This window comes from Salvelinus namaycush, chromosome 38 (genome assembly GCF_016432855.1).
Source record: "Salvelinus namaycush isolate Seneca chromosome 38, SaNama_1.0, whole genome shotgun sequence".
Lineage (NCBI taxonomy): Eukaryota > Metazoa > Chordata > Actinopteri > Salmoniformes > Salmonidae > Salvelinus > Salvelinus namaycush.
In genome coordinates, this window is record NC_052344.1 from 8104800 (window position 1) to 8217883 (window position 113084).

Genomic DNA, 113084 nt, shown 5'->3' on the forward strand with positions numbered 1-113084 from the left:
TCAGTCTCATAGCCAATCATTCATTATATGACTTCCAAGACTCTTCCAGGGATCTTGTCGTTCCCTGAGTCATTTCATGCATCTTAGGGTTCATGTAAGTCGTGTAAAGTGGCTTCCTTGTCTCTTTTCCACGTCATTGCTGACTTTAGAAAATGTAACGGCTGTCATAGTCGTTCTCCTCCTCAGACGAGGAGGAGCATGGATCGGACCAACACGCAGAGTGGTTAGTGTTCATTATTTAATGAAAGTAAAACAGAACACTTCAAGACACAAAACGTAACCAAACCGAAAACAGTCCCGTGTGGCACGAACACTGACACGAGATACAAACACCCACGAAACCCAGGCTGCCTAAGTATGATTCTCAATCAGGGACAACGATTGACAGCTGTCTCTGATTGAGAATCATACCCGGCCGAACACAAACATCCCAACATAGAAAATCAAACATAGACAAACCCACCCAACTCACGCCCTGACCAACTAAATAAATACAAGAAAAAGGAAAACAGGTCAGGAACGTGACAGAAAACTGGACCGGTGAAAACTAATTCCATGTAGGCGTTCTCCATATTGCTTTCAACTAGCCTGTGTTAATAAACAAAATATTACTAGATCTGTAACGATGGAGAGGAAGCCACTTTAGATGATTGACATGCAGCCTCATCTGATGCAGAACCTATCAGGCTCTGGAAGTTCAATGTCTTTGTATATCATCGTCAACTAGTAGTCTGTACTTTTGTCGCAAAAATATAGAACTGTTTTTATATTGCCTGGTGCAATCACACAAAAGTGAGCTTTTTTCACCTGAGGAGAAAGAGAATTGATTAGGTTTTTATACCAGTGGAAATGAAATACACCACTGAGTGGGAATCAATCACTTCATTTCTTGAAAGTGTTCTTGCACATGTTAGCTACATCAGTTAAATTGTTACGTTTTTATTCTGTACAATTGTATTAAAAAGGGTTATTTTTTTACTGTAGTATGTAGTATTTCCACATAATTTTTTACTTTATTGTCAGCAGTGCTTGACTTGGACTGAAATACAGTAGGTGCCGGTACTCATTTTACATGCTGGTACTGTTTTTATTTAGGTGCAGGAGCTCCACAATACTTTTCAGCTAATATTCTATAAGAAGAACAGGAGCTCAAGCAGTAGAAAAATGTGAGGTGCCGGTACTCAGCTCCGGTGAGCTCCTGCCCAAGTTAAGCATACGTGTAGACAACCTTGGCTATACTTTGTTGAGTTTTCTGTGTTTTTATTGTGCTATACATTGCGTCATGTTGTCCTAGAGTTGAGCAAAACACCTTTATTCTCTTTGCTTGTAATTATCTGCTACAATTTCTAAATGCATGCTTCTTGTGCTTCTCTCTCTATGTGTAGTGCACCTATTCATTTATTGGGACCTAGGACGCAGTGGAGGCTGCTGAGGGGAGGATGGCTCATAATAATGGCTGGAATGGAGCAAATGGAATGGCATCCAGCCATTACCACAAGCCTGTCCTCCCCAATTAAGGTGCCACCAACCTCCTGTGCAAGGATGCAGCATACTTGTACAAATCTAAGTTGTTATACTGTATGTTTGGTTGGTTTTCCGTGCTGAGGTACATTACAGATTTGCTCAGCAAAAGGGAAACGTCACTGAAGCTCGTGATGTAGTTGTACCGATGCTGTAACCAAAGTAATTTAGTATTAGTGTCTTTGCGTCACACTCACAGCAGAATAAAGATGGTGCCGAACTACAGATGTAGAATCTTAATTTGATCAACCTGTTGCAGGAGAAATTTAAAACTTGTACTGCATTTGAGGTTTAAAACGGCTTCTGAAGTTTGTAATTTCCACTTTGACTTGATTTTCGCTTACGAAAAATGGATCAACCGCTACAAAAATTGTCATTAATTATAATCCACATAATAACTCACATTTCCTGTTGCTGCAGGATTATGTTTCTGCTGTAGCAAACTGCCCAAATTAAGGTCCTACATCTGTAGTGTCAATGTTATGATAGTCCTATTAGCTAATGTGTATCAGAGATTATTTATCAAATGTCCATGTCTGGAAGATAAATTAAGCAAGCTGTAAAGCACTGCAATGAAAATAACACTGTAACATTTGTTTAATACATTTGGACATTTCTTGCACCATCAGTGCAAACGAATGTAATTTCTTTAAAAAATATGTTTTGTGAAAAGACATAAGGGATCTCTCAAGTGTATATGACATCAACTGTAATATTTCTCATGTTGGATACTGACCAGCTAGTTTATTCCAGGGGAAATTAACCCTGCTATACTTTTTGAGGTATTGTGAACATTCTCAGAGTTTTCTTTTGCTGTCAAAGATAGAAAAATACAGTCCATCTGTGGGTTTGTGGGTTCTTTATATTGGCAAAATCCATTTCCCTATTGTCTGTGTAGCTTACTGCTGTTTCTCTCCACAATCATATCTTGAACACAGAATTGTATTACTTTGATCATGAAGCTGTATTTTTGTATAATTATGTAAATAAAAGGAAACCTAGAATTCTGTTGTTTTTGGATTAATTTATTGAGATTTGTGAATAAAACATATTTCTAGTGTTGATGGTCCATAGTTCTGTTGTCCTACACTTGTTGGAATAATGTTTCCTTTCACATGTAGTTTATAGGTCTCCACTCAGTATGAAATGTTATTTTCCTTGGTAAAGTAAATCGGCCAGGGGAAAACAACTGGCCACTTTTGAAAGTCCTCGGATCAATTTCCCCCCAAAAATACAATTTAAAAAAACTCGCTCGGGGTCTCAATTTACTGCTGCCAGTTAGAATAGTAGAATACAAAAGGTGCCATTTCGAAATTTGGTTGGGCATCAACAGTTTTTCTCTTGTTAATACAGTCACAGATAGTCAGTCAATTAGCCCACCATGTCAGCTAACATTTTTAGATTGTTAAATTAGTTTAGCGTCCAGCTGACCCAACTTAGTTCATGGTCGAATTACCAACAGGGGCCCCATTGATTGTGTTAGTCTGTCTCACTCAGATATTATATTAAAAACTTCAAACAACTGCCCCCACCCGATTCAATGTTGGCCATCCCTGAAATAGGTCTACACAGCATGACAGAAAAAACATATTATTCAATAGAACATATTTCATCATAAACAGCGTAAGTTATTAATTGGATTTTCAAACAAAGTTGTTTTTATATTTAGAATGGGCACAGGACATGACACAGAGTCACTACACATCCCAGAATGCAGTCGATGGAGAAAAACAAGATATGAGGATGATCTACAATTCCCACGAGTTGTTTGGATACATGCATGTATGTCATCAATGGTTAGGAAGCGCACAGAGAACCGCTGAGGAAGGGCATTGAGTTGATAAAACCGGCGTGGTATTAGTTCTATGGGAATTATAATCAATAATAATGTCCCACATTAAAGTTCCTATTGTTGATACGGAGAGGTGTAGGCGGATGTCCACGGCTGAAAGTTCAGGTAAGAACAAATCGTAAACGTTCCTTCTATCAATCTCGGCGGTTTCCTTAGCACGCGATATTCGTGCGTTTGCAACATTGTAACAAATGTTATATCGTACATAGACACAGCTCTCAAGGTACACTTTGGCATTTGTTTTGTAAATTTCATAGAAGGTTCGACATTTTGAAAAGCCTATATTTGTGCCTTGTCAGTTAGTGTTCAATAGTTAACTTTGATTAAAATCACCTGTGTTGTGTATGGGTAGACTGCTTTCCTTAGATTTCCACAATATTTAATTTGTGCTGAGGAGCCCCTAAATATTTTTTTTACACTTAATATATCTAGGATAACCAGGCCTCACAACCCTGTTTATTCACAGTTCCTGTGACAAACATCTGAAATCTGCTTGATAATTTGCTCAGACACCCAATATGTATTTCTGTTCACAGATATTGGAACCAGATTCTGAAAATAGTTTATGGACTCTTATTACCAGAGAGATTGTAGGCTACACTGGACTATTACTTAAGTCAGGGTTTCCCAAACTCGGTCCTGGGGCCCCCTGGGTGCACGTTTTGGTGTTTGCCCTACACTACACATCAAGCTTTGATCATTTGAATGAGCTGTATAGTGCCAGGGCAAAAACCCAAACGTGCACCCAGGGGGAGCCCCAGGACCGAGTTTGGGAAACCCTGACTTATGCTACAGTAGTGGTAAGATTACGACGACAGGAGGAGGAAAGCTCAATTTAAGATATGTCAACATGAGGAGGAATGCTTTCACTACATTTGTATTTAATTGAAAATATTATCAATCTGCTTTCCCTCAGGTTATGACAACTGTGAGTCTATTGATTGACCTGCCCGTCTCATAATTGAAGTTGCATGAAGACGATGTCACATGTTGATAAAGAATCCCTTCCCTTTGTTCAGTTAGGAGTCTTGGGACAGTGATGCTCATCTTAAGTCCTGTGGAGATTACGTTTAGGGAATGTCAGGAGAGAGCATGTTGGATTTACAAGTAATTGTTGCTCTTTGGATTTTCCATGTACGACCATTTCAAATTCTCTGAATTGAACTTAAAAAGGACGAGCAGCGTTTTCTAAAAGACATGAAGTTGTAAAGTTATCTTGCTCCCCTGTCAAAGTGGTAAACCTCCACAGAGGCATTAGAGGCAACATTTCTGTGCATCGTCATGGTGCTTGTTAAATCCACTAACATTTGAAATCCATAGATAATGTCATCAGTCTCACCAGTATCCCTGCACTGAAGAATTGGGTGTCGCTGCATGTGACTGTCAGGAGCTTTCCGTTAGTCACGCACTGACTTGACGAGTTTAGTGCATTGGTCCACACAGGTCTCACATGACCTGACCAACTGGGATCCAGAGTTATTCCTGATGAGGAGAAACTCCTGGCCATAGTTAATGCCATATGGATTCTGTTTGTCTAACAATGTTGAGTTTAGTTCTTTGGGGGATACCTACCTCTACTAATAAATGTATCATTTTATTCTGAACGTTTTATGCAAGTTTACCTGCATCTTCTCAGATGTAATTTGTTACCCTATACAAGTTATGTTGATGAATAAACACTTATAATAATGGAGACATTGAAGGGTAGGTTATGTTTCATATCAATGTTTGTTTCTCTCTCGTTTGTCCCCTCAGATACCCAATGGGACCATGACCCCAGGGTCTACCGCCGTACATCCCAGTGTGACAGACTGTGTGTGGACATTGGCAGCCATGTGGCCGAGACCCCCTCCCCAGATGTCTCCCACCAATACACCCCCAAATTCTTGTCTGCACACAAAGGTGAGGCTACAGCCTGTCCTGGCAGCACATACAGTCACAACCAACACTGACTGTTTGCTAAAGTACCCATGATGCTCTGTACAACCGATAGCATTGGTGTAATATAGTTTTTTGGGCTGGCTAAGCTCTACACCCTTGGGAGAAACAAGATTCATGAAATTCTGCTATATCAAATCATGTTTAAATGTCCGTATGTTAGTGTGTGATACTTCATGGAAGACCGCTCATCCATTTTTCTTGTCTTATTTTTTCCTCGTCTTGGCCGGACCATTTCGTCCATTTGTTTGGCAACCTGGTGTCTGTTCCCTCAGGAGGCACCACTCCTTGTCACTATGGGGAAGAGGTTTGGCAGGATGGCTCGAGCTTGAGGACCACCATCCGAGCAGAGAATGAAGTAGAGGCAAACAAACTGGCCAACAACTACAGGGTGGGTGGAGTGTTGGACACAACGGAGAGAAAAAACAGCCTGGCAGTTTCTGTCTTCCATGTAAAACAGTTTTCATTTGAATGATTTACAAAATATCCCTTCAACTTGGAAGTGTGTGTGTGTGTGTGTGTGTGTGTGTGTGTGTGTGTGTGTGTGTGTGTGTGTGTGTGTGTGTGTGTGTGTGTGTGTGTGTGTGTGTGTGTGTGTGTGTGTGTGTGTGTGTGTGTGTGTGTGTGTGTGTGTGTGTGTGTGTCTGGTGTGTGTGTGTGTGTCTGGTGTGTGTGTGTGTGTCTGGTGTGTGTGTGTGTGTGTGTGTCTGGTTGTGTGTGAGCACATGTTCAGTTTGGCTTCAGAAAGTGGAAGAGTCACGTGACTGAGAGGCCCATCGAGGACAGGTCGGACATTGTGAGGGAGCTCTACTCAGAGCTGAACTTTGTCAGACCCCAAGGTTAGTGTCTGTCCTCCTGCTCCTAATTCACTTGCCCCCTGCGGAACCTCTAATATGACGATCATTAGAAAAGGTGCGGGTCATGTTCAGTAGTCACCAAACGGAGATAACTGCCCCCGAAACGGGGAGATACTATCTGCACATGTCCAATAAGAAATGTTGGTTTTTGTTTTCCGTGGCAACGTTTTTGAAAACATTTAGCTACCATGTGCCCTAATGAACACGACCATGGCTTGATGTGAATCATTTTCTAAATGTTTGATGGAAAAATACTCAAGATTGCAGTGTTCTATAGATATAGAGTAGACACTATATGTTGTTGAATAGAATACACTGTCATTTGTTTTATAACTCTTTGATTTCAGGTTCATTGATCACTTGTGGAAACATAGCATACTTGATTTTATTTGGATGGTGGATCTCTTTAGCCTACCTCTTGGTCTGTGTCCTAATGTTTCTGACCATCATTGGAGTTCCTTATGGTAGGAACCCCTTTCATCTAATACACACATTATTTTAATGTTCTTTTAAATAAAATCTGTATTACTTTACGTTGGGATGACGTAAATCTGAATTTCAATTCTAATATTTTGGGGTCTGGAATCTTATTTCAGGGAAGCTGTGTTGGAAGTTATCATGCTACTTTCTGTGGCCATTTGGGAAGTCCATACTAAAGGTAACAGTTATGACAGTGGTTGATTATGCTATTGTCTTGGCTCGTTCTCCATTGATTATTGGCTGGTCAGGGTGACGTTTAGCCTGGAGGAACCAGCTTGATCGCTGTGTTCATCATTCTCCTTGCTCCTCATACACCGTTACGACAACTAGGTCCAACAACTCAACAATAAATAACTAAAGACTTGAACACCCAGCTATATTCATGGTCTTGTTAGAAGTGTGTGCAATTGTCACCTCAATACTCTCACTCTCTGGGCCACATTTTAATGGTGTTATAGTCAAACTGATGCTCCTGATACTATTGTTTAGTGTTTGTTAAGGCTGTTATTGATGTTAGGTCTAATCAGACAATACAGATGTTTTTACTTCCATCGCTCTCTTGCTCTCACACATTCTCTCCTTCGCTCCCTCCATCCATCCCGCTCTCTCCTTCGCTCCCTCCATCCATCCCGCTCTCTCCTTCGCTCCCTCCATCCATCCCGCTCTCTCCTTCGCTACCTCCATCCATCCCGCTCTCTCCTTCGCTACCTCCATCCATCCCGCTCTCTCCTTCGCTACCTCCATCCATCCCGCTCTCTCCTTCGCTACCTCCATCCATCCCGCTCTCTCCTTCGCTACCTCCATCCATCCCGCTCTCTCCTTCGCTACCTCCATCCATCCCGCTCTCTCCTTCGCTACCTCCATCCATCCCGCTCTCTCCTTCGCTACCTCCATCCATCCCGCTCTCTCCTTCGCTACCTCCATCCATCCCGCTCTCTCCTTCGCTACCTCCATCCATCCCGCTCTCTCCTTCGCTACCTCCATCCATCCCGCTCTCTCCATCCATCCCGCTCTCTCCTTCGCGCCCTCATCCATCTCGCTCTCTCCTTCGCGCCCCATCCATCCCGCTCTCTCCTTCGCGCCCCCATCCATCCCGCTCTCTCCTTCGCGCCCTCATCCATCCCGCTCTCTCCTTCGCGCCCTCATCCATCCCGCTCTCTCCTTCGCGCCCCCATCCATCCCGCTCTCTCCTTCGCGCCCTCATCCATCCCGCTCTCTCCTTCGCGCCCTCATCCATCCCGCTCTCTCCTTCGCGCCCCCATCCATCCCGCTCTCTCCTTCGCGCCCCCATCCATCCCGCTCTCTCCTTCGCGCCCCCATCCATCCCGCTCTCTCCTTCGCGCCCCCATCCATCCCGCTCTCTCCTTCGCGCCCTCATCCATCCCGCTCTCTCCTTCGCGCCCTCATCCATCCCGCTCTCTCCTTCGCGCCCTCATCCATCTCGCTCTCTCCATCCATTCCGCTCTCTCCTTCGCGCCCTCCCTCCATTCCGCTCCCTCCTTCTTTCACCTGGATGTTTAGCCCAGAAGCCTGGTCAGGCGATGCTGTGTGAAGTTCCCTCACTGCGAGGCCATCCCAGAGGAATCTGACTCAAAGGAGGTGAAGGAGTCTTCACCCCTGCTCATGCCCCCTTCTGTCCCCATCGAGGTCCCCCCACAACGGACGCGTTACTGGGTGAGTCTTGTCCCCTCGCCTATCGCCTCAACCCCTGTGTGGACTAATATTTTCTCAAATAATATTTATGTCAAAAGTTATATCCTTATAAGACTATGTTGTTTTCCTTATGTGGATTGCGGTGGAATATGTTTAGTTTGTTCAGACTAACAAGTCTAAACTCAATCGATGTGCCTGATTGGCTGCTCTGTTTTCAAGCTTTTGCCAAGACCATTTCATAACCAGTACTTTTTCACATCTCTCCCCGCTATGTGTGTGCACGTGCTTTTGTTTGTGTTTGCACGTGTGTCTGTGCCTGCTTGCTTGCCTGCCTGGTCTCCTGTGCTGTGCTCTGCTGGGTGCAGTGTCGTGTCAGTACCTATGTGTGGTTGTTGCTAGGCTACCCTCTCCTGGGGCTGATCCACGGCCTGGCCTGCTTCCTCTCCTGGATCCTGGTCTTCACCATCCCTGTGGCCAAGATGAACGCCCGCACCCTGGCCATCATCCTCCTCATGCCCCCCGAGGACGTCCACATCCACCGGCTGAAAAAGGTGGCCGCGCTCATCCAGATCTTCCCCTTCCATGTCGTGTTGATATTATCACAGCCTCTGAACTAGTTACCACTTTAATCCAACCCATTAACTTGGCCCTGTGGATTTCAAATAATGCCACAGTTTTTTTTTGAGGAATCCTTTTCCTAGATTTGGAAATGTATAATTTGATGATTGCTTTGCTATGTTTTTCTGTCTCTTTTGCAGCCGCAAGGGTGTGAGAGCCAAGTGCTTCTCTGTTGCTACCACGCTTTCAACTGGTACTACTACAAATACACCTTGGACGGAATCAATGTGTTCGCTGTCAGTATCCTTTAACAGACCATTATGGTTGTGATTATCAATCACCTGACTCATGTCAGTGAACTGGTGGTGGCGTTCCAGGTCGTCTTTATGCAGTCACACGGCTTAGATGATCAGACCTGGAGAAGTGTTTCGTGTCCTAGGAACCACATTCATTTGCTATAGCGATATTATGAGTTGGGCAGCGTGACTACAAAAAAGATGACCTGGAACACCTCCAAGGACCTAATGGAATGTCCTGCAAGTTGCACCTTTTACCCTGTCCAGCAGGGGTCAGCATTTCTGCTTAGTGGTTCTTTACAGTGCATCACCAGTTTGTTTAAAGCAGACAATCAGCAGGTTTGAGGGAATCAGTTTAAGCAAAAAGAGGTATAACATCGTTAATTTGGTTCACACAATGAGTAGTTATTTGGGATGCAAGGTTATTTATAGATCTGTGATTCTGCAATGTAGTTGATATCCAACACAGCGCTGTAGACTTTCCACTGGTGCTCCTTAAAGCGGTGTGTCCACCCAGACCTGCTGCCCCTGGTCATCACAACCCTGGTGGTCGGCTACGTGGACACAGAGAACCAGTTTGTCAGCTCGGAGGCCAAGTTCACCGCTGCCGTCAGCTCCATCATCCCACTGTCCTATTACATTGGCATGGGCATCGCCAGGTAAGACACTCCCCCCCCACACACACACAGTCTGCTCTGTCAACATGGACAAAATACCAGAACCACAGTAAGAGGCTAGCTTAGCGTCAAATTGTTCTCATTGTTTTGAACAGATGTTAAGTCCACATATGGCGGTTAAGTCCACATGTAGAGTTTATATGATTCACTTTTTTGTCCGGTTGTGTAATGGTAGTGAACCAAAAGTGACTGGTTGATGAGTCGGAATGTTTGTGGATGTAATGACGTGCTTGTGCTTCGACAAGGCCCTCTGAATAGAATCACCCCTGAGGCTGGTTGCTAGTTATGTTAAATTTGGTGGTGGTAAAATTCCGTGTTAGTAGTTAAAATGGTGCATCTCCCTGCAGTATCTCAGCCCAGAGTAACTCGCTGTCTGTCTCTGCAGTATCTCAGCCCAGAGTAACTCGCTGTCTGTCTCCCTGCAGTATCTCAGCCCAGAGTAACTCGCTGTCTGTCTCTCTGCAGTATCTCAGCCCAGAGTAACTTTGCGGTGGGAGCAGTAGTGAACGCCACGTTTGGCTCCATCACAGAGATGACCTTCTACATCACTGCCCTGCTGAGGGGTCACAAGGCCGGCACCAAGTGCTATGAGGAGATCGTCAAGGCCGCTCTCACTGGAACCCTGCTGGGCTGTATTCTCTTTATCCCAGTGAGTGGCACCTAGACACACACAGGCATCTCACTGATATACACAAAAACATAACCCTCGAAGACTGACACACAAACACCAGTGTTTATTTCCTAAACAAAAATAGTGACTAAAATATTACTCAAACACCTACTTTTCAGTGGCAATTGATGAGACTATAACTGACTAAATAGACCCAGAAAACTAGAACTAAGGAAAATGTTCTTTTTCTGCAGTGGAACAGATGCACCACACACAGCCTAGCCTACATCCAGCTGGTGAGCTGCGGGGGAGCAAGCGATGTGTGTGGCCAGACAGGCTCAGCTCCGCCTCCGATTATACACATCACGCAGGCGACTCTCTTTCTTCCCCGTAGCTAACCAGTCACCACCAGCCTTCTATTAGATACCCTTTGCCTGGTTAAAAAACACAAGATGCTTCATGAAATTTAAAAACAGTAGCAGCTTTAAGTTGAATAGTAGAACAACAGTCTAGCTATGTTTTTCTCTCCCTTGAGTATAGATTTTTTTTTGAATTTGTAGACTCGCTCAATCCCTCGCACTTTCCCCACTGCATTTCATAGCCCGGTTCTGTAGCCAACATACTAGCCACTTTTCCTTATTTTCCTCAGAGAAAATGGTTTGATTTTAGCCCTTACCATTAAAAAGACATGACCCATAATACCGTCGCTACGCATTTTACATTTATAAATCATATCGCGGGCTGTTCTAAAACTAGGCTACTTGCAGACCGGACTGTTACCCATTTGTTTAGGCTACACCTTGTTCAGTCATGTTACCTCATTAGCTAGCTATAGCCAACCACCTGGGGCACGTTCAGCAGGATGCAATGTTTTGGAACGTTCAGATAGAAATATGCTATGTAGAACAAACCTGCCTCTCTGACTTAAGGGATAATGTCGGCTCTATTCATGGTATTTTTTTATCTGTAATGTTTTTCAACTGAATGTGGCCCTGGTAACATTACCAGTAGCCTATATGCAAACATTTGGTGGCACAGAAAGGAAAATGGATAGCAAACAATTTGAGTAAATCCCTCTTCCTACTACACTATATCTGACTGGCTAAATAACTTTATTTTGACTTAATGTGGACCCAGCACTTGGACTAGAACTCGAACACAGGGACTGGGATTTCAGCCATAAGAGACTCTGATTTTCACTTGGCCTTGAGCCCAGGGGACTTGTGACTGGAGGTTTAGTGACTGGACTACATCATGTCTCCTGTCTACCCAGGGTATCAGCATGATCATCGGGGGCTTTAAACACAGGGAGCAGAGGTTCAACAGCCGCTCTGCAGGGGTCAGCTCAGCCCTGCTCTTCATATCAGTAGGAGGTAAGAGCGTGAACACGCATGCACAGATGCACACGCACATAAGTAAGTGTGTGTGTGTGTGTGCACAGGCAAGTCTCTCGAGATATAGTGTCTGACTCTGTAAAGCCAGTTGGGTTCTCAGTACATGGCGCCGAGATGTACTCTCCAGGAAGCAGAAGGGTGGAGGTATATGTTTTATGATTAACGACTTATGGTGTAACATACAGGAACTCAAGTCCTGTTCACCCAACCTAGAATATCTCAATCAAATGCTATCTCCCAAAAGAGTTTTCGTCAATAATAGCCACAGCGGTCTACATCCCCCCCTCAAGCCGATACCACGACGGCCCTCAAAGAATTTCACTGGACTTTATGCAAACTGGAAACCACATATCCTGAGGCTGAATTTATTGTAGCTGGGGCTTTAGGCAGAAACTCACAGGGAGCATCCGTGGTAACGACTATTCAATGCTGGTCTGACCAATCGAAATCCACGCTTCAAGATTGTTTTGTTCACGCGGACTGAGAAATGTTCAGAGTAGTTTCAGAAAAGAATATCGACACATATACCGATACGGTGAATGACTTTATCAGGAAGTGCATAGTAGATGTTGTACCCACTGTGACTATTAAAACCTACCCCAACCAGAAACCGTGGATAGAGAGGCGCATTCACGCAAAACTGAAAGCACGAACCACCGCACTTAACCACGGCAAGAAGACTGGGAATATGGAAGAATACAAACAGTGGAGCTATTCCCTCCGCAAAGCAATCAAGCAGGCTAAACGCCGGTATAGGGACAAAGTTAAGTCCCAGATCAACGGCTCCGACACGAGACGTATGTAGCAGGGTCTACAGACCATCACGGATTATAAAAGGAAAACTAGCCATGTCGCGGACACCATTGTCTTGCTTCCGGACAGGTTGAACACCTTTGCTCGCTTTGAGGATAATACACTGCCACCGACGCGGCCCGCTATCAAGGACTGTGGGCTCTTCTTTTCTGTGGCTGACGTGTGTAAGACATTTAAGCGTGTTAACCATCGCAAGTCTGCCGGTCCAGATGGTATCTCTAGCTGCGTCCTCAGAGCATGTGCAGACCAGCTGGCTGGTGTGTTTACAGATATATTCAATCTCTTCCTATCCCAGTCTGTTGTCCCCACATGCTTCAAGATGACCACCATTGTCCCTGTACCTAAGAAAGCAAAGGTAATTGAATTAAATTACTATCTGTCATCATGAAGTGCTTTGAGAGACTAGTCAAGGATCATATCACCTCTACCTTACCTGCCACCCTAGACCCACTACAACTTGCTTACCGCCCCAATAGGTCCACAGACGACGTAATCGCCACCACACTGCCCTGTCCAATCTGGACAAGAGGCATACCTATGTAAGAATGCTGTTCATTGACTATAGCTCAGCATTCAACCCCATAGTACCCTTCAAACTCATCCTCAAGCTCGAGGCCCTGGGTCTGAGCCCCGCCCTGTGCAACTGGGTCCTGGACTTCCTGACGGGTCACCCCACACGGGTGCGTGCTCAGCCCCTACTCCCTGTTCACCCATGATTGCGTGGCCATGCACGCCTCCAACTCAATCATCAAGTTTGCAGACGACACAACAGTAGTAGGCTTGATTACCAGCAACGATGAGACAGCCTACAGGGAGGAGGTGAGGGCTCGGAGTGTGGTGCCAGGAAAATAGCCTCTCACTCAATGTCAACAAAACTAAGGAGATTGTGGACTTCAGGAAACAGCAGAGGGAGCACCTCGCTATCCACATTGATGGGACCGCAGTGAAGAAGGTGGAAAGCTTCAAGTTCCTCGGCGTCACTGACAAACTGAAATGGTCCACCCACAAGGACGGTGTGGTGAAGAAGGCGCAACAGTGCCTCTTCAACCTCAGGAGGCTAAAGAAATTTCGCTGAACACCTAAAACCCTCAAACTTTTACAAATGCACAATCGAGAGCATCCTGTCGGGCTGTATCTCCGCCTGGTACGGCAACTGCCTACAACCACAAAGCTCTCCAGAGGGTGGTGCGGTCTGCCCAACGCATTACCGGGGGCAAACTTCCTGCCCTCCTGGACACGTACAGCACCCAATGCCATAGGAATGCCAAAAAGATCATCAAAGACATCAACCACCTGAGCCAATTTGCATATACTCCAGATTGTTATGAAGAGTGATCAGATGAATTGCAATTAATTGCAAAGTCCCTCTTTGCCATGCAAATGAACTGAATCCCCCAAAAACATTTCCACTGCATTTCAGCCCTGCCAAAAAAGGACCAGCTGACATGTCAGTGATTCTCTCGTTAACACAGGTGTGAGTGTTGACGAGGACAAGGCTGGAGATCACTCTGTCATGCTGATTGAGTTCGAATAACAGACTGGAAGCTTCAAAAGGAGGGTGGTGCTTGGAATCATTGTTCTTCCTTTTTCGACACGTGCCATCATCATTGCTTTGCACAAAAAGGGCTTCACAGGCAAGGATATTGCTGCTAGTAAGATTGCACCTAAACCAACCATTAATCGGATCATCAAGAACTTTGAGAGCTGTTCAATTGTTGTGAAGAAGGCTTCAGGGCGCCCAAGAAAGTCCAGCCAGGACCGTTTCCTAAAGTTGATTCAGCTGCCGGATCGGGGCACCACCATTACAGAGCTTGCTCAGGAATGGCAGCAGGCAGGTGTGAGTGCATCTGCACGCACAGTGAGGCGAAGACTTTTGGAGGATGGCCTGGGTTTAAGAAGGGCAGCAAAGAAGCCACTTCTCTCCAGGAAAAACATCAGGGAGACTGATATTCTGCAGAAGGTACAGGGATTGGACTGCTTAGGACTGGGGTAAAGTCATTTTCTCTGATGAATCCCCTTTCCGATTGTTTGGGGCATCCGGAAAAAAGCTTGTCCGGAGAAGACAAGGTGAGCGCTACCATCAGTCCTGTGTCAACACTGCAGATATTGACTCTTTGCATCAACTTCATGTAATTGTCAATAAAAGCCTTTGACACTTATGAAATGCTTGTAATTATACTTCAGTATTCCATAGTAACATCTGACAAAAATATCTGAAGACACTGAAGCAGCAAACCTTGTGGAAATTAATATTTGTGTTATTCTCAACTTTTGGCCACAACTGTATAAACTGCGCTCCACACTTCTACGGTATCTTAGTCACTTTTAAATTGTGTTTACATATTGCGTCACCCATCTCATGTATATACTGTATTGTATTCTATACTACACAACTGGCTGTTTAACAGCCATCTCCAGCACATCAGAGGCTGCTGCCTATAGACATAGATTAGGAATCCCTGGTCACTTTAAGGAAATGAAACACTAGCCACTTGAGTAATGCAAGACACGGAGACATTATTCATCTCATATGTGTAAACTGTACTCTATACTATTCTACGCTATCTTAGTCACTTTAATTGTGTGTCAATATTGCATCACCCATCTCATATGAATATACTGTATTCTATACTATGCCACTGTATCTTAGTCCAATGCTGCTCTGACGTATATACATTCTTAATCCCTTCCTTACTTAGATTTACGTGTATTTTGGGTAAATGTTGTGAAACTGTTAGATATTACTGCACTGTCGGAGTTAGAAGCACAAGCATTTCGCTACACCCGCAATAACATCTGCTAAACAGGTGTATGTGACCAATACAATTGGAAGTCTGAACACACATGCACATCTATGAACAAGTTCACACACTTTGTTCTGTCCCGCAGGTGTATTTGCCCCAACCCTGTTCTCCAAGGCCTACGGTAGCCTGGTGTGTGCGGGCTGCTCCAGCTCTCCAGCCAACACCAGCAGGCCCTTTACCTGTATGGACTGCCACTATGACATGGTTAGTACCTACATCTCCTGTTCGCCTGCTGCATCATCATTATGAACTATTACATTGACTGTGCTGCTGTGATGCGTCTCTGGGTCAAATAATACTTGAACTGCACTTGATTGAGCTTACCTGGAGCAATGGAACCAATGACCCAGTGGCCAAAAGGGTTAACCGTAACCCATCCATCTGCTATTCCAGACAGGCTTCATTCAAGTATTTGATTGAAAACAAGTATGATTTGGAGCCATGTCTGTAGTGTAGTGACTACTGCGGAAGTGTGTTATGATGATGTTGTGAGGGGTGTTTGTGGGTAGTCCCAAATGCTTAACCATGTATTAAACTAAAGCCATATTATGTTTCTCAACAGAGTGGAAGTAACGAACCCCTATATCTCAGACACATTGAGTAAGTTCCAATAAAATACACTTCTGTCCCATGGTTTGTTGGTGTTACCAGTCAGTGGGCCTGCTACGCTGTAGTTACTTGCTGTATGGCTTGTTTTCCAGTCAGTAGGCCTGCTACTCTGTAGTTACTTGCTGTATGGCTTGTTTTCCAGTCAGTGGGCCTGCTATGCTGTAGTTATTTGCTGTATGGCTTGTTTTCCAGTCAGTAGGCCTGCTACGCTGTAGTTACTTGCTGTATGGCTTGTTTTCCAGTCAGTGGGCCTGCTACGCTGTAGTTATTTGCTGTATGGCTTGTTTTCCAGTCAGTAGGCCTGCTACTCTGTAGTTACTTGCTGTATGGCTTGTTTTCCAGTCAGTGGGCCTGCTACGCTGTAGTTACTTGCTGTATGGCTTGTTTTCCAGTCAGTAGGCCTGCTACTCTGTAGTTACTTGCTGTATGGCTTGTTTTCCAGTCAGTAGGCCTGCTACTCTGTAGTTACTTGCTGTATGGCTTGTTTTCCAGTCAGTAGGTCTGCTACTCTGTAGTTACTTGCTGTATGGCTTGTTTTCCAGGCCTCTGGTATACACCATCTCCGTGTTGCTGCCCTCCGCCTACCTGATTGGCCTCATCTTCACCCTGAAGACCCACTCCCACATCTACGACATCCAAGTCAGTGACGGGCACGACCACCACCAGGGTCAGTGCCCACCGGGGGGCGCCAGCGGTGAGCCCACCAACCACAAACACTTTATTATTTCAAGCTTTTCCCATAGGTTCTAAACTTTTGTGGTGTCGTGGTTATATAGTAGACAGGAACTGGAATGTGTGATACTTCATTGTATTGGTTTCTAATGTTTGTTTGTGTGTGTAGGTGGTCACGGCATGGTCGTCCACTGGTCCAGGTTGAGGGCTCTGTCTGTGCTGATCATGGCCACGCTGCTAATGGCTGCCTGTGCCGACCTCACCACGGAGCACATCAAACCCATCCTCGACCACTCCGCCATCTCCCAGGTACGCCCACACCTGAGCCATGTTCATTAGGCCACAGCGTAGAAAAACGTTGTGCAACAGAAAATAAACATTTGCGTTTCTTATTGGCTAGGTTCAGATGGTACGTCCCCGTTTCACTCCATTCTAAACCTCTTCCTTCCTTTTCATGCACATTGACCAACCGAGACCATACCCAGGGGAATAATAATATGATATGATTCTTGTAATTGGGTAGAAAATGTCTCTGGAAAGCTTATTATTGAAAGCCCCTGTCATTTTATAAAACAGAATTTTACACGCATGATGCGACCTGCTGTTCAGGATAAGCATAAGGATAGCCAAACAACTTTTACAATGTTATGTCCTGACTATGTAAAGGCTAGTGCAATGTGTCACTGTCTGTCATTCATTTCTGCAGTATTTCATCGGCGTGACCGTGTTGGCGATGGTGCCAGAAATTCCTGAGATCTTCAACGGAATCCAGTTTGCCCTGCAGAATAACATCAGTCTCAGGTAAGCCACTATCAAGCTCTAATACTGCGTTTTCACTCTCCTGATGGATCTTGTCTCGTCATGCATAACCCAGTATCTCTAGACAGACCGGTTGCCTCCCACAATGTACCAATGTTCAAGCATACACTGTACATAGGGGCAGCAGGAAGCCTAGTGGTTAGAGCATTGGGCCAGTAATCGAAAGGTTGCTAGATCGAATCCCCGAGCTGACAAGGTAAAAATCCGTTGTTCTGCTCCTGAATAAGGAATTTAACCCACTGTTCCGAGGACGTCATTAAAAATAAGAATTTGTTCTTAACTGACTTGCCTAGTTAAATAAAACATAAACCAACATCAGTTTGGCAGAGAGGAAATGGTGGATTTGAGCACTGGGAAATCCGTCCAGAACCCTGCCGTAAACATTTCTGGTAGCTAGCTTGATGGAGCTTGCGAAAGATATTTTACACTCCCAATGAGTGTATTTCTCCAGTTACTAGTAGTATTACAAGCTTACAACAACCACTGACTGGCTGTGGCTAAAATTAGCCTAGCTGTCCGCGTCCGCGTTGTGTCCGCCTCTGTCATGTTTCCGAGGGGATTGTTTTTAAGCCCCACCTACCCAAACTCGTCGTTTGTTGAGAGAGTTGTCTGTCTGAAGATCACCCTTATTGATTTGGCCATGAAAATCTGACATGATTCCCAGAGCAAGTGCTGTTGCCCCCCTAGGCCCGGGGTTTCCCAGAACTGTAACCTCACATTGATTTGTCTGCAGCTTGGAGGTGGGAAACTGCATAGCAGTGCAAGTCTGCATGATTCAGATTCCCTTACTCATCTTGTTCAACACTTTTTATGTAAGTCGTTTTAAATCTTTATCTGCATTGTGTTTAATTGCATCAGATGTGCACTTAATCAATATTGTCAGTATCTCACATGTTTCTGTACATAAAGCCTCAAGTTTTGATCGTAGACTGTAGTGGTCAGTGAGAAGATCCCATCAAACAGGACTCCATCTCTTTTCCAGGATGTGGGATTCATGCTCCTGTTCAGTGACTTGCATCTTTGGGCCAGCATCTTTAGTGTGATTGTGGTCAACTACATTTTCATGGATGGCAAGTCTGACTACTTTCAGGGTAAGTTGTTGTGCTTGGTTCACATTGCTATGCCGGATATCACGGATTAGACTGAATTCCAAACCTCTTTCCTTTCCAGGGACTGCTTTGGTGGTGGTTTACCTCATTCTACTGGCGTTGTACTTTTTCGCCCCATCACCCCGTGCCTGTTGAGCTGCTCCGCAAAGAACTTCAACTCCTAGAGTCCTGTCAGTCACTATTTACAGGAGCTGCCTTTGTGTTAACTATTTCGATGCCACGTCGAGTTATATTCTGTCTTTCAGTCGTATTCATAAGGGCTCGCAGTGGGAAGTCCAGGTAGTCCCTCCCTGTTGCAATTTGTTTTCTTCCATTTGTGCCTAATGAACATGACCCAGTTCTGGGCAAATGGCCCTTTACCTTTGTAATTATTTGCATTATGATTTCTAAATTAACATTCCTTCTATTTAAGCACTGCACATCCTGGGGTGTATGTAAACAACATGTAGGAGACATGTGTTTTCAGTAGGATTTTGGTAGATTAAAATGTAAAATGTTAAAGCAGGGTATGTTAATATTGAATTTATAAAGTGGTCACAATTGTGCTTCACATTCATTGGCCTTTGAGTATTAAGCTGGGTTCATATGGACCAAGAAATCTACACATGGTGTAATGCTAGGATTTGTATGGAAAAAGTACACATTTACTGCCACTTTCTTGACCTTCCTGTTCTGTTTTCTATTCTTGTGATTTTCTTTGTTGCAAAGTATTACATTGGATAAGGTGCAGCCAGGTCTATTTCAACAAGGTCTTGTACCTGAGCAGGCAGGTAAACAACCTTCCACACAGCTCTCTGTAATTTAATGGTATCTAGTCATAAGCAAGGGCATGCCAACTTCAATGTGCTTGTTGCACAGAGGATGTTATGGTGGTTAAATACATCTTGACTATTAGGCAAACCTAGATAGTACTTGGTAAAGTGTTCACTACAAGGGTTCATGCAAGGATGACAGCTCATTCCATGCCAGTTACCATTACTGTTGAAGCAGACAAACCATTCCCAGATCGGTTTGTGCTGTCTTGCTTCAACAACCATCGGCAAGACCGCACAAACAGATCTGTGACCAGGCTAAGCAAACGAAGGTGATACCAAACTATTTACAGTACATGTTTATTGACTTGTCAACAATCGAAACAAAACATTCACAAATACAATTATCAATTCAGCGATCGCCTAAAAACCATTTGCTGCACAGCAAGGATTCAAGTCCAAGGGAGATGACTTTTCCAACTTAAAAGGTGACTAATGACATCATGCGGAGAAGAGGTGTAATAAAATGAGGACAGGCACAGATTTAGGCATTTCCTTGATGGGGAGTAGGGAATCATGGGTTTTCATTAACATTTTAAACTACCCCCTTGGCAACGATCAATAAATACAATTTTGTTCCACAAGGCAGATTTTAATGGCATTGAATTCAAGGTGCCATAATATTTGGCGTTAAACCACGTCCCCAACTCAGCATATAATCTGAACTGTGTTGATTATCTGACCCTGGCACTCTGTCTGCATACATTGAGCCTTAACAGCAGAATACTGTTCAGATTCAGACCCCAAGTACAACATACATGAACTCTAAGTCATCCATAAATACAGCAGCATAAATACATATTCCCACATTATTGCTGCTTTAACTATTTGTCCAATGATTGCTTGACAATGGAGCAGTTCAATGTGTTTGGAAAGGGCACAGAATGAAAAGATTCAGCAATGCATTGTTGACTGATCTGACAAGTGATGCATATGTTATCTTTAATGTGAGGGGAAATTATAGAGAAGGAGAAATGATCCCAAATGGGAGTCATTTTTAGATGGTCAGTATGTTTGGATCAAGCTAAACCATTACTCATGTTTCCTTCTCCTTTCTAGGTTGTGGTACTTCAATATCATTGAAACTTTGGGAAAGGCACTGAATCAGATCAATGTTAGTATTCTACTTAAAACAGATCCCCCAAAATCTGTTTATTTATGTTCTATTAGCAAAGATGGAGTAAAAGTTGGAACAGAAATTGAAAATTTTATTTAAATAAAAACATTTAAGGAGCACCATATTCACAGTGATGGGATGATTTAGTTTACAAATGGACTTACCACAAGCATACTAAAGTGACTGATACAGTTCAGAATGAATGGAGACCAGGTGTTTTGACTCTTACCCATTTTCCATTGATATTATGTTTCTACTATGGTGGATATAAGTCCCTTGGTCAAAAATAGTGCACTACAGAGAGAATAGGGTGCAATTTGGGACACTGATACAGATAACTATCACAGAGAACTGTATATCAGAGATAATTGTTCCAAATACCTGTACGTATATCCGAGATACCTGAATGCATATCAGATAAGTGTTAAATGGGTATTAGGTGAAAGGGAAGGGGTCTATTAGAGACCCAACTACAGTAGCATCAGTCTGTTCTTCACACATAAACTATTAAAATCAGACACTATCTGTTAATAATAAGCCTTGAATAGGAAAAAGTGCTGACGACAACCTCCGTCTAAGTCTGGCATGAGGGTGGTACCAATACTACCTTCCCCTTGTCACACAAAAACATGCCAACTTTCCTAATTGTATGTAGAGAGAAAATAAATGTGAGAGAAAAGCCGAACAGGATGTCTCGTGAAAATACATACAAATAAACGTCCTTCAAATAAATAATCATTCCTCTGAAATGTCTTTCTTATTAAAGTCATGAAGGCCAATATAAAATGAGGAAGTAGTGAGGGTCGTCGTGAATCTGAAAGCCGTGGAGCAAATGATTTCTGGGTCTGCACTGGGTCTGTAGGCAGGCGGATTGAGAGGCTAGAGGCGTGTGGGGGTGAGACGGGGAATGGGGGTGAGACGGGGGAATGGGGCGGGGTCAAGAAACATTCCACTTGGATTCCCTTTAAAATCATCAGACGTCCAAACGCAAAAAGAAAAAAGGCATCCCATTGTTTTTGGTTTTAAGGCGGGGCTACGTAGGCAGAGGGACCATCAACTCCTTCAAGGCGACCCCCTTAAAAATAAATCCTGTGTTCTCCGTCCGACATCTCCTCCCGTCCATCCATCCATCCTCCTTTATTTCAAGCGCTCGATGAGTTCCTGTGTGAGGCCCAGGTGGAGGAGCTGCATTGTGGGCAACTGAGCCAGCTGGGGGTGGGCCTTGAGCAGACGCTCCCAGCACAGCTCCAGCAGGCTGGGCACCACCAGCCAGATCTTAAACAGGGAGCCAGTCCGCTTGTTCTCGTGGATGTTCACCACACCACCGTGGATGTACATGCAGCCAGCCTGACCGGAGAGAAGATCACAATCAGAAACCTTTATCGCCATGCAACAGTCAGTCGCACAGAGAGAGTGAGTGAAATATGAGCGGGATATTGAATTGTGGTTATTGATTTAGGATGATCCTGTGTTCTTGTTTTGGCAGTGTAAGAATATACTGACTAATCGTGCCAATAAAGCTAGTTGGATTGGAAACAAATGGGCTTAGGCCAGAGAGATGAAGAGACTTACAAATGAGTTCTGAAATGAGGTAGTAGAGAGGGGTTAAGGAGACATAGCACCTTATTAAAGGAACATCGTCAAGTGACACTTTGCTTCTTGAAAGTCCAATATCTTTGAAGTTTGACTGCTGACATGCAAAACATTTTGGGACTGTATCAACATTGGTAGTTTTTGAGTGGCGTTTCCTTTTAAGTCTACTATGCTAGATCTTGAAACCAGCGAAATGCGTATAAACTGAATGGGACACTATGACAGTTCTACATCAACTACTACATAATAAACAGCTGAGCTTTCCTCTGGTGTAGTGCCCTACTGACCGGGGTCACAGCAGCACAGTGGAAATAGGCTGGCTCAGGCATCACTGCTGGGAGCTTGGTCCACTGGAACGTCTGTAGGTTGATCTTCCACAGATCAGCCACTATGACTTCACCGTTGTAACCTCCGCATAGAAACACATCTGAGACACACAACATCATGGGTTAGACTGAGACCAGTTAGAATATATTGATGGGATGATGAAAATGACCTCTTTTTTTCTCTCCAAACCCTATTTGAGACTTCATTGAATGGAACTGTTGAATGAGATGCGGAGGCAGACAGAAGCAGACTAATGAAGACTTCTGAAAGTGGCTCTGATAAAACCACCACCGTTAAAACAACCACCAACTCTCAAATGATTGGCATCTTACCATTCAAACAATGAATCCTGACCTAGGATTTTTTTTAAAACATTTTTTCTCAAATGTAAAATCTTTAGCCGAAAGTGTAAATGCATGTGGTTGTTGGAAAAATACCAGTATCGGTTTGATGGGCACCGATGAAAGTACACTTTCTAAATGACTGTCCTTTTAGGTTAAGTGGTCCGGAGTGGGCAACGATACCACTATACCTCCTGTACAAACATTGTAATACTACTGCTATGGAATAAAATTAGAAGAATCTCACCGTTCCGTATCTGCACACAGCTGTGACATCTCCTGGGAGCAGGGTACCCTGTCAAAACCCAAAGCAATTGGATGAGTAGTGATATGTGAAGAAAAATACCCATAGACAGCACATTCGTTTTCTATTAAAACATCAAACACAAACCTATTTTATCATGAGGCTTGGTGGAGATCTCCTCCCAGGAGTTTGTCTCCAGGTTGTACGCATGTATCTGGTACAAAAAAAAGAGGAAATTAGTTCACCTCCAACACACACAAACATAACCCGGCCACATAACCCAGCCTCACAACCCAGCCTCACAACCCAGCCTCACAACCCAGCCTCACAACCCAGCCTCACAACCCAGCCTCACAACCCAGCCTCACAACCCAGCCTCACTCAGTGACAGAAGTCGCTGCTTCATCGATCTTTATGGCTTTACAGCACTAAAAATAGCCTGAAAACCACCAAGTGACCAAATGACCCAGATTAGCTGTCTGTTTGCCTAGTCAGACTCACTACCATCACAGGTTTACGATCATTCTTCTGACCTTCCTTGAAGTTATCACAGATATGAATTGGATGGATAGGTGAAAGTGATTGGAACAGGGCCACAAACTACCACAGGTTTATGTTTACATTTACATTTAAGTCATTTAGCAGACGCTCTTATCCAGAGCGACTTACAAATTGGAAAGTTCATACATATTCATCCTGGTCCCCCCGTGGGAATTGAACCCTGGTCCCCCCGTGGGAATTGAACCCACAACCCTGGCGTTGCAAGCGCCATGCTCTACCAACTGAGCCACACGGGACCATATGTATGTTGATGACAGATTGGTGTACTACCTTGTCCAGAGGATAGGAGGTCCAGGAGGTCCCTCCTCCCAGGATGTATATCCTCTGGCGGTCGTGTGCTATTTCATGTCTGTACCTGTGACACAAACAGACGTGACTCATTACTTATGAGGCCCTCTGCTCCTCTAGGAGCTGAAAGGAATAAGTCAGGTCATGCTACCCAGTGACTGGGGTGTATTCACTAGACACCAAACAGAAGAAATTGGACTGAAACAGGGAGGGACAATGACATGATCCAGTGGGACCGATTAAGGCGTGATGCTCACCGTTCCTCAGGCAGGTCGTCTGGTGGGTTGTTGGGTTTGAGGTGGATCCACTCTCTAGTGTTCAGGTCCAGTCTGTGCAGGTCTGTGCTGTAGATGTAGCCCGTTGTTCCCCCAAATACATACAGGAAGCTGTTAATGATGGCCATCGCCTTGGGGAGAGAGAAACAAAATGGCTACCAAATCAAACTTTAATGGAAATCAACAACAATAAATATTTTTATTTGCAAGGATTGCCTATATCTACTTTTGCTATATAATATGCTCCCCTGGGATTCTTTAATGCCTTCTAGTTAAGTCAATCAGATTTTATTCAAATTTTACAAATGCATATCAAAGTGCATAAGAGCTTTCTAATCTAATGTTCATTACCTCCAACTCAATACCAGTGTCTACAAGTGAAAACAGTGCATTTCTACATTTTGTAGAACTAAATATGACGTTAAAAAGTTATATCCAATGACATCATCAAAAGTTAAAACATTTTGAAAAACTGTGATTTTCAAACACTATGAGATTCACGGTGACGTGGGCAGCAAGAAAAAAACCTCCCTCTGGCTAGAAACGCGTTGCAGGCTTTGAAAATCCCTTGTTTCACCATTAATCCTACCCTGTGATGTCACAGAGAAGCAGTTTTTTCAGGACCCTTCTTGTGTTTTAACTACAGATCACAGAAAGGTGCTGTTTTCACATACAGTGACTTGAACCTTCCACATTTTGTTATGTTACAGCCTTATTATAAAATGTATTAAGTATTCAGACCCTTTGCTATGAGACTCCAAATTGAGCTCAGGTGCATCCTGTTTCCATTGATCATCCTTGAGAAGTTTCTACAACTTGATTGGAGTCCACCTGGGGTAAATTCAATTGATTGGACATGATTTGGAAAGGAACACACCTGTCTATATAAGGCCCCACAGTTGACCGTGCATGTCAGAGCAAATACCAAGCCATGAGGTCGAAGGAATTATCCGTAGAGCTCCGAAACAGGATTGTGTTAAGGCACAGATCTCGGAAAGGGTACCAAAACATTTCTCCAGCATTCAAGATCCCCAAGAACACAGTGGCCTCCATCATTCTTTAATGGAAGAAGTTTGGAACCACCAAGACTCTTCCTAGAGCTGGCTGCCCAGCCAAACTGAGCAATTGGGGGAGAAGGGTCTTGGTCAGGGAGGTGGCCAAGAACCAGATGGTCACTCTGACAGAGCTCTAGAGTTCCTCTGTGGAGATGGGAGAAACTTCCAGAAGGACAACCATCTCTGCAGCACTCCACCAATTAGGCCTTTATGGTAGAGTGGCCAGACGGAATCCACTCCTCAGTAAAAAGGCAGATGACAGCCACTTGGAGTTTGCCAAAAGGCACCCAAAGACTCTCAGACCATGAGAAACAAAATTCTCTGGTCTGATGAAACCAAGATTGAACTGTTTAGCCTGAATGCCAAGCGCCACGTCTAGATGAAACCTGGCACTATCCTTACGGTGAAGCACGGTGGTGGCAGAATCATGCTGTGAAGATGTTTTTCAGCGGCAGGGACTGGGAGACTAGTCAGGATGGAGGCAAAGATGAACGGAGAAAAGTAGCGAGATCCTTGATGAAAACCTGCACCAGAGTGCTCAGGACCTCAGACTGGGGCGAAGGTTCACCTTCCAACAGGACAACAACCCTAAGCATACAGCCAACACAATGCAGGAGTGGCTTCGGGACAAGTCTCTGAATGTCCTTGAGTGGCCCAGCCAGAGCTCGGACTTGTACCCGATCGATCATCTCTGGAGACCTGAAAATAGCTGTGCAGTGACACTCCCCATCTAACCTGACCGAGTTTGAGAGGATCTACAGAGAAGAATGGGAGAAACTCCCCAAATACAGGTTTGCCAAGCTTGCAGCGTCATACCCAAGAAGACTCGAGGCTATAATCGCTACCAAAGGTGCTTCAACAAAGTACTGAGTAAAGGGTCTGTATACTTACGTAAATGTGATAAACTTTTTTTTAAGCAAACTTTTTTTTGTTTTTGTTTCTGCTTTGTCATTATGGGGTATTGTGTGTAGATTGATGAGAGTAAAATATTTGTTTAATCCATTTTAGAATAAGGCTGTAACCTAACAAAATGTGGAAAAAGTCAAGGTGTCTGATTACACTGATATGGTACTGGAGATAATGAATGAGGTTGAAAAGTGGCGGAAGTGCCCTTTAACAGGAAACGGAGTGTAGGCCTAAACCTCAGAAGAGTCCAGAGCAAGCCAAGGAGGCAGTGGCAGACAGAACCAGTAGAGAAGATAATCAGAGATGAGCCAGTAATGCCAGATTTGATTGGCCTACCTGTCCGTAGATTCGGTTGGGCTTCTTCCCTCGGCAGTTGAGCAGCGACCACCGCTTGTACTTGACGTTGCAGACGTGGACGTCATTCCCGTTGTTTTCCCCAAAGGGAATCCCAGTGCCACCAAACACCAGCAGATTGTTTCCATGTAAAACAGCTGAGGGACACAATACTGAGGGTTTAAGCTGGGTCGTGTTCATTAGGGCACACAGTAGCAAAACCTTAAGACATTTTGCAACGGAAAACAAAGTGTTTCTTACTGGACTTATTTTACAAGCATTTCGCTACACCCAAAATAACATTAGCTAAATATGTGTTTTCAACCAATAAAATTAGATTTGAAGTCCCTCCCATTGTCATGGCTACTGGACACTATACCCAGCGGTCTGACAGCAGGTGGGATTGTCCATCTGGAGGCTTTTCACCAAATCACTAAACTTGATAATCCATTGTCTTCTGAGGTCATAATATCATGGGATGACGAGGTAAAACCGAAAAATCATCCACAGACCAATTATTTATCAAACAGTCCATTTGATGTTAATGAGGTGTAGAAATGCTCTTTCGTGATTTAATACATCAATGAGTTAGCTAAATCATATTTTACTAACCAAAACTCGTCACAAGTGACTGGGTTCTAAATCAGTTTAACCCCCACCAGCATCTCATTGGCAGTGCTTGTTCATTCAAGCATTCTTTCATACAATCACAATTGGTTTGATTTAATTAAACATTTTAGATGTGGAGAATTCTAGGATATTTAATTGTACCCTCTTGATAAGAAGTGACCATACTGTATTAAGTTGTTATTGATGGATTACATGCATTGGAAATGAAAAAGTAAATACTGCAACCTGAGTTTTCCATTCATAAATGTCCAGGGTAAATTACTACAGTAGATGGGCCCTGGTATTTCATTTGTACTGAATGACTGTCAAATCTGTGCTAAGTCTGCTCAATGAACTACATTTATACTGCAGATCAGTGGCGATTTTAGCATGTAAATCTTGGTGGGGCAAATTAAAACAAAACAAGTTTTTATATGCATGCCAGCAAAGCCACTACACAACACCAACTGAGCCACACGGGACTCCTGAACCTAATACCCTTCAGTACCCCTGAACATAATACCCTTCAGTACCCCTGAACATAATACCCTTCAGTACCCCTGAACATAATACCCTTCAGTACTCCTGAACATAATACCCTTCAGTACTCCTGAACATAATACCCTTCAGTACCCCTGAACATAATACCCTTCGGTACCTGAAGATACTACTAAAAGATCATTTTCACTGTAGTGTCCCTTTAAATTCCATACCTGAAAAAAACAATCCTACTGGTTCCCTTACCTGACATGGAAGCCAGCTCGGTGGGCATGTAGCCCTCTGTACGGATCTGCTGCCAGGTGCCCGTGGCAAAGTGGTACCTCCACAGCTCCCTGAACAGCGGGTAGTCCTCGTTCTCCTGGCCGCCCGACTCATCATAGTCCGGATTATACCCCCCGAACACGTACAGGTTGGTGTTGTCTGCCACGCAGCGATGCCCGCTCCGAGCTGGGGGCATATGGAGGCCTGTGGGGTGGTACAGAGTGGTAGAGGTATTAGGAGGAGGATGACAGTAAGGGACAAGGTGGAGAGAGATGTTAAGCTACAGCGGGCTACAACTACAGGAATCACACATAGCCTAGTTGGCCATCGTTCATCAGTCCTGTGTTAATCTTCATGGGTTCACATCATGCTGCCATGATAATAAAAGTTGATCAAAAAATATAAACTGTTCTAACTAGAAGATGTAAACAGGACAGCTTGACTAGTTTATAGAGCTGCAAGATTCTGGTAAACTTACCAAAACATAGAAAAACAAGGAAAATGTTCCCTTGTGGGGACATTTCCCAAGTCCCCAATAAGGCAAAGGATATTTTAGGCTTAGCTTAAGGGATAGAATCAGGGTTAGGAAAATAGTATTTTTGATGGGAATAAATGTTTGGTCCCCACAGGGATAGAAAAACAAAGTATGTGTGTGGATTCACTGAAAACAAAACGGCTCAGACTTAGGAACACAACTTTCAAAAGGTCCCACCGATGGGGCGCTCTTTTCCACAGTGACTGTCCACCAAGAGAGATCACAAGAGCCCTGCCACCTTCACCTTTCAGCTGCATGACTTTCCTCTCTGCAGTAAAAACACAGAGCTCACCACCAATAGCCTAATTCCTAGGCTGGGCATTTGGTCCATAACCTGCAACACTGCAGCTGATACCAGTGTTCCCAGCCAACATAATGAAAAAAGTTCAATTCTCATTTGGATGCATCAATTAAGTAGCCAGCCACATAAGGATTAGGGCGAGTAGTCAGCTATTAGACTGGCAGCTGGCACGTAGAGAACACGCCGATTCTTACATTCTAATAATTTACCAGACTCTCTTATCCAGAGACATTTACAGTAGTGAGTGGATACATTTTCGTATATTTGTAAGTACTGATCCCCCATGGGAATCGAACCCACAACCCTGGCGTTGCAAGCGCCATGCTCTACTGACTGAGCTGATAGTCAGAGAGAATCAACAAAATGGGTGGGTGCTGGAAGGTGACAAAAAGACACTAACATAAGGCGAGTGTGTTTTTCATGGCCCGGTGACCCGGGTGGGTGGAGAGTTCACTTAATGATCAATGAAATGGTCTAAAATGGAAGGACCAATGGAAGGGTCTGCCCATCCGGGGCATGCAAAACGAACTCGCCCAGACACACTCACACCCAACCTAAAGGCCATACTAATTTTCTTAGGGCCCGTCACCACAATCAGAGTCGGCAGTCGGTCAGTAACACACACATCAACCACTTGTTTCTTAAACATCAGCAGCAGAGCAAGGGGTCCCTAATGACTCAAGGGGGTCAAAATGGCCTCTTCTAACATAGCACCATGATGATGTTGTGATTAGATGCAGATCCTAGGTTAGGCTAACAGAACCCAGGACATTGTTTACAGGGTAGTCATTTTTCAGAGACCGTGGGTTGCAGTGTGAACTACAGAGGGCAAGCTATCCAAAACATGTTTCCCATGTCCAACAGCATAGCGAGAGTCCGTGCTAAACAGAATAACCCATTTCTGCAGCACACTGTGTACAAGAGAAAGGAACACTCATTCCAGAGACCTAGAATGTTACTGGTTTGTTTATAACAGGGTGTTGGGCCACCACAACAGCTTCAATGCGCTTTAGCATAGATCCTACAAGTGTCTGGAACTCTATTGGAGGGATGCGACACCATTCTTCCACAAGAAATTACCTAATTTTGTGTTTTGTTGATGGTGGTGGAAAATACCATCTTAAGCACCGCTCCAGAATCTCCCATAAGTGTTCAATTAGGTTGAGATCTGACAGACACACACACACACCACCCTTTAAACCCCCTATGCTCTTTTGAGACCCCTCTTTCAAAGTTCCTGAGATCTCTTCTTCTAGCCATGCATGGTAGTCAAAATAATTGGAATTTCTATACATGACCCTATGCATGATGGGATGTTAATTCCTTAATTAACTCTGCAACTCCACCTGTGTGGAATCACCTGCTTTCAATATACTTTATATCCCTTATTGACTCAAGTGTTTGGTTTATTTTGTCAGGTACTTGTCCATTCACACCATATGTGAAACACTGATACTCTCAGCGCCAGGCTTGAGACCGAGATAAAGCTTTACCATGCCAAAACGACACTCAACTAACAAGCTAAAAGACGAGATAAGAAATGGGTTGAGCACAGGTCATTCTTCATCTTCAGTCTCAATGTAGGGCAGGCATGATCAAATCCACTCTACTAGAATCCAAAAATGCTATACTTTAATGAAGTACAGGACCTAGGCTACCTTAGGTCAAGGGAAAGGGGAAACCTAGTCAGTTGCACAACTGAATGCATTCAACCGAAATGTGTCTTCTGCATTTAAACCAACACATCTATTCTAGGTTTGAGAACATTCCACCATTCAATGCCACTTTCACATAGCACGAACCGAGTGGGGATGGTGATGCCGTTGTATAATGCAGTATAATGGACCAGGCATGTGTTTTGTCCATCAGCAGACAGACAGTGCCAAGCTCAAGAGGCTGGCTCGCACCCAAGCTCTGCTACCAAATCCCACTGTCACTGTCCATTGGCCCAGTTCCTGTCACACTGTTGTTCTCCCAGGCCCTAAACATCCCCATGCATTCTATTTTCCCAGGCCCTAAACATCCCCATGCATTTTGTTCTCCCAGGCCCTAAACATCCCCATGCATTCTGTTCTCCCAGGCCCTAAACATCCCCATGCATTCTGTTCTCCCAAGCCCTAAACATCCCCATGCATTCTATTTTCCCAGGCCCTAAACATCCCCATGCATTTTGTTCTCCCAGGCCCTAAACATCCCCATGCATTCTGTTCTCCCAGGCCCTAAACATCCCATGTATTCTGTTCTCCCAGGCCCTAAACATCCCATGTATTCTGTTCTCCCAGGCCCTAAACATCCCCATGTATTCTGTTCTCCCAGGCCCTAAACATCCCCATGTATTCTGTTCTCCCAGGCCCTAAACATCCCATGTATTCTGTTCTCCCAGGCCCTAAACATCCCCGTGCATTCTGTTCTCCCAGGACCTAAACATCCCCATGCATTCAACTTTGTGAGCTGGTCTGACAGCCTGGCTTTATATTGCCCAGGCACTCATGTCCTCTCTATGTTGCTAGGTGGCTTTTTTCAATGTCACTCAATGTCCACGCATTGAAAGAAACATACATAAGCTTATCTGGACATACGATCTATAAGTGTTTCTGTGTCTGTACAGTAGCACATTTCACCAGCCGCTGAAAATCAGTCTAGGATTACATCTGCTCAGTGATCATGAGTTACAGAGAAGAGTGCATGTACATTGGCATACATGTAGCCTAGCCTCTTTCTACAGCATGTAGCCTAGCCTCTTTCTACAACATGTAGCCTATCCTCTTTCTACAGCATGCAGCCTAGCATGTAGCCTAGCCTCTTTCTACAGCATGTAGCCTATCCTCTTTCTACAGCATGTAGCCTAGCCTCTTTCTACAGCATGCAGCCTAGCCTCTTTCTACAGCATGCAGCCTAGCCTCCTTCTACAGCATGCAGCCTAGCCTCCTTCTACAGCATGCAGCCTAGCCTCTTTCTACAGCATGTAGCCTATCCTCTTTCTACAGCATGTAGCCTAGCCTCTTTCTACAGCATGTAGCCTAGCCTCTTTCTACAGCATGTAGCCTAGCCTCTTTCTACTGCATGTGGCCTATCCTCTTTCTACAGCATGTAGCCTTGCCTCTTTCTACAGCATGTAGCCTAGCCTCTTTCTACAGCATGCATTCTCATTAGCACATGTCCTTCGTGCACACACACTCAACATAATTTTAGAAGAAGGAAGGCATTGCCTAGATATTGCACAACAGCTAAATAGTAGGCCACATACAACTATACCTACAGAGAGCAATAGTAATGGCGTCTTTTTGTAGGCACTAACTCCGCCATGGCTCATTAGCCAAAGCCTATGGGGAATTTATATTGATAAACAGAGAAAATAAGGTCTGTGGTAAACACAGGCTGAGGAGATCTTATACATTTTGTGATAATCTTCATTAGCTAATGTCACTTTAAGCATTTATTTAATCAAAACAAGCACATAGTCTTCATAATTCATAATTCATAAAGGTCCTGTTAATTGACTGATATTATCTCATAGGGGGGGAAAAAACATAAGATCTCCTAAGCCTGTGTTAACCTCAGACCTTATTTTCAGTGTTTATTCCAAAACCCCATTCTTTCCCACCATAGGAATTGCTGAACGAACCAGATGTAACTGATTTCCGGTATTTAGGACTACAAGCTGGCGAGCTCTATGTTACTATGAACAAGGGTTGCCGCCAGCTGGCTAACAACTGTTGGACTATGGACCACAGTACCTGGGGCTCCGGATGCAGTCCTTGATGTAACAAACACAAATCCATCCGGCATCAGTATATATGTGATTATTAAACAGCATTAGATTATATTCCTGTGTATTGCCAACAATAGAAGGCCTAATGCCTGAGGACCAAAATAATGTGATGATGTGTATAATGAAATATGATCAATTTCTCATCTTGGTGGTTTGGAGTCAGTGTCGAGGTCATTCGCATACTGTAAATCAATCAATACCGTGGTCAATAGCTTCAGTTAAATGTATGAATCACGTTCTACTAAACAGATTTTTTTTGCAAGGATGGAGGATCACCTGGAGTTGAGCATTTCTGCAGATGAGTCGACCACCAACCATCTTTCCATAATCATGATGTCAGTCTAGCGAACGTTATGCATCAAGCATTTGTATAGCCAACAACTGACCCAGAATCTGGCCTTATTAATGAACGTCTCCTGTAAAGACAGATTCTGGTTCAGCCAACAACATGAAGCGCAAAAAAATGACATATGTGAAATAATGTTAGCTAGAATTAACGTTAGTCAGCTAAAACATTTGCAATCCAGCTAATAACGTTAGTAGATTAGGCTAATATGAGATTGTTTACGTTCATATTTTATTCTTAAACGGTGTTTCCATGGTTTATTGCTCTCTGACCAAACCAAAATAAACATAGATAGTTAATTACCTACCTAGGTAACGTTAGCTAGTTAGTGGTTCAGACAGAGGCTAACTAGTTAGCTACCTAGGTCGCCGCTATTGTTACATTTGGTTAAACATCTTGCCTTTCAATGTCAATAGCACAAAAACCCAGTTATCCTCTGCAATCAAGATTAGCGGACTTTGTCAAACATATTCATTGAATTGGTTTCATAACAGTAACGTTACCAGCGGACAGGTCTCTTAGTAATATGGCTAACGTTAGCTAGCTAGATATGCTACATGTTGTTTTTGACTGACCTGCTACTCTGACTGGAGGCCTCACTGTCAGTTTCTCGAATTTATTCAGTTGTTCCGAACTGCGATCGCCTTCTGCGGCCGACATCGTTTTCCAGATCCAAGACGATCAACAAAATGTTACTCAAAATTGCGACAAAATGCTTTAAGGTGCTGATAATACATTACAACAAATACAACATTACATTATTCCCAAGGAAAGCCATTTACAAATGCACCGTTCATGTATCCCTGACCAATCAGAGAGCCTGTTATTGATGTGCATCGCGTAGGAAAGTTATTGGGTTTCCACTAGTTACCACAGCCATCGTAAATATTAATGAAAACAAACGTTTTCTTTTTGGTCTTAATGTAAGGCTAAGGTTAGACATAAGGTTGGCAGTGTGGATTAGGTTAGAGTTAGGTTTAAAATCATATTTTGAGAAGATACATTTAAGTAATGGGCGGGGTTTAGTACTTTGTGGCTGTGATAACTAGTGACGACCAAATTATGGGCGGGGCGAGGTACATACTATGTTGGAAATAATTTATTTTCAAGCCAGGGTGCATAATTGAGCGCTTTGCATAGTTCATAGATGGTCCTATTTTTCTAATTGTCCATAAATTACTTGGATTTAATGCAAAAAGTTTGGCATATGTTTCATAATGATGGATTAAGCATGAATTACCAATTACTAATACTGTGTCACTGTGACTTGGTTAATAGAAGAAGGCTTAAAGTCAAATGAAAATGCATTTATTCATACCTTGGCCACATGAAATTGTTGAGGAGGAAAATATTCATCAGGGACGAAAACACTTTATTGACACCATCAATTCATGAAGCAAAAGCACATCACTGACAATAGTCATAAAACCCTAGAAGAAGTGTTGGATATTCGCTCTTGGATTTCTGGACAACATCGAGCTGAAAATAAACAAGAGGGAAATACATTTTATTTATTGAAAGAAGCATTTACGTTTTAAACATTGGCCTGTTGATCATTTAAATTCCACAATATGAAATTATATGAAGACAAAATGCATCTATCTGTCAATTCACTTTCTCAGGGTAACAGAACTGATTGGATGGCAATGACTTCCTTACCCTCCCTGTCCTGGATGGCTGTGCTTATTGCCAGAGTTACAGCCACAACCAGGTGTGGTTCTAGCTTATATGGCTCCCTGAGGGGAACCACCCCTTCAACAATATGTCTGTGAAACTATATATTCACAGTATCATGAATTAATTGTGTTTTATTTGGTAACATTTTGTAGTGTGACTGATTTTACTAATTGAATTAGTACTGTACAAAGTTAGAGGTGCACTATTTGATAGATTCCCCCGCTCCCCCTACCTTGGGCTTCCAGTGGGGAGACCTGAGGTCAACCTACCCCCGCCCCCTCCCCATCTCGTACTTCTGAGTGGAAGACCTTCCCAGGCAATAGCCTGCCTAGCTCACAAACTTGAATCAGGGCGACCCACTCCGACAAGGTTAATTGACCCACAGTCCCACACGGTGACATGATATCATTGACGTGACTTGAAAATGAGCGATAGAAAACCGATCGCGTAAATGTCACCAATCCAAATTTTTGCGGCCGCCCCCTGCCGCCCCCAACAAGATGCCGCCCAGGGCGGCTGCCCATGTCGCCTATACCTAAATCCGCCACTTGCCACAACAGACTGCAAACAGAGAAGACAATACTCACATTGTACATATAACTCGCCAGCCAGCATTCTACAACATACCCCAATGGTCCTTGGGGCTGGTGTTATGTCTTATTTTCTCTGTCTCCTTTCTCTCTGTCATGATGTCAGCTGAAAGTGTGTGTCTTCGGACAGTGAGGTGGAAGATGGACCCTGATGAGGCCACTGTTGTAGATAACCTGCTTATGGCCATCAGATGGTACCAGACAAACTTTGAATTGAACTCCAGCTCTTGCCAAAATAGTTTGTTTTGCTTTACACAACTGAACTGCTTCCAATTGGCTCATTCGTCCACCTTCCTCTCCCCTTTAACTATTCCCCAGGTTGTTGCTGTAGACGAGAATGTGTTTTCAGTCAGCTTAACTGGTAAAATAAGGGTTTAAAAAACTGTGATCTCAAATTCTTTAGTGCAAGGGAAATTGATGGGTTCATTCTCTGCTAAAGTTTTTCCACAAATCTATGGATGGATGATGCCAGAGATATCCCTGGTCACAATTTTGGTCCTGGCAGACATAGAAGGGAAGAGTTCACTATGGAACCATTGCTCTCATCCAGGCTGTTGATGGTCACTGTGTAAGTGACCTTGACTTCAAGAAAGAGCTGGAGTTCAATTCAAAGGGTATGTAACAATACATCTGCCACGCTGATCCTCAACACTGGGGCCCCTCAGGGGTGCATGCTCAGTCCCCTCCTGTACTCCCTGTTCACCCATGACTGCGTGGCCAGGCACGACTCCAACACCATCATTAAGTTTGCAGACGACACAACAGTGGTAGGACTGATCACTGACAACGATGAGACAGTCTATAGGGAGGAGGTCAGAGACCTGGCCGAGTGGTTCCAGGATAACAACCTCTCTCTCAACATGATCAAGACAAAGGAGAGGACCGAGCACACCCCCATTCCCATCCACGGGGCTGTAGTGGAGCAGGCTGAGAGCTTCAAGTTCCTTGGTGTCCACATCACCAACAAACTATCATGGTCCAAGCACACCAAGACAGTCGTGAAGCGGGCACGACAAAGCCCACTCCCCCTCAGGAGAATGAAAAGATTTGTCATGGGTCCTCAGATCCTCAAAAAGTTCTACAGCTGTACCATCGAGAGCATCCTGACTGGTTGCATCACTGCCTGGTGTGGCAACTGCTCAGCCTCCGACCGCAAAGCACTACAGAGGGTAGTGCGTACGGCCCAGTACATCACTGAGCCCAAGCTTCCTGCCATCCACGACCTCTGTACCAGGCGGTGTCAGAGGAAGGCCCTAAAAATTGTCAAAGACTCCAGCCACCCTAGTCATAGATTGGTCTCTCTGCTACTGCACGGCAAGCGGGTACCGAAGCGCTAAGTCTAGGTCCAAAAGGCTTCATAACAGCTTCTACCCCCAAACCATAAGACTCCTGAATAGCTAATCAAATGGCTACCCGGACTATTTGCATTTGACTTATCTATTTTTTTCTTAACACTTATTTTTCTTAAAACTGCATTGTTGTTTAAGGGCTTGTAAGTAAGCATTTCACTGTAAGGTCTACGCCTGTTGTATTCGGCTCATGTGACAAATAAAATTTGATTTGATTTGATTTGGTCTTTCTTTACTTCTTAATGGTATATTTCACCCCTGCTGCAGTGCAAAGAGCCTGGTTGATCATGTCAACCACTGGCCTCTGGTACCCATGTGTGGGTAAGAATCTCGGCACCTACTGGCCTGTACTTTCTCTCTGTGTCCCCTTCATTTCACACTGTTTCTGTCAATAAACAATCAAATCTGTAAGGAGAATGGCCAGTTGTGCAGCCTTGTCACAGGTTGTAACATCTGATGTGTGGTGATGATGCCAAAACCCTGTGTGCTGTGCACAACCAGTTGATTCCACTAGCCTTGATTTGTCTAGCTGACCCTGAAACAAGCTTAAATATACCACGGCTTTGGGTTGTATCCAGGCACTCCGCGTTGCGTCGTGGGTAAGAACATACCTTAACCGTCGTATATTGGCCATATACCACACCCCCTCGTGCCTTATTGCTTAAATATGTAACCTGACAAAATTCACATATAAATATGAGTTATAGATCTATCATTCTACTTGAAAGCAAGTATAAGAAGCTGTAGATCTGTTCTATGTGCGCTTTTTATATACTTCCCGTTTTTAAGTTTTGTTTTTGCATAATTTTACTTTTGGTTTTGTACACCAGCTTCAAACAGCTGAAAATACAATATTTTTGGTTATGGAAAATATATTTCACAGCGGTTTAGATGGTACAATGATTCTCTACACTATACTAGCTTATTTTCTCAAATAAACTGAAATTATGCGAACTATTCGAGTTTTAACAACCAGGAAACGATTTCATTGCTAGCAATATTAGTCTATGAGTGCAAAGCCCTCCTCAGGGAGTGTGCCCGGGGGCCTACCTGATCCTTCTAATGAGGCATTTTGCATCATATTGTTGTGGCCGGTGACACTTTGCTTCCCGAAAATCTGTCATGGATATTCACCACTAAGGACTCAAACTCAATGTAAATGAATCAATCTTCATTATAACGGCCAGAGAGGTTCACAAACTCAATCCAAGCTTGATGAAATCTCTGAGGAGGGCGTTCCCTTTCAGTACTCTTATACTGCTACTCAAACAAGTCAAATAAGCATGATTGACATTATTCATTATTCATCATTAAAACGTTGGTTCCTGCACGTGACTGACTGACACCTCACAAGGCTTCTTCTCCCAAAGCTGGGACCTTGAAACTGAGATACTACTTTTGGTTCCCAGAACAATGTTCTGGGCGTACTGCCAATTGGTCTGAGGAAGAGGTCACAGTCAACTGCATGAACCAAGATAGAGGGAGAGGAGATGCTGTGTACAATTCAATGTTATCTCTTCAGACAACAACACTTTCCCTCACTTTCCCTCCTTTTAACACTCTGTGATAATTATCGTTAAATTTTAAGCTATCAAAGGCGGTTCTATTCTTCTATTAAAGTAAGCGAAATCAACACATTAAACCAAACACTTCATACCTTCAAACCCTTCACTCTGGGTTGTACAATCTAAAGAACACACACATACACAAGGGATCTGTAGACTCAGATTGTTTCCAAGCTCTTACCACAATTGGGTTGCATTGACCTGTTCTGTACGAACTTCCTGTGACATCAACTAGTCAAAATATAAAACCTGTTTTTTAGCAAATCTGCTAGGGCCTTCAAAAAGTTGATGCTGACTTATCAGCTCAGTATTCAGTACTAAAACATTGACTTGGATTTACTCCAATTCTGGACAGTGTTCCACATCATGGAAACAGATGATTGTTTTAGATGACATTACCTTCTTACTTAAATCACTGGTATATTCAAACTATCGAATTAATATTATATTAGTCCCAAGGCTCAATCCCTCTGTTCATCATGTGACCTTGTATTGAAACATTTACTCCTTCAAATTACTAAGATATTGCCTTATTAGAGTGCTATCTGAAAGCCACTAATATTACCATTCACTTTGTTACTTTCACTCGTCTCCATATCTGTTTCCTTCAACAAGACCCTCCCTTTCTTCCCAATAGGAAAGACCCTCTCAATCACTACTGCTAATGCACACGGATCACTATCAACCTGTGTTCTGCTTTCACCGCCACTGTAAGGTTTAAAAACAAACAAAACAAACATGATAACTTTTTCCTTATTGGAAGGCAGTGTTTGCATTTAAGTCTACTCTTAATATTTATTACCAATTTCTGTTGGATATTCACTTTCTGCTTCACACTCATTAAATGTCCATTATTTTGAGGTTCATATGTAATGCGCCGAAATTATAAAATACATCGGCCAATTCAGAAGGGGAGCAATAAACTTCGGAGAGAGCTTCCTTTTTAAAGTAGCTATCTAGACTAGGGTTTCTTTCTGGGATCAACAGTCCACTGTCATTGGAATATTCTGTCCATATGGTTTCTGGCATCTGAGACAAAATAGACTGGGAGGCAGTGTCAGACCCCCACTCCTCCTGGGAGTGCCCTCTCCTCAATTTGCCTGCTTACTCATCGGTTTAATATATCATCTTTTGGGATATCAACGAAAACTCTATCTGGGGTACAATAAACTGTAGCATTAAGTTTAGTTAACACGTCTCTACTTAACAAGTTACGGTTGGGTGGGTGAATACAGAAAATCATTTTCAACATTCATTGATCCTATGGAATAGGGCATAGGTTTTGTTTCACAATGTATTACTGGGGTGGAGGAAATCCCAAAAGCGTTTATAGTTTTATTGGTTAGGGGTAAGTCTTGTACCTTTACCAAAAGTGGAGGTAGTAGCACCCGTATCCACCAACATAGAAAAACCCTGGAATGAGTAGGTGTGTCCAAACTTTTGCCTGGTACTGTATTTTTGGAGAGGGCATAACAGGTTTAGGCAAAGCTTTAATTGCCTCTAATCTATCTTTGGAGAGGGCGCGACCCTCAGAAGTAATGTCATGACTCATGACCAAATATCTATCTTTGGAGAGGGAGCGACCCTCAGAAGTAATGTCATGACTCATGACCAAATATCTATCTTTGGAGAGGGAGCGACCCTCAGAAGTAATGTCATGACTCATGACCAAATATCTATCTTTGGAGAGGGAGCGACCCTCAGAAGTAATGTCATGACTCATGACCAAATATCTATCTTTGGAGAGGGAGCGACCCTCAGAAGTAATGTCATGACTCATGACCAAATATTTAATGGAGCTTCGGCATACTTGCATCTTACTGGGGGAAACTGGTGGAAACTTTATGACAATTTTCTGCCAAAAAAATCAACAATGACCGAGCGTCCTTGTGACATAATTCTTTTGATTGTGAGCAAACCAACAAACGGTCAACATACTGAACCAAAATACGCCCTCCAGGAGCAACAGAAGAAGAGAAGAGAAAAGAAAGAAAGCATTAGCTAAATGAATTACTGAAAAACAACAACTACATGGAGGCCCCTGGGATAAACAGTGTTAGGCATCAGGGGTGCTCTAGCATCTACAGCATCATTTACTATTCTAAGGTCTTGCACAACACGATAATCACCAGATTGTTTCCTAACAGGGAAAATTGGTCTGTTACATGGCGAATTCGGGCAGAGAACCAGAGCGCCTCTTTCAACAAGTGCACTATGAATGGGAATAGCTACCCAGACTATTTGCATAGCCCCCCCCCCCTTCTGCGCTGCTGCTACTCTCTGTTATTATCGATGCATAGTCACTTTAATAACTCTACCTACATGTACATATTCCCTCAATTACCTCGACTAACCGGTGCCCATTGACATTGACTATGTACCGGTACCCCCTGTATATAGCCTCGCTATTGTTATTTTACTGCTGCTCTTTAGTTATTTGTTACTTTTATTTGTTACTTTTTTTTAAGGTATTTTCTTAAAACTGCATTGTTGGTTAAGTGCTTGTAAGTAAGCATTTCACTGTTGTATTCGGTACATGTGACACATAAAATTTGATTTGATTTGAATCCCTTTTTGGCTTCTTTGCTGAGAGGGTACTGAGCTTTGTAAGGTCTGTGGGTGCTTTTTGGAACAACCACAACTTGCGCAGCTCCTTTCATGCGTGCAATGTCGGTCTTTGATTTAGCCCACAGTTCTTCAGGTATATCTTTTAGCCAATCATTGATCAACAGGAATTGGTTATTTTCTTGGTGTTGTCATTGCAGTAGCACAGTATGGGGAATAGAAAGTTGCTGTTGGAGCTGACCACTTTCTCTCTTCTTCCCAAGCCACCCAATCAGTTGTTTCCATCACTTTCTTCATCCGAACAGCTACATCTTTCCATTGTGTTCCAGGAGCCTTTGATAAGCTACAGTGGGGAACAGAGCCAGGGAGTTCATACAGACTCATCATAGTATCCGTCAGCAACACTCCAGCTGCTACGAAGTCTTTTCCTCTGTATATCCCATTCATGGTTATCTCCACTTTCTCTTTTTGTTTTGACAATCTCTGTTGGTATTCAGGGTCCTCTTCACATAAGGGAACAGCAGCAGTAGAATGTAGGTGTTCAGACACTTCCCGGTTAGCATGCAATCGGGAAGCAAGGGATAGCTATCTCAGCTGTCCCTCAACATGTTGATCATTCAAGTGCCCAGCATAGTAACAATTCATCAGGCATGGGAAGATTCCATTTTCTCTCAATCCCAATGACAATCCTTCTTCAGTACAGGCAACAGATAAATTCATTTTTTATTTGAGGGGGGTAGACAGGGCATAATTCTATGTTTGATTAGCTCAAATGTCAATAAAGGGGTTTTGGGTGGACAAAATTGGTCAATTTTAGTAGTTGACAGGTCTCTTCTGGTTCTTCATCATTGTTTTCTTCATTCATTTATTATTCTGTTTCCGCCTCATCCCACGGTTGGTAGCCCCTCATCCACCTCCTCTTCCAAATGGTTTGTCCACCTGCACGACAACAGGTGGTGACGGCCACTCTCCTTAGCCTTCTCCTACTCCAAGACAGTGTCTTGAGAAATGCCCTAACTTCCCACTGTTGTAGCAGCTCCAGTCTCTCCCTCCGTCAGCAGGAGCCCCTCGTCCAGGACAGTGTCTTGAGAAATGTCCTAACTTCCCACAGTTTTAGCAGCTCCAGTCTCTCCCTCTGTCAGCTCCTAATCCAACGGCTCCTCCACCTGGCACAGGCCCACCCTCGAATGGGTTATGAGGGGGTGGGAGGCCACCATCTCCGTCTGCTGGTGGAGGATTTGGTAGTGGCGGATACAAGGGGGGCCCCATGAAATGGTTGCCCTCGGAGAAAGGCCAGCCAGGCTTCTTCTCCTTCTTTCTTTTCAAGTTGGCCTCTCACAGAAATCTCCATCTGTCCATCTGGTCCAGTCTTATGTTTGGTTTCAATCAAATCAAATCAAACTTTATTTGTCATGTGTGCCGAATACAACAGGTCAGCACACCCCTAACAAATGTTTTATCCATTACGCTACATGGCCCTTTTGGTTACCAGCATGGATCCTCCATCCTACTCTTACTATTTCCCTTTCCCATATTAAATCCTTTGTTGAACTCTTTAGAAAAAACATCCAGTTTATCACACCATCCCACACTCACACAACTCTCACATCGGGGCTAAGCCCCTGTTCAGTTAATTAGTCAATCACACAATACTCACATCCACATTCACTCAGTACTATTCCCAAACACATTCAGTAATCTCCCTTATCACTCCTTATGCATCTTCAACAATTATCTTGTTACTTCCTATGCATACATATGTATCTTCAACAGTTCTCTTGCCGCTACTTCCTGTACATATAAAATAGCACCTTGTGCTCAATAACACCTTGTGCTATTATCATTGATTCTCAGACCACGTAGACACTTCTCATAAATGCCTAAAGACAATTGTCAGTGGGGTTTTTCCTTCCCTCACTCTAGCCTTCTCCTAAGGCTAGTTATAGCGTTCTCTTAAGACTTTTGGGCTCCCGAGTGGCACAGCGGTCTAAGGCACTGCATCTCAGTACTAGAGGCGTCACCACAGATCCTGGTTCGATTCCAGGCTGTATCACAACTGGATGTGATTGGGAGTCCCATAGGGCGGTGCACAATTGGCCTAGCCTCGTCCGGGTTAAGGTTTGACTGGGGTAGGCTGTCATTGTAAATAAGAATTTGTTCTTAACTGACTTGCCTAGTTAGAAAATAAAAATACCATGTTACCTTTCTTCATTTTTATGTTTGGTTTTATTGTTGTATTTTTTTTTCTTCTACACATTCATTTAAATTGACTAACTGAAATCAGTTGAGTTGTCCTTCTAGGTTTCGTAGATGTTGTGTTTCCTCCCAGACGCGTCCCACAGTGGAGGTCTGTTACGGGTGGGTCCTCACCCTCTTTAAGTGAGACGGGAATTTCCCTTTATGCCTTCCCAAGAATGTGCCACCGGTGTTCCCTCTCAGACTTTCACTGAAGGATCACGTCGAGAAGATCAAACATCCTGTTCATGACGCCAGGATTGTCGTGGAAATTCACCACTAAGGACTCAAACTCAATGTAAACGAATCAATCTTAATTATAATGGCCAGAGAGGTTCACAAACTCAATACAAGCTTGATGAAAACTCTGAAGAGGGTGTTCCATTTCAGTCCTCGTATACTGCTACACAAACAAGTCATATAAGCATGATTTACATTATTCATTATTTATCATTAATGTTGTTTGCTGCACGTGACTGACTGACACCTCATGATGACTGACCCTTAAACTGAGATACTGATTTTGGTTCCCAAAACAATGTTGTGGGCGTACTGCCAATTGGTCTGAAGAGGAGGTCACAGTCACCTGGAGGGATGTGTACAATTCATTGCTATCTCTTCAGACAACAACATTTTCCCTCAAGTCCAATATCTTGAAAACTTGACATGCAAAACATTTTGGAACTGTATCAACAGTGGACTAGTGATTTTTTTTTCTGAAAGATACATTTTTGAGTGGATTCTCCCTTTAAGAATTTCATAATTTAACCACCAAGGCAAAGGATTTCATAAGGAAATAGTTAAAACATGTATTTGATAAATAGCACTGTAACAGTATAACGATTACAGTGTATGGACTTCGACAGTAGCCTACAGCAAAGGTACATTTAGAAGAATATAATAGATTTTATATGGACTTGTAAACATTGGCCACGTGAGTTGAAATCTAAGCAGGGCATTATCCCAAGCGGAACAGATAGCGTTCCTCTTTCAGGGGGGAAGATTTAGCATCTAGCACCGACCGATCATGGCGACCCTTGGCAGTCGTGGAAATCGTCTTGACAATTCTCCTAACAGACAATTAAAATCTGTTTTAGCAACTCCAGAGAAAGTCCGTGAACTTCTTAACGCAGGTGTGTTGTCGGATGAAAACAGATCAACTGGGTAAGTTTTTGGAGAATCTACGAATGCAATTTTTTAGGGACCTAACGTTAACTAGTTAGCTAGCTAGCGTACTGTGGCTGGCTCGCCATCTAGCTAACTAGGTACCCAGTTACGGATCTAGTTTCCACATGTTTCAATACATTAGCAAGCAAGTTGCACACTTTATAGAGACAGGTTATTTTTTTCTTGATGCCTTTCTTACTCGACAGCTAATTTGTGTTTGTCTGTTTTGTTATTTACAATACTGTCTAGCCATTATAACGTTAGCTGGCTATAAAGTCTAGCCATTAGAGCTGGCTATGTTACGTAAACGGTCAATCATATATGCAATGTAAATAATAATCACAAATGATCAAGACATTTAATTGCAGTATTGTTTTCATAGTAGCTGCTGCATGCACCACTGTAGTAACGTGCAATGTCTTCGAGTGTGAACTTGGTTATGTTTTTTTTTTTAACCATATTTGATTGCTCACATGAGTCCACATGTGTGTGCATAAATTAGGGTTTGTAACTATTCAATTACTGGAGTGGCTATGTCATAACCCTCGAAGTACCAGCATGAGGTAAAAATGGCATCCATATTGGTCAGGGAGAAATCCAAACCAGTGTAATTGGAATGAACGGCAGTAGAGGCATAGTCCTAATTGTACTTATGCGGGAAAATAAAAGTAAGGTATGTGTTATATCAGAAATTGTGTAATTGTTCTCAACCTAAAATATTGTCACATCATTTAATAGTTTATACAGGTTTTATACCAATGTTCTGTATAAATATCCTCTAAAATATATGTAAACAGACCATCATTAATATCTAATTGTTTGTTTTCTTGGAAAGATGTGAGTGCTATTATATGATACAATATCAGTGTTTGTTGCATTTACAACTTGTCTAAGTCCTATCATCAACAGATGTCAGCCAGTGTCTGGCTGTGGATTGACTGCATTGTTTGAATGGAATGTTGGCATATTGGCAGTTAATTAAAATAGTTTTAGAGGTATGATACTATAAATTATCTGGCTAGCTAGCTAACAAACGTACAGTGCAGATAAATGCATTATGAAAGGGATGATCAACAAGGGGCTATATTTTCTATTGAAAATAATAGAGAATGTGGAAGGTGTGTTTAGCGATGTGCTAGCAGAGTGGCATTACTTTCCAGAGAACGCATACAGCCCCGAGTTGATTATCCCTTTTAAACCATGGCTATAATTTAACACATTTGCCACTAGAAATGTGTTAAACATCCACTGAAGTAGCTAGCAAGTTTACTAGATAGCTACAGTAGTTGCCGTGGTAACCAATGTGAGAGAAATTAAGTATTTACCTGATTTGCTGAATATTAATAGTTAACAACTATATGCTTAACAAATAGTGAGAGTTATTCATGACTACTAATGCTGTGCTTCGGTAAAGGGTTGGCTCCTCTCTTACACGTTCACTCGCCTCAGCTGGTCTAGGCGTGTAGTCAAGGACTTTCTTGGCGACTACGGGATAGAGAGAACTTGAGGGACAGAATAACCTGTTAGCTTTGCTTCTGAGTAACTTGGTCACACAGCATAAGACAAGAGTGACCACAGTTCTTGAGTCTATCCTTTTCTTTTGCTATCTTCCAAGGGCACAGCTGTGTGGAGGTATGAAGAGAACAGAGGCTAGCTTGAACTGAAAGGAGAAACGGAACTGCTGTTATCACTTGTTTGTGCGCTATGATCTCACACAACCAATACACATAGGCACAAGAAGATAACAAGGTAGCTTATGATGCCCCGGGCTGCTGCGGATGGGTGGATCAACCATGACTAAGCAGTTTTTGGGTTTTTATATAGACCCCTTGCGTTTCTGTATTATTCGGGCTCTCAACGATCACTTCCGGGTGGTTAAAGACCAGCTCCATTATTGCAAAAATTAATCGATATTAAAGTATAATTGTTTGAAGAAATAACAAAGTCTCTCCTTATTGGTTAGAATTTCCCTGACACCAAACAAACAGACTTGCTAGTTTAGCTAACCAAACCATCAGTCCTAGCTTGCTATTATGAAAATCAAATTCAACAATACCAATACTGTTTTCAAGTTCACTTTTGCTTTCAAAAGCAGCTCAAACAAAACATGTAAACATGAACTATGGCCATTGAATTCTACCATACAAATATACTGTGCATTATAGGGAAATAATGCACTCTCTGGAATGCCCTTCAGGCCAATCAGAAACACGTTTTCAACGATGCTATGGTATAATTAAGCAATAAGGCCCGAGGGGGTATGGTAAACTCCGCAAAAAAAGGAGCGTCCTCTCACTGTCAACTGAGTTTATTTTCAGCAAACTTAACATGTGTACATTTTTTTGTATAAACATAACAAGATTCAACAACAGACAAACTGGACAAGTTCCACAGACATGTGACTAACAGAAATGGAATGTGTCCCTGAACAAAGGGGGATTCAAAATCAAAAGTAATAGTCAGTATCTGGTGTGGCCACCAGCTGCATTAAGTACTGCAGTGCATCTCCTCCTTATGGACTGCACCAGATTTGCCAGTTCTTGCTGTGAGATGTTACCCCGCTCTTCCACCAAGGCACCTGGAAGTGCCCAGACATTTTTGGGGGGAATGGCCCAAGCCCTCACCCTCCGATCCAACAGGTCCAAGACATGCTCAATGGGATTGAGATCCGGGCTTTTTACTGACCATGGCAGAACACTGACATTCCTGTCTTGCAGGAAATCACGCACAGAACGAGCAGTATGGCTGGTGGCATTGTCATGCTGGAGGGTCATGTTAGGATGAGCTTGCAGGAAGGGTACCACATGAGGGAGGAGGATGTCTTCCCTGTAACGCACAGCGTTGAGATTGCCTTGAATGACAACAAGTTCAGTCCGATGATGCTGTGACACACCGCCCCAGACCACGACAGACCCTCCACCTCCTCAGTGTAACGCTCATTCCTTCGACGATAAATGTGAATCCGACCATCACCCCTGGTGAGACAAAACGCGACTCATCAGTGAAGAGCACTTTCTTCCAGTCCTGTCTGGTCCTGCGATGGTGGGTTTGTGCCCATAGGCGACGTTGTTGCCAGTGATGTCTGGTGAGGACCTGCCTTACAACAGGCCTACAAGCCCTCAGTCCAGCCTATTGCGCACAGTCTGAGCACTGATGGAGGGATTTTGCGTTCCTGGTGTAACTCGGGCAGTTGTTGTTGCCGCCATCCTGTACCAGTCCCGCAGGTGTGATGTTCGGGATGTACCGATTCTGTGCAGGTGTTGTTACACGTGGTCTGCCACTGCGAGGACGATCAGCTGTCCGTCCTGTCTCTCTGTAGCGCTGTCTTAGGCGTCTCATTGCAATGTATTGCCCTGGCCACATCTGCAGTCCTCATGCCTCCTTGCAGCATGCCTAAGGCACGTTAACACCGATGATCAGGGACCCTGGGCATCTTTCTTTTTGTGTTTTTCAGAGTCAGTAGAAAGGCCTCTTTAGTGTCCTACATTTTCATAACTGGGACCTTAATTGCCTACCGTCTGTAAGCTGTTAGTGTCTTAACGACCGTTCCACAGGTGCATGTTCATTAATTGTTTATGGTTCATTGAACAAGCATGGGACACAGTGTTTAAACCTTTTACAATGAAGATCTGTGAAGTTATTTGGATATTTATGAATTGTCTTTGAAAGACAGGGTCCTGAAAAAGGGACATTTCTTTTTTTGCTGAGTTTATATGGCCAATATACCACAGCTAATGTCTGTTCTTATGTACAACGATCCGCGTAGTGCTAGGACACAGCCCTTAGCCATGGTATATTGGCCATATATCACAACCCCCTGAGGGGCCTTATTGCTATTGATGAACTGTTTACCAACATAACTAGAGCAGTGAAAATAAATGTTTTGTCATTCCCATGGTATACGGTCTGATATACCACGGCTTTCAGCCAATCAGCATTCAGGGCTCGAACCACCCAGTTTATAATTTACACTATGTTATGACAGCACTGGCAAACCATGGTTGACCCAACTCCCTGACCAAAATGGCTGACCTTTATCCATTATAAGAAGGTCCATGACCGTTCTAGTATTCTAATTCCTAATTCTATGGTTGGTACACTGTGTACATGAGATATTGCTGACTTGTGAGCGTGCGCGACACAGAATATCATACGTAACATTTTTAAAGTACCCTATACGAATTGTTGTATTTGATGAATGTTTGTTTAGCCCTATAACTATAGCTAATGCAAATTCCTTCTGTGAAATGTTTTTTCTTCTTGTGAATTTCAGTGTTCAGGGGGAGCTGGATAAGGTGGCACCAAACGGCAACAGTCAAGTTCCTTGTGAAGCGTCTAACAAAGAAGCCTTTTTCACAAGAGTGGAGTCCTACTCTATATCCTTTCCGCATCCAAGCAGCGACATTACATGTTGTACTGCCAAAGAGTTGTGTGAATAACCTTTTGAGTAGTACTGTAGTTGTCCAGCACACCCTTTGTGTTGCCTTTTACACACTAAGAACATTGCCTACATTCCCCTTTTCACATTTTCCATCAATAAATACTTTTTCACATTTATTTAATCATAATGCTCATTATGATAATTTCTAGTGTGCTGTGTAAACTTTCTGTGTAAAACGTTTCCTTAGCGGAAGCACTGTTTGAGATGGGCAGGAAAGCCTCGGACTCTCTCCCCCCTGAAGTGTGCCAGCTATGGCTGGATCAACGTGGGATGTGACATGTTGAAATGTTCAAGTTGCCAGGCTTTCCTCTGTGCATCACTACAACCAACCCTGGACTACCAGAAATGTGAGCAGAGCAACCGGTTTGACACGTCTGCTGAACTTTCAACCATTATTGCAAAAGCCTTTGTTTTTTAAAATTAAAACACAGAATGTTGTCATTAATTTGTAGCTAAATACTTTTAGCGGTTGGATCAATGTTTGCCCCTACTTCTTTCCTCTCCATAGATGATTCCCGGATAGCAGAGATAACTAGACAACTACAGACACAGCATGAGAAGTTTTGTCCATGGCCAGACTTTCCATGCCCAGGTAATGCACAACTTTAATTAATTAATCCTCTTGTTGATTGGAGGTGGGTACATTTGTCTGTGTTCATTAGGCAACAAAAGGAAGAAATTGTATGGATGTACTGAAACAGGGAGGGACTACCTGGACTTGTCCAATAAGAAACAGTCATTTTTTATTTATGTTGTGTGCCTTACTGAACATGACCGTGATGTTGTATTGCCGTTTTAGACCGGTTCTGGCTTGTCCCGGCGAACGAGCCATCAGTGCTGCTCAGTGCTTTCCTGGAGCGCTTTCACACCACCTGTCTCCTGGAGCAGCAGCTACCTGCCATGAAGCCAGAACAGCTTAAAACCATGGTGAGGGAGGGGAGCCATGTTCCTACACAACAATGAATCACCTATAGAAAGACAGGCTCTGTCCAGATACTAACCCCCTCTGCTAGCCCCTTCTGCTAGCCCCTTCCCCTTGTGGAGGTCTATCTATGAACCCTTGGTTTGGGAATGCAGTTTAGCTGTTTCCCACATGGCTTCTTGCACTACGATCCATTATCCTTTGCAAAAAGAGAATCCCTCCCATCTCACCACTTTGTTTCCCTGCAGTCTTTGACGGAGGATGTGATCAGCATTCTACTGCAGTTGATTGAGGAGGAACAGAAGAAGCAGGGCAGGTCCCCTCTGAAGTCCACCTCTGAGGCCCTGGCTGTCCAGGTAGCTGCCTGCATCGTGGCCCTCTGTGGCTGGACTGGAAGGTTAGATATGAGAACAAGTCTGCCATTCTCCTTTTTATTGACCAAAAAATGTGGAGGCGAAACATTGTAACATTAGAAAAATACCAGGTCACTCTTACCAGATTGTGGCACTTAAAAGCCTTTATTGAATTAGCATCTCCATGTAGGAAAGTTAAAAACATTTGATTGTCTTAACTTTAAATTTGGGAAAGCAAAAAGCAGCTTAGCATATTAACTCAACTCTTTTTCCCCCTCTGTATTCATGTTCTATTAATAGGTTTGTTTCCACCTTCTCCTCTTGCTGTTTTTGCAGCTCCGCTCTGCACGCCATGAGCCTACCCCTCCTCACCTGCTCCTTCTGCATGCGCAAAGTGGGTCTGTGGAACTTCCACCAGATGGAGGGAACAGGAAAAGAGGTAGAGGGAGACGCCCCAAAGTCCCCCACCACCCCGACGTCATCTACACCCCTGCCTGCACCCGAGGCCCAGGGGGACAGGAAGACTCCCACCTCGCCCTCGCCTTCTCCTACTCCCTACCGAAGGGGGCTGCGGAGCCAGGACAAGACCAGAGGCTCAGAGCAGGTAGGTCTCAGGCAAGGCAGGCCACTTTAACTGGGTGAATAGGTTACGGTGGAACTTGGATGAGTTGGAAGTTCTAGCAAACCCGTTTCTCCAGTTTCTCATTTTTTTGTAGCTTTCAGAATGTTGTAACATGGACTCTCACACCTCTAGTCATGGATCTGTTTGTTAAAGTTGTTCTCTGTTGATTGTGTCTTGGCAGCCTGTGGGCAGTCTGTCCCCCATGGTGGTCCGCACCCGCAGCAGGGACTCTCCCAGCCCCAGCGAGGAGCAGCCCAGCCCTCTGCCCAGGGGGAAGAGGCCCATGACCGGGGGCCGAGGCCAGGGGGAGGGGACAGGGAGCGAGGGGACTGCTTCAGGGGGCTCCAGCCCCCAACGCAACCCCAAACGCATGTGCCTCTCCTCAGCCAGTAGCCCTGTAAGTCTTTACTCTCTGTGATCACACCAGGTGTGTCTGGATTGTCCAGACCTGGGATGTGTGTGTGTGTGTACTCTGTAGCAGATATAATACAGACAAATCTATCATCTATTTTAACACCACCCTTACCTATAAATGTCTTCCTTGTTCTAACTGATCTTGTTCACTGGGTGCATGGGGGAGGGGGATGCACTTCAAGGTGAAGTTAAGCTACTAAACTGACCCATGAGCAGCATCTAACTTCACCCTACTCCGGTGCATGCCACAACATATGCTACAGTCGCCTATTGACTTTCTCCATTCTCTTGTTTTCAGGAGGGCCCCCTGCATAGGAGTGTGTTTGACCCACTAGCCCAGCACAGAGACTGGTGCCCCTGGGTGAATGTAGGCAAGGAGAACACCCAGCCCACTGGTGGTGTACCCCTGCTGGGTCAAGAGGGAGAGCACCAGCAGGGCTGGAAGGCCGCACTCACTCTCCTCCTCCCCATGAAGAAGTGCTTCAGCCCAAACAAGGCAGCCAGTCCCCTACAGGTGAGAATCAAAACCTGGATGTGGTAAAATGGTGGTCCTGTGTCTCACTTGGTTGAGCATGACTCTAACAATTCCCGCATTGTGGGTTTGATTCCTGCTGGGACCACCCATACGAAAATGTATGCTCTCAATGATGTAAGTCACTCTGGATAAAAGCGTCTGCAAAAACGGCATACTATTATGACAATATGAAGGGTTGACATAGCTATGTTCTACAATGGAGCAATGTCTATTGCATTGTTACAGTTTCAGCATTTGGTCATACCTCTGCTATATGAGCAAGCTTCCATTTCTAACACTTCTGTTCCCTCTTTCCTCCAGGGTCCACATGACAAGTCTAAAAGAGTGTTTGCTATATTCCGTCAGTGGCAGGTATCTTCCCCATCTCAGTAAGGTCTTTCTCTCTCCACCCCAGAGACAGGGTCGTCGTGACATTCTCCATTGATATTCTTCCCTGTGGTATGCTGTACTGTACTAGTTGCACTGACAGTGGTTTCATATCCGTGTATTTCTCCCATCCGTTAAGTCTGGTTTACAATCATGGGGGGGGTTGGTATGAATTGAAGTACAGATGAGGATGGTTTTGCCAATGAACTTTGGATTGTTGCCCGGCTGCATGGTTCGAAAGCGATGAGTTCTTCACGGACATTGCCCACCAAGGAAATTCTGTTCTGAATGCAGTTTTTTAAAAGTGGGTTGACTTTACACTAAACTTAGAACCACAGAATGCAACGGCACACGGACACTGCCTGGTCTCAGTCCAGCGCCTTGCCTCGTTTGTTTTACCTCCTATGAAGACCGCATGTGCTCTTGTCCTGTGTCTATGGAATATATGAGGGACAAGGACTCTGAAATCTATCCCGTGAGAGAAAGAGCCATCTGGCTTACACTGGAAAAAAAGTCATATGTATTATCTTCAAAGGGTATACTCCATCATGTAGAAGTGTAAACATTTATTTACATTTTTACCCTAAAAGCTGAGGAAGTCATTTTTTTTTAGTGCTGTTTTTTCCAGGGAGTATAAAGACGTAGATATAGGATTTCTAAACTTTACGCATACTAAATTTTGTTGTAAAGCAATTTTGTTACACAAATATTTTTAGAAACTTTGAAAAGGCTTTTTGGTTTTGTTTGTTTGCAAGTCTAAAGTGCTAAAGGGAGGGAGCGGGGGAAATCTATTTTTTTTTGTAGATGTTAAACCAGGTAGAACAAATCATTTGCCATAGAAGTCAGAGGATGTTTGAGGATAACATTGATTTAGTCTTTCATTCCATTTGCCTTTGTGGTTTTCTTAGCCAATGCAGTCCCTTCTACTGTGCATGTGCTTTTACTCTCCTAAGAGGATTTAATAAAATGTTCCTCTTTCTGCATGTTTATTTTTACTCTGCATTTTATTTTCATGTGTTTCCACGGCATATCCAATTTGTTTTGGAAGGATAAACTAATGACAAATTCAAATGCAGCTTCAAAAGAGAACATGTCGCTGGCACTGTTCCAGTAAATGTGGTCTTAATAAGTAGTTTGGAGAACAAAGCTAAGCTCTGAGCCTGTATCCACATAGCATCTGAGTGCTGATCTAAGATCTGCCCGTATAAACTTGTCAATTATGATCTAAAATGCACAACTGATCCTAGACCAGCACTCCTACTCTGATATGCTTTGTGGATACAGGCCCTGGTTTTGAGTGGCCCTTAGTCTTCTCACAGCAGCGTCTATGACCTACACAATAGCCCTAACTCTTCCCGGGCTGTCCTGTGGTTCCACACTGAAGTACTCAAGGTCAGCCCATTATACATTACAGTGGCAGTGAAGAGTTGCATTTCAGGGTCCTCCCTGGTGGCCATTTTGTCTGCTCTCATTTAAAACCAGACAACATGTGCAGTGTTTTCCTTCACATCTCAGAATCAGCCGAGCTTAGTACTAGTAATGCTACTCAGGTTGAGGCATAATATGTAGCCTATTAGTCTGACTTACACAACCAATGGTAATATATTAGAAAAAGGGAAAGCAGTTAGTAGAGAAGAAAAACATAGCTGCTGCTCTCATAACAGCCAACTGAGCTTGTCCTTGATACATCATTGCATTTATAGCCTTGGTCTTGCTCAGAAATAACTCCCTTGGTTAGGTCCCATCTGTATCCTATGTTGTTGCACAAGTTTCGAGTTATACCGTAATGTTTCTGTTTCTAAGAGGCAATTCAACTGTGAGAAAGCTGGTAGAAATCCTTAACATGTGTTATCTTAAAGGATCCTGGAAAGGTACTAAGTGTGCAGCTAAAACAAACCTGGCAGCGATGCCGTTTTGTGGCCTGGCTTCCCCTGCTAGTGTTGCTATGGGGGAGATAGGCCATAGAAATAGAATGATCCTATCAAGGAACGTTGACTTGAATGGGGACGTCCATTCTGGTCATTTTATTTAGAAGAGAGAGGCTGTGTCCTATGGACTGTCAATGTTAGCTATCTGGGGTCTGCCTTGCCAGTTGCCACCCAACATCTGTGCATTCACCGCTGGGGGAGAGAAGGGGAGTCAAACAAATATGCCACATTATGGGGGTGAATCTGTCTGAAACTGGAAGCAATCCCACAGAGAAGAACGTGTCCTAAAAATAATATATTCCTGAACTCAGAACCAAGATACGTAAATCAAATCAAATGTATTTATAAAGCCCTTCTTACATCAGCTGATATCTGTGCTGTACAGAAACCCAGCCTAAAACCCCAAACAGCAAGCAATGCAGATGTAGAAGCACGAAGGAACTTAAGATATTCACGATTTGATGGATGAGGAATCTGACAAGCGTGCCTTTTAGCTTTTTATTGCATCAAGGATCAATGCAAGCTTTTATATTCAAACACCCATTTAATTAAGATCACTTCATTGCTCAATTACACACAAGGACTTACTGAAATTTGATTTCCACTTTTAACCCAACCCCTCCGAAAGACATACAGTACCAGGCAAAAGTTTGGACACAGCTACTCATTCAAGGTTATTTTATTTTTACCATTTCCTACATTGTAGAACAATAGTGAAGACATCAAACTATGAAATAACACATATGGAATGTAGTAACTAAAAAAGTGTTAAACAAATCAAAATATATTTTATATTTGAGATTCTTCAAAGTAGCCACCCTTTGCCTTGATGACAGCTCTGCACACTCTTGGCATTCTCTCAATCCAGCTTCATGAAGTAGTCACCTGGAATGCTTTTCCAATGGTCTTGAAGGAGTTCCCACATGCTGAGCACTTGTTGGCTGCTTTTCCTTCACTGCGGTCCAACTCATCCCAAACCATCTCAATTGGGTTGAGATCGGGTGATTGTTGAGGCCAGGTCATCTGATGCAGCACTCCATCACTCTTCTTATTGGTCAAATAGCCCTTACACAGCCTGGAGGTGTGTTTTGGGTCATTGTCCTGTTGAAAAATAAATGATCGTCCCACAAAGCGCAAACCAGATGGGATGGTGTATTGCTGCAGAATGTTATGGTAGCAATGCTGGTTAAGTGTGCCTTGAATTCTAAATAAATCACTGATAGTGTCCGCAGCAGAGCACCATCACACCACCTACATGCTTCATAGTGGGAACCACACGTGGAGATCATCCATTCTCCTGCTCTGCGTCTCACAAAGACACGGTGGTTGGAACCAAAAATCTCAAATTTGGACTTAAATTTCCACCGGTCTAATGTCCGTTGCTCGTGTTTCTTGGCCCAAGCAAGTCTTTTTTTCTTATTGGTGTCCTGTTAGTAGTGGTTTCTTTGCAGCAATTTGACCATGAAGGACTGATTCTGACAAGGTCTCCTCTGAACAGTTGATGTGTCTGTTACTTGAACTCTGTGAAGCAATTATTTGGGCTGCAATCGGAAGTGCAGTTAATTGCCGATTTCTGAGGCTGGTAACTCTAATGAACTTATCCTCTGCAGTGGAAGTAACTCTGGGTCTTCCTGTGGCGGTCCTCATGAGAGCCAGTATCATAGCGCTTGATGGTTTTTGCAACTGCACTTGAAGAAACTTTCAAAGTTCTTGAAATTTTCCAGATAGACTGACCTTCATGTCTTAAAGTAATGTTGGACTGTCATTTCTCTTTGCTTATTTGAGCTGTTCTTGCCACAATATGGACTTGGTCTTTTACCAAATATGGCTATCTTCTGTACACCACCCCTACCTTGTCACAACACAACTGATTGGCTCAAATGCATTAAGAAGGAAAGAAATGCACAAATTAACTTTTATCAAGGCACAACTGTTAATTGAAATGCATTCCAGTGTGGTTACTTTTTTAGAATCTGAAATATAAAATATATTTTGATTTGTTTAACACTTTTTTGGTTACTACATGATTTCATATATGTCCTAGTTTGTAGAATAATAGTGAATACATCCAATGTAGAAAATAGTAAAAAATTAAGAAAAACCCTTGAATGAGTAGGTGTGGCCAAACTTTTGACTGGTACTGTACATATACAGGTTTTGGAGAGGGGGCCTGTTCTTGTGGGGGGTTAAGTGCCTTGCTGAAGGGCACAACGGATAGGATTTGATACCAGCAACTGGTTGCTCCCCCTCACACACTTACACTGATTTAATGTGGCCCTCTGCTCTATTTCGTTAATTTTTTTTGCCTCTGCAGCGCCTTTGACCTTGCGATTCATGAGTAGGCTGTGTGTGTGTGTGTGTGTGTGTGTGTGTGTGTGTGTGTGTGGCTGGATTGGGGTTGCGGGTGGACTACACGATGTGCAGTTTGCACTGGGCTGTGGGGAAAGAGATCCTGCTGTCCGATGGTACGTAATGGAATACTCCTTGTGAGAATGGTGTTGTGCCGAAAATCTCCCCGACAGAATTCTAGTTCTTCATTGCTGCAACTTGTTTGCTAGTTGAGATTTCTGCTCTTCACTCCGTTGTCAGTTTAGCCTACATTTCACTGATCTTAGTAGCAGAAAGCATTTTTGTCTGCAGTTTTCGTTTTGGCTATTTGTTTCAAGTGTATGTGGTGGTTCTAGCTTGTATGGCGCCCTGGGCGAACCCCCTTCAGCGCCCTGAGTGCGGGCGCCCCGTGCCGCCTCTGGCAAGATGTCGCCTGTACCTAAATCCGCTACTGATATGTATTAGTCTATGAATAAATCTCTGACAAAAATCGTCATCTCTCCCATGTCTTATTCGACTAATATTTTTGAAAGTGTAAGGATAATAATTCAGCCATAGTTGTTCTGAAATGTTTATTGCTTGCCAACATTTTACTCTCTCCTCTATGTTTAATATAACACACATACACTCATTATTAATTTCGGTTGCCTATCCTGACGTGAAGTTTGTTCAAAAGAAAGTATTTTACTCTGATGTGTACCATAGAAAGTATTTGACTCTAGCAACAAAATTAAGGAAATTAAAAGGGGGGTGGGTTCTGGCAGGGAGAGAGAGATAATTCACAGGGAGTGCCATTACCACTTTTTTTTTTAAAGCAAACACTTTATTTTCATATTAAAATCTCAGTCTATAGTCAAAATAATAGCTTAGCTTTGTGGTAGCTTGTCCATCAAAACATTTTACGTTGATAAATCTGTAAAGACTACTAACACAATTTTGCCATTTATGTTGACGTTTTTTGTCTCGTGTATATGACGCAATCGGCGGAGGGATAGCAGAAGCTTCAGGACAGTTAGAGCTAGGCAGCGAGAGAGAAGGGCTATACGTTGCTTGTGATAGAGTAGGGGACGTGGAAAGATTTCGTTATACGCATTTGCGACGAAAGCAAATGTAAACTTTGGGATAATACAGCTAGACGTTTGAGCTGCCATCACTTTACGACTTGGTGTTCTACAGTGGAATATAAAAATGTCGTCTCCAAGTCCGGGTAAAAGGCGAATGGATACTGACGTGGTGAAACTGTATCCTTTCAGAACATAAACAACATAAGAATTCAAGCTAGCTGCTAACGTTTTACACTAGTTAGCTAGCGATATTTTTTCGGTGGTTTTCCATCTTGCTACAGATGACTAGTAATGACAGCTGCTTGAAATGCATAGTTTGTATAATACATTAATAGCATTGATTATTGCTCACGTTTAATGGCAATAACGTTAACTATGTCTATTAAAAAAAAGTGTATTTCTAATGCTAGCTAGCTAACGTTACAGTAGATAACTTGGCTTAGGTAGCTAGCTAACGTTACCTTGATGAATTGCATGCCACAGTTAGCTATGATGCCTAGCTAACGTTAGCTAATTAACCAGACCAGGCACAGAGACTGATAGAATGTGTTGCCAAGTTTGTTGATAATTACCTGCTTGTTAGCTTTAGCTATCTTGTTTTTAAACCATTTAAAATGTTGGAACAAGGAGTATAACGTTAATTCGTTTTTTCAAACCAGCCAGGTGTATAAACAAAGCTCAGTATTTTTGACGTGGTTACAGTAGCTAATAAGCCCATATAAAAAAATATTGTCCGGCTAGCTAGCTATCGTTACACAAACGGACATCCTGTTGTTTTGCTCGAGTTGACCTAGCTAGCTATCTTAACTTACCTAGTGGAAAATGCATTATGAACCGAAATGACGAACATTGATTAAGACTCAAGCCTGCGGTCATGAAGGCTATTAGCTAAAGCACTTTTTATCCCATTTTCAGCTTGACTTATCACCTTTGTTTACATAACGCTACGACATAAACTGCTTTATTTCGACCATCACTGAGTCTCGAAGGCAAACTTAACGCGAGCCCTATCTGAGATTTGGTCCTCTTCGAAGTATAGCTAGCTATTTTGTTATTTAATATTAAACTATGAATAACTTATCTATCACGAAAATACCAATCTGTTTATTTGATTAGCTGTTAAGTATGCTTTGCTAGGTAGGCAGAAATATTGGATTTGTATCTATCATAACATGGCTGCATTGCGGAATAGAATAGTTTGCAGAAAAGGTTATTCTCATATTTCGATAACCACTAAAGAACCATTGGCTAGAGAACTACGGCTTAACCATCTAGGATTGTGGGGCTTCATGGACCTGCGTTGTGCTGTCTATTTCTTTACTTTTGCATTCAACAACAACTCGAGAGTTCCCATTTTGTTATACAGTAGATCCCTTTCTGCCTTTATACATCTACAAAGAAAAGAACAAAGGCAACAGGACTCCCATTTACAAAACTGTTTTTTAAAGTTCATTTTCGTTGTATATGCCAAAGTGCAGTGCAAAGTTATTGAAAATATTCTAGGCCTATTGAAGTTCCCTGCAAGATTCAGGAGGGGGGAGAACAAGTTTTGTTTTTGTCCCCAGTGTGCCCTGCAGTGGAAGGGAGTTTAATGATTGGGTAGGTCTGTTACTACCCGGAAACCAGTAGAGGGTGGGACTAGGAACAGCTGATTGAGTGACCTCAGTTCTTGTTCAAATATGGGGTAGGAGGAGGGGGTTGGAGAAAACCACAAATAAGACTAAGCCCTTCCTCCGCTGAGAGTCACAAAAACAAGTGCTGCAGGGGAAAAGTTGTTGAACAAAGGCATTTTTTTTCTTGTTTTGAGTAGGGTGAAAATGCTTCTTTGTCATTACTTGCTGCTGAACCTTTTGCAGCTCTAGTTAAGCTTTTAGCCTACTTGTGCTTTTTTATTTTGTCATTGGGTGTAGTTGCCAGAGTTAAATGTGGATAGTGGTCACTTCTATCGTTAGGCCTACTTTGCCGTTTTCTAACTAAATCCTCATTGAGTTCCATAGTTTTGAGTCATGCTGAATTCTGCCTGCCTGTTACTCACTGGCTTATTTATTGTGCCGTCCTCCTTAAGGCATTTGTATAAGTGCTCCTTGCTAGCAACCGCATTTGTTTCAGCTAGTTTTCGCCTCTTGTCTGTAGCCTGCATGAAAGCCATGACAGTGTATTGTGAGCACGCACGAGTGTAGCGCTGTGAAGTGAACCCCAACTGTTCTCTGAAGATGTCACTGTGTCTGTGACGGGTCAGAGCAGGTTTACTCTTACTGGAAGCCACCTGCACAATCACATACAAGGACCTGTGTGTGGGGCATATGTTCAAGAAAAAAAGCTATTTGTGTGCATGCATGGCACGCTTGTGCGGTCCTCCATCTACGCTTGAGTTGTCCTTGTTTGTGTATTAGCGGGGTTGGGGTCAGCGAAACTGCGCAGCTGTTTTGTGTGGAGTGTGTCCCTGCAGTAGGAAGCACAGCACAGTCCTCTGTGCTCCAGATCACCACAGCCTCCCCCATGTAACCAAAACCTAAAACTAACACCAGCTTTGGAGAGGGACTTTTTATGGGGCTGACCGACACCGAGAACAAACCACAGGCTTAATTTGCTGCGGCACAAGAGAGCTTAAAAATCTGGAGCAAGCTCAATAGGGACGTCATGTCAGAATGGCCTGGTCATGTAGCATAGGGTTTGAAACTCTTCCTAAGACAGAAAACAAAATGGGGATCTGCCTGTGACGTTGGCACCTACCTCCATAACATGGAATAGGTCAGGTCTGTCCTTCAGATTGAATGAAACAGTCCCAGTAGAGGTATGGAATGTCTTGTTACACTTCATGCTGCTGTAGGCACACTCCCTCTTCTGTCTCCATCTCTTCTGTTTTTCTCTTCTGTCTCCCCCTCTTTCTCTCCTTTCCCTCTTTCCGTCTCCCTCTTGATCACTCACACCACATCAACGCTTGCTGTCTGAGTGGCAATGGATCTTGCATCAGTAATCCCTGCAACATGAAATACCTATAATCTACTACATAAATCCACTTCTATCTACTGTTATATGGGACTGTTATAGCTAAGTTACACTGACTGCTTGAATATTTCCAGTTAATTGGTGACATACTGTACTGGTTGACCGGTATTTTTCTTTCTCAGCATCTCGTGTAGTGGGAAAAAGCCTAACCCTGTGTCCTCACTCCTCTTTCACCTGCCTGGGCAGTACTTCACTGGATGGGCATCTTTTCAACAACATGTAGGCTTTGCATTGATCTGTGAAGGTGCACTTGTGTAGGAAGTGGTGCTCGTGAGGACCTGAGAGAGTCTCATTATTCTGTAATTTACCCTGGCTGTTGAACTGGAAGCCCCCAGGACTTCACAACCAACTGAGTACAATGGGCTATTATCTATAGCACTGTCGCTATACGGAATGACTACAAACTATGGTTTAAAAGACTTGGAGAGAGTTGAACAAAGTTTCCTCTTGTTCTTAAACACATGGACAAAAATATGTGAGCCATTTTTATATTTGAAGGTAGACACTTAGTATTGAGAATAGGTGTAGCCTACACTTAGCTTAGTATTCCAAAGGTACAGTAGACTTAACCCTAAGCACTGAAAGGGTAGAGCTGCAGCTTTCAAGGTGCGGGACTCTAACCCGGAAGCTTACAAGAAATCCTGCTATGCCCTGCGACGAACCATCAAACAGGCAAAGTGTCAATACAGGGTTAAGATTGATTCATACTACACCGGCTCCGACGCTCGTCTTATGTGGCAGGGCTTGCAAACTATTACAGACTACAAAGGGAAGCACAGCCGCGAGCTGCCCAGTGACACGAGCCTACCAGGCGAGCTAAACTTCTTCTATGCTCACTTCGAGGCAAGCTACACTGAGGCATGCATGATAGCATCAGCTGTTCCGGATGACTTTGTGATCACGCTCTCCGTAGCCGACATGAGTAAGACCTTTAAACAGGTCAACATACACAAGGCTGCAGGGCCAGACAGATTACCAGGACGTGTGCTCCGGGCATGTGCTGACCAACTGGCAGGTGTCTTCACTGACATTTTCAACATGTCCCTGATTGAGTCTGTAATACCAACATGTTTCAAGCAGACCACCATAGTCCCTGTGCCCAAGAACACAAAGGCAACCTGCCTAAATGACTACAGACCCGTAGCACTCACGTCCATAGTCATGAAGTGCTTTGAAAGGTTGGTAATGGCTCACATCAACACCATTATCCCAGAAACCACTCCAATTTGCATACCGCACAAACAGATCCACAGATGATGCAATCTCTATTGCACTCCAAACTGCCCTTTCCCACCTGGACAAAAGGAACACTTATGTGAGAATGTTATTCATTGACTACAGCTCAGCGTTCAACACCATAGTACCCTCAAAGCTCATCACTAAGCTAAGGATCCTGGGACTAAACACCTCCCTCTGCAACTGGATCCTGGACTTCCTGACGGGCCGCCCCCAGGTGATGAGGGTAGGTAGCAACACATCTGCCACGCTGATCCTCAACACTGGAGCTCCACAGGGATGCGTGCTCAGTCCCCTCCTGTACTCCCTATTCACCCACAACTGCATGGCCAGGCACAACTCCAACACCATCATTAAGTTTGCAGACGACACGACAGTGTTAGGCCTGATCACTGACAATGACGAGACAGCCTATAGGGAGGAGGTCAGAGACCTGGCCGGGTGGTGCCAGAATAACATCCCTCAATGTAACCAAGACTAAGGAGATGATTGTGGACTACAGGAAAAGGAGGACCGAGCATGCCCCCATTCCCATCGACGGGGCTGTAGTGGAGCAGGTTGAGAGCTTCAAGTTCCTTGGTGTCCACATAAACATCAAACTAGAATGGTCCAAACACACCAAGACAGAGGGCACGACAAAGCCTATTCCCCCTCAGGAAACTAAAAAGATTTGGCATGGGTCCTGAGATCCTCAAAAAGTTCTACAGCTGCAACATCGAGAGCATCCTGACTGGTTGCATCACTGCCTGGTACGGCAATTGCTTGGCCTCTGACCGCAAGGCACTACAGAGGGTAGTGCGTACGGCCCAGTACATCACTGGGGCTAAGAAGGCCCTAAAAATTGTCAAAGACCCCAGCCACTCCAGTCATAGACTGTTCTCTCTACTACCGCATGGCAAGCGGTACCGGAGTGCCAAGTCCAGGACAAAAAGGCTTCTCAACAGTTTTTACCCCCAAGCCATAAGACTCGTGAACAGGTAATCAAATGGCTACCTGGACTATTTGCATTGTGTGCCCCCCCAACCCTTCTTTTTACACTGCTGCTACTCTGTTTATCATATATGCATAGTCACTTTAACTATACATTCATGTACATACTACCTCAATTGGGCCGGCCAGCCAGTGCTCCCGCACATTGGCTAACCGGGCTATCTGCATTGTGTCCCGCCACCCACCAACCCCTCTTTTACGCTACTGCTACTCTTCGTTCATCATATATGCATAGTCACTTTAACCATATCTACATGTACATACTACCTCAATCAGCCTGACTAACCGGTGTCTGTATGTAGCCTCGCTACTGTATATAGCCTCGCTACTGTATATAGCCTTGCTACTGTATATAGCCTCGCTACTGTATATAGCCTCGCTACTGTATATAGCCTGTCTTTTTACTATTGTTTTATTTCTTTACTTACCTATTGTTCACCTAACACCTTTTTTGCACTATTGGTTAGAGCCTGTAAGTAAGCATTTCACTGTAAGGTCTACACCTGTTGTATTCTGCGCACGTGACAAATAAACTTTGATTTGATTTGAAGTTGTGCTCGCAGTAGCAACAAGGGAAGATAACTTTTCTGAAGGTGCCCTTAAACATGTAGGGAACTTCTTCCTTACGTCGTTTTTTCTGATGTTGCCTATCTTGTGTTGTACTGAGTCAGTGACACATTTTCCTTACTTGAGAGTTAATCAGGATATGGATATTTTATTTGTATTATTATGGATATTCATAACCAGACATTGTTGTGTAAGGTTAAACCTCTCTCAGGCTGTGCTGGATAGGGCCTGAATCCCCAACTGAAAGCCCATAATAAGTGATTGGATAGCGGTTCTCTGAAGCATGTCGGACAGCCAGTGAATCTTCAGGGAGGCTGTGCTATGGGAGCCTGGGGCTGTGTTTTCATGTGCTTCGCTGGGCTGAGTTATCCGTCATCATTCCTGGAGTCGCCTGCCTCAAGGTCCGCCACTCAACTCAGCATCTTTTTGTGCGTGGGGGAAGGGGTCCATTGGGTGAGGTGGTCTGTGTGCATGTGTTACATTGTGTCTTTGCTGAAGTGACCCCAGAAGTGAGGGAGCGAAGGGTTGGGCTGGCAGGAACGCTTCCCTTCTTGTTAGACAGTGTGTGGGTCCCATTCCACTGCACACACATCCCAAGCAATGAGTCAATCAGGCAGTCACTGAGTGGAATACCAATTCTGGGCTTTAGCTGTCCCGGGTTTGGCCCCGTTGTGCCCCCTCGTCTGACATCCGGCCCTCATCAGCACGCCTTTGTCTGCCCTTACAGGAACCGTGTGACCCCCATCCCTCCCTCTGCTGCTGTGTCAGTCCATGTGATGCCACATTGAACAGGTCCTTCACTGCATGGCGCCTTTGTTACAGGCCTGCACTAACTAGATTGCTGGCACACTGTAGGGAAGGAGCCAGTGGTTTTGTGTGGTGACTGAGACAAGGAGAAAAGGCTCCTGTTGAATCAGTGGGGACAATGAGAAAGGCCTATTGGGTATAATAGTAAGTCATATTTACCCTGCTGTATTATTACATTTGTGATGCTGTTTTACACTTTCAAACATTAGACCCCCACAGCCTACCGTCTTGTTTTCGCATTGGTCAATATTTGTAACGGTCTTCGTTACGATTCGTAAATCTGTTTCAGGGTTCTATAGCAGGGGCCCAGACCTGAGTGACGGGCTGTGTTTTCCAGGGTCTTGGATCAGGGCATCTGTGACAGTGGGAGATTTGAGGCCCTCTGTAATCCCACAGCGCTAACTGTAAAGGCTTCCTGCACGCATGGCTGAGTCGTCTCAGAAGAACAGATGGACTCCAGTTCCTGTCTTTGTCTCCCAACATTTGCTGCTGCTGCTGTTGCTGCTGCGTGTACATGGCTTGTCCTGTCCAACGGTTTGAAACACTAGGTTACATGTTAATCATTCTCTGGAATAGCAATGTTACCTTATTACAGCGTGCTCCATAGCCCATCAGCTGGTTAAATAGAAGTGGAATGAGAGTGAAGTTAATGTGTACAGTAATCAGTCCTATCAACACTTCCCTGGACTGTATCTGGTGATGGGGAGCTCTCTCTGTGGCTCTCCCTGGATCAGCTTACTAAAAGCAGCCCCTGTCGTGTGTGTTTTTGTGCAATGATTAATTTCACTCCCTTTCCAGCTCCCCGACAAAGGCTGCTGCTAGCTACAGCCGTATCCACCCCACAACAAGCTGCCAAAGATGTCTTCTCTCTGTCCACATCTCCTTTATTCTTAGCTACAGTGAGCAGCACTCTTTAAACAAAACGCTAGGCGATTGCTTTTCTCAGCCCTCTCCATTCAAAGTAATGCAATCACAAGCCTGCCTGCTTATGGATGGATGCCTGGTTTGGTTGTTTGATCGTACGTGGCACAATGCTCTGTAAATAGATAGTTCATCTAGTGAGGGGGAGAGTGGCGTGGAGTGCTCACTCAGGGAGGGAGTCATTATTACTGCAGTGGGGGGGATTTCACACCAGAGAGGAGACAAAGAGAGAGAGCTAGGCCCTGGAAAGTGCCTGTAGTGTAGCTCACTGATCTAGCTAGCTCTCTCTGTTCCCAGACATGATCCTGTGCTGTGGTAAACATGTTGCGTTGTTGCAGAAGGTAGGTCCCTAAATGGCAGGTAATCCAAAGAAAGAAGACTAGTAGATTGTTGCAGATAGAAATGACATGAGCTGACATGATTCCTTATTCTACATGTCGAAGTGGCATGTTTGTTCTACGTAACATATTTCTATTTGAATGTTCCACAATGCTGTGCGTGCCCCAGGACTGTTCTGTTAGTCAGTGTTGTTTCTGGGTCACACAGGTTTAGCCTTTAGTGGTTTTGTAATGTAGCTCTGTCACAGGCAACCCCACCCCAAGGGGTAGATGGTACCACCAGGGACAGGGAGGTACTATCAAGGCCTCTATCACCAGGCTGGGTGTGTCTCTCTAGGCCTGGCTGCCAGAGAGCGCCTGGGAAAGGTTGGATCAATTGGTCTAGCAGTCTCAAATCATATACGCTATATAATTTCATCCAATAAAATCTGATGTATCACGATTCTATATCACGATTCAATACTGCAATTTAGTGATTTGATGTTCCAAACACATTGCTTACCATAGTAGGCTATGTCTGCTGCAGAGGTTCAAGAGAGAACCATGAGATATTTGATTACAAATATATGTATATTGCTGATAACATGTTGCCATTTGGGCCTCTGGAGCAAAAGTAGGGGGATCCACTTCTCCTTAATTACTCCATGTTGTTTTTTAACCATATCCAGACGTGTGACCCATCCAAAGTACAGTCTGTGACCATGTAGCATAGTAGAGTCTGTGACCAGTACATCTCCAGCACGTACCATAGTAGAGTCTGTGACCATGTAGCATAGTAGTCTGTGACCAGTACATCTCCAGCACGTACCATAGTAGAGTCTGTGACCAGTACATCTCCAGCACGTACCATAGTAGAGTCTGTGACCAGTACATCTCCAGCACGTACCATAGTAGAGTCTGTGACCAGTACATCTCCAGCACGTACCATAGTAGAGTCTGTGACCAGTACATCTCCAGCACGTACCATAGTAGAGTCTGTGACCAGTACATCTCCAGCACGTACCATAGTAGAGTCTGTGACCAGTACATCTCCAGCACGTACCATAGTAGAGTCTGTGACCAGTACATCTCCAGCACGTACCATAGTAGAGTCTGTGACCAGTACATCTCCAGCACGTACCATAGTAGAGTCGGTGACCAGTACATCTCCAGCACGTACCATAGTAGAGTCGGTGACCAGTACATTTTCAGCACGTAGCATGGCAGCATTCTACTGCTTGTACTCCACTTCACTCCCCATGCCTCAGTGGGGAAATGCAGTTGGTTATAGATGAGATTTAAATAGAATTGGAATGCCTGAAGCTAGATGACAAAGTTAGTAAGATTGCTGTGTATTGTACAGTTAGTCTCAGGGTACAGAATTAAATAGACCATATTATGTTTCTCTGTCTCAGTGCTTTGAAGATGAGCTCTGTGATATCCACTTCTTTTGAGATGCAAGAACCAGTGGAAGTAGGGAAATCAGTCCCTTAAATGTTGTTGAGCTTAACTTGTTGACTTCTATAGGTCACTGTTGCTAGAGAAAGCTAAATGGGCCTATACGTTACTGTAGGTCGCCATATTCAGTTCACATCAAAGCTAAGGAAGGAAGTTCACTGCCAGTCTTGGATGGAAACGTATACACTACCATTCAAAAGTTGGGTCACTTAGAAATGTCCTTGTTTTTGAAAGAGAAGCACTTTTTTTGTCCATTTAAAATAACATCAAATTGATCAGAAATACAGTGTAGACATTGTTAATGTAAAAACGGAAGATCTCGTACAACGCTGTGTACTACTCCCTTCACAGAACAGCGCATCCCGGAGTCGCCTCTTCACTGTTGACGTTGAGACTGGTGTTTTGCGGGTACTATTTAATGAAGCTGCCAGTTGAGGACTTGTGAGGTGTCTTTTTCTCAAACTAGACACTAAATGTACTTGTCCTCTTTCTCAGTTGTGCACCGGGGCCACCCACTCCTTTCTATTCTGGTTAGAGCCAGTTTGCGCTGCTCTGTGAAGGGAGTAGTACACAGCGTTGTACCAGATCTTCAGTGTCTTGGCAATTTCTCGCATGGAATAGCCTTAATTTCCCAGAACAAGAATAGACTGACGAGTTTCAGAAGAAAGTTCATTGTTGCTGGCCATTTTGAGCCTGTAATCGAGCCCACAAATGCTGATTTACATTTTACATTTTTACATTTATACTGATGCTCCAGATACTCAACTAGTCTAAAGATGGCCAGTATTATTGCTTCTTTAATCAGAACAACAGTTTTCAGCTATGCTAACATAATTGCAGAAGGGTTTTCTGATGATCAATTAGCCTTTTAAAATGATAAACTTGGATTAGCTAACACAACGTGCCATTGGAACACAGGAGTGATGGTTGCTGATAATGGTCCTCTGTACGCCTGTGTAGATATTCCATAAAAAGTCAGCCGTTTCCAGCTACAATAGTCATTTACACCATTAACATTGTCTACACTGTATTTCTGATCAATTTGATGTTATTTTAATGGACAAAACATTTGCTTTTCAAAAACAAGGACATTTCTAAGTGACCCCAAACTTTTGAACAGTAGTGTATATTTGGGATTTGTACAAGAAAAATCTAAGTGTGCCTGACCATCTGGTCATGTAAAACCCCCTGTACTGTAGAAAATAGTATCTGTGGAGAAATGCCGTCATACCCTGTCCTTCAGATGAATAGACATGTTTCTCCTCAGTCTTTCCCGTTTATTTGACTCCGGTGTTGGTTTTAGACGGTTTCCTTTTGGATTAGATTTTGCTGCTCCTTTTCAATACTGAATTGGGAGGAAATGGAGAACAACTAAGTGGCAACTTGGTTTATTCTAGGCCAAAAGCTATATGATCATCCAAGTTACAATTTAGGCTTGGGGTTACTGAATGGGTGGTGGGAAGCCCTAGGCTGCGTCCCAAATCTCACTCTATTCCCTACATAGTGCACTACTTTTAACACGAGCCCCATGGGATGCAGCTCTAGTCTAAGAGACTGGAGTTGTCCTGCACAACAGGGCTCCAGTTGAGAAGCCCCAGAGCAGTTGTTGGAGGAGTGTTGGGACAGTGAGTAAAAGTCGACACAAAACCCTTCCCTGAGGCGAGGTCAGGAAAGGGAAGTGGGAACAGCTGGTGGAAGGCTGCAGCAGTCCCACTCCCTCCTACCGTGGCACCCCACCTGCATTCACTTATCACTGCAGACCAGGGAGTGGAGGAGGGAGGACGACAACACCTAGCACTTCAATGATATGGCCTTTTCACAACCTGATTTCCAAGTTTGTTACATTGACATTGCTTAGGCTAATTGCTTTGCTGCTCTTAAAGCAAAAGCCTAATAGCCTGTCTCAGTAACTGGTCTTTAACTTTCACGTTTTTTGCGATTCATTCAAGACAGCCTGTCTTAAAAAAAAAATATATATATTTCACCATTATTTAACCAGGTAGGCTAGTTGAGAACAAGTTCTCATTTGTAACTCCGACCTGGCCAAGATAAAGCAAAGCAGTTCGACACATACAACAACACAGTTACACATGGAATAAACAAACATACAGTCAATAATACAGTCAAAAAAGTATATACACAGTGTGTGCAAATGAGGTAAGATAAGGGAGGTAAGGCAATAAATAGGCCATGGTGGCGAAGTAATTACAATATAGCAATTAAACACTGGAATGGTAGATGTGCAGAAGATGAATGTGCAAGTAGAGATAATGGGATGCAAAGGAGCAAGATAGATAGATGAATACAGTATGGGGATGAGGTAGTTGGATGGGCTATGCACAGGTGCAGTGATCTGTGAGCTGCTCTGACAGCTGGTGCTTAAAGCTAGTGAGGGAGATATGAGTCTCCAGCTTCAGTGATTTTTGCAGTTCATTCCAGTCATTGGCAGCAGAGAACTGGAAGGAAAGGTGGCCAAAGGAAGACTTGGCTTTGGGGATGAACAGTGAGATATACCTGCTGGAGCGCGTGCTACGGGTGGGTGCTGCTATGGTGAACAGTGAGCTGAGATAAGGCGGGGCTTTACCTAGCAGAGACTTGTAGATAACCTGGAGCCAGTGGGTCTCTAAGTGTTGATGAAAGTAAAATGGCTGACTTGGTGGCTCCTCAGAAGTTTGGCTATGCTACCACCCTTGAAGCCTGTGAAGGCACAAGGCCTATATACTCCAGAGGCTGCTAGCTCTGTGAACCCAGCTCTGTCAGTGCAGGCTAATGCTTGGCTAACTCTCCAGCTAACAGCTGCAGTCATGTCCGTGATTCAATAAGGAGTTAATGAGCAATAAGGGCGGATGAAGTGATAGATCAGGGCGGGGGGAGAGAGGAGCAGGTCACTGGAGTTTCCTGCCGGTGTACTATGGGGAGTTTTAGTTTGGCGGCGAGCAGATTTAATCACGCTCGGAACGGCCCTACTTTTCCTTGTGTTGCCGTGGACTCGGTCGAGGACTGTTGCCATGCCATACTGGTAGTCTGTGTTGTGTTTTGTGTTCCTAGACTCAGTGTAGTGAGGTCACTCACAGTAATCCTGCTTGGCATTGGCACATGGCAACACTTTCTTTCTGTCTTTCTCTCTCTCTATAATGCCCTATGTCAGAGAGTGGACCTGTCATGTGAGAAAGGACAGCATTGTTGCTGGCTTATTTTTGTGGAGTTCAGCACTCTGTGTCCTAATATTGGCTCTTCTTTTTTGAACTTGCGTCTTTCTCTAGTTCTTTCTCTCTCCGTCTTCCTCCTCACCCTTAAGGACTTCTTTGTTTCCTGCCTTTCATCTGCAAGGCCTTTGATTGCACATTGGGGCCCAGAGAGAGAGGGGGTGTGTACGTGCCTGTGTTCAGAAGCACTATTCACCAGTGAACATTGGTGAAAGGTGCCGGTGCACATCTGAGAAGGGCATCTGAGTTCACCCTTTCAAATAGTCATTTGCTCTATCCTGCCTGGAGTGCAAGATGGGAAGGGTTTGCTGTTTTGGGTCTATTCTCTTGGTCCTTTAAGCCAGGCAAGCTCAATCAAGCACAAATAATGTAGGTAATCCATGTAGGCAGGTAATCAGGGGGTAATTAATGAGCTGACCATGGCATGGGTAGTTGGTAAATATTTGTCCTGCCGCACAAGGCCGGTGTAAAGTGGTACAGTGTTCCAAATGGCACCCTATTCCCTACATAGTGCACTACTTTTTACCAGAGCTCTACTGGAGCCCTATTCCCTACATAGTGCACTATTTTTCACCAGAGCCCTACTGGAGCCCTATTCCCTACATAGTGCACTACCTTTCACCAGAGCCCTACTGGAGCCCTGGCATTAATGGAGGGAGGAGTATGCTGCCTGCCAGCCTCTGCTCTGCTCTCTCAGCACCTTTATGGTTCATCATCATCCTCTTCTCACTCACACACAGTGACATCACTGTAGCCATCGGCCTTGCAGTGTGCTGTGATCTCATTTGGATTTGTTATGATCACCAGATCTGCCGTGAGGCTAGGTCAGCATTCACCAGGATGATCTCGCTCTCTCTCTCTGTCTCTCTGTCTGTCTCTTTCTCTTTTTTTTTTATTTTATTTTTTATAAATATCTTGGCTCTGCAAGAATTTGGAAGTGGGCCTGATACACTCCACAGCATGGGACAGCCATCTTTCTTTTGTCTGTTTATGTTGGTGGGAGTTCGATCAGGAGATGTTTTTGTCTGGTCTGCATTCCTCTTGAAGAGAGCTGACTTCACTTCACCTCAGTGTTCAGCCAATGTCGTGTCAGGTCTCTGAATAACTTCCCCATTACTTTGCTTTCTAAAGAGGGAAAATGTTTGAGTGGTTACACCACGTTACAGCACATAGCCATTTATGAAAATTATCGTGTTTGTTTTCAGTCTTTTTGCTCCGGGGATATTTTTACTCCGGGTGGGTCAGAGAGCGACGATAGTATTGGTCAGAATGGCCTGAGGGGCTAGGCCCTTAGGCAAGACGTGATGTCTAGACCAGACCAAACCAGTGTTGGTGAGTGTCCAAACAGAATACATTAAAAAACATGTCTGTTGTCTCACAGGGAAGCCGATTGATTGGGCTCCTGAGGTATTAGATTATGTGTGTGCGTAACGGGATATTGACCTAATGGCCCTCCGCAGATTATGACTAAATCTATACAGATCCCACGTGGGGGGATGGAGGGGTGCCTAGTGACGAGATGGGAGAAAACAGGAGGGATGAAAGGAAGGATAGGGTGAGTTAGCGACTGCTTCTCCTGTGTCACCATCATGACATATGTCAAACTGGAGTTAGTGGAAGTTCGTATGGAATTGTTAGTAAATTGCAGTAGGGCTTGAGAGGCAAGGTAAACCTGCTCATCTCCCTCTGTTTTACTAGCTGTCAGGCTGTATAGCCAACTGTCTTCTGCTGCATCAGTCAGTGTAACAGTTGGAGTTTAGGCAGGTTAGTAGCCCAACACCCTCTTAACACCTGAGCTGCCCTCACATCACTGTGTGTGTGGAGTTGACAATGACATGGTTTTATTTTCTGGCCAGGAAGAATGAGTGAATAAACTGCTACACAGCTTCCTGGGCTGTCTCAATATAAAAAAAAACAGTGGAATCTGACTGTAAAACTGTTACAAAATCATGACGGACGGTGAGACCCTTGAATCCATCGGCGGACGGGTTCGTTCACAGGCCACTGGGTATGGAGGCAGAGAGAGAGAGTGTGTGTTTCTTGCTGTGTGAATGTATTTTTAGTTTTTGTGCATGCAGGTTTCGTTTGTGTTCATGTCTTGCTGTCGTGTGTTTTGTGTTCATGTCTTGCTGTTGTGTGTTTTGTGTTCATGTCTTGCTGTCGTGTGTGTTTTGTGTTCATGTCTTGCTGTTGTGTGTGTTTTGTGTTCATGTCTTGCTGTCGTGTGTGTTTTGTGTTCATGTCTTGCTGTTGTGTGTGTTTTGTGTTCATGTCTTGCTGTCGTGTGTGTTTTGTGTTCATGTCTTGCTGTTGTGTGTGTTTTGTGTTCATGTCTTGCTGTCGTGTGTATTTTGTGTTCATGTCTTGCTGTTGTGTTCATGTCTTGCTGTTGTGTGTATTTTGTGTTCATGTCTTGCTGTTGTGTTCATGTCTTGCTGTTGTGTGTGTGTTTTGTGTTCATGTCTTGCTGTTGTGTGTGTGTTTTGTGTTCATGTCTTGCTGTCATGTGTGTTTTGTGTTCATGTCGTGTGTGTGTGACCAGACAAAGACAGTAGGTCCTCTGCCACGTGTGATTGGGCCAGGCAGGGCTGGTGTTGGCAGGCCGACTCTGCTCTGTCGGAGATGTAGCTCTATCACCTGTTTAGTGGCCGTGCTCAATATGCCCAGTGTCAGTTAGTCTGTGAGGCGTCTGCTGGTCACTACTGCTGACTCAACCCCATTAATAACCCTAACCCCCTTCTCCTCCTCCCTACCCTCCAGCACATCCCTTTCCCATCCTCAAGGGGAACTTTTGTCTCCTAGTAAACACTAGTAATTCCCTACTGGTAGATTCCCCTGACATGAAGGCTGGATTAACATGGAGATAAAGACAAAGAGTAGGCCTGAGCTTTCTGATAAAACAACCATATTGATCCCTTGTCTTGAATTGTGTTCAGACAGACTCCTATAGACAGGTACAGCACATGAAGGGTTTGTTTTGTCAATAGTGGCTACTCATAAGTGTGTACATTGTGTCCTCGTTAAGGGATAAGTACTAGGCTGACATGCTGATCAGACCGCACACGCACCATCACTCGCATGTTGATTTTGTCCCCCCACACCAGACGCGATCAGGACACGCAGGTTGAAATATCAAAACTCTGAATCAACGATATTCATTTGGGGACAGGTCGAAAAACACTAAACATTTATGGGAAGTTAGCTAGCTAGCTTGCTGTTGTCCTGGGATATAAACATTGGGCTGTTATTTTAACTGAAATGCACAAGGTCCTCTACTCCGATAATTAAGTCACAGTTAAAAGGGTCAACAGAGTCCGTTTCTAGTAATTTCTCGTCCTTCAAGCGTCTTTGGACTTGATATGACGGTTGGCAACCACCTTTAATGTGCATTACCACTACCGACTGGAGTGTGAACTTCAGTTCGTCTTTCCATCACCCGGCCTCTCCACTGGTGCAGTGGTCTAAAGCACTGCATCACAGTGCTAGCTGTGCCATTAGAAATTCTGGGTTTGAGTCCAGGCACTGTTGCAGCCGGCCGCGACCGGGAGACCCATGGTGAGGCGCACAATTGTCACAGTGTCCGGTTTAGGGGAAGGTTTGGCCGGCAGGTATGTCCTTGTCCCATCGCGCACTAGCAACTCCTGTGGCGGGACGGGTGTAGTGCATGCTGACACGGTCGCCAGGTGTATGGTGTTTCCTCCTACACACTGGTGCGGCTGGCTTCCAGGTTAAGTGGGCATTGGGTCATGAAGCAGTGCGGCTTGGTTGTGTTTCGGAGGACGCACGGCTCTCGACCTTCAACTCTCCCGAGTCGTCCGTACGGGAGTTGCAGCGATGAGACAAGACTGTAACTACCAATTGGATACCACAACATTGGAGAGATAAAGGGATAAAATATATATTTTTTTTCTTTCAATCACCAACGTGGGTATATGCTCCTAATAACCAATGAGATGGCACGTGGGTATATGCTCCTAAACAAAACAACGAGAGGCGGGACTTGCAGCGAGTCAAGCGTCACAAATGAAACCAAGTTCTAATTTAGCGCCTGGCTACGCAGATGCGCATGAGCAGTGTGGCTGCAATGATTGAGTAACAGGTATGTGAAAATGTATTTTGTGACGCAAGCGGTGTGGTCAGCGTGTTAGCTGTATTGCTGGCTGGCTGCGGTTTCCTTTAACTTCATCAAATCAACTGATGTCTGTGTTGTATTAGACTCTGTCAAAGCCTTGTTTTGAAATTGTGTGATCCAAAATGGCTATCGGTTGCTACCCAACACACTACAGTACTTCCTTTCTGAGAGCAACACTTCTTGTGACATGTCGGGACTCACTCAATCTGCCCTTGCATGTTCCGCAGAGCTTAAAATAACCTTCAGTTTGATTTAACCCTTTGGGGGTGGGTCACTACTCCACTAATGGGATCCCAGCCTACTCTGTCAGGATCCACAGCCAGCTGCTGCTGTGTGTCAGAACATGATGGCTCTCTGTTTGAATCACACTCTTTTTTTTCTCCCTCTTCCTTTCTCTTTTGCTGCTTTTCTCTTCTCTAGCCCCCGCTCTCTTCTCTAGCCCCCGCTCTCTCTTCTCTAGCCCCCGCTCTCTCTTCTCTAGCCCCCGCTCTCTCTTCTCTAGCCCCCGCTCTCTCTTCTCTAGCCCCCGCTCTCTCTTCTCTAGCCCCCGCTCTCTCTTCTCTAGCCCCCTTGCTCTCTTCTCTAGCCCCCTTGCTCTCTTCTCTAGCTCTCTTCTCTAGCTCTCTTTTCTAGCTCTCTTCTCTAGCTCTCTTTTCTAGCTCTCTTCTCTAGCTCTCTTCTCTAGCCCCCTTGCTCTCTCTTCTCTAGCTCTCTTCTCTAGCCCCCTCGCTCTCTTCTCTAGCTCTCTTCTCTAGCCCCCTTGCTCTCTTCTCTAGCCCCCTTGCTCTCTTCTCTAGCCCCCTTGCTCTCTTCTCTAGCTCTCTCTTCTCTAGCCCCCTCGCTCTCTCTTCTCTAGCCCCCTCGCTCTCTCTTCTCTAGCCCCCTCGCTCTCTCTTCTCTAGCCCCCTCGCTCTCTCTTCTCTAGCCCCCTCGCTCTCTCTTCTCTAGCCCCCTTGCTCTCTCTTCTCTAGACCCCCCGCGCTCTCTTCTTTAGACCCCCCGCTCTTCTCTAGCCCGCCCCCGCTTTCTTCTCTAGCATTCTCCCCCCCCTCAGCCAGCAGTGGGTAATCTCTCTGTGATGAATCTAGCTCTAATGTACTAGAGTGGGATGTAGACTAAAATCTCTGGATGATGTGAGATGGGATAACATGACCCCATACTGTACTGAGTGGCAATGGGAGATGGGGGATAACATGGCCCTGTACTGTACTGAGTGGTAACGGGAGATGGGGGATAACATGACCCCATACTGTACTGAGTGGTAATGGGAGATGGGGGATAACATGACCCCATACTGTACTGAGTGGTAACGGGAGATGGGGGATAACATGACCCCATACTGTACTGAGTGGTAACGGGAGATGGGGGATATCCTTTTCTTAACCAGTTGTGCTAAGGGGTAGGGGGCACCCTATTCCCTACATAGTACACTACTTTTGACCAAGTAGTGCACTATATATGGAATAGGGTGCCATTTGGGATGAAATCCTCAGTGATTACTGTAATTAACTTGGTGTATCTGGAGTCGTGGGCATTAAATGGCCAGAAGAGGAGAGATCCACCTGATGACTGGCAGATTGTCCAACGTCTCTTTGGAATAGAATTTAAATGGGTATGTCACACTCCAGATGAGGGAGTCAAACACATGAAAAACACAAGCCTAGTCCCAGATCTGTATGTGCCACTCTTGATTCAGCCGCCAGCTCTGACTATTGTTCAACATGTCATGTATGGCAGGACAACAATAGCACCAGGACTGTTGGCTAAAGATACAGATTATGGACCAGGCTAGAGATTGCCAAATCTCATAATCCCTTTACATAACCGGTAAAAGACAACACCACACAAAGCAACAGAACACCAGTTGTTGGAAGCATTTGATTCTCACCCTCTATTGAAACGTGTTGTAGATCTGCAGAGCTTGACTTATGGGGCAGCAGGAATCCTAGTGGTTAGAGTGTTGGGCCAGTAAACGAAAGTTTGCTAGATCGAATCCCCGAGCTGACGAGGTAAAAATCTGTCGTTCTGTCCCTGACAAAGGCATTTAACCAACTGTTCCTAGGCCGTCATTGTCAATTAGAATTTGTTCTTAACTGACTTGCCTAGTTAAAGGTTAAAAAAATATATGTGTGTGTGTGTATGTGCTGTAAACTGCTCCCAGCCCCCAGATGAGAACAGTAGCAGTGTGGTAAAAGGACAGGTTGACAACAGTAGCGGCGTGGTAAAAGGCCAGGTTGACAACAGTAGCGGCGCGGTTAAAGGCCAGGTTGACAACAGTAGCGGCGCGGTTAAAGGCCAGGTTGACAACAGTAGCGGCGTGGTTAAAGGCCAGGTTGACAACAGTAGCGGCGCGGTTAAAGGCCAGGTTGACAACAGTAGCGGCGCGGTTAAAGGCCAGGTTGACAACAGTAGCGGCGCGGTTAAAGGCCAGGTTGACAACAGTAGCGGCGTGGTTAAAGGCCAGGTTGACAACAGTAGCGGCGTGGTTAAAGGCCAGGTTGACAACAGTAGCGGCGTGGTTAAAGGCCAGGTTGACAACAGTAGCGGCGCGGTTAAAGGCCAGGTTGACAACAGTAGCGGCGTGGTTAAAGGCCAGGTTGACAACAGTAGCGGCGCGGTTAAAGGCCAGGTTGACAACAGTAGCGGCGCGGTTAAAGGCCAGGTTGACAACAGTAGCGGCGTGGTTAAAGGCCAGGTTGACAACAGTAGCGGCGTGGTTAAAGGCCAGGTTGACAACAGTAGCGGCGCGGTTAAAGGCCAGGTTGACAACAGTAGCGGCGTGGTTAAAGGCCAGGTTGACAACAGTAGCGGCGTGGTTAAAGGCCAGGTTGACAACAGTAGCGGCGTGGTTAAAGGCCAGGTTGACAACAGTAGCGGCGTGGTTAAAGGCCAGGTTGACAACAGTAGCGGCGCGGTTAAAGGCCAGGTTGACAACAGTAGCGGCGTGGTTAAAGGCCAGGTTGACAACAGTAGCGGCGTGGTTAAAGGCCAGGTTGACAACAGTAGCGGCGTGGTTAAAGGCCAGGTTGACAACAGTAGCGGCGTGGTTAAAGGCCAGGTTGACAACAGTAGCGGCGTGGTTAAAGGCCAGGTTGACAACAGTAGCGGCGTGGTTAAAGGCCAGGTTGACAACAGTAGCGGCGTGGTTAAAGGCCAGGTTGACAACAGTAGCGGCGTGGTTAAAGGCCAGGTTGACAACAGTAGCGGCGTGGTTAAAGGCCAGGTTGACAACAGTAGCGGCGCGGTTAAAGGCCAGGTTGACAACAGTAGCGGCGCGGTAAAAGGCCAGGTTGACAACAGTAGCGGCGTGGTTAAAGCAGCTGTCTCTGGGTCTTACTGTCTTCCTGTCTGTACTGTATCATGTTGACTAGTGAGGGGGTGTGTGTGTGTTTTGAAAACTGTAGTCTGATTTGATGGCCCTGGTGGTTGGGCTCTCTTTCCTGGAGAATGGTGACACTAGAGATAACAACAGAAATAAGAGGGCTATTATCTTTTTGAGTGGATGGGCAACACGTCTGGATCAGCATTGGTGTGTGGGTGGCATGTCGCGCACGTGTGGATATGAAGGAAACGTAATAATCCAGCTAATTGTTGACGTTGATTTCATAGATGTACTGACAGAACAGATGGTAGTCGAGGAAAGCCTCAGTGGATTTTGTTCCCTTTGATTGGTTATCATTACCTCTTACAAGCTATTCTCTTCTCATTGAGCGGGAGAGACGGAGAGAGGTCGGATAGACCAGTTAGCTGACAACGATGCACATGCTTAAATGGGGGGGGGGCAGGCTGTGTTATGGTTTTGGATGGCCAAATAGCTAGCTACAATGACAAGCTGCCATGTGGAGAATCGTAGGTGGCTCGTTTCAGCTAGTTCCATCTTGTTCTTGATACCATGTCTTGTATTGAGGTGTTTTGACTGTCACCTCTATGCTAATTTGACAAAGATTCGCTAGCTAGCAAACCAACTGTAACAAAGTGTTTGAGACAAGTGCTCATTTTGCAAATGTATTTGTTTTCAATAAACAATGGAGACTAAATATTTGTATTTTATTTAACCTTTATTTAACTAGGTAAGTCAGTTAAGAACAAATACTTATTTACTATGACGACCGGGGAACAGTGGGTTAACTGCCTTGTTCAGGGGCAGAACGACAGATTTTTACCTTGTCAGCTCAGGAATTCGATCCAGCAACCTTTCGGTTACTGGCCCAACGCTCCAACCACTAGGCTACCTGCCTCCCCAAATATAAAAATAGTTTACATGTTGTCAACAATCTAAGCCAACCCGTCAGTTTTAGTCCATAGTTGCGCACTTGTCGGTTTTGTTGCTAAACGACCAACCCGTTTATAGTGTTCTCTCCTCCACTCCATTGTGAGGAAGCTTGTGGTGACATTCCACAGAGAAAGCGTTTCCTCATCAGCAGGTGCATTATCATATTAATGAGGTCAAACATTTCTGTGACCCAAAACAAAGAGAAATGAGAGATTTGTATTATTTATTTAGCTGCAGCCACCTCCGCTAGCATTTCAGGTTGTTTTGTAATTCAAATCCAGTGTGTCCAATATCCATTATCCTTAACCTCCTTCAACACAGCATCGAGAGCAAGCACGAAGTCACGATCCTCAGCGGACTCAATGAATTTGTAGTGAAGTTTTATGGACAACAAGGAAGTAAGTGTCTTTTATGTTATGGAAATGTTTCTGTCCTATTTACCTATTAACTGCCTTCTGTTCAAGATGCCATTTTGAAGTCCCGCCCCTAATCAAATAACTAAAGACATTCTCCATTGTTAAAGTGATCTCCTAGTTCATTACAAAATTAATCCCGGACTAAACCACTGAGGTCTGAAAGCGTCTGACAAACATTGACTTTGAAATGAATTGAAATGAATTATCACAGGTTTCAAGTATTTGTTCATATGTCATGAATCACTATCATGTCTGAAGTTTACTCATAAGAGAACCACAACAGAGAGTCAGTTATGAAGGTCCTGTTGGACTGAAGCCCTCAGGTCAGCTACCACAGGAATGTCTCCTGCTCTGAATGCTGAGTGAAGTTCCAGGGCAGGGTGTAAAATGGATTGGAACGTGGCCTGTACAGAAGGTGTAGGTGGAGGTACTTCTCACCATGTTTTTCACATCTGTAGCACCAAACCCTCCCCTGATTGCACAGCAATAAAGAGAGGAAGTTTGTGTGTGGTTATGATGCAGACAACAGCATTCTGGGAAATTACTCTTTGGAGTGTGTACACTAGTGTCTGTTTTCTGTGTGTGTATGCATGTGCTGTCCCGTTCCAGTTCGGCACGACCCTCTGGTTCTGTACCAGGTATTCTGGTGGATCAGGACCCACACAAGCCCTCTCCATTGGGACCCAGTCATGGGATGTCTTTATATTATGGAGATTGATCTGGAAGTAAAGAGCTCTTCACTGCCTATGGCTAAAGTACATTACTGTGTAGAATCAAAGGAAAATCAATGCCTGCTCATTTTACCTCTACGCTGCCTGTTGATGTCAGTGGTGTGGAGAAGACTGTTGATGTCAGTGGTGTGGAGAAGATTGTTGATGTCAGTGGTATAGAGTAGACTGTTCCTCTGACCGTTGTGAAGGGCTACAGCCTTGCAGTGTCAAGTCCATAGGGTTTCTATGGTTAACTGCTGTAATCCCTGTACTCATATTAAGTATCTCCCTCAATGTCAGTAGTATATAAGCCTACCAGACCTGGGTTGAAGTACTATTTCAGATCTCAATTACTTTCACATGCATTCAAAGTATTCATATCTTACATTTGAAAAGACAAGTTGTTGAATATTTTAATGTATTTGGAAATACACTTGGAAAGTAGTTGATATACTCAAATACACTCCCATGTATTTGAAAATGCTGTCAACTGTTTTTTTGTTTAAAAAAAAAAAAAAACATTCAAATACTCAAGTACTTGTTTTGGGCTGTGCATTTGAAAATACTCATAGTTTTTTTTATTTTTAAATACCAGATACTGTGAACCCAGGACTGAATCCTACATGATGTCTATGTACATGCGTGGAAAAAAGGCACCGCACATTATGTTCCTAATGTGTTTTTTTGGTGACAATGTTGGTCACCAATCAACCACATGGCAGCATAGGTCTATATTGTGACCTGCAGAGTCTCATAGGTCTAGATTGTGACCTGCAGTCTCTCATAGGTCTATATTGTGACCTGCAGTCTCTCATAGGTCTAGATTGCGACCTGCAGAGGCTCATAGGTCTAGATTGCGACCTGCAGAGTCTCATAGGTCTAGATTGTGACCTGCAGAGTCTCATAGGTCTATATTGTGACCTGCAGAGTCTCATAGGTCTATATTGTGACCTGCAGAGTCTCATAGGTCTATATTGCGACCTGCAGAGTCTCATAGGTCTATATTGCGACCTGCAGAGTCTCATAGGTCTATATTGTGACCTGCAGAGTCTCATAGGTCTATATTGTGACCTGCAGAGTCTCCATAGGTCTATATTGTGACCTGCAGAGTCTCATAGGTCTAGATTGTGACCTGCAGAGTCTCCATAGGTCTATATTGTGACCTGCAGAGTCTCATAGGTCTAGATTGTGACCTGCAGAGTCTCATAGGTCTATATTGTGACCTGCAGAGTCTCCATAGGTCTATATTGTGACCTGCAGAGTCTCATAGGTCTAGATTGTGACCTGCAGAGTCTCATAGGTCTAGATTGTGACCTGCAGAGTCTCATAGGTCTAGATTGCGACCTGCAGAGTCTCATAGGTCTAGATTGCGACCTGCAGAGTCTCATAGGTCTAGATTGCGACCTGCAGAGTCTCATAGGTCTAGATTGCGACCTGCAGAGTCTCATAGGTCTAGATTGCGACCTGCAGAGTCTCATAGGTCTAGATTGCGACCTGCAGAGTCTCATAGGTCTAGATTGCGACCTGCAGAGTCTCATAGGTCTAGATTGCGACCTGCAGAGTCTCATAGGTCTAGATTGCGACCTGCAGAGTCTCATAGGTCTAGATTGCGACCTGCAGAGGCTCATAGGTCTAGATTGCGACCTGCAGAGGCTCATAGGTCTAGATTGCGACCTGCAGAGGCTCATAGGTCTAGATTGCGACCTGCAGAGTCTCATAGGTCTAGATTGTGACCTGCAGACTCTCATAGGTCTAGATTGTGACCTGCAGACTCTCATAGGTCTAGATTGTGACCTGCAGACGCTCATAGGTCTAGATTGCGACCTGCAGAGGCTCATAGGTCTAGATTGCGACCTGCAGAGGCTCATAGGTCTAGATTGCGACCTGCAGAGGCTCATAGGTCTAGATTGCGACCTGCAGAGTCTCATAGGTCTAGATTGCGACCTGCAGAGTCTCATAGGTCTAGATTGCGACCTGCAGAGTCTCATAGGTCTAGATTGCGACCTGCAGAGTCTCATAGGTCTAGATTGCGACCTGCAGAGGCTCATAGGTCTAGATTGCGACCTGCAGAGGCTCATAGGTCTAGATTGCGACCTGCAGAGGCTCATAGGTCTAGATTGCGACCTGCAGAGTCTCATAGGTCTAGATTGTTGTGACCTGCAGACTCTCATAGGTCTAGATTGTTGTGACCTGCAGACTCTCATAGGTCTAGATTGTGACCTGCAGACTCTCATAGGTCTAGATTGTGACCTGCAGACTCTCATAGGTCTAGATTGTGACCTGCAGACTCTCATAGGTCTAGATTGCGACCTGCAGAGGCTCATAGGTCTAGATTGCGACCTGCAGAGGCTCATAGGTCTAGATTGCGACCTGCAGAGTCTCATAGGTCTAGATTGTTGTGACCTGCAGACTCTCATAGGTCTAGATTGTGACCTGCAGACTCTCATAGGTCTAGATTGTGACCTGCAGACTCTCATAGGTCTAGATTGTGACCTGCAGACTCTCATAGGTCTAGATTGCGACCTGCAGAGTCTCTAATTCTACCATTTACCGTTTTGATGTCCAGCGGCTGCTCAAAGACAGTGGATGTGCATATGTGATCTTTTCTTGTAGCATGTCTGTTATCTCCCTTCTCTCTCTGTCTCCTCCCATCCAGCAGCGTACGAGGGGGGCGTATGGAAGGTGCGCGTAGATCTACCGGACAAATACCCTTTCAAATCCCCATCAATAGGTAGGGGGACGGCATACAGCCGGTGGGGGTTCATTTCTCAGTTGACACACACAAAAAATATATAGATATGTATTGTTATTGTCACAAACACGGGATAGGTGCAGTTTTACAGGTTCAGCCATTGTAGTACGGCTCCCTCTTACTAGAAGTAACCCGTAACATCTCTAGTTGACTTGCGTATTGTTTTTCTCTTTCGTTTGCAGGATTCATGAATAAAATCTTCCATCCCAACATCGATGAAGCGTAAGTTGATCACGACTTCTGATTTGAAAGGAACACTGAAATAGTAGAGGGTGCCCTCTCATGAGACTCATCACCTTAACCTTGTCTTGTGTTGCTGGAGGCAATGGCAGCAGGGAGCTTTTCTAACCACATCTATCTTAAACCACCAGCCCTGACCTTAACCCTGGCCCTGACCTTTTGACCCTAACCCGTAAATAAGAACGAGTAGCTAATGAGCTTGCGCAAGCATCTAGTGATGACCCCACCTGCATACCCATCTCTAAGGTCTTGTAGCGTAATCTAATTCCATTGAATTTCCATTCAAGGACATCAATGGTTGGTTTGGCTTGTCTCCCAGATCAAATGGTGAGAGGGGTCATTGGAGGATCTAAAGCACAGAACAACAGTCTGATCCTCTACGTTAACTGACCATAATAATCTGACGTGAATACAAAACATCAAAACACTCATGATGAAAACACTGCCTCGAGCATTTCAGTGGGTTATTTTTAAGGAATTTATTCCCCTCTGCCACCAACCTCACTTTGGGGTGCTCCTCGTGTTGTGTAGAGAGGAAGTGTCTAAGAGAGCCTCTTCCTTAACCCCCTCTCTTCTCTCATCTCCAGGTCAGGAACAGTGTGTTTAGATGTCATCAACCAGACGTGGACAGCCCTTTACGGTGAGTGGGGTGGCTCAGAGCTTGGATGTTTTGGAGGTGTGTGTGTGAATTTGTGTTTTTGTCTATGCGTATGTGAGACACGGGCACATGAGCCACAGCTCCCCTGTCCAGTGTAAAAGAAAACAAAAACATGAGAAACAAGTGTAAAAAGTCGTGCTTGTGGCTTCATGTAGGAGCGCAGCGTGGTCAGTTCTCCTGTAATCCTCTTACTGGTGCTAGAAGGCTAACAAGGTAATACCCTGAGCCAGCAAAGTCAGAAAACAGACAGCCTAGCTGCTTCTCCTGACACTAATAATGAACAACTCTTCAGCTGAGAGAACAAAACCGCACTGGTTGTCTGTTTGTCTCCCCCCCTTCATATCGCAATTAATTCCTCAGTAATAATGACCAGTCTCTCGGTCTGCAGGTTTTTTTTACTCCATCTTTGTACTTGATTGATGAATTAAGGTCACTAATTAGTGAGGAACTCCCCTCACCTGGTTGTCTAGGTCTTAACTGAAAAGAGAAACCAAAACCAGCAGACACTGGGCCCTCCATGGAATGAAGTTGACCCCCCCCCCCACCTGCTCGACAAGGTTAAGACAGCAGCACACTGGTGTAAATGACCTTTTTTTTAATTTTCATTTAATTTTTTTATTTCACCTTTATTTAACCAGGTAGGCTAGTTGAGAACAAGTTCTCATTTACAACTGCGACCTGTCCAAGATAAAGCATAGCAGTGTGAACAGACAACAACACAGTTACACATAGAGTAAACAATAACAAGTCAATAACAAGTCAATAACAAGTCCACAACAGATGTTTCATTAGCCTTCACTATTTACTTTCACTGAGTTTTCACATTAACCCATACGGGACACCAAACATTGCTGACCTCTGCAGTTATAGAAACTGAAGGTTTTTAGAGACTAATCAATATGGAATGGATTTCTTATCAGAAGATTATTGAAGTTCTGAAGCCTCCTGGTTCATTCCACGCAGGGTTCGTTCTGTGTGTTTTGGACTGCGGCTTTGTTGTTCGAGATGAGTCACTCAAGTTGATTAGCTGATATGTTTGATTTGGCTATTGTGGGCTTTGTGTGGACTTCCAGCAGTGTAATGGACTTTGAGAGCTCTAACAAATTAGATTTCCAGAACTGTAGTGGAGGGCTTGGGACAAAAACAAGCCAATCAGTGAAGCATTGTCTACTCTAGGCCTGGGTCCTGATTGTGGGTAGGGAACAAACACTTGATTTGATGTCTAAAACACTGGGTTACAGTCAGTCTACAGTTTTACCCGGTAATGTATTTTCTCGTCATATTTGTACTTGACCAATAGTGACACCCAGTCAATGTATATAAACCCTGGATTGCTGATGCTGTGTATTGACCATTGAGAGGTTTTGAAGCCACCGGTCGGCCATACTGGCACTCCCCAGTAGGAGCAGTCCTCCATAAGAATGTGGAATTCTACAGTATTTCAATTAAATGTTTCAAGGACAAGATGACATGTATTTAAGTATTTTGTTGTTGTCGTGTTGACAATTAATATTAATAATCTAAATAATATATTTACTTTAAGGGAAAAAATATATTTTTTATTATGTTTAGCTCACATAATATAATTAAAAGTCTGTAATAGAGTAAACGTGGTAAAAACAAATGTAGACGTTAATACATGCATTTCTATAACTTCCAATGGTGGTGGAGTTCCAAGATGGAGGTGTGGTGGCTTCAAAACAGCACCCCCTAGGGGTCATCTAGTGTGTATATATAAATCATTGCACCCAGTAGACATCTGCAGCATTGCCCATTTTCCGTTGAGTGCTAATTTTCTTGCAGAGACAAAGCAAGGCCTGCAACCGTATGTCTAGTGGAAGGTCCTTCCTCCGGGAGGATTTTTATTTTATTCTTACATAGAGGCCCAATCCTAAAATGATTGGATAGGTGTAAGCAAGGGTTCTATTACATAACTATCACCTATCCAGTTATGTCAGAAAGGATGTTTTTTTTAAAAAGAATGCTTTAATTGTAAGAGTCAATATTTTATCAAAGTCATATGTATGTTCATTGTGCCCTGTTTTATCGATAACATTCTGTTCTCTGTCTCTCTCTGCCTCTCTCGTCCACTTCCACAGATCTCACCAATATCTTTGAGTCGTTCCTGCCTCAGCTGCTGGCATACCCCAACCCCATCGACCCGCTGAACGGAGACGCGGCCGCCATGTACCTCCACCGACCAGAGGAGTACAAACAGAAAATCAAAGGTACGCTTCTCTCCCTACGCCTTGCTTTCTCAGTGTTGTCTGTCTCAAGGGAATTCAGAAGTGCAGATGTTCATTTCAAACGTTGCGCAATGGGTCCATGTAGAATCAGGAGGCTCACTAATGAAATTAATACTGTTGGTCAATAATATACTTTGACATACAGCAGCTCCATTTTTTTTGTTTGTGCATTTTTTTTTTTTTTACTATTTGATCATGTGAAGTAGATACCCCTGCCTTAAGCCATAGTCTACCCTTTGTTCAGATTTGATATAGCAAAGTGTGTCTTGTCTGTCACTCCTGGCTGTTGCTTCGTTCCCTGTTTTAAAGCGCCTGTCTGCTCCCTGGCTCGGAGCTCTTAGCCAACGAGGTTGAGTCTTACTGACCCTGCTGCCTTGCTCTCCACAGAGTACATCCAGAAATATGCAACAGAGGAGGCTCTCAAGGAGCAGGAGGAGGGCCAGGGCGATTCCTCATCGGAAAGCTCCATGTCGGATTTCTCTGAAGACGAAGCCCAGGATATGGAGTTGTAGTGATGGGAGACAACTCCCCTTTAAAACCACAGACTGTATGATTTCCTAACCATGAGAAAGCAGACATCATATTCATATAAATTGATTTTTTTATTATTATTATAATTATAATTATTATTATTGCTAAAACAAGGATTTTTGTGGATATCAAGCCTCGGCGTATATCACACACCACCCGCTTTGTGTTTTTGCCATGTCCCAGTCGCTTTCTCCTCCTTCAATCCCTGTAAAGGTGCGTTGGACTTAGCGGTAGCAGTCCCCACATTCCACCGGTAGTTGGAATGTCCCCTTTGACCCGATGACCTTCGGCCTTACCCTCACTGCACCATCGACCGGACAAAATGGAGACTAGCTCTATGGGCTGGGCTGAGTGGGAGGTGGGCACCGGGGGATTTCCCTTCTCTTTATCTCATGAATGTGTTGAAGAAGAGGAACTAGAGAGTTAGGTCATATTCATGGTCATGGCAATTATGGTCCAGGTCTTCAGCCGAATTCGTACCTGTCTGGATCTGATTTTTGTTTGAATGGTAAAGTTGGATTTGAATTGGATACATCACCCTGCCGGCGTTGGCTGTCGACTTGTCCTGCTAGACAGGTGATTGGGTATTTTAAAGTAACATGAAAGAGGGGAATTGCAGCTTCAATATCTATTTTCTTTCACCAATGTTGTTTTCCTAGTGTTCATTTGTCATTTGTGCTTTTCATTTGGCTGGGGTTAGGAGCTGCCTATGGTGTGTGTGTGCAGCACCTAGCTTGTACAGTGATACTTCACCTTTCTCATTAGAGCCTTATGAACCCAGCCAGCGCGTCAATCAAAGCGCTTACATCTCTCTGAGCCTGTCCGAGCTGGTGTGGCTGTCAGACTACCTGTACCCCTTTAGAAAAGTACATCACTTCCTGGAACGCCATAGGTATTATGTATCCACTGAAGTTTTAGGGGTGAATAATGCCCAGAATGAGGGATTGAACGCTGATGTGTTGGAAAGTGAGGTAGAAGTGGCCGACCTTACCTCACCGGCCACAGCACAGACGCCCAACAAATTCTCCTCTGCTCTGTTTTTGTAAAAAAGTTAAAGGAGCGTAGAAAAAATCGCAAGAAGCATTTTTGTAACAAAAAAGAAAAGCACAAGGTTTTATTTCCTACAAACTCCTCCCTCCTAGATGATTTGGACCTTGTTGATTTGTTTATTTTGGTGGCAAAGACAGGATTTTTTTTGGGGGGGGGGGACATCATTCTGTACAGTTTGGGCATGATCCAGAAGTGACGTTGTGTTGGTCTGTATTGCGCTAGGCTAGTGTAGGGCTCAACTAAAGTAGTACTGCTTGTGTGGCTACGGTCTGAAGTATTGAGTTGCGTTGTGTACAAGGCTCAGTGATTTACCTGGGTTACCCTTCACTCTTAGATGGGGGGAAATGCAGGGGGGATATCTGCAGGTCTTTTTTTTGCTAACATTGTTGAAATGACCAACTTAGCCTATTGCTCGCGCTAAACTATGATATGTGTTTTTGACTTGATGTAGCGATAGTTAGTTTACTGGGCGGTGTCTTCAACTAAAGACATATATGGGTATATTACAGAGTTAGCTTGTTTCAGGCAATTGTCTGATAAGTAAAACAACAATAGCTGATTTTAAGTTTGAAGGTAATGTCCATTGTAGGGTTTACATCAGATATTCCATGGATCTATACCTGCTGGTCCCCTTCAGAGATGTACAGATCAACGTGAGAGTGATTTCAGACAATGGCAATGAATTGACTGGTGGAGAAACTAGACTGAATGTATGATAGTCTGTGCAAAACAAAAGCATTGGGCCCGATGAAAGTATCAGACACTGCGCAGTGTGATCAAGGCCACATTGGGATAGAGCTTGGATGGGAGACCACGGTTTTCTTTGTTTTTAATTTCAGTGTTCCCTAAAAGTTTGACTGTTCAAGGCTCCTGGATTAAGATGGTCAAATATGGATTGGGTTCCAATCCATTGCCTGGTATAAGACAGGAAAGTGGGTTTGGGGTTCCCATGTTTCCTCACAGGCCAAATGGAGCCTGCAAAAACAGAATGATGTCACAAGGATACGCAGCAGAGTACCTTGCAATTGGCTTCTGCCGTTTCGTGAGCTGCCTATATTTATTCACTCTATATTGAAACCTTCGCTTTTCTTTCTCGTTTTTAATCAAATCATTTACGGGCACCGCTGTTAAAACAAAGGTGTATGTACTTAGGCTTCAGCCAAATTGTGTCATGCTGAAGAGAATTAGAACTTGAATTTTCTTTCTTTTTTAAGTATTCAGTTTGGATTTAATGTTTTTTTTTCTTATTTTTTTCACATTTATGCAGTATTGTACTAAAGTGAAAAAGAAAGAAAAATAAATCCCATCAGAATAAGTGGAGAAAGGCAATGGAGGCCATTTTGTGTTTTGGACACTTGCATAGAGGAGCAAATGTGATATTTCGGTATTTTTAAAGAGAGTGCTCTTGTGTTGTCCTTGTTATAACTATGGTTTTGGTTTTCAAGCAGAAGTGTCGATGTTCCCACAAACGGGGCGATCCAAAGACGACATGTACTCAGCTGTGGTCTGTTGCCATGGTAAATATTTTGTTTTCCTTCACTCCTTTTTATTCCCCCCAAACTAATTCAATGATGAGAGGACTATTTATAACCTTTGTTTTTCTGTTTGTTTTTAATTCCCAAGTCGAAGACTCAATGACTCCTACAATCCAAAAATCTCCAATAAACATGTGTGCTTCTATTGCAACTTTGATTCGAAATTATTTTTGAAAAGATTGTGAAAGTTTTACTACTTGATTAGATGTTTAGCCCCTCGCTCTCTTAAATACATTAGACCATAGGTGTACCAATGTGAGATCTAATTTCCCCCAACACACTATCAACACTGACCCAATGTGAGATCTAATTTCCCCCAACACACTATCAACACTGACCCAAGTCAACCTGTTCCAAGTAATATCGAGGTGGGAGGGGGCCAAACCAATTACTGTAGTAAGGTTAGTGTTACTAAGAGATAGTGGTACCCCACACACACACCCCCAATCTCTCACACACACACACACACAACCACACTTTGTGCATAGTGAAGTCAGTACTGAGGGACTCAGCTGGTGGCTTCTGTCCAGACTATTACATTAGAGGGGAAAGTAGAGGCCTGGCTTCCATCTGCACCATCGGCGCCCCCCACCTAGTCCTGTTTCGTGGCGTCACCCCTGACCCCTGTGTTGACTGTACTGTACCTCTCCCATGCACTTGTCTTGCATGCATCTGGTGTGGAGGGGCTCGATTCATCATGTGCACCTCGCGTTCTGTCTTTGTGCTTCTCCAGAGTGGAACGCACCACACCCAGACAGTCCTACTGCTTTCACTACAGGGGACATTGGGCACACGGCATGGAAAAATGCTTAACAAAAAAACATTATAGGAACTGTATTTGGTACCTGTCTACTACTTGAAAGTCAAGGGTGTTTTCATTTTTTAAAATCTGTCCTTGGTCTTACGTGAATTTCAGTCCTCTTCCTCCCTCATCCCCTCTCTCTTCTACATTTTCTCCTCTCCGTTTACTCTGCATTGTGAAGTGGGCATGCTTGTCACAAGACAGACGCTCTCTATCAGAGGAGGCTGCTGGGAGGAGCTTAAGGAGGATGGGCTCATTGTAATGGCTGGAATGGAATCAATGGAACAGTATCAAACATATGGAAACCACAACTCCGTTCCATTTACAACATTCCAGCCATTACAATGGGCCCATCCTCCTATATCTCCTCCCGGCAGCCTCCACTGCTCTCTATCTACAGGATTATAACCTCATAAATAGTTGTGTATAAATAAACTGTAAGTTCTTTTTTTAAATAAAACATTAACTGTGTATAAACTGTGTGTGTTTCAGTTTGGGGATTTTCCTCATCTAGCTCAATATTTATAACACTCTGTTCCCAGAGTAGATGTTTTTGTGTATAGTAGTCGTTTTTCCCCCTCATAGTGTAGTGAACTGTGTATATGTATGCACATTAACCCTATCTACAACAGTTGGTTTCAGCTTAAAGTTCAATTTAGAATTATTAGTCCCTTTATGAACGGTTATTGAGTTGATCTGCCTTGACTCAAAGTAGAGTTTTTAGATAACTGTAATGAACCAGAGTTAGAGCCCTAACTGTAATGAACCAGAGTTAGAGCCCTGCCTTACATCTTTAATGGGTGTCATACTGTTTATTACCGATAGATGGCAGCCTCTCACTACAGTCCACACTCCCACAACGTACTTGTGTCAAACTCTCCGAACAATGTGGACCACTGTTCCAACTTCCACATGAACAGCCAGGGTGCAGCGAATCCTGAGATTCAGGCTAGTATGCCAGGCCTAGGTGGCTGAAACCTGTTAATGACTGCAACCAAAAATCTTTGCATTTCACAAGTTGATAGTTGAATAAATGAGCAGAAAGCTTGAGCTTATCATTATTGAATATGTACCAGTTTGGAGTGTGGATAACCAGACAGCTATTGGTGGACCTTCGAAGATGGATAGGAAAGAACTGGATCAGTGTAAGCAACATGGCAGAAACTCTCATGAGGGCTAGGGAGTTTCAGCCTTTTAATGCTTACAGAAACCAGATCCTTTCAGAACGATCAAGCAACCATCGTAGAGTGTCTCTGCTAGGGGCTAACAAAGAGTTCATGCTGGGCATGGGAGTTGGGTGAACCTTGATATACCAGTACTGAGCTAAGCTGTACTGTGGTGAACTGGTTACACGGCCACCATTGTGAAAATAACTATCTGAGCCACCACACTATGGTTGGGGTAGGCACATTACTGTGAAGGGATGGGTAGTTTGTAGCTGCCATGATGCCACTTGATCCCCAAAGATCCTGCAGTTCCACATTAGCCCAGATGATGGCGCTGCTACACATTTGCTTTCCTTATCACTGCTGTACCTAAACTCTACGTTATAAAGCATTATTAATCTCCTCCACCCAAAAATATAAACTCACATAGAAATCTGTAATCTATCTCTGTCTGCTTTCATGTGAACACTGGAGTCCTGAGGAGCAGAATTAAAATGCGTCATGTCATTTCCTTCTCACTGTTTAGTTTTTTTTAGGGAGGATGGAGCCCCTAGAACTCACAGGGATCTGAAGGTAGATCTCCCTATCTTTCTCTCTGTGCCTCCCTCACTTCCTCCTTCACTCCGTCCCTCTCAATTCAATTTCAATTTAAGGGCTTTATTGGCATGGGAAATGTTTGTTTACATTGCCAAAGCAAGTGAAACAGATAAACATAAGTGAAATAAACAATAACAAATGAACAGTAAACATTACACTTACAAAGGTTCATATGTCTGTATACAGTGTTGTAATGATGTGCAAGTAGTTAAAGTACAAAAGGGAAAACAGGGAAACAAAACTCTCTCGCTAAATTGCTGTTTTATTCCCTCACTCTCTACCTCTCTCGCTACCTCCCTGTTTCACTCACTCTCTACCTCCCTGTTTCACTCACTCTCTACCTCCCTGTTTCACTCACTCTCTACCTCCCTGTTTCACTCACTCTCTACCTCCCTGTTTCACTCACTCTCTACCTCGCTGTTTCACTCCCTCTCTCTCTCGCTGCCTCCGTTTCACTCGCTGACTCTCTACCTCAGTTTCACTCCCTCACTCTCTCTCACCCTATTTTTCTCTATTCTCTATTGTTGTCTCCCTCTCTAAACCTCTAATTCCCTCACCCCTGCCATTGTTCTCCCTCTGTGAACATGCCCCCTGTCGTAGCCCACAAGCCCCAGCCTGTCCTAGCCCACAAGCCCCAGCCTGTCGTAGCCCACAAGCCCCAGCCTGTCGTAGCCCACAAGCCCCAGCCTGTCGTTGCCCACAAGCCCCAGCCTGTCGTAGCCCACAAGCCCCAGCCTGTCGTAGCCCACAAGCCCCAGCCTGTCGTAGCCCACAAGCCCCAGCCTGTCGTAGCCCACAAGCCCCAGCCTGTCGTAGCCCACAAGCCCCAGCCTGTCGTAGCCCACAAGCCCCAGCCTGTCGTTGCCCACAAGCCCCAGCCTGTCGTAGCCCACAAGCCCCAGCCTGTCCTAGCCCACAAGCCCCAGCCTGTCGTAGCCCACAAGCCCCAGCCTGTCGTAGCCCACAAGCCCCAGCCTGTCGTAGCCCACAAGCGCCAGCCTGTCGTAGCCCACAAGCGCCAGCCTGTCGTAGCCCACAAGCCCCAGCCTGTCGTAGCCCACAAGCCCCAGCCTATCCAGGGCTCTCCCCTAAAGGGACATGGACACTGGGAGGAATGGCAGTGATGGACATGTGTTACTGCCAATAGGCCCCAACACAGACATGAGTTATACAGGACCACCACTGTTATACTGTCGACTTCAGTTGTCGGTTGATTTAATTGTTGCAAACGGGAGCCATGAACCTAATATTCTTGAGGGGGAACTTTTTAAATGGACAAATGAGCATGATTTGCCTCTGGTCGTCGCTCAAAGTCACAAGCACTTTGGTCTTCAGAGGTGGGATTTGAAACACGCAGTACCGGGCCACAGCCTACACAGAGAGGAAGAACACCAGCCACCACACCATTCCCCCCCACCCTCCTGCCTTCTCCCTGTAGCCGTGGAGGATGGGCGGAGGAAGAGGCTTCTTTCCACAGGCCTGACCTCCAAGAGTCCAGAAACCCGAGCTCCTCAATGAAATATTTAGAGCTGCTGCTTTATCCGCAGTGCGTTGGTCAAAAGGGCTGCGCCACCCGGGCCTGGCTGCATGACGTAATGCACAACCTCATACTGACCTTCTGATAGGACGAGGCAGAGCCCGATTGGTCAGGTGACCCGTGGGCTGTGCCTCTGGCGCTATTATAAACCATCCCAATTCCCCCAGGCTCCACAGCGGACTGCTATTGGTTCGACTACTGTAGGCTAGTTGGTGAATGATGTCCTCATGACCTGTGGACCCATTAGCTGAATACTGAGAGTAAAGATACTCACTGGCAAGGACTGCAGGACAGCGGCCTTCCTTTGTCAATACATGTGTTTTACCCAAGAGTTACTGACAGTCATCAGTGTGTATGTTTTGAGCTACACAGTCATCAGTGTGTATGTTTTGAGTTACTGACAGTCATCAGTGTGTATGTTTTGAGCTACACAGTCATCAGTGTGTATGTTTTGAGTTACTGACAGTCATCAGTGTGTATGTTTTGAGCTACTGACAGTCATCAGTGTGTATGTTTTGAGCTACTGACAGTCATCAGTGTGTATGTTTTGAGCTACTGACAGTCATCAGTGTGTATGTTTTGAGTTACTGACAGTCATCAGTGTGTATGTTTTGAGCTACTGACAGTCATCAGTGTGTATGTTTTGAGCTACTGACAGTCATCAGTGTGTATGTTTTGAGCTACTGACAGTCATCAGTGTGTATGTTTTGAGCTACTGACAGTCATCAGTGACTGCTGTCATCTCTAACAGGTCTCTATTGTGAAATAGATTTGATGTCAGTGAGACTAAACTGTATATTTAAATGTTAAATCAAATAAAAACTCTGTAACCATGGTACAATGTTACAGAATGTCATTACCTAACACACTGTGTCAATCTAAAAACATCCAAACTGAATGAAACCTGCAGAAACATTTTGAGATTGGGAGAAATCTAATTCTGTAAACAACGTGCACAATGCACACATCTCCTGCTGCACTGCTTAGGGGTGGGGCTCTCTGTGAGCTTAATGCAGGATGCTGGTACAAGGGTGTGGAGTCAGAATCCTGCTGTCCCAGAATGCCGCAGTGGGATTGAGGTATGGTCACCGCCCAAATGCTCTCTCCTCTCTGTTTATAACGGAGTAGGATGAAGTTGCCCATAGAGGCTGATTTTGGGTCAGTTTAGCATGTCCCCCACTGATGGTTAAAAGCCCAGCCCAGTGCAGTCAAACGGGTGATTTTCCAGTGTTTTATGTATTTCCACACTGAGGTTGGAATAATACTGTGAAATTGTGAAAATTATGATAATGCCATTTTAGTGTTGGAGCTGTTTGAAAAGACTACTTGAAATTTCAGCCAGTTCTGGTGGGATGGAATTTTGGCCTTCAATGGTGACATCACCATGCGGTTAAATTAGTTAATAGACCAATAAGAAAGAGAGTTCCAAACATCTGCCAATAACAGCTACATTTTGATTTTCCCCTCCCCACTCAGACCACTTCCAGACAGTCCTAGCAAAGTTCTTGCTTGAGAAATTGCTATTTCAGTTAACCCACTGTTCCTAGGCCATCATTGAAAATAAGAATTTGTTCATTACTGACTTGCCTAGTTAAATAAAGGTAAAATAAAAAAAATATTTACTAAGAAGCTATTTTTGTTCCTTTTTGACGATTTTAATTGAAAACAACAGTTCAGTTCACGCTACTCCATCTATGTCCATTTCCATTTAATATAATTGAAATGGTATTCACCCAAACAGCATTTCACACCAGACCTGGCTTCAAATACATGTATGTTTAAGTATAACCTCCTCCCCAGGCTATTGAGGCTAGAAACGAGTTAACTCTAAGCCTAGGCCTACTAGTGATGAAGGTACAACTACAAGACGGCTTTCCCCTCTCATCTGAGCCTGGCAGTCAGGAGACTGGGTGCCGGTCCCAGGTGGATGAAATGACATCCCCATGGGTGAATGTAACACCATGCAACATGGCAGGGTTTCTCTGGCTGGGGCTGGGTGGCAGGCAGGCAGGCAGCAGACTCTCTCAGGTTTCCAGCTCAGTTTCAGGGGCACAGTGGGGGCCTACTGAACATTGATCCCAGGTCTTTATTAATGGATGACCTACTGATTAAAAAGGCCTCCCAGTCCACATATACAGGTATGCACACACACACACACACACACACAACTTACAACCTCAAGCTATATATATTTTTTTTTAACTAAAGACTACTTGGATGGAAAATTGAAATAATATCTAAAACACTATTGGTGTTGATGAAGTCCTCATGCTTTGATGTCGAGTTTTCCTTCAAGTGTGCTGTATGTTATTCAAATGATCAGAGACTCTCAAGAGGGAGCGTTTATGGATAACAGTGCCGCTGATGCCCAATGGTAGTGCAATATTGCATCATCACCATCATTTTCGATTCAGGAAAAAAATACAAAACATTATACCCACTAGTATGGTCAGAAGGAAGTGGTACTCTGTAAGCAAGCAGCGTGACGTTCTTTACATTGGAATATATATATATATATGTTGCTAATATATATATAAATATTGCCTATATATATTCTAAATGTATATTGACAATGATTCCCCCGTAGTTGTATATGGAGACTCCATTATTCTAATCTGATATTATTTCAATGATTGCATCGTGTGAGAAATGGACCCTAAAGAGTAGCCTATCATATTAAATATGGGCTATCATTTTAAATGAATATTTAAATTGTATATAATGTAATGAATTTGGTGTAGCCTATTTCATTGTATTTATTAACAATTGCATGTAGCCATAGCCTGCACCAAATATCCAGCCTTCTAAACATATCAATATATTATAGACTATCTAACCTAAAACCAATGTATGGACATCTTTGCCTACTGGTTGATATTTTTAGGGTAAATGGCGTTGTGTGGTGTCCTTTCCATCCCAGAAAGATTCATGCGTCGTAATCCGCTACACAAGGGTGGATTAGCAGCACCAGATTTGCGTTGAAATCAGACAGAAATATCTAGCAAATGAATTTTTTGGAACAAACATATTTTATCCAAAAAGCATATTCTTACATTTATTAAGAATATATAATTCAGGTCGAGGATGTATACGTTTTCATTTAAGAAAAGTATTCAAACATTCTGGCCATTTATTTATGCACACATTCTGGCATTGTATCATATCATCATGAAACAAAATATGCACTGTGATATAAAGAAAATATGTATCCTACCCCTAACAAATTCATTGGATTTTCCAAATGATTATGTGTCATACTGCGCATGATATTATGCCTTTAGTCTATAGGCTATATACATTTTGTATGATAGGCTCGGGGAAATGCAATGAATAGTGTGATCAGATAAAACAAATTAAATGATAGCGAATCAGAATGTAGAGGAACAACATAATAAATCAGACTATTTATTTTTATCATCTAGGATAGTGATATTTCTATCAATGTGCAATTTCACGTACACTACGTGACTAAAAGCTTTCCACTAGATGTAGGAATATTGCTGCGGGGACATGCTTCCATTCAGCCACAAGAGCATTAGCAAGGTTGGGCACTGATGTTGGGCGATAAGACCTGGCCTTCAGTCAGCGTTTCAATTCATCTCAAACAATTTCTGGGGTTGGGGTTGAGGTCAGGGCTCTGTGCAGGCCAGTCAAGTTCTTCCACACCGATCTCGACAAACTATTTCTGTATGGACCTTGCTTTGGGCCTTCCCAAACTGTTGCCACAAAGTTGGAAGCACAGAATCATATAGAATGTCACATTATGCTGTCACATTAAGATTTCCCTTCACTGGAACTAAGTGGCCTAGCCCGAACCATGAAAAACAGCCCCAGACCATTATTCATCCTCCACCAAACTTTACAGTTGGCACCATGCATTCGGACAGGTAGCGTTCTCCTGGCATCGTCAAACACAGATTTGTCTATCACACTTCCAGATGGTGAAGCATGATTCATCACTCCAGAGAACACGTTTCCACTGCTCCAGAGTCCAATGGTGACGACCTTTACACCACTCCAGTTGATGCTTGGCATTGCGCACGGTGATCTTAGGCTTGTGTGTGGCTGCTCGGCCATGGAAACCCATTTCATGAAGCTCCCGATGAACAATTGTGCTGATGTTGCTTCCAGAGGCAGTTTGGAACTCGGTAGTGAGTGTTGCAACCGAGGACAGACTAGTTTTACACGCTACACGCTTCAGCACACCGAGGTCCTGTTCTGTGAACTTGTGTGGCCTACCACTTTGTGGCTGAGCCAATGTTGCTCCTAGACTTTCCACTTCACAATAACAACACTTACAGTTGACCGGGGCAATTCTAGCAGGGCAGACACTTGACTAACTGACTTGTTGGAAAAGTGGCATCCTAGGCTTATAGGCAGCAGGTAGCCTAGTGGTTACAGCGTTGGGCCAGTGGAATAGACTTTGAATTGAAGTCTGTGCCCAGTGGGTTGCCTTTGACTTTGTCAAAAGTCCTATAAGCCTACTATTCTACAGGATAAAGTTATTTATTTGATTATTCTTATTACTGAAGGTCTACCAAGGAGAATATGTGATCGAAAAAGTATGCATATTTCACATCACTTGTCCCTAAAGGTGAATGGGAGATGAACAAAGTGCAGACTGTAACACCAATTTGCTCGAGGAATCAACTTCAGATCTCGAATGATCATCAAAAAACGGATGTCCATCATTAACAAGTGTACATGTTGAGGGCCCGCATTATTTATTCAGTTGGCCGCTATCGCATAGCCTAAACCCTGAAAAGGAGACGCCATGCCACACGAGCAGCGGTACATCCGATACCTTTCCTGGCAGGTGGAAGAGTAGGCTGAACCCAAAACGTAATCTGGAATGGCATGGCACAGTGGGGCAGAGCGAAATTAGAATTTTAAATATTTATTGGGCTACTCTTTCTTCTATACTGTGCCTCGTGCACAGATGATTCGCAGCTCGAATTTCCACTTTTCCAGGTGGAAACCAAGTATGCGACTTGGAGAGGTTTAGGCCGCGCTCAGGTTCACCGCTGACTACTACGACAATGTGTTACCAAGGATAGATTTCACTGTCGCTATTATTTTTGAAAGGGAGGTAACCAGATCGGACATATAGGGCTACTGAAGCCGTTTGGATTACTCCAAAATATTAGGTCGTTTTTTCCCACTGCGATATCTGTCCAATTATCAACAGCAGGTAAATGGACTCTGGTTAGCTCTCAGAGAGGAGTATGGGTAGAATTCACCTGCATATATTAGACATCCAAAGCTCAAGAATGCCAAACCTAGTTTAGCTTAGTAGAGTGACCTTGGCCTAGTGGTGAGGCGCTCAGCTGCGTAAAACCGCACGGCCTGGCTATCGGTTCACGGGTTTGTGCGTTATGGACGATGCGTTATGGACGAATCGAGTGACGTCTTCGCCGAAGAGTTGACTGTCAACTGCTTGGACTCTGCACGTCATGGTCCTCACTCTTCAGGTTGTATAAGATCATGATTGTGCTGAAATAATAGTATAGCAGAAAAGGGATGTCGTCGGCGGACAATTGGCAACATTTCATTCACTTTAGTCTTACATGCATCCAACAAGCGCATGATGATTTATTTGGCAATTATCTCAACTGTTTGGTAAATTACAATACACATATTGGTAGACTGAAATTGTGTAAGCCTATTGTCAGCCTTAACATGATGGGTAATAGGGACAGACGTATACCGCATTGTGGCAGCTTGTTCATATGAAATGCTGCTTTTTAGTTCTTCTTGATAATTATTGGCCATCTGGACGCGGTCATTTGATCCTCCTACATCAATTTAACCCAAGAACTGCAGGCTCAACAGTATTCCAGCCGACTAAACCTAATCCTTGAGTGGGGGCTGGGAAGATGCAGCCATTTTCTCTGTATCACAGGCCTATGGCTTAATATCAGAAAATGCAGCATAGCTAGACCTATTCTACAATTAGAAAAATCATATGATTAAATTAAAATAAAAAGTATAATATGCAATGCCTGATGTTGTGGGAAGCTAAAAAGTAGTGCACTAACTATTTATATTAATTTAGTTTATGTATTGTGCCATATGTAGAGATTGTCGGTAAAACAAATAAAAAAGGCTGCGTGAAATGCGCAATGGCAATTGGATGGGCTTTGCCTGCCCTACATCCATAAATAGCTAATTGTAATCATCAGAGGTAATATCAAATAGCCCTTTCTAAATGTTTTTTTTTTTTTTTTTTTTAATACAATTCAGTACAGGGCAAGGCAAGTCCGTCGATCCGTTATACTCCCTCCCTCCCCCTTTCCCTTTCCTTTCCACCCTAGACAGAGCCTCTTTTGTCTGCTGGGCACCGCAGGTAAACACCTGTCGAACTTTATCCAGACAGACACAACCAGGACTGTTTTGCGTACATGTCCGTTGCAAAAAAGTACTTACTATTATGTTTAGATGTTATATAACATGTATCATGTTGTATCATTGTCCCCCATAAAACAATGGTAAAATGACCCACAGCAGGATTTTGCTGAACGAATTTCGGATAACTTCTATTTAATTTGTAATATGTGTATGTGAGGTCAAAAGACTTGCTAGAAATAGCAATTAAAAGGCATTAAAATATAAAAATATTATTCCTAATGGTTAAAACGTAGGTCTCTCTCCAATGTAGTCCCAAAACCATCAGAGCACCATAGATACAGAATCACAGAGAGCCTCTTGTTAAATCAAGCAATAGGCTAAAGAGGGGCTGGACCAAATGATTCTCCATTAAATAATTTAATCCAGGGAGCAACCAATCCTCATCTGCTCAGGCTGCAATAGTCCTCCAGCCAAAATCGAAGCACTTTTAATGTTCCCTTGCCTCCCGCGAGCTCCACCTTAAAAGAAAAAAAAGCACTTGAGCCAGTGACATCGCAGAATACGAGAGACAGAGGCGGGTTTGGATTATTCCTTTGGTACGATAGTAAGATGCTTACAAACTAATTATCTTTCCATTGGCAAATCCTTGCTCTCACAGCCCAAACAAGGAGCAACGGCTTGTGGGCAGAAGTAGAGCCTTTGCAGCATGCGGCAGGATAGAAGGCAGTAAACGAGGCAACAGGAGACTAGCGCACCTGGAGTCGACAAAACGCCGCGGATTGAGCCTCTCTCGCAGGTAAAATAAAGGTTGGGAAAGAGAGGCGAATCGTATGGGGGGAACGGGGTTGGAATTGACATTTGATACTCAGGAAGTTAACGACGCCGCTTGGATTTCTTTGTTTCATTGTATTTCTACAGTTTTGCTGAGGTCTAGGGAGCTTCGAACGACGTTTTATTTTGTCGAAATGGGGCGAGCAAATAGCTTTCTGTTTTAAAAAGCGTTGGCTAGTCAAATGTTGATTTGAATATGTTTTGCTCAAAGTGGTGAGCTCTGAAAAAAAGTAAAGGGGACCTCAATTAAGTGTTTATTTTCCCCCAGCTTTTAGAATAAGTCTAGTCTTAGGTTAGGTAAATTTTTTATTCGATTTGCTAATGCACATTTCGTCGCGCATCGAGAACAGGTAGGCTGTTTCTTTTTTGAGAATAGTTTTATATAGGCTAATAATTCGATTTGGTAGACCATCGGTCCTCAAAAACTTTTTTAATGACTGTATTTTCCTTTAACAAATGTCTTTATTTTGTTGGAGAGACATTTCATCTGGCAACATTACATTTCTGTAATCCGTTAGCCTATTCCAAGATAAAGCAATTCGGACATGCTTCAGCAAACTAGAACAATTATTAGCCTATAAATTAGGCTAGACTAGAAAATACATTCAGTAAAATATATAAACCATGTGTAGCCTAACATTTAATTTAATTATTTTGTTACAATAAAACATTTCGAACAATATTTTACTGGAAGTTTGTAGCCTAGCTATTACATCGTAATGAGAAATATCGTTCTTAAAAAATGTTTTACGGAAATTATTTGCATCATGCCACGGGCTAGGGGTGAAATTAGAGCAGGTGTAGGCTAATTAGTGTATTTTGAGCCATTACACCTGTTTATACAGTAGTTTACACGTTTTGTATAGGATATGGACCGTAACTGCTACAACTAGTTTCATATGTCTGTATTTCATTTAGTCTAACTGTAGTGTAGAATGTTTCTGGAATTGTATTTCGGCTACAATCATTTGTAAATGGAAAAATGTAACGAAATCCCCCATATAGCCTAGGCTACAATATGATGATCTTAAAATTAAATTATTTACAATTTCGTTTGTTTTATTTATGTGCCATATCATGCTGCACATTTATATATATATATTATTAATTCAGATTTTATTTCCCATTTTTCCAGTCTTGTTTTTTGTCAACTAATTCGTCAACCCTATCGTGACCTCAGAGAGAGACCATAGCAACATCGCGTCAAATCTCTCCTAAAATAACCGAAGTTGGAGGACTTGCAGACTCCGTAATCAGACAAATGCGATTAGACGAAAAGGCTTTGCAACTGTCATTGGGGTTAAATGAACGATGGGTGTCCAGAATACACCATGGTAGAGACGGGCACGCAATACACAGCACCTTTAGTTGGCAGTGAGTACTGAGTAGGCTAAGGATTGTTTTGTTTCTGTACTCAAAATAGCTTAATTCATAGATAGGCCTAGGCTACATAATACATGTGGATCAGTTTACTAATTTAATTGTTATTTGTTTAAAAATGTCTATGTTTAAACATGTCTCAAATCAATGAAAACTCAATCTCTAACCAAAATGTCATTTATTTTCTGTTTCAAAATTTGAACTCATCTTATTGAAATGATTGAAATCTCATCTTCATTCACATAAAACACTTTGTGAATGACTTGTTTACCATACTATATTTCATTTAAAATCTGTCTGTTTTTTCATAGAATCTTCTGAATTTCAAACGGCTTTTAGATAAGCAATAGGGGGGGGGGGGACGACTACCGTATGTAAATCTCAGGTTCTTTAAATTAGAATGAATGGCCCATGATACACAGAAATTAGGCTCTTTAATCAGCTGAAAGAACTGAAGACAGGTCAATCTGACTGGATGCAGTCCTTTTTCAACTTGGGCTTTTTAGTGCTATTGATTTCTCCAGGAAATGGCAACAGGAGTCCTGCTCTGGGAGCCATTTGGGTGTCTGAGAAATCACTTAGAACATGGGTTGAGAGCTGGAATCAATGTGGGCTCTCCTCCACTGCAGGGCCCAGGGTGAGGGAGCTAATGGCTGAGTGTGGGGCCCATCGGGGTGGAGCAGAGCAGAGTTTAGGATGGAACATCACACTCACAGACAGATGGTAGGGAAATATTAAGCTGTAAATGAGAAATAGACAGGCTAGATGACTCGTAAGGGAGAACTTGGTTTATGTCCTATGGAGGAATATAGGTTTGTTTGATGGGGGTTATTTTATGCGTGGGTTCTACTTGGAACCAAATATGGTTCTAACTTGAACCAAAAAGGGTTTTCCTATGGGGACAGCTGAAGAACCCGTTTGGAACTGTTTTTTCTAAGAGTGTATAGCCTATAGCCTTTGGATTGGATAGAGGACACTGCAGTTATGATGTCAAACTGCTGCACTTTCCCTGCAACGCCTAGTGCAAAGGCAAGCTGGCGGCCATTTTCTGTTTCGAACAGGGACTGTGTTGCATAGCCCAGAAACCCATGGGTGACCGTGAGACCCATTGACTGGCTGTCAACACACACAGACCGTTGTCTCTGTTGTAGACAGAGGGCACTGCAGCGTCCTGAGCTTGGCGGCACACTCATCATAAAGGACTATGCTCATTGCCTCATAAAGGAATCTATGCATGATAACATTATGCTGGAGGTTTTCTCTTTATAAATAGATTACCGCTGCAATATGTATGTTGTTTGTCTGTGCTTTATAGTCAAGGGAAATGTGTTAAGTGTGCTGGTATCATAGAACAGTAGGCTATTTAGAAATAAGGGCCTCTTTGGCACAATGGAAAGGGAAAGGGGGATACCTAGTCAGTTGTACAACTGAATGCATTCAAATGAAATGTGTCTTCTGCATTTAACCCAACCCCTCAGAATCAGAGAGGTGCGGGGGGTTGCCATAATCGACATCCAGGTCTTCGGCGCCCGTGGAACAATGGGTTAACTGCCTTGTTCAGGGGCAGAACGACAGATTTTTACCTTGTCAGGTCGGGGATTCGATCCAGCAACGCAGGATGTTAGGGAGTCAGGGACATCGTCTGTTTTCCGGATCTTTCCATTGCAGCCATGTGTCTCTAGTGTAAAAGCTGGTGCAACAACAACCTTGATGAAAACAGTTGCAATTTGGCAGGGCACAATAGCTCCCGTGGATGTCATCCACAATATTGTTCTATTTTGAATTTTGGTTTAATCTGTGAAGATTAAATTATGGAAATATTTTAGCTGCTGGGCAGAACAGTCAGTTCCTAAAAGAGGCCTGTAAGCCTCTATGGATGGTACATTTGCCTTCTCTCTGGCCTGCCTGTGCAAAGACCCTAATGTGTCAATGTATCAATGGGTAATCAATCTGCCAGGCCAGTATAGCCAATTAAGATGTCAATTGGAGGGCGTCATACCGGACGATATCAGCATTTCTCTGACAGAAGAGAGTAGGGGAACAGAGGTAGATGTAAAGAGATCACCTAGCAACCAAGGGTCGTGTTCATTAGGGTCCTCAGGACCACTGCTGTCACAACCAGGGTCGTGTTCATTAGGGCACGTGGTGCCAGGTAGTCCCTCCCTTTTCCAGTACATTTTCTTCCATTTTGTGCTTAATGAGCATGACCCACCCTTAAACTTGAGGGAAAAAGGCTTATAGGTAAATGTTGGATGCTTCTAAGACGGGCTCTTTCTCAATGAGTCTCCATGCAGACGGTAATCGTCTAGATTCAGGTGGAAGACTTCAGGTTACTTCAGGGTTTGGTGCTACTGCCATGCTATTTGGATAACCGAATGTTGGGCCATTGACACCCTTTGGAAGGTTAGAATGGTGGTTAGTGTGAGAGGATGACTGGCATATTCTGTGTCCTTATTAATAGTTTTATGTTGTGCCATCTTTTTCACTTGCGGTGTTATTAGGTGAAGATGGTGTAATAAGTCGTTCTGAAGGTCGTTCCCACTGGGCACAGATGTCATCAGTTCAATGTCTAGTTTTGATTTACATTTGGTTGAGATGTCAACTAACGTGAATTCAACGTGAAATCAACATAAACATTTACCATGTCATTGGATTTAGGTTAAAAGTTGGGTTAAAAAAATACCAAATTCCCTTACTTTGAAGACCAATCAGTTTTCCATGTTGATTCAACTTCATCACATGACTTTTTGTGGTTGACATGGAAACAATGTTGATTCAGCCAGGTTTTTGCCCAGTGGGTTTTGTGTTTCTGTATCCTGTGGTTGTATAATGATGCCTTGTTATATCAATGTGTTATAACAGCGTAATATATATATATATTTTTTTAATGCTAAGGATATTAAGACCCCAAAACAAATCCCAGACAACTAATAAAGATGGGTGAATACTGATGTTGAACAGCCTTTTACAACATTTACAAGATGACTAGCTTTGGCCAAGGACCATCTGGCATCTTTACCAAAGGGCTGGGGTAATCTCGTAGTCCTCTTCATACATTGTGTAAAAGTACTGCATATCCTCCAGCTAAATTGAAAATATTCAAACTAAAGATGCCGGTTTTGTAACAAATGATTGGCACAAGAAATGCCCTGTTTTCAAACTTACAACTCAAGTGAATGAAGTGTGCAGTAACATCTCGGAAACAGTGAGATTTATGTTATGAATGGATTACACATTATTACACATTTACCTCTTCACTGCCCTAAATGTAGTGACTGTGTGATCACTCGCTCTATTGCTCACACACAATTGCCAGAATTGCCAATATTACACAGCCTTTCCCAGAAATCCAAAGATGGCAGCTCAGGGCGATTAGCGGGGAGGAATTAGTCGTGGCGGTCTACTATCCCAGGAAGTGGACTTACGGTCAGTCTCACATCTCCAAGGCATGCTGACCATCAATTTATTTCCTCGAACGCCATTCCATCCACTGCAGCAGGGCTTCTTTGGCTAAGCTGCGTCACTCCATTCAGGTGGGAAAAACATTGAGTTTTGGATGCCACCTTTCTCTCACTCTGTTTACATCTCTCTTTCTACAGTCTCCTCTCACCTGTCTCCCTCCCTCCTCACATTTTCTCTCTGTCTCTCTTCAGTGTTCTTCTTCTTCCCTCTCTCTCTCCTGTGGTCTCTCGTTTCCTGCAGAGTTTGGCTTTACAGGGCTGACTGACTGGCTGACTGGCTGGCTGGTTCTCTTATATGTGTTGGGGTGATGATGACTCCTGTTCTGTGTATGGCACTGGTAGAATTCACTGTGAAAGCACACTATCAGTGAATTACCATAGGGCCATAAACAGAGCAGAGAAAGAACCACTGGATGACGCCCGTCCATTCCTAGAGCTAACTAAACTCTCCCTTGTCTTCTTCTGCTTGGGGTGAATGTGATGTCTCTGTTTCGGGTGGTATGAGTACTGCTATGGATCTTTGATTGGGTACCTTTGGGCCTTTGGGATCTTTGTGGGTCAATCGAGCTTTGGTGCGTCACTCACGACAACCGCATCGACTTACATTGGGACGTCTCCGCCTCTGCTTTTCTTCTTCGCCCATTTTGGCACTAGCACATTTTTGCTTCTGTATATATGCTTTGAGCAATCATGTGTAGTGCCAATATAGGACAAGATAGATTGACGTCGTTTTTTGGGGGGAATTCAACATTCACTGTGTACTAATACTACCTTGTCTTGTCTCCTGCATTGACCGTTGTAGGACTTTGACTTGATTGATCTGTCTTCTCCCTGCTCTCCTGTCCTGTGTAGGTCATTTTCTATTCTCAGTACAATGGAATCTGAGCCTCATTATCTGAATGGATCAACAGAAAATTCAATAGACCAATGGACCACTTTTAAAATATTTTCTGCTGACTGCAAGTGTGTGGGAGTCTCGCATGCCATCCCCTCTGAAACCATTCCTTTTAGCATTGGCAATGATGAAGATGAAAGTCATGGGTTTTTATTGCCTAAACTCAAAAATATGTATTAAATATAATAGCAGAGTGGAATGTTGCATGACAGCAGATAGGAGCAGATTGATTCATTGCCTGTACCTTCTTCCCCCTGTAATAGCCGTGGTTTTAGAGACAATGCTAGACGCAACCTTTAAACCATCCATGTCCCATCCATCGGAGGTACTGGTTCGCTTTTCGGATCAGCCAGGCAGCTCTCTGGCGGTGTTTGGCAATGGTAGAACTCACACTGGTGAGGTAGCTGGATCCGGTGGTTCTAGACTTGCCAACTACTGCTCCAGAGCTTCAGCTCAGCCCATCGAGACCGGTGAAGACATCAAGGCACTCTCTATGGTGTAACTCTTCAATGTTTCTATAACGTATCTCAACATTCTCCAAATGAAGACACCTTCTGGATGGCTAGGATAGGGATAGCTTACTCCCTGAGTGAGTGGCTGTTGGTGGTGAAGGGTGGGGTGAGTCTTCTGTATTCCTCCCCTCCACACCCCAGTCTCACAGCTCCATTGAACCAACCTTACAGGCAAGTCTCAGAGCTCCATTGAACCAACCCTACAGGCAACAGTCTCAGAGCTCCATTGAACCAACCATACAGGTAACAGTCTCAGAGCTCCATTGAACCAACCGTACAGACAACAGTCTCAGAGCTCCATTGAACCAACCATACAGACAACAGTCTCAGAGCTCCATTGAACCAACCGTACAGGTAACAGTCTCAGAGCTCCATTGAACCAACCATACAGGCAACAGTCTCAGAGCTCCATTGAACCAACCACACAGACAACAGTCTCAGAGTTACATTGAACCAAACATACAGACAACAGTCTCAGAGCTCCATTGAACCAACCATACAGACAACAGTCTCAGAGCTCCATTGAACCAACCATACAGGTAACAGTCTCAGAGCTCCATTGAACCAACCGTACAGACAACAGTCTCAGAGCTCCATTGAACCAACCATACAGACAACAGTCTCAGAGCTCCATTGAACCAACCGTACAGGTAACAGTCTCAGAGCTCCATTGAACCAACCATACAGGCAACAGTCTCAGAGCTCCATTGAACCAACCACACAGACAACAGTCTCAGAGTTACATTGAACCAAACATACAGACAACAGTCTCAGAGCTCCATTGAACCAACCATACAGACAACAGTCTCAGAGCTCCATTGAACCAACCAGACAGACAACAGTCTCAGAGCTCCATTGAACCAACCATACAGACAACAGTCTCAGAGCTCCATTGAACCAACCAGACAGACGACAGTCTCAGAGCTCCATTGAACCAACCATACAGGTAACAGTCTCAGAGTTCCATTGAACCAACCATACAGACAACAGTCTCAGAGCTCCATTGAACCAACCATACAGACAACAGTCTCAGAGCTCCATTGAACCAACCATACAGACACCAGTCTCAGAGCTCCATTGAACCAACCATACAGACAACAGTCTCAGAGCTCCATTGAACCAACCATACAGACAACAGTCTCAGAGCTCCATTGAACCAACCATACAGACACCAGTCTCAGAGCTCCATTGAACCAACCATACAGACAACAGTCTCAGAGCTCCATTGAACCAACCATACAGACAACAGTCTCAGAGCTCCATTGAACCAACCATACAGGCAACAGTCTCAGAGGAAAAGAGGGTTTGTGTTCCAACTACAGGAATATCAGTCAGGAAATGTGACAAGATCTGGTCTCTCCTCCGTTGGACGTGACTGTGTATGTAATGCACCCAGACTTTTCTTGAGTAGTTATGCTAGTAAAAAATAGCTTTTGAATAGAGAATGTTATTTGTCCTGCCTGCTGGTATTTCACTGTGAAGTCTGTGTATTTGTATATCGCTGTGTGTTTAGAATGAGTAAGTACTGTTTTCTTGCTGTTGCACTCAACCTTGCTTTACTAGCCTGGTCCCATATCAGCTTGTGCTGTTTTGTCAACCCCAATGGCCCTTGTCATGCCAAACAACCATAAGACGGCAAGACAGCACAAACAGATCTAGTGCCAGGCTATAGCTCCATCAGAGTTGAATAGAATGCGAGTCCAGTTCCCATGTCTGTATAATGAGCCCCCTGTCTGTTCTGCCCATGGCCAGCCAACAGGGGGCCATGCCTCCCTCTCTGGAGTCCCAGACAGAATTAGCAAACTGTGTGGTGTCGTCTTACCCTACTCTTTCAATGCACCTCTTTTTCCCTCCCATCCCAACCTGCTTGAGAAAAGAGTGAGAGAGTAGGAGTCTGTATTTTCAGAGAGAGAATGACTTTGGTTGTTAGAGAAGCCCGTAGCCAGAAAGCTAGTGCAGTGCTCTGCTCAGTAGATCAGGGTCAGGGTATCTGCTAGTGTAGGTGACAGGGGGATTGGGGGGGGGTTAAAACCCTTCATCTGCTTTTGCATAAATCCTTGCTATACACTTCAGCGTCGGCTTATATGATTTGTATCGTCACTCGTTCAGCCGGGGGCTATGTCTGTTCTGTGAGCACGCTGTCATTTGACCTGCACCGCGGTGGTTTTAGCTTTGTGTTGGAAAGCCATTCAAATTTAAAAAGAAGGGAAGTGGTAAGATTGTGGTCGAGAGACAGCCAGTAAGCCTCGAGAGACAGCCAGTAAGCCTCGATAGACAGCCAGTAAGCCTTAATAGACAGCCAGTAAGCCTCGATAGACAGCCAGTATGCCTCGATAGACAGCCAGTATGCTTCAATACAGCCAGTATGCCTTAATAGACAGCCAGTAAGCCTCGATAGACAGCCAGTAAGCCTCGATAGACAGCCAGTATGCCTCGATAGACAGCCAGTATGCTTCAATACAGCCAGTATGCCTTAATAGACAGCCAGTATGCTTCAATACAGCCAGTATGCCTCGATAGACAGCCAGTATGCCCTTAATAGACAGTCAGTAAGCCTCGATAGACAGCCAGTACGCCTCGATAGACAGCCAGTAAGCCTCGATAGGCAGCCAGTAAGCCTCGATAGACAGCCAGTAAGCCTCGATAGACAGCCAGTAAGCCTCGATAGACAGCCAGTACGCCTCGATAGACAGCCAGTAAGCCTCGATAGACAGCCAGTAAACCTCGATAGACAGCCAGTAAGCCTCGATAGACAGCCAGTAAGCCTCGATAGACAGCCAGTAAGCCTCGATAGACAGCCAGTATGCTTCAATACAGCCAGTATGCCTTAATAGACAGCCAGTAAGCCTCGATAGACAGCCAGTACGCCTCGATAGACAGCCAGTAAGCCTCGATAGACAGCCAGTAAGCCTCGATAGACAGCCAGTAAGCCTCGATAGACAGCCAGTACGCCTCGATAGACAGCCAGTAAGCCTCGATAGACAGCCAGTAAGCCTCGATAGACAGCCAGTAAGCCTCGATAAGCCAGTAAGCCTGTTTGTCAAGCCTTCTGCTTGACAAACAGATTCAGATTCACTTGACTCTATTTTAGTCTCATATTGCCGAACTTAACATGCATGGGCGACATGTTCATTATTAAGGAAAATGCATTTTTATCTCTTGATAATGTGATAATTATGTGACTTGTGAAACCCAGTCCTGACTTTGTAATGTAAGTGCACCTGTTGACATTCTAGCTTTTACATTTTTCCTCCATAGAAAATCACAGTCTCTCTCATGCAAATAATAAACTTATTCAAAAGACTAGCCCATTGTCTCAGACTCCTGTAACGATCTTCTCTGCTGTAGTATAGTGCATTGTGGGAAAGCCATCGTCAATGCAGGGGCCTTCTCCAGATGGGCTGCACCTCTCAGGTTACACCACATTTTTCAGCCCCCTTTCTCTCTCTCTCTCTCTCTTTCTCTCTCTCTGTATCTCTTTCTCTCTCTCTCTCTTTCTCCCTCTCTCTCTCTCTCTCTGTGTCTCTCTCTGTGTCTCTCTCTACCACCAGCCCCCCACCCCGGCCCTTCTCAATCTCCGTCTCTCTCTCTGTCTCTCTCTGTGTCTCTCTCGCTCTGTTGCTCTCTGTCTCTCTCTCTCCCTCAGAGGCGTGATGAGTGGTGCTCAGGGTTAGATTGGGAGAGTTGGGCTGAGGGCAGAGACAGCCGTGCCTGTACTCCTCTAATGCACCCAGGGGCATTAGTGAAATGAGATTAGTACCCATCGTTCTTACGCCAGTGTCTGGGCCGGAGGGAGGGTAACAGAGGTGGTGTGAGTTAGTAGTGTTGCTGGGGAAGGTGTGGATGCCATTATTGGGGCGTGAAGGGAGACTAGAGGATGCAGCATCAGCACATGCTGATTGGCTGTCAATATCTTTGGGTGATCTTAAGGAGAGGTTAGAGAAGAGATTAAATGTGTTACACGTTGGTGCAATTAATTCAACCCAATTAAAAGTTTATACAGCTGTACGTTAAGCAAAATATGCCTTTCCATTGAAATATTTAGTCTAATCTATGATGAAACAAGTAGAGCATATGCTAACTATCATAGTTATAACCCACTATGTGACAGAGTAGAGCACTTAGCATACTGATAGTAAATGTTGCTATAATTCAGAATTATCCCCTGGTTCATCCAACACATTGTGTGTGTGTAGAAGTGTGGATAGTGGAGTCTTGTTCAGCCCCTCCCCTTCTCCCCCTATCTCCACCCACTCTCTCCCACATTCTATCAGCCCTACCCCCTCTCCCCCATCTCCTATCAGCCCCACCCCCTCTCCCATTTTACATTTACATTTTAGTCATTTAGCAGACGCTCTTATCCAGAGCGACTTACAGTAGAGTGCATACATTTTACATACTGAGACAAGGATATCCCTACCGGCCAAACCCTCCCTAACCCGGACGACGCTATGCCAATTGTGCGTCGCCCCACGGACCTCCCGGTTGCGGCCGGCTGCGACAGAGCCTGGGCGCGAGACTCTGGTGGACTCAGAGACTCTGGTGGCGCAGCTAGCACTGCGATGCAGTGCCCTTGACCACTGCGCCACCCGGGAGATTCTCCCCATCTCCTATCAGCCTCACCCCCTCTCCCCCAACTCCTATCAGCCCCATCCCCTCTCCCCCATCTCCTATCAGCCCCACCCCCTCTCCCCATCTCCTATCAGCCTCACCCCCTCTCCCCATCTCCTATCAGCCCCACCCCCTCTCCCCATCTCCTATCAGCTCCATCCCCTCTCCCCATCTCATATCAGCCCCACCCCCTCTCTCCCATCTCCTATCAGCCCCACCCCCTCTCCCCCATCTCCTATCAGCCCCAGCCCCTCTCCTATCAGCCCCACCCCCTCTCCCCATCTCCTATCAGCCCCACCCCATCTCCTATCAGCCTCACCCCCTCTCCCCCATCCCCTATCAGCCCCACCCCCTCTCCCACATCTTCTATCAGCCCCAGCCCATCTCCTATCAGCCCCACCCCCTCTCCCCAACTCCTATCAGCCTCACCCCCTCTCCCCTCAGCCCCACCCCCTCTCCCCCATCTCCTATCAGCCCCACCCCCTCTCCCACATCTTCTATCAGCCCCATCCCCTCTCCCCATCTCCTATCAGCCTCACCCCCTCTCTCCCATCTCCTATCAGCCCCACCCCCTCTCCCCCATCTCCTATCAGCCCCACCCCCTCTCCCCATCTCCTATCAGCCTCACCCCCTCTCCCCCATCTCCTATCAGCCCCACCCCCTCTCCCCATCTCCTATCAGCCTCACCCCCTCTCTCCCATCTCCTATCAGCCCCACCCCCTCTCCCCATCTCCTATCAGCCTCACCCCCTCTCCCCATCTCCTATCAGCCCCGCCCCACCCCATCTCCTATCAGCCTCACCCCCTCTCCCCCATCTCCTATCAGCCCCACCCCCTCTCCCCCATCTCCTATCAGCCCCACCCCCTCTCCCCCATCTCCTATCAGCCCCATCCCCTCTCCCCATCTCATATCAGCCCCACCCCATCTCTCCCATCTCCTATCAGCCCCACCCCCTCTCCCCCATCTCCTATCAGCCCCACCCCATCTCCTATCAGCCCCATCCCCTCTCCCCATCTCATATCAGCCCCACCCCCTCTCTCCCATCTCCTATCAGCCCCACCCCCTCTCCCCCATCCCCTATCAGCCCCACCCCCTCTCCCACATCTTCTATCAGCCCCACCCCCTCTCCCCATCTCCTATCAGCCCCACCCCCTCTCCTATCAACCCCACCCCCTCTCCCCATCTCCTATCAGCCTCACCCCCTCTCCCCTCAGCCCCACCCCCTCTCCCCCATCTCCTATCAGCCCCACCCCCTCTCCCCATCTCCTATCAGCCCCACCTCCTCTCCCCATCTCCTATCAGCCTCACCCCCTCTCCCCTCAGCCCCACCCCCTCTCCCCCATCCCCTATCAGCCCCACCCCCTCTCCCACATCTTCTATGAGCCTCACCCCCTCTCCCCATCTCCTATCAGCCCCACCCCTCTACCCATCTCCTATCAGCCCCACCCCCTCTCCTATCAGCCCCACCCCCTCTCCCCCATCTCCTATCAGCCGACCCCTTCTTCCCCCTCCCCTATCAGCCCCACCCCCTCATCTCCTAAGGCTGGTGCTGGGACGAGGGGAGGGAGTGGAGATTATCCCCTGTGCTGGAGTATTAAGAAACGATTAGTGGAGATTAAAGGCCTGCCCCAGAGTCTGCACGACTCCATGCAACAAGAATGGAGCTGGCTCAGCCAGAGAGAATCAATATCAATACGCTTCCTACTACTACTACTGTGTGTGTAGGTACTGTGTAGGTACTGTGTACAACTGAGTACCAGCACACACAGCCAATGATGTCATATGTAATAAAATGATATGCTATTGATATTACAAGGCTTGACTGCAGTGTATTGTCCTGAGTGGTATTCCCTTGGACAGAGTAGCTTAGTGCTGAAACATAACTGGGTCGTGTTCAGTTGTCACGAAAAGGCAAAAAAACGGTCAGAAACAGAGTAGAACAGGGAGGTACTATCTGAATCCAATAAGAAATGCAAGTTTTTGCTTTCCGTTGCAAATCACTTTATTACGGTGTGTCCTTTTGAAAAAGACCTTGGTTTCCGGGGGCATGTAGAGCAGTCAGGATTGGTGTACAGGTGATTTGTCACCACAGATGCCCCCTGCTCTTCAGCCTTTACAGGTCAGGTCACACACCTCACCGCATCACCGAGCCCCCCGACAGGCATCCGCATGGATCCATCTGCTGCCACCATTAGCTGATTACATCACCAGCACCCACCTCACTGATTGACCGGCTTACCACAGAACCTTTCATCAGTGAGCCTGCCTTCATCAGACACTGGAGATGAAACAGTTAACATGAAGCCTGCGTCCTAAATGGCTCCCTATTATAGTGCATCACTTTTGACCAGGGCACATCCACTATAGGGAATAAGGTGCTGTTTGGGACGCAGGGTGCTGAGAGGTGTTAGGTGTATGGCCAGGCGCGTACACGGCTGCTCATGTTGAGTTACTATGTGCACTTAGTGGTTACTTCCTGCTACTTTGTTAATTCCTATTTTGTAGTGGATACTTCATTCTATAAATCCCAATAATATGTTTGGATGGACAAAACAACAAACAGGCATGGTAAGAATCAATCTCGACACGCAGAACCAAATCTGGTGTCTGCCACTGGCCGGCTACTCCATTAGAGTCCATTCATTTATGTAGCAGTATGTCATGAGAGACGAGGTAAGAACGAATGTGGCTTTAAATTCCCTGTATAGGTGGATATTTTCGAGAGAGAGGGCAAGGCCTGTTTCCCAGAAAGCATTCTGAGGCTTTTTTAATCTGGTGCTACAGGGTGATGCACACGTGTCACGCTCCTACCACCCCAGTGGCCAGCTGCCCTCTAACCCACAACATCCCCCACCCACATTAACACACACACCATTTAGACATCCTCTCAAAATTGTCTCCTTAAAATGTCTCATAAACAAGCGCTTCAA

General features: G+C 44.3%; 4 protein-coding genes across 7 annotated transcripts; 3 read left to right on the forward strand and 1 right to left on the reverse strand.

Annotated features, from left to right (window-relative positions):
• The first annotated feature begins 3456 nt into the window (after positions 1–3456).
• LOC120031811 (low affinity vacuolar monovalent cation/H(+) antiporter-like) lies at positions 3457–18797 on the forward strand. The gene is made up of 20 exons (XM_038977632.1): positions 3457–3478; positions 5129–5275; positions 5587–5702; positions 6045–6147; positions 6510–6632; positions 6765–6826; positions 8170–8322; positions 8667–8852; positions 9060–9159; positions 9673–9814; positions 10298–10481; positions 11716–11815; positions 15539–15657; positions 16016–16053; positions 16605–16729; positions 16904–17043; positions 17441–17535; positions 18287–18365; positions 18536–18644; positions 18724–18797. The coding sequence occupies exons 1-20, from the start codon at positions 3457–3459 to the stop codon at positions 18795–18797; spliced, it is 2217 nt and encodes a 738-aa protein (XP_038833560.1).
• A 1864-nt stretch (positions 18798–20661) lies between these two features.
• Positions 20662–33799, reverse strand: LOC120032005 (kelch domain-containing protein 10-like). Its single transcript, XM_038977911.1, has 9 exons — positions 33415–33799; positions 27868–28089; positions 26518–26672; positions 24203–24351; positions 23928–24012; positions 23244–23310; positions 23100–23147; positions 22472–22611; positions 20662–21938 (listed from the first exon to the last, which is right to left on the reverse strand). Exons 1-9 carry the CDS (start codon positions 33497–33499, stop codon positions 21729–21731), a joined length of 1161 nt encoding a protein of 386 aa, XP_038833839.1. The 5' UTR covers positions 33500–33799; the 3' UTR covers positions 20662–21728.
• A 10038-nt stretch (positions 33800–43837) lies between these two features.
• Positions 43838–52623, forward strand: LOC120032254 (nuclear-interacting partner of ALK-like). Of its 2 annotated transcripts, none has more exons than XM_038978259.1 (10): positions 43838–43984; positions 48261–48363; positions 48625–48775; positions 48937–49020; positions 49228–49355; positions 49599–49747; positions 50004–50307; positions 50507–50722; positions 51038–51253; positions 51575–52623. In XM_038978259.1, the coding sequence occupies exons 1-10, from the start codon at positions 43848–43850 to the stop codon at positions 51644–51646; spliced, it is 1560 nt and encodes a 519-aa protein (XP_038834187.1). In that variant the 5' UTR covers positions 43838–43847; the 3' UTR covers positions 51647–52623. The 2 variants fall into 2 exon arrangements, with proteins under 2 accessions (XP_038834187.1, XP_038834188.1); XM_038978260.1 differs by having other exon boundaries at positions 50040–50307.
• Positions 52624–56886: 4263 nt separating this feature from the next.
• LOC120032342 (ubiquitin-conjugating enzyme E2 H) lies at positions 56887–88165 on the forward strand. 3 transcript variants are annotated; one of them, XM_038978392.1, is made up of 7 exons: positions 56887–57137; positions 78198–78274; positions 81659–81733; positions 81937–81976; positions 82582–82634; positions 84752–84880; positions 85286–88165. In XM_038978392.1, exons 1-7 carry the CDS (start codon positions 57085–57087, stop codon positions 85408–85410), a joined length of 552 nt encoding a protein of 183 aa, XP_038834320.1. In that variant the 5' UTR covers positions 56887–57084; the 3' UTR covers positions 85411–88165. The 3 variants fall into 3 exon arrangements, with proteins under 3 accessions (XP_038834320.1, XP_038834321.1, XP_038834322.1); XM_038978393.1 differs by having other exon boundaries at positions 81662–81733; XM_038978394.1 differs by lacking the exon at positions 81659–81733.
• Positions 88166–113084: the final 24919 nt, after the last annotated feature.

Excerpts from the sequence above, each read along its gene's own strand:
- LOC120032254 (XM_038978259.1), top strand. The coding sequence starts at position 43,848 with ATGGCGACCCTTGGCAGTCGTGGAAATCGTCTTGACAATTCTCCTAAC. Across the intron at positions 49,748-50,003 it reads CTCTGTGGCTGGACTGGAAG|GTTTGTTTCCACCTTCTCCT; the intron begins GTTAGATATGAG and ends TTCTATTAATAG. Across the intron at positions 50,308-50,506 it reads AGACCAGAGGCTCAGAGCAG|CCTGTGGGCAGTCTGTCCCC; the intron begins GTAGGTCTCAGG and ends GTGTCTTGGCAG.
- LOC120031811 (XM_038977632.1), top strand. The coding sequence starts at position 3,457 with ATGTCCACGGCTGAAAGTTCAG. Across the intron at positions 3,479-5,128 it reads GTCCACGGCTGAAAGTTCAG|ATACCCAATGGGACCATGAC; the intron begins GTAAGAACAAAT and ends TTGTCCCCTCAG. Across the intron at positions 6,827-8,169 it reads TTGGGAAGTCCATACTAAAG|CCCAGAAGCCTGGTCAGGCG; the intron begins GTAACAGTTATG and ends CTGGATGTTTAG.
- LOC120032005 (XM_038977911.1), bottom strand. The coding sequence starts at position 33,499 with ATGTCGGCCGCAGAAGGCGATCGCAGTTCGGAACAACTGAATAAATTC. Across the intron at positions 28,090-33,414 it reads GCCTCCAGTCAGAGTAGCAG|GCCTCCATATGCCCCCAGCT; the intron begins GTCAGTCAAAAA and ends ACCACCCCACAG. Across the intron at positions 26,673-27,867 it reads CGAGCTGGCTTCCATGTCAG|CTGTTTTACATGGAAACAAT; the intron begins GTAAGGGAACCA and ends TGTGTCCCTCAG.
- LOC120032342 (XM_038978392.1), top strand. The coding sequence starts at position 57,085 with ATGTCGTCTCCAAGTCCGGGTAAAAGGCGAATGGATACTGACGTGGTG. Across the intron at positions 57,138-78,197 it reads GATACTGACGTGGTGAAACT|CATCGAGAGCAAGCACGAAG; the intron begins GTATCCTTTCAG and ends CCTTCAACACAG. Across the intron at positions 81,977-82,581 it reads CATCCCAACATCGATGAAGC|GTCAGGAACAGTGTGTTTAG; the intron begins GTAAGTTGATCA and ends TCTCATCTCCAG.